This window comes from Bufo gargarizans, chromosome 10, assembly GCF_014858855.1.
Source record: "Bufo gargarizans isolate SCDJY-AF-19 chromosome 10, ASM1485885v1, whole genome shotgun sequence".
NCBI classification, from domain to species: domain Eukaryota; kingdom Metazoa; phylum Chordata; class Amphibia; order Anura; family Bufonidae; genus Bufo; species Bufo gargarizans.
In genome coordinates this window covers 112,304,529-112,427,874 of record NC_058089.1, presented here as the reverse complement: position 1 = coordinate 112,427,874, position 123,346 = coordinate 112,304,529, and the positions used below count along the sequence as shown (strand labels likewise).

General features: G+C 44.1%; 1 protein-coding gene across 1 annotated transcript; it reads right to left on the bottom strand.

Annotated features, from left to right (window-relative positions):
- Positions 1-22,116: 22,116 nt before the first annotated feature.
- On the bottom strand, positions 22,117-77,166 carry LOC122920099 (fatty acyl-CoA hydrolase precursor, medium chain-like). Its single transcript, XM_044269308.1, has 13 exons — positions 77,083-77,166; positions 66,358-66,562; positions 65,821-65,959; positions 65,302-65,435; positions 52,512-52,665; positions 38,610-38,723; positions 28,611-28,706; positions 28,087-28,227; positions 27,770-27,844; positions 27,543-27,690; positions 22,798-22,947; positions 22,398-22,470; positions 22,117-22,303 (listed from the first exon to the last, which is right to left on the bottom strand). Exons 1-13 carry the CDS (start codon positions 77,141-77,143, stop codon positions 22,117-22,119), a joined length of 1,677 nt encoding a protein of 558 aa, XP_044125243.1. The 5' UTR covers positions 77,144-77,166.
- Between the last annotated feature and the right edge of the window lie 46,180 nt (positions 77,167-123,346).

The window sequence follows — 123,346 nt, the reverse complement described above, 5'->3', positions numbered from 1 at the left end:
TATGAGACATCCTACTGTACTTAATAAGAGAGTTTGGGAGGAAGAACAAGAAAAGTTGAGGTTATATCAATTAGAAAAAAGCAGGAAAGAATTGCTCCTTCAGGGGATTAAGTTGGCCTCGGAGGGTGAAAAGGTCGGTAAAATATTAGCAAATATAGTGAGAAATCAAAAAGGGAAATCATGGATTGGCGTGATTAAAGATAAAACGGGAAAATTACTCACCGTACCTGACGATATAAAAAAAGTGTTTTGGGACTATTTCCAAGAGCTATATAAGTCCAGGGTACAATACTCAAAACAAGAGTTAGATTCCTATTTAGATAAGATTGCTTTTAATAGGATATCTGAGGTTCAAAAAGAATTTCTGGAAAAAGAAATAACGGTGGCAGATATAAATTCAGCTCTGGGCAAGGTTAAATCCGAGAAAGCACCAGGTGGAGATGGGCTCCCCTTTGAAATATATAAAACCTTCGCACAGGTATTAGTTCCAGAATTAAAAATAACATTGGATGAGGCTCGAAAATTAGGTGATCTACCGAGCTCTATGAAGGAAGCAATTATTACATTAATCTTAAAAAAGGGGAAGGAACAAACAGACCCCGGCTCATATAGGCCTATATCCCTCTTGAACACGGATGTAAAAATTTTGGCAAAAGTTCTAGCAGACAGGCTCTCTAGGGTTATTAAAGAAATAATAAATAAAGATCAAACAGGTTTTATACCGGGTAGAACAATATACTCCAATATAAGAAGGCTATTCCTTAATATTGAAGCTAATAGATCAGATGCAGGGGAAAAAGCGATACTCTCATTGGATGCCCAAAAGGCGTTTGATTGCATTGAATGGGAGTATCTATGGGCAGTATTAAGGAGATTTGGCATAGGGGAAGGATTTATAGGGTGGATTCAGCTAATTTATCGTAACCCCAGGGCTAGAGTGGTTGTGAATGGGAGCCTATCCCCCTCGTTTGCCCTATCACGCGGCACAAGGCAGGGATGTCCTCTCTCCCCATTGCTATTTGCAATTGCAATCGAACCCCTGGCAAATATAATAAGAAATGACAGGGAGATTAAAAGTTTTACATATGTGGGTGGAGAAGAAAAACTGCTGATGTATGCAACACCGGGGAACAGTTTAACAAAATAGTAGAGATAATAGATAAGTTTGGGTTTTATTCCGGTTTAAACATCAATTGGGGTAAATCACAAATGTTATTATTAGGAGAGGGGCAATTACAGAGAGACACACGGGTGCACGTTTTAAAAAGGCACGAAAATTTTAAATATCTCGGTATACAAATCTCCGGGAACATAGAAGAATATGAAAAATTAAATATTCTCCCTCTAATAAAAGAACTAAGAACTAAAATACACATATGGAAAAGACTACCACTGTCAATGCCGGGCAGGGTAAATTTAATAAAAATGGTCTTCCTCCCAAAGATACTCTACGTATTGCAAAGTGCCCCAGTAAGAATACCACAAAATACTTTTAAACTATTTGATAGACTAATGGGGGATTTTATGTGGAAGGGTGCGATTCCTCGGATAAAGAAGGAAGTCCTTCAGCTCCCAGTGAAAGAAGGAGGATTAGCGCTTCCTAATCTATTTTTCTACTATTTAATAACACAATATGGGAATATAAAGGATAGCTTAGATAGTCAGGTGGGTAGACAAGAATTAAATAGATGGGGATGGAAAGAAAAATTTAATCACTTAGAGGTGTTGGAGTCAGGTTTTTTTGGGAAAAAAAATACTAGTAATAGGATATTCAACCTGTTAGAATACGTATGGGGGGAAATTAAGAAGATATTGGAGATTAAAGGGTTTTTGAAATATACACCGATATGGAAAAATCTTAATTTAAAGGAATTGGAAACAATAAGGGATTATATAGATTGGGAAAAAAAAGGAGTGAAATACAATGTAATATAATGGTGTCGGAATTTGGGATCCCCCATAGGGACTTGTAAAAATATTTCCAGCTTAGGAATGCATTGCGGATAGTGGTACAGGGGGATAGGTACCGAAGGGAAACATCAGATATGTTGGACAAGTTTATTGCAGCAGGGGAAGGAGGTGGAATAACTGCAAAGAGATATAAGATCTTGATGGAGGAAAAAAGAAAACCAATTACAATGCTTGCCGTGAAGAAATGGCAGAAAGACTTAGATTCCTTCACAGAGGAAAAATGGAGTGATGCCCTTAGAAATTACGCGACAATTTCGGATAGGGGTTCGCACAAGATCTCACAATTCTTTATAATACATAGACTACATCGTTCTCCATGGATGTTAAAAAGAATGGGAGTGAGGCCAACAGATAAATGTTTAAAATGTTGGGAGGAGAGAGCTGATTTGATACACTGTTTCTGGAGGTGTCCCAGGCTTCATAGATATTGGACAGAAATTATGGAAACTGTGTTTTTGTTACTGAAGGTCCGAGTGCCAAATGACCCAGTAATTTGTATTTTAGGGGCAACTGAACATTTGAAATTAAATAAAAATATACGATTGGTTTTGAATAAAGTATTATTTCAGGCTAGAATCCTGATACTTAGGAAATGGATAAAGGTAGATCCACCGACGGTGGAACAGTGGAGGAAAACAATAGACAAGTTAATTAAAGAAGAATGCGGGACGAAGAATTATACCAAAAAGTCCTCAAATCGCGACCAGGTCTGGAAAAATTGGGTACTTTATTTTTTTTTCTTTTTTTTTTTTTCTCTCTCTCCACGTGGGGGGAAACGGGAGGGTGGGTGTTGGGAGGTGGTCGGGAATGGGGTGAAAGAAGTAAAAAAATAAAAATGAAAGATGAATAGTAATCACTATTTGTTAATAATTTTTCTTATGTACTGTTGGGATAATGTTTTGTTATGGACGTATTTATTGTATGAAATCGAAATAAAAAGATTTAATAGAAAAAAAGTTTGGTTGAGGTATATTCTTGCTTTTTCCTTCTGAGGAGGGTTTTGTATTGCCTCTCCTGTAGGTTGGTGTTGTTTATTTGAGGCCGATCATAAGGTTTTCCATACAGCTCTGCACTCCTCATCAAACCAAGTGTTGGGTTTATCTTCTTTTTGCTTCAGGTGGCTATACTTTTTCAGGTCAGCCATTTCTGCCATGGTGTAAAATATATTATTAAGATCTCTTACAGCTTGATTGACTCCTTCTGGGTTTATCTCAAACACCTTGTTGTTGAAGTAGTAGAGCATCCCTTGGATTTCTGGTTTATTGTGCACCTCTTTATATTTCTGAGCCGATGTCTTGGACCACTTATAAGATGGAGGTAGTGTGAAGAGCCCCGCCTGCTGAGGTATTTGTCCTGGTGGTTTGTTTGTTGACTAAATATATAGGGATGTTTGGTTGTGATCAGACAAGTGCGATTGGGCTGACTATGAAGGCCCCAATGTTTGTGGGGTCCGTGTCTGCGATGGCTTAGTCCACTAAGCTGCTACCCACATGGGAGTTTAATGTATTCCTTCCTAGAGAGTCTCCCTTGGTGTGACCATTGAGGATGTGGAGTCCTAGGCTTCGGCAAAGATTCAACAGTTTTTTGCCACTTTTATTTACAGTGCTGTCGTAACTGTTCCTCTCTGTATGTACTGCGCTGTCGGTCTGTGCTCCATGTATATAGATGTTTCCATCTGTGGTCAGGTAGTCTCTTTCCCTGGTTATTCTGGCATTGAGGTCTCCCATAATAAGGACTTTGCCCAGGGTTTGATAGTGGGCGGCGTCCCTTTGCAGGATCTCAAAGCATTCTGGGTTATAGTAAGGGGACTCAGGTGGTGTTATGTAGGCCGCACAGAGGTAGATGTCGGACTGAGAGGTGAGGATGGAGCGGTCTATTCTGATCCAGATATGACTGTTTCCCCATTTCACTGGTCTGATCTGCTCATGGAGCTCCACTTTATACCACACTAGTATTCCTCCTAAACAGTGGCCAAGTTTGGTGGTTTTATTTTTTAGGGCTGGGACAGAGATTTCCCTGTATCCAGTGGGTTCCAGGAACTCACTCTCTGCCTTTGTCCATGTTTCTATAAGGATTTGAATGTCGATGTTTCTCAAACTCTGGGTGAAGTCTGGATCATTTACTTTACATCAAAAGGCTGACGCGTTCAGACCTTGGATAGTCCAGCTGCTTATTATAAAGGCTGTCATAACGGGTCCTTATACCTTGTAATGAGCAGGTTTCATAGGATGAGCTGGGGGTCTGACTGGTTCTGGTATTATAGATAAGGCTTGTGTTGTCCAGTCACTTGAATGTTCTCCATAAAGTTCTGAGCAGTTTTTTTTTATCTCGTCTAGGTCTCTGCTCTGTATTTCTCTGTGTGAGGCAGGTGATTTCCTCTATGGTTTTTGCCTCTGGTGGCCCACGTTGGATTACAGGGCCTTGTTTCCTGTTTGTGGTGTGGCGTTTGATACTTGAGGTCTTTGTGTTGTCACTTGTCAGTAGACTTTCCCTGTTGTTTCCAAATAGGCCTGTGTAGGGTCTAGGCCGGGGGGTTCTGTTTAGTACAATGTCCTTCATTTCTTTGGCCAGGAGGCTGACTCCTTGCTTATTGATGTGTTTGCTGTCATATAGATGATGGCGGTTGATGGCGGGGTGTTGTGCTAGAGTGACGTTTGGTACGGAGCTGATCTTAGCTGCTAGTTCAATGTTAATGGTTTGGATGTTATCGTTGGACACATCCTTTCTGGGCAGCAGGGATGACACTATTATTTTACTGGCCGGGAACTTCTGTTGTGCAGTTTTTACCAGCTGGGTCAGCTGTTCAGCGATCTGTTGCTGATGGTCTTGAAGGTTATTTGTACCCGTATGTATGATGATATTGGTTGGATTGGTGAAGTGTAAATCGTTGATAACTGCTGTGACTTGTTCGATCGTTGCACAATTAATTTTTTGAACCCTTTCTTTTGGGAAAAGCCGCCTCATGTTCAGGTAATTCCCATTGGAGTCTATGATTAGTACTGTATCCGGACATCGGGGCTTACAGGCCACTTGCTGTTTGGTGAAGGTTTCCTGGGTGCTGTTCTGTCCTGTTACTGGGTCTCATGTCGGTTTGTGCTTGGGGTTCTAATAATTGTTGGATCTGTCTCCCCGTGTAGCAATCCACTATTGGTTGGCGTGGTTACATTTATTTCTGGTGCTGTTAATGTGTTATGGATCTTTGGTATAAAGTTCTGGATGCTGGTTGTCAATGTGTCTGTGCTCTTCCCTGACCCTGCTTCATGATTCTGTATCTGCGTCTTTAGATCTGTTATCTCTTGTTGTAGCTTTCCATTTTCATGTTATAGGGCATGCAGTTTACATTGCATTTCTCCCAGAGCTGCTGCTAATTCACATTTGAGTTTGTTTATTTCATTAAGTGCTTTGTTATTTGCATTTTTGTCACTTCGGCTTCTTTGAAGTTCTTCCTAGAATTTAACAAAGTCTCTTTCTAATTGAGATAAACAGTCTGTGAGAATGCTGGGTGTTGGGTGGGAAGCATCCTCACCTAAAGCCTCAGGGGGGTCTTTGGGGGTTGTCAAATCAAATCAAATCAAATAAGCTTTATTGGCAGGACAAAATACATTTTAGCATTGCCAAAGCAAGAGGGAAATAATTGGGTAGGTTTGGGGGGTGGGGACACATCCAAGGTGGGGATAAAGGAGTCCATGGTATATCAGGCTCCTCTCAGTCTATGGCAGGCAGTAATATATTGTGCTGCTGTGGCCGCTGTGTTCTCCTCTTCCCCCAGCAGTATGGAGAGTCTCTCTTCCTCCTCCATGAAAGTGAAGTCTGGGCAGAGATCAGACAGTCTCCTGAAGTGAGTCTCCCTCATTGCTGAGTATCTGTCAGGATCTGTCAGTCTTTTGGATTTGGGAGTTTCTCCAGATATGGGGCCAGTTTGTACTCCCTCCGCAAGCTCTTGTATACTGTCAGCTTCTCTGATGTTCGTATGTCGTTCCTCCAGACGCTAATATACTCTTCTTTGTACTTGTGTATCATCATCTGGATTTCGCCCTTTGTCAGGCTATATTGGTTGGGCAGGCTGGGTTTGGGTGACTTGTTGCAGGGTGCTTTGTTTTTCTGGGGCTTCTTGGTGTAGCAAGGCTTTGTGATGGTAGGAGCTGGGACGGCTGCTATGCAGATGGGCTCTGAATTATAGCACCCTCTTCTGGACAGCAAAATAAAGTGGGAATCTGCCCAGTTCTGCTCGTCAGGCGCTGTTTGAGGTGCTCCTGTGGACCTGGAGAAAGTGTTTGAAGAGTTCTAGGTGGAATAGTTCTGTTGGCCCAGAGTACCACTTTACCCAGTCTGGGTATATGTCTGGGCCCCAGACTTCACTGTCATGCAGGAGGATTGGGGCGATGATGGTGTCAAGGATTTTAAGCCAGACGGTCACTGGTGCTTTAAGGTGATACAAACGGCTTCTGATGGCATAGAAGGTTTTGCTCGCCTTGTCTTTCAGTGTTTCCATGACTTTCTTAAAACTCGGACTTCACATATTGTTCCAAACAAAAGACACATCTATACTATATATACATTCTTCTATCCCTCTCCTAGAATATGCATGCACTATCTCATGTATGTATGTATTTATGTTTCTATCTATCTCATATCTATCTATCTCATATCTATCTACAGTGCCTTGCAAAAGTATTCACCCACCTTGACTTTTTTTGTATGTTGGTGCCTCACAACCTGGAATTTTTGCCCATTCCTCCTTGCAGAACTGCTCCAGCTCCTTCAAGTTGGATGGTTTGCGCCTGTGAACAGCAATCTTTAAGTCTGACCACAGATTTTCTATTAGATTGATATCTGCACTTTGACTAGGCCATTCCAACATATTTATATATTTCCCCTTAAACCACTCAAGTGTTGCTTTAGCCGTGTGTTTGGGGTCATTGTCCTGCTGGAAGGTGAACCTCCGTCCTGGCCTCAGATCACACATAGAGTGGTACAGGTTTTGCTCAAGAATATCCCTGTATTTAGCACCGTCCTTCTTTCCCTCAACTCTGACCAGTTTCCCAGTCCCGTCCCCCCAGCATGATGCTGCCACCACCATGTTGCACTGTGGGGATGGTGTTCTTTGGGTGATGTGATGTGTTGGGTTTGCGCCAGACATAGCTTTTTCTTTGATGGCCAAAAAGTTCAATTTTAGTCTCATCAGACCAGAGCACTTTCCTCCATTTTAGGAGTCTCCCACATGCCTTTTCACAAACTCACAACGTGCCTTTTTGTTTTTAGCTGAAAGTAATGGTTTTCTTCTAGCCGCTCTGCATTAAAGACCAAATCTATGGAGCGCATGGCTTATTGTCGTCCTCTGTACAGGTACTCTAGTCTCTGCTGTGGAACTCTGCAGCTCCTGCAGGGTTACCTCAGGTCTCTGTGCTGCCTCTTTGATTAATGCCCTCTTTGCCCAGTCAGTGAGTTTTGGTGGACGGCCATCTCTTGGCAGGTTTGCTGTTGTGCCATGTTCTTTCCATTTTGTTATGATAGATTTGATGGTGCTCCTCATCAAAGATTTGGATATTTTTTTATAACCTAACCTTGACTTGTACTTCTCAACAACATTGTCCCTTACTTGTTTGGAGAGTTCCTTGGTAGTCATGGCAGTGTTTGGTTAGTGATGCCTCTTGCTTAGGTGTTGCAGCCTTTGGGGCCTTTCAAAAAAGGTATGTATATGTAATGACAGATGATGTGACACTTAGATTGCACACAGGTGACATCATGTCACTAATTATGTGACTTTTGAAGGTAATTGGTTGCACCAGAGCTTTTTATGGGCTTCCTAACAAAGGGAGTGAATACATACGCACATGCCAATTTTCTGTTTTCTATTTCTAAACAGTATTTTTTTTTATATCTTGTTCTCATTTTTCACTTCACCAACTTAGACTATTGTGTTCTGATCCATCACATAAAATTCAGATTAACAAAACATTGAACTAAAGGCTGTAATGTAACAAAATACGGAAAAAGTCAAGGGGGGTGAATACTTTTGCAAGGCGCTGTATATATCTATCTATCTATCTATCTCATATCTATCTATCTATCATGTCTATTTATCTTATATTTATCTATCCATCTAGCTCATATCTATCTATCTATCTATCTATCAATCATATTTATCTCATATATATCAATCTATCTCAATAAATCAATTAAGCTTTATTGCCAAAGCATGTGAGGAAAAAGGGGCTGAGAAATGGGGACACACCCGTGGTCCGTGTATAGGAGTCCGTGGCATATCATGACAGGGGGGAAGGGGTGCAGACACACGCACACTGGAGCTGAAGTCTGGGAGTAGATCAGAGTCTCCTAAAGTTGATGTCCCTCACTGCTGAGTATTTGGGACAGTATATCAGGAAGTAGGCCTCATCCTCCACCTCCTCCAGGTGGCACTGCTGGCACAGTCTGCTTTCTCTAGGCATGTAGCTCTGTCGATGCCATCCGGATTCGACAGCCAGGCTGTGGGCGCTCAGTCTATAGCGGCTCAGGATTTTCTGGTCTCTGGGGTTCCCTAGTTTCTCCAGATATGGGGCCTGTTTGTAGTCTCTTTGCAGGCTCTGATACACCATCAACTTCTGGGATGCTCTCACCTCCTTCCTCCATTCACTGACGTATTCCTCTTGTCTCTTGTTTACTGTGTTCCTGATCCCGGCTTTTGTGAGGTGGTGTGGGGTGATTATCTGTTTGGGCTGGATTTCAGTAAGTTGATTTTGGGGCGCCTTGCCTGGGATACCTTTGGTGTAGCAAGGCTTTATGGAGGATTGGGGCGATGATGGTGTCAAGGATTTTAAGCCAGACGGTCACTGGTGCTTTAAGGTGATACAAACGGCTTCTGATGGCATAGAAGGTTTTGCTCGCCTTGTCTTTCAGTGTTTCCATGACTTTCTTAAAACTCGGATTTCACATATTGTTCCAAACAAAAGACACATCTATACTATATATACATTCTTCTATCCCTCTCCTGGAATATGCATGCACTATCTCATGTATGTATGTATTTATGTTTCTATCTATCTCATATGTATGTATCTATCTATCTATCTATCTATCCATCTCATATCTATCTACAGTGCCTTGCAAAAGTATTCACCCACCTTGACTTTTTTTGTATTTTGGTGCCTCACAACCTGGAATTTTTGCCCATTCCTCCTTGCAGAACTGCTCCAGCTCCTTCAAGTTGGATGGTTTGCGCTTGTGAACAGCAATCTTTAAGTCTGACCACAGATTTTCTATTAGATTGATATCTGCACTTTGACTAGGCCATTCCAACATATTTATATATTTCCCCTTAAACCACTCAAGTGTTGCTTTAGCCGTGTGTTTGGGGTCATTGTCCTGCTGGAAGGTGAACCTCCGTCCTGGCCTCAGATCACGCATAGAGTGGTACAGGTTTTGCTCAAGAATATCCCTGTATTTAGCACCGTCCTTCTTTCCCTCAACTCTGACCAGTTTCCCAGTCCCGTCCCCCCAGCATGATGCTGCCACCACCATGTTGCACTGTGGGGATGGTGTTCTTTGGGTGATGTGATGTGTTGGGTTTGCGCCAGACATAGCTTTTTCTTTGATGGCCAAAAAGTTCAATTTTAGTCTCATCAGACCAGAGCACTTTCCTCCATTTTAGGAGTCTCCCACATGCCTTTTCACAAACTCACAACGTGCCTTTTTGTTTTTAGCTGAAAGTAATGGTTTTCTTCTAGCCGCTCTGCATTAAAGACCAAATCTATGGAGCGCATGGCTTATTGTCGTCCTCTGTACAGGTACTCTAGTCTCTGCTGTGGAACTCTGCAGCTCCTGCAGGGTTACCTCAGGTCTCTGTGCTGCCTCTTTGATTAATGCCCTCTTTGCCCAGTCAGTGAGTTTTGGTGGGCGGCCGTCTCTTGGCAGGTTTGCTGTTGTGCCATGTTCTTTCCATTTTGTTATGATAGATTTGATGGTGCTCCTCATCAAAGATTTGGATATTTTTTTATAACCTAACCTTGACTTGTACTTCTCAACAACATTGTCCCTTACTTGTTTGGAGAGTTCCTTGGTAGTCATGGCAGTGTTTGGTTAGTGATGCCTCTTGCTTAGGTGTTGCAGCCTTTGGGGCCTTTCAAAAAAGGTATGTATATGTAATGACAGATGATGTGACACTTAGATTGCACACAGGTGACATCATGTCACTAATTATGTGACTTTTGAAGGTAATTGGTTGCACCAGAGCTTTTTATGGGCTTCCTAACAAAGGGAGTGAATACATACGCACATGCCAATTTTCTGTTTTCTATTTCTAAACAGTATTTTTTTTTATATCTTGTTCTCATTTTTCACTTCACCAACTTAGACTATTGTGTTCTGATCCATCACATAAAATTCAGATTAACAAAACATTCAACTAAAGGCTGTAATGTAACAAAATACGGAAAAAGTCAAGGGGGGTGAATACTTTTGCAAGGCGCTGTATCTATCTATCTATCTATCTCATATCTATCTATCATGTCTATTTATCTTATATTTATCTATCCATCTAGCTCATATCTATCTATCTATCTATCTATCATATTTATCTCATATATATCAATCTATCTCAATAAATCAATTAAGCTTTATTGCCAAAGCATGTGAGGAAAAAGGGGCTGAGAAATGGGGACACACCCGTGGTCCGTGTATAGGAGTCCGTGGCATATCATGACAGGGGGGAAGGGGTGCAGACACACGCACACTGGAGCTGAAGTCTGGGAGTAGATCAGAGTCTCCTAAAGTTGATGTCCCTCACTGCTGAGTATTTGGGACAGTATATCAGGAAGTAGGCCTCATCCTCCACCTCCTCCAGGTGGCACTGCTGGCACAGTCTGCTTTCTCTAGGCATGTAGCTCTGTCGATGCCATCCGGATTCGACGGCCAGGCTGTGGGCGCTCAGTCTATAGCGGCTCAGGATTTTCTGGTCTCTGGGGTTCCCTAGTTTCTCCAGATATGGGGCCTGTTTGTAGTCTCTTTGCAGGCTCTGATACACCATCAACTTCTGGGATGCTCTCACCTCCTTCCTCCATTCACTGACGTATTCCTCTTGTCTCTTGTTTACTGTGTTCCTGATCCCGGCTTTTGTGAGGTGGTGTGGGGTGATTATCTGTTTGGGCTGGATTTCAGTAAGTTGATTTTGGGGCGCCTTGCCTGGGATACCTTTGGTGTAGCAAGGCTTTATGGAGGATTGGGGCGATGATGGTGTCAAGGATTTTAAGCCAGACGGTCACTGGTGCTTTAAGGTGATACAAACGGCTTCTGATGGCATAGAAGGTTTTGCTCGCCTTGTCTTTCAGTGTTTCCATGACTTTCTTAAAACTCGGATTTCACATATTGTTCCAAACAAAAGACACATCTATACTATATATACATTCTTCTATCCCTCTCCTGGAATATGCATGCACTATCTCATGTATGTATGTATTTATGTTTCTATCTATCTCATATGTATGTATGTATCTATCTATCTATCTATCCATCTCATATCTATCTACAGTGCCTTGCAAAAGTATTCACCCACCTTGACTTTTTTTGTATTTTGGTGCCTCACAACCTGGAATTTTTGCCCATTCCTCCTTGCAGAACTGCTCCAGCTCCTTCAAGTTGGATGGTTTGCGCTTGTGAACAGCAATCTTTAAGTCTGACCACAGATTTTCTATTAGATTGATATCTGCACTTTGACTAGGCCATTCCAACATATTTATATATTTCCCCTTAAACCACTCAAGTGTTGCTTTAGCCGTGTGTTTGGGGTCATTGTCCTGCTGGAAGGTGAACCTCCGTCCTAGCCTCAGATCACGCATAGAGTGGTACAGGTTTTGCTCAAGAATATCCCTGTATTTAGCACCGTCCTTCTTTCCCTCAACTCTGACCAGTTTCCCAGTCCCGTCCCCCCAGCATGATGCTGCCACCACCATGTTGCACTGTGGGGATGGTGTTCTTTGGGTGATGTGATGTGTTGGGTTTGCGCCACACATAGCTTTTTCTTTGATGGCCAAAAAGTTCAATTTTAGTCTCATCAGACCAGAGCACTTTCCTCCATTTTAGGAGTCTCCCACATGCCTTTTCACAAACTCACAACGTGCCTTTTTGTTTTTAGCTGAAAGTAATGGCTTTCTTCTGGCCACTCTGCCATAAAGCCCAAATCTATGGAGCGCATGGCTTATTGTCGTCCTATGTACAGGTACTCTAGTCTCTGCTGTGGAACTCTGCAGCTCCTGCAGGGTTACCTCAGGTCTCTGTGCTGCCTCTCTGATTAATACCCTCCTTGCCTGGACCATGAGTTTTGGTGGACGGCCATCTCTTGGCAGGTTTGCTGTTGTGCCATGTTCTTTCCATTTTGTTATGATAGATTTGATGGTGCTCCTCATCAAAGATTTGGATATTTTTTTATAACGTAACCTTGACTTGTACTTCTCAACAACATTGTCCCTTACTTGTTTGGAGAGTTCCTTGGTAGTCATGGCAGTGTTTGGTTAGTGATGCCTCTTGCTTAGGTGTTGCAGCCTTTGGGGCCTTTCAAAAAAGGTATGTATATGTAATGACAGGTGATGTGACACTTAGATTGCACACAGGTGACATCATGTCACTAATTATGTGACTTTTGAAGGTAATTGGTTGCACCAGAGCTTTTTATGGGCTTCCTAACAAAGGGAGTGAATACATACGCACATGCCAATTTTCTGTTTTCTATTTCTAAACAGTAGTTTTTTTTATATCTTTTTCTCGTTTTTCACTTCACCAATTTAGACTATTGTGTTCTGATCCATCACATTAAATTCAGATTAACAAAACATTGAACTAAAGGCTGTAATGTAACAAAATACGGAAAAGTCAAGGGGGTGAATACTTTTGCAAGGCGCTGTATCTATCTATCTATCTATCTCATATCTATCTATCATGTCTATTTATCTTATATCTATCTATCCATCTAGCTCATATCTATCTATCTATCTATCTATCTATCTATCTATCTATCATATTTATCTCATATATATCAATCTATCTCAATAAATCAATTAAGCTTTATTGCCAAAGCATGTGAGGAAAAAGTGGCTGAGAAATGGGGACACACCCGGGGTCGGTGTATAGGAGTCCGTGGCATATCTTGAGAGGGGGGAAGGGGTGCAGACACACACACACACTGGAGCTGAAGTCTGGGAGTAGATCAGAGTCTCCTAAAGTTGATGTCCCTCACTGCTGAGTATTTGGGACAGAATATCAGGAAGTAGGCCTCATCCTCCACCTCCTCCAGGTGGCACTGCTGGCACAGTCTGCTTTCTCTAGGCATACAGCTCTGTCGATGCCATCCGGATTCGACAGCCAGGCTGTGGGCGCTCAGTCTATAGCGGCTCAGGATTTTCTGGTCTCTGGGGTTCCCTAGTTTCTCCAGATATGGGGCCAGTTTGTAGTCTCTTTGCAGGCTCTGATACACCGTCAGCTTCTGGGATGCTCTCACCTCCTTCCTCCATTCACTGACGTATTCCTCTTGTCTCTTGATTACTGTGTTCCTGATCCCGGCTTTTGTGAGGTGGTGTGGGGAGATTATCTGTTTGGGCTGGGTTTCAGTAAGTTGATTTTGGGGCGCCTTGCCTGGGATACCTTTGGTGTAGCAAGGCTTTATGGTGATGGGAGCCTTCACTACTACCATGTAGATAGCCCCAGAATGATAGCGCCCTCTTCTGGATTGTAAAGTGTAGAGGGAATCTGCCCAACTACCCTTCGACAGGCACTGTTAGAGGTGCTCCGATGGACCTGAAGGAGATGCTTACAGAATTCGAGGTGGAATATTTCCGTTGGGCTGGAATCCCATCTTGACCAGTCAGGGTCCGTGTGAGGGCCCCTAGACTTCACTGCCATACAGGAGGATTGGTGCAATGATGGAGTCAAAGATTTTAGGCCAGATCCTCACTGGTGCTTTGAGGTGATACAGTCCTCTTCTGATGTTGTAGAAGGTCTTGCATGCTTTGTCTTTCAGCTCCTCAATGGCTGATTTGAAGCTCCCAGTTTGGTCAATTATCAGGCCCAGGTACGTAGGTGTACTTGTTGGTGGCTGTAAGAGGGCGGTTATGTAGTGTGAAGGTATGGGGCCTGGCTGACTTTGTTTTCCTTCTCTAGAACACCATAGTGTTGGTCTTTTTTAAATTGATGGGAAGGGCCCATGTGGTTCTGAATTTTTCCAGAATGACTAGCTGGTCTTGGAGACCTTTCTCAGTTGGTGGTAGTAGGAGATGGTCATCCGCATACAGGAGAAATTTCACCTCAGTGTCATGGAGGATGAGACTTGGTGTTGAGGAAGACTCTAGAGCCGCTGCAGGCTCATTGATGTAAATGTTAAAGAGAGTTGGACTGAGGCTACAGCCCTGTCTGACTCCTCGGCTCTGCTGGAAGTAAGTCGTTCTTTTCCCATTTGCCTTCACGCTGCATCGGTTCTCAGTGTAGGAACTTTTGATGACATTGTATGTCTTTCCTCCTATTCCGCTCTCCAATAGCTTCAGGAGCAATCCTGGGTGCCACACCGAGTCAAAGGCCTTTTTGAAGTCCACAAAACAAGCGTATATCTTTCCCTGCTTTGTGTTGTGGACATGGCCCTGGATGAGGCGGTGTAGGGTGTAGACGTGGTCTGTGGTGTGGTGGTTTGGCATGAACCCTGCTTGGCTTTTACTGAGTACATTGTGCTGGGTGAGAAAGCTGAGGATTCTCTGGTTCAGGATACTGTTAAATAGTTTCCCCAGATTGCTGCTGACACATATCCCTCGGTAGTTGGCCGGGTCATACCTGTCCCCGCTCTTGTATATTGGGGTTATGATACCTTGGTTCCAAGCTTGGGGGAAGTAACCAGCGCTTAGCACAATGTTGTACAGTTTTGCTATGGCTGCCTATATTGCTGTTGGGCTGTACTTAATCATTTCGGGTGGGATGCCATCTGTGCTGCTGGCTTTCTTGCCTCTTATGGTTGATATTCTCTCTGATATCTCCTGCAGTGTTATGGGTGAGTCTAGCGGGCTTTGGAAATCTTTAAGTATCTCTTCCATGCTCTTCAGTTTTTACCTAATTTGTTCTTGGTCTGGGTTACGTTCTTCTTTTGGGATGTCTCTGTAGAGGTCTCTAAAATACTTGAGCCAGATGTTGCTGTTCTGAATATGGAGTTGTTTTTCTTCTCATTTGTGCCCAGGTGGTTCCATAGTTCCCAGAAGGAGTTATTTTGGAGGGCATCTTGAAGCTGTGTAAGTTTGGTTGAGGTATATTCTTGCTTTTTCCTTCTGAGGAGGGTTTTGTATTGCCTCTCCTGTAGGTTGGTGTTGCTTATTTGAGGCCGATCATAAGGTTTTCCATACAGCTCTGCACTCCTCATCAAACCAAGTGTTGGGTTTATCTTCTTTTTGCTTCAGGTGGCTATACTTTTTCAGGTCAGCCATTTCTACCATGGTGTAAAATATATTATTAAGCTCTCTTACAGCTTGATTGACTCCTTCTGGGTTTATCTTAAACACCTTGTTGTTGAAGTAGTAGAGCATCCCTTGGATTTCTGGTCTATTGTGCACCTCTTTATATTTCTGAGCCGATGTCTTGGACCACTTATAAGATGGAGGTAGTGTGAAGAGCCCCGCCTGCTCAGGTATTTGTCCTGGTGGTTTGTTTGTGGACTTAATATATAGGGATGTTTGGTTGTGATCAGACAAGGGCGATTGTGGGCTGACTATGAAGGCCCCAATGTTTGCGGGGTCCATGTCTCTGATGGCGTAGTCCACTAAGCTGCTACCCACATGGGAGTTTAATATAGTCCTTCCTAGAGAGTCTCCCTTGGTGCGACCATTGAGGATGTGGAGTCCTAGGCTTCGGCAAAGATTCAACAGTTTTTTGCCACTTTTATTTACAGTGCTGTCGTAACTGTTCCTCTCTGTATGTACTGAGCTGTCGCTGTCGGTCTGTGCTCCATGTATATAGATGTTTCCATCTGTGGTCAGGTAGTCTCTTTCCCTGGCTATTCTGGCATTGAGGTCTCCCATAATAAGGACTTTGCCCAGGGTTTGATAGTGGGCGGCTTCCCTTTGCAGCATCTCAAAGCATTCTGGGTTATAGTGGGGGGACTCAGGTGGTGGAATGTAGGCCGCACAAAGGTAGATGTCGGACTGAGAGGTGAGGATGGAGCGGTCTATTCTGATCCGGATATGACTATTTCCCCATTTCACTGGTCTGATCTGCTCATGGAGCTCCATTTTATACCACACTAGTATTCCTCCTGAACAGTGGCCATGTTTGGTGGTTTTATTTTTAGGGCTGGGACAGAGATTTCCCTGTATCCAGTGGGTTCCAGGGACTCACTCTCTGCCTTTGTCCCTGTTTCTATAAGGATTTGAATGTCGATGCTTCTCAAACTCTGGGTGAAATCTGGATCATTTACTTTACATCAAAAGGCTGACGCGTTCAGACCTTGGATAGTCCAGCTGCTTATTATAAAGGATGTCATAGCGGGTCCTTATACCTTGTAATGAGCAGGTTTCATAGGATGAGATGGGGGTCTGACTGGTTCTGGTATTATAGATAAGGCTTGTGTTGTCCAGTCACTTAAATGTTCTCCATAAAGTTCTGAGCAGGTTTTTTATCTCGTCTAGGTCTCTTCTCTGTATTTCTCTGTGTGAGGCAGGTGATTTCCTCTATGGTTTTTGCCTCTGGTGGCCCACGTTGGATTACAGGGCCTTGTTTTCTGTTTGTGGTGTGGCGTTTGATACTTGAGGTCTTTGTGTTGTCAGTAGACTTTCCCTGTTGTCTCCAAATAGGCCTGTGTAGGGTCTAGGCCGGGGGGTTCTGTTTAGTACAATGTCCTTCATTTCTTTGGCCAGGAGGCTGACTCCTTGCTTATTGATGTGTTTGCTGTCATATAGATGATGGCGGTTGATGGCGGGGTGTTGTGCTAGAGTGACGTTTGGTACGGAGCTGATCTTAGCTGCTAGTTCAATGTTAATGGTTTGGATGTTATCGTTGGGCACATCCTTTCTGGGCAGCAGGGATGACACTATTATTTTACCGGCCGGGAACTTCTGTTGTGCAGTTTTTACCAGCTGGGTCAGCTGTTCAGCGATCTGTTGCTGATGGTCTTGAAGGTTATTTGTACCCATATGTATGATGATATCGGTTGGATTGGTGAAGTGTGAATCGTTGATAACTGCTGTGACTTGTTCGATCGTTGCACAAATTAATTTTTTTAACCTTTTCTTTTGGGAAAAGCCGCCTCATGTTCAGGTAATTCCCATTAGAGTCTATGATTAGTACTGTATCCGGACATTGGGGCTTACGGGCCACTTGCTGTTTGGTGAAGGTTTCCTGGGTGCTGTTCCGTCCTGTTACTGGGTCTCATGTCGGTTTGTGCTTGGGGTTCTAATAATTGTTGGTTCTGTCTCCCCGTGTAGAAATCCGCTATTGGTTGGCGTGGTTACATTTATTTCTGGTGTTGTTAATGTGTTATGGATCTTTGGTATAAAGTTCTGGATGCTGGTTGTCAATGTGTCTGTGCTCTTCCCTGACCCTGCTTCATGATTCTGTATCTGCATCTTTAGATCTGTTATCTCTTGTTGTAGCTTTCCATTTTCATGTTATAGGGCATGCAGTTTACATTGCATTTCTCCCAGAGCTGCTGCAAATTCACATTTGAGTTTGTTTATTTCATTAAGTGCTTTGTTATTTGCATTTTTGTCACTTCGGCTTCTTTGAAGTTCTTCCTAGAATTCAACAAAGTCTCTTTCTAATTGAGATAAACAGTCTGTGAGAATGCTGGGTGTTGGGTGGGAAGCATTCTCACTTAAAGCCTCAGGGGGGTCTTTGGGGGTTGTCAAATCAAATTAAATCAAATAAGCTTTATTGGCAGGACAAAATACATTTTAGCATTGCCAAAGACAGTGGGAAATAATTGGGTAGGGTTGGGGGGTGGGGACACATCCAAGGTTGGGAATAAAGGAGTCCATGGTATATCGGGCTCCTCTCAGTCTATGGCAGGCAGTAATATATTGTGCTGCTGTGGCCGCTGTGTTCTCCTCTTCCCCCAGCAGTATGGAGAGTCTCTTTTCCTCCTCCATGAAAGTGAAGTCTGGGCAGAGATCAGACAGTCTCCTGAAGTGAGTCTCCCTCATTGCTGACTATTTGGGGCACCGCAGCAGGAAATGAGCCTCATCCTCCACGACCTCCTGGTTGCACTGCTGGCACAGTCTGCTTTCCCTGGGCATGTACCTCTGTCGGTGATGCCCGGATTCAATAAGCAGGCTGTGGGCGCTCAGCCTGTACCAGCTCAGGATCTGTCGGTCTTTTGGATTTGGGAGTTTCTCCAGATATGGGGCCAGTTTGTACTCCCTCCGCAAGCTCTTGTATACTGTCAGCTTCTGTGATGTACGTATGTCGTTCCTCCAGACGCTAATATACTCTTCCTTGTACTTGTGTATCATCATCTGGATGTCGCCCTTTGTCAGGTTATATTGGTTGGTGGCTTGGGCAGGCTGGGTTTGGGTGACTTGTTGCAGGGTGCTTTGTTTTTCTGGGGCTTCTTGGTGTAGCAAGGCTTTGTGATAGTAGATGCTGGGACTGCTGCTATGCAGATGGGCTCTGAATCATAGCACCCTCTTCTGGACAGCAAAATAAAGTGGGAATCTGCCCAATTCTGCTCGACAGGCGCTGTTTGAGGTGCTACTGTGGACCTGGAGAAAGTGTTTGCAGAGTTCTAGGTGGAATAGTTCTGTTGGCCCAGAGTCCCACTTTACCCAGTCTGGGTATATGTCTGGGCCCCAGACTTCACTGTCATACAGGAGGATTGGGGCGATGATGGTGTCAAGGATTTTAAGCCAGACGGTCACTGGTGCTTTAAGGTGATACAGCTTCTGATGGCATAGAAGGTTTTGCTCGCCTTGTCTTTCAGTGTTTTCATGACTTTCTTAAAACTCGCTGATTGGCTGATTTCTAGGCCCAGGTAGGTGTAGCTGTTGGTTTCTGAAAGTGGACAGTTGTTTAGGGGGAAGGGAAGATGCCCGGCTGCTTTCCGGTTTCTTTTCTGGAGCACCATTATGTTGGTTTTCTTTGGATTGATGGGCAGTGCCCACATGTTACTAAACTTCTCCAGGATTTTCAGGTTATCTTGGAGACCTTTCTCAGTTGGCGATAGTAGCAGAAGATTATCTGCATAAAGGAGAAATTTCACCTCGGTGTCATGGAGGGTGAGACCAGGTGCTGTGGAGGACTCCAGAGCCGTCGCCAGCTCATTGATGTAGCTGTTAAACAGGGTTGGACTGAGGCTGCAGCCCTGTCTGACTCCTCGGCTCTGCTGGAAATAAGCCGTTCTCCTCCCATTTGCATCTGTTCTCAGTGTAGGAACTTTTGATGACATCATATGTTTTTACTCCTATTCCGCTTTCAAGAAGTTTCAGGAATAGGCCTGGGTGCCACACTGAGTCAAAGGCCTTCTTAAAGTCCACAAAGCAGGCATAGATCGTTTCATGCTTTGTATTGTGGACATGGCTTTTGATGAGGCTCTGCAGGGTGTAGATGTGGTCCGTGGTGCGGTGGTTTTGTATGAAGCCTGCTTGGCTTCTGCTGAGGATGTTGTGCTGGGTGAGGAAGCTGAGAATCCTCTTATTCAGGATACTGCTGAGGAGTTTTCCCAGGTTGCTGCTGCATATCCCTCTATAGTTGGCTGGGTCATACCTTTCTCCACCCTTGTGTATGGGGGTGATGAGGCCCTGGTTCCAGCTCTGGGGGAAGTAGCTGGCACTCAGCACAACATTGTAGAGTTTTACTAATGTGGCCTGGATACCGGGCGGTCTGTATTTGATCATTTCTGGAAGGATCCCATCTGGGCCGCTGGCTTTTTTACTCTTTATCACTGAGATCCTCTCTGTTATCTCCTGCAGTGTGATCGGTGTCTAGAGGGTTTTGGAAATCTTAGATTTTTTTTCCTCCATATTCTTCAGCTTTTTCGTGATTTCTTTTTTGTTCTGGGCTTTGGTCTTCCCTCGAGATGGCTTTGTAAAGATCGTTGAAGTACTGGAGCCAGATGTTGCCGTTTTGGATGTGGAGGTTGGTACTCTTGCTGGTTTTGTCAATGTGCTTCCATAGTTCCCAGAAGGAGTAGTCCTGGAGAGCATCTTGGAGTTGGAGGAGCTTGGTTGAGATGTTACCTTGCTTTTTCTTTCTGAGTGTATTTTTGTTATTGCCTTTGTATGTTGTCGTAGGCTTCCCTCAGACTGGGGTTGCTTGGATCTTGATGTTTCCTATTTGAGGCCATTCTTAGTGCCTTCCTTATCTCTTTACACTCCCGCTTGAACCAACTGTCCGTTTGTTGCTTTTTTGGCCTTTTGTTGCATCTTTTGAAGTCAGACCTTTCCGCCATGGTGTAAAGTATATTATTAAAGTCCCTAACCTCGAGATTTACTCCTGGGTTCAGCTCATACACATTACTATGTAAGTTATGGACCATCTCCTGGATCTCTGCTCTGTTTATGGTCTCCATATACTTTGGGGCTGACATCTTGGACCATTTAAAAGATGGAGGTAGGCTAAAGAGGCCGGTCTGCTGTGATGTTTGTGCCGGTGGTTTACTTGTGGATTTAATGTATAGGAGCAGTTGGTTGTGGTCTGACAGGTGTGTCTGTGGGGTGATGAAGCCACCAATATTTTTGGGGTCCATATCTGTGATGGCATAGTCTACCACACTGTTGCCTACATGGGAGTTTAGGGTATATGTACAAAGAGAGTCTCCCTTGGTGCGGCCATTGAGAATATGAAGTCCGAGACTTCAACATAAGTTCAGCAATGTTCTGCCACTTTCATTTTGGGGCAGGTATATAGACGACATCCTCATCCTTTGGGATGGTGGACATTCAGGTTTTCAGAAATTCGCCCAGGCTTTAAACATTAATGAAATAGGCATGAAATATACTTGCGAGATTCAAGAAAAGGAGATCTACTTCTTGGACCTAAAAATAATGAAAACAGAAAAGGATAAACTTGAAACTGAGATATATAGGAAACCAACATCCACAAATAGCTATTTGCAATGGACCAGCTGGCATTCTCTCCCCCTAAAAACGGGTATTCCAGTTGGAAAAACTGTATGAGTGAGGTGTCGTTTACGAAGGAAAGTAACGACCTCTTCCAGAGATTCTCCTCAAATTTACCCATCAATAAATTTGCAAAACTGGGCACGAATCTCATGCCCATAGCGGTACCCCATACCTGTCTATAGAGCTGGTCCTGGAATTTGAATGTACTGTGTGTCAATATGAATTTAATCCTATTAGTGATAAACTCTTTTTGTTGCGTTGGCATAGACTATAAAAGTACACATTATAAAAAATAAAAACAGAACATTTTATTTAGCCAATTCAAGAGAATTAGACGGAACTGCACCCTGGAGAGGGATTGTGAAAAACAAAGTGAAGTCCTTCAGAGAAAAGATATCCGAATTAGATCATCACCCAAGCAAAAAAACGAGCATCGGGACTCACACAACTCGAGTGCCTGCTGCCCAAATCCAGAACAACTCCTAAGAAGACTACAGTTTTCTTTTATTATTGGTTTTTTACTCATTGTTATTGATTGTATTTTAAATTATTATATAATAAATCATTTATATTTTTGCATAGACGCTTGTACCCTGTTTTATTGATTGCACAAAATAATGAGGTTCTCGATCAAACTCTTGGAGGTGTATATATGTCCACCTTGCGGATCAATATCATTTCTATAATTTTTCTTTTGATCCGTCATTTTAAAAAAAATATAAAGCATTTGCTTTATATACCCGACACTGTGACTAGTTGTATTACTGTGAACTTGGGCTAAACTCTAGATTGGGACATTTATCTGTTACACATTGCCATTTGGTTGAGCAAAATGGGAGGTATCTGTGGGCACCCTCAGCCACTGCTCTAGATCATGCGGCCTGTAGAAACTGAAACCACATTGAACACCTTATGCGCTTTTCTAAGCATTTTGGATGCGATTTTATCTGCACCATCTGAATACACCCTAATGATTGTGAAAGAAACGGCTTCAAAATTCCATAAATGTAAACTTTATTAAGACTTCCTCTCGCTGTTTGGTTCTTTCATGTGTAGGAAGCTTCTATGTCAGGATCTACAGCTCTGTGCGATCACCTCCAGACGCTTTCTGGGACTGGATTTTCTCTGGAAGGATCTCTGTCCAGAACTTGTACTTTCTCTCCTTCAGCTTTGAAGACGATTTCAGCTTTAAGTTAATCCCCATATAGTATTCTTCTGCGCCGTACTGCCGCCATGTTAGGAGGTCGGGACTATTGGGTTTCCTACAGAGAACAATTTGGCATTATAAGTAATGAGCAGATAATGAGGTGACAACAGCAAATGTGTGGTCAGTCCAAATCAGAGTTATGGTCTTACCCAGTCCGAGCAAAGTCCGTCCAGTATTTCATAACCTCCATGGTCAGGACTTCCTCTTCAAGGGTTGCAGGTCCTGAGAAAAAGGACATCACTATTACTAACTGACCTACGGTGGGGGTGCCGGGTGTGTCGGACCCCAGCCGATCTGATATTGATGACCTATACTGCAGATAGGTCATCAATAAATGTAACTTGGACAACCCTTTTAAGTTACAGATGTGTCCACCTGATTCCTTCATCCTAGAGCCGGGAGCCACACATACCACTCATGGCCAAAAAGATGTTTACTGTAAGGTCTGAGCCCCCCTTCCTTTACAAACACATGATACAACTGGCTATTCTCTGAGGATAGAAATGGGGAAGAGTCTTCACAGGATGTTAATGATAACAGTATACTCACCAGCAAAAAATGTATCGTTCCTCAGGAAGGCTCCTCCAAACACAAAGAAGATCTCATCCCCATGATCGCACTTAACAAATTTTGGCCTTTCGCGAGCCAGGAAGGATGGTGGGTGCTGAAACTGATAAAAGTAGATGGGAGGCCCAAGATCTAAAGAGACATAAGAAGACCACGTTATCTGTCCATTTCAGGATAATCAAGCAGCCTGTGATGTATACGGAGAACATTGCCGTCCTTGTATTAGGGTACTTTCACACTTGCGGCAGAGGATTCCTGCAGGCAGTTCCGTCGCCGGAACTGCCTGCTGGATCCGGCAATCCGGACGCAAATGGATGCATTTGTCAGGCGGATCCGTCTGATAAATGCATTGCAATACCGAAACCATCTTTCCAGTTGTCATCCGGAAAAACGGATCCGGTATTTCTTTTTTTCACAGATTTAAAAGTCTGCGCATGCGTGGATCGGAAAGCTGGATCCATTTTGCAGGAACACTTAATACATTTCAATAGAAAATAATGTCCGATACGGTATTACTGTGCACACGGGCTGAACAAGGACCCGTCATCTCTCCTGACATCTCTGTCTAACAACTTGCTTTCCATATATAATAACATTTCTGGAATTTCTTTACATATAACTGCATGTTGTAACATGTCCCCGGGTGCTAGACGTTTGAGGTGACACCGTCCAATCAGTGCTGCCAGCGCAGGGACACAGCCTCCAACTAGTGACAAGCTGCCGTCCATTAATTCATAAATCTCTACTGGAAATAAAGAGGAAATCACAACACAGACGGCGAAGGAAAGAAGTTCCAGAATTGTTCTTTTATGGGGAATACAATTTACTAAATCAGACTTGTCATGTTCCTCAGTTCATTCCTTAAATGCAGGGCTGTGGAGTCGGTAGATAAATGCTCCGACTCCTCAGTTTTTTGTACTTCCGACTCCGACTCCGACTCCTCTGTATTTAATATGCAAATGTATTTTATACATTCCTTGAAGGAAAGAAAGAAGTTCTTCTAAGCTCTTCTAGCACAGAGAGGTAGTTGGGCAGAAGCTGCTGCCTTCTCCTTTGTGTGCTGATCTTCTGCTGAAGACAGGGCAGTGGGAGGATCCAAGAAGGGACATTTATTTTAAAACATGATTTCCCTAGAAGAATCCCATAGTCATGTTTAAAGTTTAAGATAACATTCTGAGTTTACACGTTTTATAGCCTTAGCTGAATGACAGCAGTTTTTCCAATGGTTTACAGCAGGGATGTCAAACTCATGGCCCTCCAGCTGTTGCAAAACTACAACTCCCATCATGCCTGGGCATACTACAGCTATCAGGGAATGATGGGAGTTGTAGTTTTGCAACATCTGGAGGGCCATGAGTTTGACATCCATGGTTTACAGCTTCAGTCTTGAACTATTGACCCTCCATTCCCTTCACTTATACAAGTGTCTCTAGTCCTGCAAAACACATATTTACTTAATCCCTTATCAGTGAGAGGCTCGGTAAACCATGGGCATTGTGTTCCCTGTAACATCAGAACACAACACAATGGAAAGTATATGTATTGCCACTCCTAATTGTGCATTGCGTGCCATATAGTGAAGCATATGAAAAGCATGCTTCTTCACATCACTGAACGCGTTTGTTTTGCGGTTACGTGAGGCACTGCATGCATTGGCCTTTATTCTTACAGTAGAGAAGTCATTAATTATAACTGTTTATGAATTCGGACATTTAAACTTGCTTTTTTATTTTTTTATTCCAATTTAAATTTAGTAGGAGTCGGAGTCGGTTCATTTTTTGCCGACTCCGACTCCAGGTACCCAAAATTGACTCTGACTCCGACTCCGAGACTCCGACTCCACAGCCCTGCTTAAATGTCCTTCAGACCTTCCTCAGGTAACAGATGCACCCGGCCATCCAGATGATGAAACATGATTCATCAGACCAGGCCGTCTTGTTCTTGTAGTGCACCTGGCACCATCTCTTCCCCAGTTAAGTAACGCACACAGACCCGGCCATCCAGATGATGTAACATGATTCATCAGACCAGGCCGCCTTGTTCTTGTAGTGCACCTGGCACCATCTCTTCCCCAGGTACATAACGCACACACACCTGGCCATCCAGATGATGAAACATGATTCATCAGACCAGGCCACCTTATTCTTGTAGTGCACCTGGCACCATCTCTTCCCCGGGTACATAACGCACACACACCCGGCCATCCAGATGATGTAACATGATTCATCAGACCAGGCTGTCTTCTTCTATTGCTCTGTGACCCCGTTCTGATGCTCATGTGACCATTGTAGGTACTTTTAGGGAGGACCGGAGTAAGCATGAGTGATATCACCAGTCTGTGTCCACTGAGCTCCATACACAGCAAGTTACAATGTGTGTCCTGACACCTCTCTGTCGTAGCCAGTAGGAATGTTGTCAGCCGTTTGCTCTACAGTAGCTCTTTTGTGGGATCGGACCAGATGGGTGAGCCTTCATTCCCCCTACATCATGGATGTCAAAATCATGGCCCTCCAGATGTTGCAAAACTACAACTCCCATCATTCCCTGATAGCTGTAGTATGCCCAGGCATGATGGGAGTTGTAGTTTTGCAACAGCTGGAGGGCCACGAGTTTGACATCCCTGCCCTACGTCAATGAGCCTTGAACATCTGTTGCCCTAATGCCAGTTAACTGGTTCCTCTTCTTTAGGGCATCTTTGGTTGGTACTAAACACTACATACCAGGAACATCCTACAAGACCAGCTGTTCTGGAGATAACGTGACTCGGTCGTCTAGACCAGTGTTTCCCAACCAGTGTGCCTCCAGCTGTTGCAAAACTACAACTCCCAGCATGCCTGGACAGCCTTTTGGCTGTGCGGGCATGCTGGGAGTTGTAGTTTTGCAACAGCTGGAGGCACACTGGTTGGGAAACACTGGTCTAGACATCACAACTTGGCCCTTCTCAGAGTCACTCAGAACCTTACACTTCAAGAACTGAACTGTCCACCTGTTGCAAGGACGTATTGTCATGAGATAACCATATTATTCACTTCAGCTATCAATAATTTGAATGTTATGGCTGACAGGTAGCGGTTTCAACACATTTAACATTATGGTTAGATGAGCGCACGATGCAATTGTACAGTCCTGATCAAAAGTTTAAGATCACTTGAAAAATTGCAAAAAAATCATATTTAGCATGGCTTGATCTTAACAAGGTTCCAAGTAGAGCTTCAACATGTAACAACAAGAAATGGGAGTGAGACAAAACATTTTTTGAGCATTCAGTTTAATGAAAACAATGAATAATCTGAAACAGGCTGTTTTTCAGCTGATCAAAAGTTTAGGACCACAACTCCAAAAAAAAACTAAACTAACCCCCCCCAAAACAGAAATCCAACTTCCAAACATGAACTCAGTAATGAGTAGCTCCGCCGTTATTGTTTATCACTTCCAAAATTCGTTTCGGCATGCTTGATGCAAGCGTTTCCATGAGGTGAGTGGGAACATTTCTCCAAGTGGCTAAGACGGCCGCACGAAGGCCATCTACTGTCTGGAACTGTTGCCTATTTTTGTAAACTTCCCTTGCCATCCATCCCCAAAGGTTCTCAATTGGAGCAGGATGGGCCAAAATAGTGATGTTATTCTCCTGGAAGAAGTCCCTTGTGTACTGTAGCGTTGTCCTGTTGAAAAACCCAGTCGTTACCACACAGACGAGGGCTCTCAGTCATGAGGAATGCTCTCTGCAACATCTGGACATAGCCAGCGGCCGTTTGATGCCCCTGCACTTCCTGAAGTTCCATTGCTCCACTGAAGGAAAAAGCACCCCAGACCATTATGGCGCCCCCTCCACTGTGGCGCGTAGAAAACATCTCAGGTGGGATCTGCTTGTCATGCCAGTAACGTAGGAAACCATCAGGACCATCAAGGTTACATTTTTTCTCATCAAAGAATAAAACTTTCTTCCACCTTTGAATGTCCCATGTTTGGTGCTCTCTTGCAAAGTCCAAACGAGCAGTTGTGTGGCCTTCAAGGAGATGAGGTCTTTGAAGACTTTTTTGTTTTTGAAGCCCTTCAGTCTTAGATGCCGTCTGATGGTTATGGGGCTGGAGTCAGCACCAGTAAGGGCCTTAATTTGGGTCGAGGATCGTCCAGTATCTTGACTGACAGCCAATTGGATCCTCCGGCTCAGTGCTGATGAAATTTCTTGGGGTCTTCCACTTGACTTTTTTGTTCCATAACCCTCAGGATCATTTAAGAAATTCCAAATTACTGTCTTACTGCGTCCCACCTCAGCAGCGATGGCGCGCTGTGAGAGACCCTGCTTATGCAGTTCAACAACCCGACCACGTTCAAAAAGGGAGAGTTTTTTTGCCTTTGCCATCACAACGTGTGACTACCTGACAGGATAGGACAATGAATCCACATCTTTGCACAGATTTGGTCTTTTAAAGTGTGGTCCTAAAATTTGGATCAGCTAAAAAACAGCCTGTTTCCGTTTAATCGTTATTTTCAATTAATTGAATGCTCAAAAAATGTTTTGTCTCACTCCCATTTCTGCTTGTTGCATGTTGAAGCTCTACTTGGAACCTTGTTAGGATCCAACAATGTAAAATATGATTTTTTGAAATTTTTCAAGTGGACTTAAACTTTTGATCAGGACTGTACTTGCATCAGGTATTTTGGGCATAATTGGGGACCAAGGCCTCATACTTCTACATATCAGCTACTATGTGAATGGACTGTACCTCGATAGTATTTTGCAATCTCAAGAGCCGGTATAACAAACTTTTGATCGCCACACAAGTCCAAAAAGCGATCACGAATCTTCAGTGGATCAGTGATGTCACCAATATACTCATCAACAACGAAAGGGATAACGTCAGGACTCAGAACCTGGAAAATGGACATTAACCACAATGAAAACTAATCTGATAATAAGACGAAGCACTTAGAGGACATGAGCTCATCTCACCGGTATAGCCTCTTGGACCTTCTGGATCATTGTCTCCCTTGTCATTCCTTCTGTTATCCCTGTTATATTTATTAGCTAAATAAAAAGATAATAAGAATATTACCATCACTCCACCCAAATAGTAAACCTTCTCCGGGCTCATGAATTTTAAATTTTTCTGCACAATATATTTTTTTATTACTGCAGCGTTTTGTGCTCCAGAGCTGCTCATCCTGTAACTGAGGCAGTAAGCAGCAAATATGATCCCAAATGAACGGCAGGTCAAACGATCACTTGGTCATCACCTGCATGTGATTATTCTTTAGCTTTGCTCATACCTGTGGAAGTGCCCAGCCGAACTCCTGATTATTAATTCCAATGAGAAGCGGGACCTTGTTTCCTTCCTTGTTAGCCATCATCTCCTTTACTGGTTTAGGTAGAAAAACCCCATCCACTGATCCAGGAAAAGCTGTCACGCCCTGCAGAGACAGACAGCACATGAGACACCGACCTGCAGTATGTGCATCAGTGGGTATGTGCACTGAGACCTGGGACAAAGAAAGTCTATGGGACTGTCAGTGACAGCCGAGCACTGCACGTGGCCATCTCGATCAGTCCCACAGTCTTTATATGACGTGGTAGGGCACCTGTGTGACCAACACTTCATCCAGACTTTTCTTCACTGTGGTGATGCAGTAAGAAGGACTGGGAGGTTTAGGACTCCGAGTATAATGCTTGGTATGGGGCCCCCAACCTTCTGACATTTATCACTTATCCTGTGGGTGGATGTTATGTATCAATTATAGAAGATGCCTCTTTGAGAGTTTCCCATGGAGTAATATTGTGGGATGACAACACCTACCATTGCTTTGGTAATAGCGAGAAACTCCTTTTCTGATTTCTTCTTCAGACAGTCGGCTAAGGAGGCGAGATCACAGCCTGATATGTTCGCTACTAACTGCAGAGGAAAACAGATATAATATTCAGATATTGTATATATTTATTTCTGGACCGGTTGTGGTTCTCACTCCCCCAGAGGTGCTAAAACTGCCGGACAGGAACAGGAGGCACAAATCTTGGAATCGTGAAGGTTGTGGAGGTCGTTCAGCCTCCAATAATTAGAAGCAATATTATCTCAGATTGAATAGAAAAAAATATCATCAGATACCATTCCCAGAGAAAGAATGTTGGGTGGACTAGTATTTGTAGTATCCACAAAGTGGTAGTTGTAGTATCTAGTATCCAGTAGTAAGAGAACCTGTATCTAGTACTCAGTAGTATTAGTTGCAATAGTAGTTGTAGTATCTATCTGCTGGTAGAAGTATCTATTAGTAGTAGTAGTATATAATAATAGTTCAGGAAGCCCAAGAGGAGCATGTGCAGAGGATGGGAGTTGTAGTGTTCCTGATGTTATGTCCCAGTGTATTCCCTCAGGCCTTTGCTCCCTGGGGGATCAGTGTAGTGGAAATGTAGTATGAAGAATGAGGCCAGAAGTAAAACGTAAAACTGCAACGTAGAACAGAACTTCAATAGCAGCAGAATGTAAATGCAATCTTCTGGCACCAGTACTAAGGATGAAAGCAGGATGGTTGGCTGCAGTTTACCACTACTTCTGCACTAACCTAGTAGTAGTCTGGGTGATGGGTGTTTTAGCCATAGTCCCTCACCTTACGGCAGTGTGATAGATGCTGAATAGAGCTGTTCACTCTGCTGTCTATCTTCTCAAGCATTCACTTGAGTCTCTATTTCTTTGATCTCTCTGGATAACCTGTAACAGGAGTAGGAGCCCAAGCCTGTGCTTCCTCTCCACTATGATGCTCAACAGGACCCCGCCCCTCCTGAAAGGCAGCAGGACCAGTCCACTCCTACCAAGAGGGAAGGAACTGGATGGTTATCCCAGTTCCTTGCCAACTATTGCCAATCATTCCTTACTGGTGGTAGTTACAGCCAATTACAAGAAAAATTCATAAGATAACATAAAATAAAATACCATACATTATATAATAAACTATATAGGTTAGAGGTACTACACCGTGGGTGAAAGGCAGGACATCCCTGGGATGTGCTTATGGTCCCTACTGGTAGTCTGGCATAGAATACTCAAAGCCGCTGTTCACATTGACTGCCTCCTTAAGGGCATAAGTGCCTCCATGCCAGCAAATTGCTTAGGCTAACATTCCTAACAACCAAGGGAACATTATTGCTAGTGGTGAAGGAGGCTCAGTTCATGATGGTACCAAGGTGGGTGCTAGCTACCCTATTCTAAATATAAACAGGTCACAGGCTGTGGGACTCTAGTGCATCAGAGTCCCAGGGTTCCACAGCTGGGTGGATGTTCTTAAAGGCTGCGGTTCTAGCAAGAGTCCCAGTAACAAAGTTCCCAAACTGGCACTGCTGAAGAGTCCTGGTGTCGGTAAAGGTGTTTAAATGTTGCAAGAAACAATGGCTCCCCCACATGTAGCTCTTAAAGAAGAGTCCCAGAAGCAAAGCTCTAGTATGTCAGAGTCTATTCCTTGTATGTTTAGCCTAAATATTGCCCCCCCCCCCCCCCCCTCAGGTAGGATGGACTGCAAACTTGAGGAAGGATGGGGAATGGTACTGCAAGTGTAACTTGATAAAAGAGAGAAACCCATACAGCAGGGTAATTGCGGGTGGCAAAATAGGACCCATTAAAAAAAGATAAAAACACAGGTATCTCACACTCCTGAAGATCCTTGGGTTCCTGTATCTTCTTGCTTGTCAGAAGACACTTAAATAATGGATGGAATTCCTCCTCCTCTTCTCCCTAATCGATGAGTGGATCCTTGCATTGCTCCTGATGCTCACTCCTGCAGGTGCACCATAACTAAAGTGCCTGTGACATCTAGTGACCACTGTTGGTGATGCAGGCCCTGTGGTTGTTGAATAGGTATGTGCATGGAGTATCTCTGGTTCCAGTGGTAATGGCAAACAGGCCTTTGCATACAGCCAATCCAGACATTTCTTTTAGTGGTGTTGTTGCTCCTCCTGTGGCAGCTGCCGTAGATTTAGACAATTTTCTATGCCTAAAACAGGCATAGAAAATGGTAAATGAAATGGGCTCGCTGGCCAATCCCCTTGACCGCCCACAACATGCCCACTTTTTTAAAGATCTAGCGTGAGTTGGGAAAAGTTGCAGATTACGGTGCAAATAACCTTTGCGCCTAATAGAGACGTATTTACTGTAAGTAATAGTATGTGCAGTGCTGTGAAAAAGTATTCACACTCCTTGAACTTTTCCACATTTTTATTGGGATTTTATATGATAGACAAACACAAAGTACGTGTGAAGTGAAAAGAAAATGATACATTGTTTTAAAAAAATTTAATAAATAAAAATTGCATGATTTTCCTATATTATGACGTAAAGTCATGATTTTATGAAAGACACGGAGGCGAGTATTGCATTTCTCCTTCTTTACTAAAATCCACAGCAGCAAAGAATTTACATTAAAAACTTAAGACCTCCCAAATGCAACCCCTCCCACAAACCAGTCCATAAATAGGTCCTCTCCTGTAATCTCTTCCTCTTTCTTTGATGTGACTAGCAGACCAACACTTGACCACTGGACCGAACCGCCCTCCTTTAACGGAACTCCAACCGGAAACCACGAACCGTCAACCTGGAACTAGAGCTCAACCGGAGCAGGAGACAAATGGAACTAAGAACTTTTCGGAAACACCAACCAACTTGGCGCATTCAGAGATAATCGGTCAGGAATCAACTTATGGGAAGAAAAAACAGGAGAGTACGAGGTAATCCACAGTATCTGGAAACTCATAAAAGCAAGCGGAAAAAATAAGAGCATTAAGCATAAATATCATGCAATACAATCATATGGTCAAATGAATAAATAACTTCGGAAGGGAGGGAACAGAAGGGTGGGCAATACTCGCCCTCGTGTCTTTCATAAAATCATGACTTTACGTCATAAAATAGGAAAATCATGCAATTTTATATCAAGACACGGAGGCTCATATTGCAAGTTTAAAGCGACGACATCACAGAAGAAAAGGCATGCGGAGGAGGTCTGAAATAAAACTCCCTAAAGGTCGAGGCCCTTGACCAATCCACTAACCGTAGAACATCCTCCAGGCGGGCCCCCGAGACGGCCATGGAGGTAGCCGAAGCTCCCCTAACCGAATGTGCCGTGAACACCGACGTATCAATACCGGCCAAGGATAGTACCCATTTTACCCAACGGGACAGGGTAACACTAATAACCGGAAGGAACGGCCTGCGGAAAGAAATGAACAATTGAGGAGCAGAAACGGGACGCAGAGTGGCAGTACGGGCTAAATACTCCTTCAAACACTCCACAGGGCAAAGCGCCTGATTCTCAGGAAAAGCCAGATAGGACACCGAACGAATACTGATCTTCGTGCGGCGAGAGATGTTAAAGGAAACACCACCCGGGATGAAAGACAGAGCATCGAAATCTAGGGCCCGCACATCTGAGACCCTCTTGCAAGAAACCAAACACAGCAGGGTGACCAGTTTCGCGGACAGTTGGCGGAGAGACAAACTCGAATTAAGAGGCCAACCAGAGAGGGATTGAAGGACCAGCATAACGTCCCAGGAGCTAGTGAAACGGGGTCTAGGGGGACGTGACAGCCGCGACCCCTTAAGAAGTCGACACACCAAAGGATGCTGGCCAGCTGGGCAGCCCGCAAAACCCTGGTGGCGAGAAGATATAGCCGATCGAAAAAGATTATTAGACCTATAAGCCTTACCCTCATCAAAGAGAGACGATAAGAAGTCGAGGATATCTTTCACAAGGGCCGTAAAGGGATCCAGATCCCGCCCCAAGCACCAGCCAGACCAACGCTCCCAGGCGGACCGATATACCCGTCTGGTGCTGGGGGCCCAAGCACTCTCCAAGAGGACTCGAGCCGTTCCCGATAGTCCCGCGACGCCCCAGCGCTCTCCGAAACTCTGCACGCAACGAGATGGAGAGAACCGTCCGTCACCAGCGGATGATGTTGGCCCAGCGGTCCGTTGAGGAGATCCGGAAACAACGGAAGGAGTCGGGGATCCTCTACCAGGAGCTCCAGAAGTTGAGGGAACCATACTTGGGCTTGCCAGAGGGGAACCACCAGAACCAACTCCGCCACCTCACGACGAACCTGCGCCAGCACCCGAGGAAGAAGCGCGAACGGAGGAAAGGCGTAAGCCAGCTGACCCGACCAATCCTGAAGCAGGGCGTCCACTGCCTCCGACTGAGGGTCCGGCCTCCAGCTGTAGAACCGCGGCAGTTGGGCGTTCCAACGTGAGGCGAAGAGATCTGTAGAGAGAGGTCCCCAGACCGACTCGATAGAGGAGAAAACCGCAGGATCTAATCTCCAATCGTTGAAGTCCGACGAGTGACGAGAACTCCAATCTGCAAAAGTATTGTGCAGGCCCGGGATATGCGCCGCGATTACCGTGAAACCTCTGTCCAGGCAGAAGGACCAAAACTCCTTCTCCAGATGGGTTAGCATCGCCGAATGAGTGCCCCCCATGGCATTGACATACCGTACGGCTGACACATTGTCCATCCTGAGTCTGATGCACGCCGAGATCTTGCCGTTGGTGAAGCTGCGGATGGCGAAAGACCCCGCCAACAGTTCCAGCGCGTTTATGTGGAGGCGAGACTCGCTGCCTGACCAAGGCCCTCTTGCGGAAACCCCGTTGCAGTATGCGCCCCAGCCGTGGAGACTGGCATCCGATTCCACGACCAGGTCCGGTTGGGGCCCCACGATGGCCTTGCCATTCCATGCGTCGAGGTTTGAGATCCACCACGAGAGCTCGTCCCTCGTCTCCCGATCCAGGGCCACCACGTCCGCATAAGATGCTCCCGCCTGAAGGTGTGAAATCTTGAGCCGCTGCAAGGCCCGATAATGAAGAGGCGCCGGGAAGATCGCCTGGATGGAGGAAGAGAGGAGGCCGATGATGCGCGCCAAATGACGCAGCGAGAAATGAGGGAGCTTCAGTGCGTGACGCAACTCCTTGCGGATGGCTCTGACTTTGGGTCCCGGAAGGCATAGGGTCTGTTCGCTGGAGTTCACTACAAATCCCAGAAATTCCATCGACCTCGAAGGCTGAAGACAGGACTTCTCGGTGTTGATGACAAACCCAAGTCCGGAAGTAAGGGACATTGCAGACCGCAGGTGAAGCAGAAGTTCCGAGGGGGACCGAGCCATGAAAAGAATATCATCCAGATAGATTACTAGACAGATACCCTGGCTGTGGAGCCACGCCACAACCGGTTTCATCAACTTGGTGAAACACCAAGGCGCTGACGAGAGGCCAAACGGAAGGCACGTGAACTGCCACAGATGACCGTGCCATCAAAGTTGGAGGAACAGCCTGGACTGGGGAGCCACTGGTACCGTCAGATAAGCATCTTTCAGGTCCAACTTCATCATCCAGTCCCCTGGAAGCAGAAGGTCCCTAAGTAAATGAATACCCTCCATTTTGAAATGGCGGTAGCGAACGAACCTGTTTAGGTTCCTTAAATTTATTACCGGTCGGAACTGACCTCCCTTCTTCTCTACCAGGAAGACATTGCTGACAACCCCTACAGAGCGGGCTGGAGCTCTCTCTATCGCCCCTTTCCATACAGGACAGAGCCGGTTGAGACAGCACTAGCGGGTGCGGTTCTGGAAGTGACAGATGAGAATCTATCACATCTATTTGAAAGCCCTGAACCGTGGCAAGCTCCCACGGATCGGAAGTGACACGGTTCCAAGCATGCAAAAAATTACGGAGTCTGCCCCCTATACAAAGGTTTGAAGAAAACTGAAGGTTTGGGAGACTCACCGAGCGGTCGTCTTGATCCTGAATGGCCTCTGAATCCTCTCGAGCGATACGCTGGACCTCTAGACGGGAAGAAAGAGGACTGCTGCCTCTGATCCTGGAACGAGGAGCATTGATTGAAGGGGCCTCGACCGTTACCACGCGTCTGGAACTGGACACGGCCGGACAGTCGGCCCCTGAGACTGCCAGCCCTAGTAGAGACTCGCCCGTGGAAAACTTTGTGCATCGAGCTCTGAGCTTTATCGAGCACAGTAAAGGCCCCTACAAACTTGCCTAAGTCTTTAATAAAACTGTCACCGAAAAGGAGCCCCTGAGCCTCCTTACCCGTCTCAGTTAGAGCCATGTTGGACAGTTTGGGCTCTATTTGAATGAGAATCTCCTTCATCCTTTCAATAGAAAGTGAGGAATTGACGTTCCCTACCAAACAAATGGCGCGTTGCGCCCAGCCACTGAGCTCTTCTGGGTCTATGGGTGTGCCCTCAGTCCTGGCTGTCTCAGCCATCTCAAAAAAAAAATTGTCAGGGGCCCCAGAGTATCTAAGAGCTTGTCCTGACAAGCCCGAAGAGTGGAATCTAGGCCCTTGCGAGGATTAAAACCCGTCTTGGATAAGAATTGGACCATTTTGGGGTCCACATTAGGTGTCTCACACACCTTGTTCGGCACCAAGAGGTGGGGGCATTCCGCTTTCAATTTTTTGTGGGTCTCTTTAGAGAGTGGTTTCCTGACCTAATCCTCCAAATAACGGGCCACATGTGGGGTGGGCAGCCATTCAGCAGACCTCGGATGGTGTAGGCTGTCCGGGTCAAACAGGGGATCGCCCTGTGGGTCAATTAGGGAGTAAGACCCCGGAACATTGGCCTCAGGGGCCGCACTAGAGGAAGGGTGAGACGGCGGGGAAACCTCTTCCAACTCATCAGCTACCCGGACCCCATCAAGGTCTACATCAGAGGTACACTGACCTTCACTCAGAACCTCCTCCTCGGACTCCAATTCAGAGTCAGAACTGGGTTCGGGCCAAGCCCGAGCGGATTTCCAGGGGCGCGCTTTTTCCGCCTGGCGCGGGCAGGCTCTTTTACGTGAACTAGGCACTCTGTCTTTTGATAGAACCAAGCTATCAGTACCAACATTTCTGGAGGCATCAGAGACCGGGGCAATAGCCGGGCTAGCAGTAGGGTTTTGCGCTCTGAGCGCCTGGGTAATGGACTGTGAGATTATTGAAGACATATTGCCCATGGCATTAGCAATGGCCGCAGAGATAGAATGCTGCAGATCCACAGCCTGGGTTTCAGCATGGCAAAGACCTGACCCTGTGGGGATCGGGGCAGAGCTAATAGTAGGGGCCAGCTGGGCAGTAGGAACAGAGGAGGGAACATCCCCAGAGAGAGACATGATGGAAGGAGTTAGTCACTCCTGAGCAAGTACAGTGAGGGCAAAACGGAAACCCTAATGAAAAAGGCAGTAACCTACCCCTAACAAAGCTACCTAGCTTAAAACGGCAGTGAGGCAATGCACAGACAGGAGCTGAAGTCTGGTGTGTGTAGAGCAAAATGGCGCCGCCAGCAACCGCTGTAAGAGGGGGAGGAGAGCGAGACCCCGCCCCCTTGCGCTCACACGCCAGGCGATGCAGCCGGTGTACTAAGATGGCGCCCGAGACTGACCTCGGGCGCCCTAAGGCCAAGAGACACACCGCAGGTAACCAGGATGGCGCCCGAGATTCTCGTATCCGGCCGCCCAAAAGCGCGCGATTCGTGAGACTTCGGACGGCAAGAGCGCGAAGGGCCAGGAAGATGGAATGAAAATATGGCGCCGGAAGGTAACGGGACGGGTAAAAAACGGGAACACAGGAAGAAAACAGCAGAACACCGTGGCGCAGAAAAAACGCCATGGCACTGCCAATAACTGACCCCACATGGGGAAAAAACACCCGAGAGGGTGAAGGAAGGAAACCCCCCCCATGAGGAAAATGAAAAACAATAGAATACAATAAGTAGTCCACAGGAAAAAACAATAGGGAGAGAAAAATAATAATAATGATATAACCAGCGCACTAGTAATAAAAAACACAATAATAATAGAACAACAAATAATAATCACAATATAAGAGCAAGAAAGCCACTTATCTGCTATGGACAGCAGCAAAGAAAGAGGAAAAGATTACAGGGGAGGACCTATTTATGGACTGGTTTGTGGGAGGGGTTCCATTTGGGAGGTCTTAAGTTTTTTATGTAAATTCTTTGCTGCTGTGGATTTTAGTAAAGAAGGAGAAATGCAAAATGAGCCTCCGTGTCTTGATATAAAATCTAAATAGAGTGGCATGTATTTGCATTTAGCCCTCTGTACTCTGATACTCCTAAATAAAATCCAGTGTGTCCAATTGCCTTCAGAAGTCACCTATTTAGTAAATAGAGTACACCTGGGCAGCTGTTCTGTGAAGGCCTCAGAGGTTTGTTAGAGAACATTAGTGATCAAACAGCATCATGAAAACCAAGGAACACAACAGACAGGTCAGGGAGAAAGTCAGTAAATAAATCCAGCTCACCTCATAATCCACAGCCCTGTGCAAGGAACGAACCAGGCAAATCTCTCGCATGAAAAATAGGAAAAAACGGTTCCAGCACTCACAATAAAACTTTGTTGCACTTTTATTTCTTCTTGTAGCAAATAACTCATATAGACACAATTCTCTACCCTAGCATAGTTGACTCGTTTCAAACACAGGTGTGTTCTTAGTCGTCAGGGAGAAAGTTGCGGAGAAGTGGAAAGCAGGGTTAGGTTGTAAAAGACATATCCCAAGCTCTGAACATCTCACTGAGCACTGGTCAATCCTTCATCCGAAAATGGAAGAGTATGGCACAACTAGAAACCTAGTAAGACATGGCTGAACACCTAAACTGACAGCCCAGGCAAGGAGAGCACTAATTACAGAAACAGCCAAGAGGCCCATGGTCACTCCGGAGGAGCTGCAGAGATCCACAGCTCAGGTGGAAGAATCTGTCCACAGGACAACTGTTAGTTGAGTGCTCCATAAATTGGAAGTGCCATTTTTGAAAGCAAGCCTCAAGAAGTCCCGTTTGCAGTTTGCCACAAGCCATGTAGGGGACACAGAAAACATGTGGAAGAAGGTGGTCTGGTCAGATGAGACCAAAGCTTAACTTTTTGGCCTAAATGCAAAACACTATGTGTGGCAGAAAACTAACACTGCACATGACCCTGAACACACAATACCCACCGTGATACATGGAGGTGGCAGAATCATGATGTGGGGAGGCTTTTCTTCAGCAGGGACAGGGAAGCTGGTCATAGTTGATGGGAAGATGGATGGAGCTAAATACAGGGCGATCCTGGAGAAAATCCGGTAGAGACTGCAAAAAAAGACTGGTGCAGAGGTTCACCTTCCAGCAGGACAATGCCTCTAACCATCTAGCAAGTGCTACAGTGGAAGGGTTTAGATCACAGCATCTTCATGTGTTAGAATGGCCCAGTCACAGTCCAGACCTTAATCCCACCGAGAATCTGGGGCAAGACTTCAAAATTGCTGTTCACAGACTCTCTCCATCCAATCTGACTGAGCGTGAGCTATTCTGCAAAGAAGAATGGGCAAAAATTTCAGCCTCTAGTTGTGCAAAGCTGGTAGAGACATACCCAAAAGACTTGTAGCAAAAGGCGGTCCTACAAAGTATTGACTCATGGGGCTGAATACAAATGTGTGCCACACTTTCCAGATTTTTATTTATTAAATCGTCTCGTCTTCTTTTCACTTCTCACTACTTTGTGTTGGTCTATCACATAAAATCCCAATAAATACATTTAGGTTTGTGGGTGTAATGTGAATAAATATGGAAAAGTTCAAGGGGTATGAACAGTTTTTCAAGGCACTGTATCTAATGTTCCTTCTAACGAAGCATAAAATGTAGCGTTTCACTCCAACAGATTATATAAAAAAGGGAAAGGTTTTATTCCCCCATACACGTATACGACCTCTTGGCTCATCCCCATGGAGACATCTTCAAGCCCTAGTGTTCCTTCTAGATAGGCTGTACTTACCTGCTGAGAGGGGACGAGCTCTTTAGGGCTGCTGACTATAAAGCCTGGGAAGGTTACTGATCCGCTCTCTGCGATGGCGCGGTGGAACAGACCTTTGGCTAAGGGAGAAAGCATCTAGAAGAAAAGACAATTCAGATTATTCTCATCATAAACCCTTGGATCGGGCACATTCATTATTTCTGTTATTATATCTTCAATGATTGAGCATTGTCCTGTATTCTGCTTATGGCACAGACAGAACAATCAGACCACTTCCGATCTAAGAAAAAACATGGGGAATTGTCCTTAGCACATTTTTCTAATATATCTCTATGAACAGAAATTATTTTTCCTTTTCATTTTTGGAAGAGTATTTATTCCACTCCTGCCAAAGGGCAATTAATGCACAAGAAGCAATGAAAAGTGTAACAGCTGTCCTCACTAACGCCATATAAGCCACAGAGGGAGGTTACTGCTGATAGAGCAGAGATCATGTCCGTGTTTTCTCCCTTAAGCCTCAATCACACGTCCATGCTTAAATCCGTGAAAAGGTGATCAGTGATGCCTCTGCCAATATTTCCATGATGGATCCGTGTGGGTCCATGTGTCCGTTTTTTGCTGTCCGTGTGTTATCCGTGTTTCACTGACACTGCACAGCTGAAAAATAAAACACGCATGGCATCCGTGGTTTTCACAGACCCACAGACTATAATGGGTGTGATGGATCCGTGAACACAGACAAAATAGAGCATGCATCCATGCTGTGTGAATGAGGCTTCATAGGGGTCATCCAGGAAAAGATATGTATAACTTTTCCTCAGGATAGGTTATCCGTATCAGATCTGCGGTGGAGCAATACCTGGGACCTCCGCCAATCAGCTGTTAGAAGGTGGCCTTGAGCGCCGCAGCCTATTCCTAGGCCAGTGACATCACTGTACATCGGTCACATGACCTAATTGCAGCTCAGCCTAATTCAAGTCAATGGGGCTGAGCTGCAATACCAGGGTTGAGTTAGCCCTGTCCATGCTTTGCTCCAGCACCCCCTACCTCCACGGCACTGATGTGGGAATTTCAGTCCTGGGCCTCTGCACATGAGCTTGGGTTAATGGCCAGTGTCTCCCAGCACTGGCCTCAGGAAGTAAGTGCACCTGCACTGGATTTTGGAGCCTGAATCAAATTTATTCAGAGAGCGCAGGCTCCAGCTAAATACTGCTAATTAAAAACAACCTTGGGAAATGCATTCTACAAAAACAAAAGACAAAGTCAGCCATCACATTCTGTAAAATGAATCACTCCAGAGCGCATTTGCATTGTGTTTTTGCTTTTGTATTTTCAGCCACGCTGAAGCGCCCATGGGCACTTATCTAATTTTATTGGATGTGCTGACTAACTTTTTAACGTTTTAGGATGACTGGTTCATCAAGTCCATCTTCAAGGATATAATTGTGGATAATATCATCAGTTGTCCATAGTGTTACAGAGTTTTAATAAATTACCAGAAGTTGGCACTTTTCCCAGTAACCTCCCTGAAGTTTCTTAGCCTTTTCTGGATTTGAGAGCCATGAAGCTTTTTCTTCCACTAGAGAAGAACCTTGTGATAACCTCAAACATCTGATCCAGAATCCTCTGACATTAATTAAATCCCGTATTAGGACATTGAGGTTATTACACTTCTCCACGGTGGTAGTTCCCAGAGTGAAAGCTCACCTCAGATGTTTACAATCCTTTTTATTTAAGGCTTGGAACAGAGGTATCTCCAATCTATATGGTAAATCCTTCTTCCGATGCAAAGAAAGGCCTTGAGGTGGTGGTTGTTGGACAGGAACCTATCCCAGGGAAAGTTATTTGCCTAATGTTTTGGTTGAGGGAAGGTTCAGGTAGACAAGTGAGCCCAGGGAGTGCGCTCCCAACAAGAGAAAAGAGCGGTAAGAATAGGATTGATTAACTTTCAAAATCTCTACCTCAATCCCCATGTCAGAATCCAATTCAATTTTGCTTCCTTTTTTTAACTCATCAGAGGGGGGCAAGGCATGAGCCATGTTCATGGAGGGGGCGGAGAACCATTTTGCTGACAATTCTGAGGTATACATCAGAAAAATAGACAAGTCAGTCACGGATCTCCTGAGCAGATACCGTAATCGCTCCTTCCAGAGGAATAGGAGTTGATTTTGGAATTATTTCAAGTCATTATTAGGAAAAGGGCCTAGACGACAATCAATGTGATAGCTACCTCGAAGAAAGACAAGTTGGTGAACTTCTGTTCTCTCTCCAAGATGGATCACCTTGGATGCATTCTCCCTTGGAGAGGTAACCTGTTGTATGCATTTCCCTACTACAGAATTTGAAGGCTGCACAGAGAAACTTTTTAATAAAAACTAGGGATGAGCGAACACCTGGAAGTTCGGGTTCGTCGGGTTTGGACGAACTTCAGCTCAAAGTTCGGGTTCAGGACCCAAATTTGACCCCAAACCCGAACACTATTGGAGTCAATGGGGACCCGAACTTTGGTGCACTAAACTGCTTGTAAAATAGACATAGTAAGGCTAGAAGGCTGCAATAGGAAGCAAAATGGGGGGAGGGGAAAAAGACAATTGCCCTGCAAACAAATGTGGATAGGGAAATTACATAAAATAACATAGAATCGATTTTTTTTTTTTAATAATAATCTTGAACTAGGAGGCGGAGGTTAAAGTGGAGTAGGAGGTTGAGGAGGCGGTGGACGTGGCGGTGTAGGTAGAAGCGTAGGTGGAGGAGGTAGCCAACGCTGTTTTTGTTGTTTTTTTTATTTCATTTTCTTTTACTTTTTTTATTTTTTATTTTATTTGGGAAGACCCCAAAATAGAAAAGAGAATGCAAAGATAAAGTGCGCTGGAGTATAACAATGGTATACTCGTCTATTCAGTACAAGGTACGGACAAATCCTGTGGGATCCATGCCTGGTTCATTTTAATGAATGTGAGCTTTGGCTGTGGACAGGCGGCTGCGCTTGTCTGTGATCACCCCCCCTGCCGTGCTAAACGCACGTTCGGACAATACACTGGCCGCAGGGCAGGCCAGCACCTCCAAGGCGTAAAGGACAAGCTCAGGCCATGTGCCCAATTTGGAGACCCAGAAGTTAAATGGGAAAGACCCATCAGTCAGTACGTGTAGGCGTGTAGGTGGAAATGCCATCAGCAGCGCATCTACCAGCGTGTGCTTGTACTCGCGCATCTTCTGATCACGCTCCAGTGACAGAATTAAGGATGACACGTTGTTCTTGTAGCGGGGATTCAGCAGGGTAACCACCCAGTAATCAGCACTGGTTAGAATGTGGGCAACTCGGCGGTCGTTGCAAAGGCACTGCAGCATGTAGTCGCTCAAGTGTGTCAGGCGATCCAGAGGCAACCACAAGCTGTCCTCTGTGGGAGGTGTATCGTCTGTGTCCTCTGTATCCCCCCAGCCATGCTCCAGTGAGGCCCATGAACTGCTTTGGGTGCCACCCTGCTGTGAACATGGTTCCTCCTCCTCCTCCTCCTCCTCCTCCTCCTCCAGAACTGTGCCCTGGCTGGACAGTTGTGTACCTGGCCTCTGTTGGTGCAGGAACCCACTCTCCAAGCCACTTGTGAATGACTGGCCTGATAACCGTGGAAATAATCCCTCTTCCTCCTCCTCTTCCTCCTGTGCCACATCCTGTTCCATCATTGCCTGTGTTTTTTCAAGGAGACATAGAAGTGTTATAGTAACGCTGAGGACAGCGTCATCGGCACTGGCCATGTTAGTGAAGTACTCGAAACAGTCAAACACGTCCCACATGGAGACCCACTCGTTGGTGGTAAAGTGGTACTGTTCCGCAGAGCGACTCGTGCGTGCTGAAACTCCACTATAGCCTGCTGCTTCTCGCACAGTCTCTCCAGCATGTGCAAGGTGGAGTCCTACCTTGTGGGTACGTCGCATATGAGGCGGTGAGCGGGAACGCCGAAGTTACGCTGCAGCGCAGACAGGTGAGCAGCAGCAGGGTGAGAAGGCCGAAAGGGCACACAGATGGCCCGCAGTTTCTGCAGCAGCTCTGACATATCGGGGTATGTTTTCAGGAACCTCTGCACCACCAAATTCAGCACATGCACCAGACAAGGCATGTGAGTCAAACCGCCTAGTCCCAGAGCTGATACGAGATTTCGCCCGTTATCGCACACCAACAGGCCGGGCTTGAGGCTCAGAGGCACAACCACTCATCGTTCTGTTGTTCCATGCCCATCTACAGCTCCTGTGCGGTGTGTTTTTTTCCCCCCAAACAGATGAGTTTCAAAACAGCCTTCTGTTGTTTACCCCTGGCTGTGCTGAAGTTGGTGGTGAAGGTGTTACGCTGACTGGATGAGGAGGTGGTAGAGGAGAAAGCGGAGTAGGAGTAGGAGGCAACAGGGGGCAAAGAGAAACGTCCTGCAATCCTCTGTGGCAGAAGGACATGCGCCAAACTGCTATCCGCCTCAGGCATAGCTGCCACTGCATTTACCCAGTGTGCAGTTAGGGAGATATAACGTCCTTGCCCGTGCTTACTGGTCCACAAATCAGTGGTTATGTGGACCTTGCCACAGATGGCGTTGCGCAGTGCACACCTAATTTTGTTCGCCACTTGGTTGAGCAGGGCAGGGATGGTTCGTCTGGAAAAGTAGTGGCGGCTGGGAACGACGTACTGTAGGACGTCCACAGCCATAAGGTTTTTAAAAGTCTCCGTCTTCACCAGACAGAATGACAGCATTTCAAAGACCAGGAATTTTTAAATGCTGGCATTCAGGGCCAGGGCTCGCGAGTGGGTAGGAGGGTACTTCTCTTTCTCTCCAGTGTTTGGGAGATGGACAGCTGAACGCTTCCATGGGAAAGTGTGGAGATGCTTGGTGATGGTGACGGAGGGGGTGGTGTTTCTGCCACATCCTCTGTTTGTGGGGTGGTATTTGCCACTGTCACTCCAGAGGGGGAGAAAGAGGCCGAGACTGCAGCAGTAGAGGGAGCAGGAGGAGCCTGAGATCTTTTGTGGTTTTTGAGGTGTCTACTCCACTGCAGCTCGGGCTTTGCATTTAAATGCCTGGTCATGCAGGTGGTGCTCAGGTTTAGAACATTTATGCCTCGCTTTAGGCTCCAATTGCACAGTGTGCAAACCACTTGTGTCTTGTCGTCTGCACATTGTCTGAAGAACTGCCACGCCAGGGAACTGCTTGGAGCTGGCTTTGGTGTGCTCGGTCCCTTGGTGCGGTGGGCAGTAGAAGGCGTACTGGCTACGGGACGGCCACTCTGCTTTTGCTGTGCGTCTGGCGCTGTGTGACCACCACCTCTTCCTCTGAAGTGCACACGTTACTCGCATGACCTTGATTCTATGTGGGGTCTAGGACCTCATCATCCTCCACATCATCTTCCACCCACTCTCCACCCCTGCACTCCTTGCCGGTCTGCACACTGAAGAAAGCCTCAGCAGTTCGCACTTGTGTTTCGTTATCATCAGAGATGTGCTGTGGTGGTCCTCCCGTGTCCACATCCTGAAACATAAGTGGTTAGGCATCAGTGCACTTAATCTGTTCCACTTCTGGGGCAGGGCTATGTGGACGGCCCATGGAAACCCAGTCATCAAAAAGCATAAGAGACTGCTGCATGACTTGGGGCTCAGACTGCTTGTCTGATTTGCAAGGGGATGAGGTGAAAGACAGATGCCCATGGGCTGCAGGTGCCAACCCTGCACTTTCAGCAGGAGACTGCGTGGGAGACAATGTGAAGGAACTGGAGACACTGTCAGCCACCCAATCTACTACCGCCGCTATTTGGTCTGGCCTCACCATTCGTATACCGGTATTCTGGCCTACAAAATAACGCTGAATGTTCTGTCGCCTACGTGCACCTGAGGAAGGTGTTTCATTTGGGCGTGTAGCTGGCATAGATTGACCACGTCCTCTCTCTGCAACAGGAGCTCCACCAGCAGCACCACAACTGGTGCCACATCTCTTTTTTGATGCTCTCCTCATTCTTTGCGGTCACCCACCGAACTAACAGACGGATTAACTATATTTATTTCCCTGTCAGGTATGCAATGCAGGTGTAGCTAAGACAAAAATTGGGTATATTTTACCCACCGAACTAACAGACGGATAAACTCTATTTATTTCACTGTCAGGTATGTAGTGTACGTGTACCTCACAACAAGAATGGGAATATGTCACACACCGAACAGTCAGATTAACTATATCAATTTCACTGACAGATATGTAATGCAGGTGTACCTCACACAAAAATTGGGAATATGTCACCCACCGAACGAACAGACGGATTAACTACAGAGTCGGCCATTTATATGGATACACCTTAATAAAATGGGAATAGTTGGTGATATTAACTTCCTGTTTGTGGCACATTAGTATATGTGAGGGGGAAACTTTTCAAGTTGGGTGGTGACCATGGCGGTCATTTTGAAGTCGGACATTTTGAATCCAACTTTAGTTTTTTCAATAGGAAGAGGGTCATGTGACACATCAAACTTATTGGGAATTTCACAAAAAAAACAATGGTGTGCTTGGTTTTAACGTAACTTTATTCTTTCATGAGTTATTTACAAGTTTCTGACCACTTAAAAAATGTGTTCAATGTGCTTCCCATTGTGTTGGATTGTCAATGCAACCCTCTTCTCCCACTCTTCACACACTGATAGCAACACCGCAGGAGAAATGCTAGCACAGGCTTCCAGTATCCGTAGTTTCAGGTGCTGCACATCTCGTATCTTCACACCATTGTTTTTCTTGTGAAATTCCCAATAAGTTTGATGTGTCACATGACCCTCTTCCTATTGAAAAAACAAAAGTTGGATTCAAAATGGCCAACTTCAAAATGGCCGCCATGGTCACCACCCATATTGAAAAGTTTCCCCCTCACATATACTAATGTGCCACAAACAGGAAGTTAATATCACCAACCATTCACATTTTATTAAGGTGTATCCATATAAATGGCCCACCCTGTATATCAATTTCACTGTGATGTATGTGCAGTGGCCAGGTACGGGTGGATAATATTCTGTGGATAATTATCTATATGTGGTGACGCCAATTGCAGCGTGCGCAGGGTACTATCCCAGGGCCCTTCCAAAGTGTTATAACGCACGTCTCAGATTAGGATTACCAGAGTGCTGTAATGGCCTATAATGCCTCTATAGCTTTGTGGTAGTTGTGTCTCGGTGTCTCCTACCTGGGTACGGCCGGACTCCTGGCTCCTGGCTCACTTGCAATAAATTTAAGTGTAGTCATAGTAGGAGTAATAGAGGAACTTTGCAGAACAAATTATATCCAGACCTTTAGATGAAGTTCAAATGTTTCTTTACTTGAAATACCTTGCATCCAAGCAGCATACGCTTTGGTCTCTTGGTCCCAGCAGGTTTTGGCAATCATTGGCAGGAATGAGTACTTCTGCTTTAAATGTGGAGCTTGCAGGATAAAACGTCTGCTTGGTAGCTCTGTAACTGTGGCAGGATTAGCTTCTGCACTTATCTGGTACCTTCTGCTGTGTGGGGACAGACTAGCTGAGGAGGAATTGGCTTCTTTTAGGTCTCTGGACTTATCTCACAGATGGATTATCAGGGGATGCTTTCTTCCTGGAACTTTCGAGTTTGCCTGTAGTTTCTGCTTTCCTCATCCAGCAGAGCTGAAGGTGCTCAGACTGGATATATGGCCAAGTCTCAGCCAAGACTAGGTCCTTGCTGTCTTCCCTATGCAGGGGGTAAACTATATCTGGTGCTAACTGGTTTTTCCCTCCCTTGCTGCGGGAAGAGGGACTAGCCCACCAAAGTAACAGACGGATTAACTATTATATTTCTGTGTCAGGGTTACAAAGATGGTGGATTGCACCCACAAAAAATCATTATACTGTAGGGGTCACCCACAAAAAAAATAGCCAGATTCCTAATACTCTCCCTCACTTCAGCTGCCTGGTTCCTGTTCCTGCAATACTCAGGGATGATGGGCGGTGCTACACGTGATCCAGCTTGTATAGAGACTGGGTCACATGATGCACCGGCAAATCACAGCCATGCCATTAGTAGGCATGGCTGTAAAGGCTTCTAAGTGCCTACAGCTTAAAAGCTTGTTGATTGGCTGCCCTGCAGCCTTTTAACAAGCTTTATTAAATGCCCAAACACCGAACTCGAACCCAAACTTTTTCAGCAAAGTTTGGGTTCGGGTCCGGGTACCCAAAATCGTAAAGTTCGGTACGGACAACAGTAATAAATGCCCGAACACCGAATTCGAACCCAAACTTTTCCGGCAAAGTTTGGGTTCGGCTCCGGGTACCCAAAATCGTAAAGTTCGGTATGGTCAACACTAATAAAGACAAATTGAAAAATGACATTTTGGCTCATAATGAGTACAATGCAACAATTAAAAGAAAATGCCCCCAAAGGTGTACATAGCCTTTAAGTTCCTTGAGGTTGCCAAGGATGGTGAGGAAGAACAAGATTTACTAACTTGAAAATTACATTCCTTCAAGTGTTAAGTCTTATTTACACAGGCTGACTGAGCAGTCAAATATTGGGAACAGTTTATTCCCAATAATTGCCTGTGCATCAGAGGAGGTGAGAGCTGCACTTACATGCAGAAATCACTTGCCATGTATGAGAATGATCGATCACTGCCTACTATGTTCATACCTACAGAGCTATTTTTTCTGGGCTGCAGCTGTTTAGGCCTCATGCACGCAATTGCATCCATTTTGAAATTCTCAAATCACAGATCTACAAAATACAGTAGTGGCCTTGATGAAGTCTCCTGTCACTATTAGAGATAAGCGAATCGAAGTTGACGAAGTGGAATTCGATCCGAATTTCAGGAAAAATTTGATTCGCACCGAAGAAGAAGTTCCTCACGCTTCGTGGTAACGAATCCCATTTTTACCTAAAATCGCTGCTGAATGTGTGAGGACATGGAGAAAGTAACTCTGGGAAGGTGGGATCACCCATAATGCCATGCATGCAGCCAATCAGCAGCCAGCCAGCCCTGTGATGTCACAGCCCTATAAATAGCCTCAGCCATCTTGGATTCTGCCATTTTCCAGTGTACTTAGTGCAGGGAGAGATTGTCAGCAGGCACTAGGGACAGTGCTAGGAAAAACATTATTGTGCTAAAAAAAAGATTTACAAGTGCAGGGAAAGATCATTCAAGGTGTAGGGAAAGAATAGGGAGGAATCATTCCACAACATTTATGTAGAACAGGATTCAATAGGGGAGGTTACAGCCTGGGTAATAGGAACAATCCTATTAAACCTTGCTGCACCGACTGGGGATCCAAATTGCCATTATACAGCTCTGTAATTCCAGCAAACTGTTCTTGTTATTGGGGTGCAAGTGCTGTTTGAAAGAGCCATTAACAGGGTTTATTATAAGGAAATCTTTCTACGTCTTATGTTGGAGAGAGGCGGAGTCTCGTCATCCAGGGGGTGGGGCCTAAAGATGTGTGGGAGATTCTACAGAGCAGGATGTTGGAGAGAGGAGCAGAGTCTGCAGGTCAGTACTGCGGTGCAGTTATATGTTCTAAAGCATTTTTTGGCTAATATTAGTGGGGACAAAAAGGGCTTATTAGCCGTTGTGTGGTGAAGTGCGAAAATTACAGCCCTTTTTGTCGTGTATTAGTGCCAAAAGAAAAATATATTTGCCATTCAGCGGTGCAGTTATATGTTCTAAAGCCCTTTTTTGTGTATATTAGTGGGGGGGAAAAACAAAGGTTCGGGTGGCTATTCTTCCACCGGTGATGTTCAATTACAGGTCAAGAAATGCAGCTGTAAAATAGTTGTGTGTACCTGAAAAGGTAATACCCCAATCCGTATTAAGATGTCTAATGAACATGTCAATCAAGATGATGTCTCCATCCCAAATAAAGATTAGATCGTCTATATAAAGACAATAAAAAATAATAATATTTGCTCAGTAACCAGAGATGTAAATAAAAGTATCCTCAAATGCCCCCATAAAAAGATTTGAGAAAATGGGCGCAAATCGTGTGCCCATCGCGGTACCCTTGATCTACAAGTATAGAGAATCCACAAACCTGAACACATTGTGAGTCAAGATAAATTCAATACATTTCAGGATGAATGTTTTCTGTTCCTCCAGCATCAGAGAGTCACTGTCCAAAAACTTTATCATGCTGGTTGTGCTGGATATTGGAATACAAGACCGTCACGTCCAGGGTCAGCCAATGTTAGCTGTCCTACCATTCAACGTTTTTGAGTAGCTGTATCTGGGAAGTGGAATCTTTAAGGTATGATGGTAATTGGACAACATATTTTTTGTAGAAAATCATCAATGTAATGGGACAAATTACAGGCGAGGGAGGATATCCCAGAAATAATGGGTTGACCAGGCGGGTTGGTGGTATCCTTATGGATTTTTGATAAATGATAAAATATAGCAGTCACCGGATTTGTAACTTGAATGTAACTCTCCAAACACTGGAGAGAAAGAGGAAGTACCCCCCTACTCAACTGTGAGCCCTGGCCCTGAATGCCAGCATTTCAAAATTCCTGGCCTTTGAAATGCTGCCATTCTGTCTGGCGGAGACGGATAGTTTTAAAAACTTGATGATGGTGGCTGTCCCACGGTACGTGGTTTCAAGACGGCACTAATTATACAAGCAGGCCCTACCTACCCTGCATTAACAAGTGGCAAAAAAATCTGGTGTACGCTGCGAAACTCCATCAGTGGCAAGGTCCACATAACCATTGATACGTGGACCAGTAAGCATGGGCATGGATGTTATATCTCCCTAACTTCCTATTGGGTAAATGTAGTGGCGTGTGGGCCTGAGGCGGAAAGTGGTTTGGGCACATGTCCTACCACCACTGAACATTGCTGGACGTTTCTCAGTGCCACCTGTTGCCTCCTCCTCCGCCCCTCCTCTATTACCTCTTCATCCTCCTCTACCGCCTCCTCATCCGGTCAGCGTAACACCTGTACCACCAGCTTCAGCACAGCAAGGGGGAAACGACAGCAGGCTGTTGTGAAACTCATCTGTTTGGGGGAAAAACCCCACACCACACAGGAGCTGTGGATGGGCATCAAAGAACAGACCAATAAGTGGTTGGTGCCACTGAGCCCCAAGTCTGGCCTGGTGGTGTGCGATAACATATGAAATCTCATAGCAGCTCTGGGCCTAGCCGGTTTGATGCATATCCCTTGCCTGGTGCATGTGCTGAATTTGGTGGTGCAGAGGTTCCTGAAAGACTACCCTGAGATGTTAGAGCTGCTGCAGAAAGTGCAGGCAGTTTGTGTGCACTTTCTGCTATCTGACCCTGCTGCTGCTCGCCTGTCTGCGCTGCAGTGTGACTTCTGCCTTCCAGTTCACCGCCTCATATGCGACGTACCCACAAGGTGGATCTCCACCTTGCACATGCTGGAGAGACTGTGCAAGCAGCAGGAGTTTCAGCTGCAGCACACATTGGTGAGTTGTTCTGCGGAACTGCACCACTTCACCACCAACTAGTGGGTCTCCATGCAGGACGAGTGTGCTGTGTTAAGCTGTTTCAAGTAGTCCACCAACATGCCCAGCTCCAATGACGCCACCATCAGTGTTACTATGCCACTTCTATGCCTCCTTGAAAAAGCGCTTCAGGCGATGATGGATGAGGATGTGGCACAGGAGGAAGAGGAGGAAGAACAGAGATCATTCCCACAGTTATCAGGCCAGTCGTTCACAGGTGGCTCTGAGGGTGGGTTCCTGCACCAACGGCGGCAAGGTACACAACTGTCCAGCCAGGGCACAGTTTTGGAGGATGAGGAGGATGATGATGATGAGGAGGAACCGTGTTCACAGCAGGTTGGCACCTAAAACAGCTCACGGCATCAATGGAGCGTCGCTGGGGGAATACAGAGGACACAGACAATACACCTCCCATCGAGGACAGCTTGTCTTTGCCTCTGGGCAGCCTGGCACATATGATTAACTACATGCTGCAGTGTCTGCGCAACAACCGCCGAGTTGCCCTCATTCTTACCAGTGCTGATTACTGGATGGCCACCTTGCTGAATCCCCGCTACAAGGACAATGTGCTGTCCTTACTTCCATCACTTGAGCGTGATCGGAAGATGTATTAATACAAGCGCACGCTGGTAGACGCGCTACTAACAGCATTCCCACCTGACAATGGGGGATCATTGGAAGCATGAGGTGTAGGAAGAGAAGGAAGTCACCAATGCAGCTGGCACACCGCTACCACCTCATAAAGGAGGGTTGATATGGGCAAAATGTGGAAAACTTTTGTCAGCACGCAACAACATCCAGCACCACCAGCTGATATGGACCATCTTAGCAGGAGGCAGCGTTTCAGCAACATGGTGGAAGAGTATATGTGCACAGGTCTGCACGAAATGACTGATGGGTCTGCCCCAATTAACTTCTGGGCCTCTAAATTTGACGCATGCCCCGAGCTTGCCCTTTATGCCTTGGAGGTGCTGGCCTGCCCTACGGCAAATGAATTGAACTTGTATTAGGTATTGCAGGGGGTATGATCACGGACAGGTGCATCCGTCTGTGCACAGCCAACGCGGACAAGCTCACGCTCATTAAAATTAACCAGGCTCTGATCCCACAGGGCTTGTCCGTACCTTGGCCAGAGTAGAGAAGTATACCAGCCACAATTAGCCATTGTTATACTCCAGCACAGTTTGTGCGTTGTGTTTGCCATTTCTCAATATTCTGGGGCCTTCCCAAACAACAAAAAAAAATGTTGGCTACCTCCTCTGCCTCCTCAGTCTCTTCCACCTACACCACCACATCCACCTCCTCCTCCAATCGGACCTCCACTTCCTGGCTCAAGATTATTATTTCTTTTATTGGCACAGTAGGGAAGTATACTGTCCGCACCCCAAAACATGGCTAAAGATCATGCACAGAATTAGCAGACAAAAATAAAAAACAAAAAAACACAAAAACAGTTTTGGCTTCCTCCTCCACCTCTTCCACCTATACCACCACGTCCACAGCCTTCTCAACTTCCTACTCCACTTGGATCTCCGCCTCCTGGTTTAAGGTTATTATTTTTTTAGATGTTATTTTAAGTCAAGTCACTTCCCTATCCACATTTAATTATTACAGGGCAGTTTTTTTTAGCTCTTTCGCCCATTTTGCCTCCTTTAGCAGCCCTCTAGCCCTTACTATGGCTAGTTTACAGCAATTTTACTTCACCAAAGTTTGGGTTCCCATTTACTTCAATAGGGTTCAGGTTCAGGGTCAAGTTCGGGTACCTGAACCAAACTTTGAAACAAAGTTTGGCCAAACCCGTCAAACTCGAACATACACAGATTCGCTCATCCCTAATCCTAGGTTATTGTTGTTTTAGCCATAGTCACTCACCTCACAGCAATGTCTTTTAATGCTGGTCTCAGCTTGTCACTGTGCTGACTGACTTCTCAAGGCTGTATTTGAGGATTGGTTTTAGCTGTTGTTCTCTCTGGAGAGTCCTTTTTAGGAGCAGGAGCTCAGACATGTGCTTCCTCTCCGCACCAAGGCAGCTCTGGAACTCCCCCCCTGGCAGGAAGCAGGACCAGCCCACTCCTACCAGGAGGAAAGCAGGCTGGTTTTTCATGTTTCCTGGCATCCATTTACTTACAGTAATGGAATATACGGCCAAACATACAATAATATAGCAATATACCTATATATGGTACTCCCAGGTCTGGGGTACTTCACAGTGATGGTGTCGATTGGGTTTTACCTTTCATTTGCCACTTATGTATTGTCTGTCCTTTGGCAAGAGTGGAATAAATGCCCTGGGTGCCACCTCAGACTCAAGGAGAAGGAGAATTCAGGTGAGTAAATTACATTCTTATGAAGTCAGACACAGGATGGGAAGCTTCCCAGGAGCGATCGATGCTCAATATAGATATAACTAGATAACAAACACAACAAACACTAGAGAGAACTTACAATAGCGGAGACGCACATCGCACCGGCAGATTCACCAAATACAGTGACGGACTTGGGGTCACCGCCAAAATCTGCAATGTTTTCCTGTATCCATTGGAGGGCAGCAACTTGGTCTCGAAACCCGTAATTACCAGGAAATTTCTTATCTCCAGTACTGAAGTAAAAAAAAAACATTGTACATTGTATACAAAGACTGAGTCTGAAGCCGACAACCACTGAAAACCATTACAGAAAACAAAACAAATAAATATACCTAAAATTTACTTATTCTGCACTGACCCCAAATTACATCCTGTATTATACCCCAGAGCTGCACTCACTATTCTGCTGGTGCAGTCACTGTGTACATACATTACTTATCCTGTACTGATCCTGAGTTACATCCTGTATTATACTCCAGAGCTGTACTCACTATTCTGCTGGTGCAGTCACTGTGTACATACCAGTACATTACATTATTTATATTTTGTATTATACTCCAGAGCTGCATTCACTAATCTGCTGGTGGAGTCTCTGTGTACATACATTACTTATCCTGTACTGATCCTGATTTACATCCTGTATTTTACTCCAGAGCTGCACTCACTATTCTGCTGGTGGAGTCACTGTGTATATACATTACTTATACTGTACTGACCCTGAGTTACATCCTATATTATACTCCAGAGCTGCACTCACTATTCTGCTGGTGGAGTCACTGTGTATATACATTACTTATACTGTACTGATCCTGAGTTACATCCTGTATTTTACTCCAGAGCTGCACTCACTATTCTGCTGGTGGAGTCACTGTGTATATACATTACTTATACTGTACTGATCCTGAGTTACATCCTATATTATACTCCAGAGCTGCACTCACTATTCTGCTGGTGGAGTCACTGTGTACATACATTACTTTTCCTGTACTGATCCTGAGTTACATCCTGTATTATACTCCAGAGCTGCAATCACTATTCTGCTGGTGCACTCACTGTGTACATACATTACATTACATTTCTTATCCTGTATTAGACTCCAGAGATACAGATGTGAATCCTACATTCTTCAGAGCTGAATAGTCAGCTAATTTTGTATAGACTATACTAATGTCGTGCATTTTCATAAGTGTACAGTTTTATCTGAAGATATTATAGTCTAAATATCAATGCTCATTGCCTTTAAGTGTAATCACAGACTGAACCAAAGTCGAAAATATTTCTGTAGGATTGAAACAGGCCGAGATAAGGTTATGCTGAGTTCAGTTTGGGTAAAATGTTTGTAGGGACATAGAGTGTATTGTGAGCAGATGTGGTGTATCTGTTAATGCTATGATGGGTCCTACAGACATATGTCTGTGAGAGCAAACCAATTAAATAGCAATGTATTATTTTACTTCATTACAAAGTCATTAAGAAAGTCTGCCATATAGGAAGCATTGGGTGTGTGAATGTGAATGTCCCATTCATATCTTCATAATTATATTCTATATATTCATGTGTGGTGTATTTCGATTTGCAACATATCTTAACCGATGAATTATATAACATGTTATATATGTATAACACTGTGTCGATATATATATGTATATATAATTTAGAATATATATTTTATGCCATGTGTATCTCACTGACTGAATATAGACTTTTTGAGGTTTAGAAAGTATTGAAGTTGTCTTCCTACTAATTGGGTTTCATGAGGAGAGCTGAATATTATTAGCCAGCCATGTGGGCGAGTTAGTGAACCCGGATGTCAAGTAAAAGGGCCCATTGTCCAATGTCCCTAAAGAAACAGTAGAGGATAGTGACTCCAGCATGTCTAGATTATGGATAAGTAAAATGTCAGGAAGAAACCCTTAATACTGATGCATATTGGAGAGGCTAAAAGGTCACGTGAAAGTATTAATAGGTATTTAGAATTAATTATGTGGTACAACAGTGCCATCTAGAGGTAGATGGATAATAGTATGTCATTTTCACCAGTATTTCGGGGGTTAAAATGACCATAAAAAATAAAATCATTATTATCTGCATACGAATACACCCACCTTGTCTGATTGGAGATTCCTAATCTAGAAGAGGGATGAGTTCTTAAATAACATGGGGTATAAAGTATGCATGTAAGAGGTTAGACAGGATCTACACTCTTCAACTGAAACAACTGCAACTCATTAATTGTTTTTACATGTTGTCAATATTGTGATCCTTTTCTACCCTGTGTGTCTCTTACCCACCATTGTATTGTCCGTCATTGTATTTTATTGGATTTTCCCTTTTGGGAAACAATATAAAGTTTATATATATTGTCAGTAGTGCTATGCCTTTTCCCCCCTTTTTTGGTGTTGATACTCAGTATTAATCCGTATTTATCCTTTTTATATTCAATTGTGTATGATATATATTTCATTAGTTTTCGGATAATTTTATGCTGGTGAGAAAACTATAGTGGGTTACACCATCTAGTGGTGGTTTGTTGGTACTGCATCAATTTGTCTATCCATTGATCTTATGTCTGTTTTATATTGGATTTTTACTCATTTATAAATAAATTTAATATTTTTGCATAATTGATTGCCCCTTTGTTTTCATTAATTGCATAAATTAAATTTAGAGTCTCAAGATAAAAGAAAAGGCGTTTTTATGTCCGCCTAGTGGATTTCCTGACTGATTTCCATATTTTTGACATTTTGTCTCTTATTTAAAAGATATAGTTTGACATTCTGGAGGCACTGCTGAGATGTTGAGATATTTCTATAAATTATTTATGCAAATAGTGAAAATTCTACACTTCTTCTTAGCTTGCCAAATTGTTATTGTTATCTTTATTGATTATTGATCAGAATCATGCGTGTAACAGGCAGCGACCCAGGTAATAGCCAGGCTATAGCAGATAGTCCATCATAACCGGAACAGATAGTCCATAAGACTATCGAATATATATATATTTACGGGTTAAATTGGATAAGGAGATGACTGAATGGACTAATCAGCTGCAGGCAAGAGCCTATGAAGAACGTGGGGATATATGAAAGTTAGGTGGCATGGTTGATAGATACCTGACATACATAGATTTAACACAAAGTAATACCAAGAGGGACTAATGCCTATTATGCGCTTTGCCACCTGTTTTGTATGCATTATTGGCGGTCGATACTCTTTCACAAAAGAGACAAGAGTCTGTGAAGAGAATGGAGCACTATATAGCCCAGCTAGAAGCAGATCTCAAAACCACACGGGCCACGATCAAGGACTTAAAATGCAACCTTGATCACAGCCATGATGCATACCAAAAGGCAAAAAGTGATTAAGAGGATTTACATCTCCAGTATTCCAAAATTAAGCAGACAGATGGATCAGCCCATAATCTAGTCAATGCTGAAAGGGATCCATCTAACACTGTGGGATCTCCTGACCCTCCATTTTTTACTCCCCAATATCCAGACATGTCATCACATGCTCTTAAAGCAGACCCCATCCAAGACACTCAGCAACCTGAAAGTGTTGGCGTGATTACACAGGAGGCATTAACCCAATTGAGTCGGGCGTTCCAAACTGTAACCGCCTTACTGGGTGCCGGTAACACAGAAGCCCCTAGAAATGTTTCTCCTCATAATCCCCTGTATAGAGATGTTAGGGTTTAATCACCTGTGCAATATGTGTCTCATGAGAGTGGGGAAAGTGCATGTGAGTCTGATAGTGATGTGGGAAAGCGTGCATCTTACTTAATGGAGCTAAGATTCCTCTAGTGAGGATCTTATTGCGAGCAAAAAGGGGGATCCAGTTATTGGTATCTTTTATAACCACGTTGAGGATCCACAGAATTGTCCCATAAATACAGAAGACTGTGATGGTAAGGAGGAGTTACGAATTTTGATGAAGGGTAAGTCCCAATTCTCATTACAGGATGGATTGCTGATAAGGACCTTAAAGAACGGTATCACGCAATGGGTAGTATCTGCAGCATATCGAGGTCTGATGCTACAACATGCCCATGATGCCCCAACAGTTGGACTTCGAGGTGAGAAACTAACATACGAGTTACTACGGGACTACGCTTACTGCCCACATATGTTACAAGACGTGCAAACATATTGTCAAGGATGTCTAATATGCCCTGAATTTCAGCCACAAGGACCCACTCATCGGGCACCACTGATGAAAAGGGGATGTCCATACTATGGTCAGACATCCAAATTGATTTCATTGGGCCAGTAACCACGTCATCAAAAGGCAACAGATACCTATTGTAACGGATCTCCTGGCACCCCGACCGGGTACCTCCATCGATAGATGCTCCTAGTGCTTTCTGAGGACTCCAAGCACTCCACTTGACACCATACGCACTGCAGACCCAACGAACCGCCGCAGCTTGGTTGGGGTCTCACCGTCCACCCATGCTGGACCCAAGACTGGGCTTCAGCTTCCAGTGGGTGAACCTCTCCTACATCCAGAGAGCAGGAACCATGAACATGCTCTTACAAGAGCTTATACTCAGGGGTGTATTGTGATATAGCAATCCGCTAGAGTGTAGTTATCCCATTCCCCAAACATGAGCCAAAACTTCATGAAGGTATAAAGCAGCCTCTTTATTTTAACACACAAGCATTTTATACACATCTTTCAACAAGGTTACCACCCACAGGGTTTTGTAAAAACAGCCAATGACCACGTACAATACACTCAGACACTCCCACACAAAATCCTCCCCTCTGCCCGTGATAGAATTACCTCACACTGGGTTGATGCAATGATCACAGGCAGGCGAATACACAATATCCTCTGTCCTGGAGACAACTGAGAAGTAATTCAATTATCTCTCAGGACAAAGGACATCGCCAATACACACAGAGAGACAATGGAACAGACCTCCCTACTCAACGTATACAATGTCCCACCCTTTTCAATACACATAGACACTTAATATCCCAAAATGGCATGAATTAGACCAGGGGTTCAAGTTAGTCCAAGTCCTTTGTGAACAAATGAGGCCTGGCTGATGAGAGGGCCCATAATCCTGGGGCAAGAGGCTAGCAGCAAGGCCCCTCCAAAACCCAGTGGCGAGGTTGGTTTCGCCACACCTGTTAACCGTAACTTGTTTGTTCACAAAATGGGTGGAATGTTTGCCATGCAAAACATGCAGTTCAAGCGTATGTGCATCTCTGCTCATTAACCACATCTTCTCAAGGTTTGGTCTTCCCCAACGCATCGAGTCCGATCGTGGAAGTCATTTTACTAGTGAAGTGATGACAAAGATGTGGGAAATACTGGGGGTAAAGAGGAAGCTACACATAGCTTATCTGCCAGCCTCTAGTGCTGGAGTGGAGCGTTACAACCAATCCATTGTGAATATTCTAAAACAGTTTGTCAATGAATCCGGTAAGGACTGGGATGTCAAGCTGCCTTTGGTTCTTATGGCCATCAGGGCCACCCCAAGCGCAGCAACCAAACTTTCTCCCTTCGAGATGATCACAGGAAGGAAGATGGTGTTACCCCAGCATTTATTATACCAGACTACAGATCATAATTTGATAAATGCTACATCTCATCAATATGTGGAAAATGTATGCAAGCACCTTCAGCATGCTTTTGCGTTTGCCCAGAAAAATATAGAGAAAGCCGCAGTGAGTGCTAAAACATACTACGATATGAAAACTACTCAGAAGGAGTATCAAATTTCCGATCAGGTTTATCTCTATAACTTCACTCGGGATCAAGTGAACGAGAGAAAATTCTTACCTTCATAGAAAGGACCTTATGTCATTATTGACAAATTGTCACCAGTGGTATACAAGATAAAAATCCCTAAGGGGGATGAATTTGTGGAAAAATGAGTGCACATTAATCAACTACGCGTTTGTCATCCTAGCTCATGACTTCGAGAGATAGAAGGAGTCAGATGAGGAGAGGTGAAGAGATTTTACAGCTCCAGCTAAAGACGGGATTAGGATTGGTATTGTATGAACAAACGTGTATACTAACCCATCCTCACATGTGTTTCCTCTATAACTAAACATCTCTTAACTAACCTCTAAAACAAGGAACTTACCCTGTTCAAGAAAAGAACCTATGCCAATCAAAAATATATGATAGTATTAACCTCTTTTCTTGCAGGATAAAAAGTGAAAGATGTACTGTATGTACTTATATTGCAATATTTTAGGTGCAAGATGCCAACTAAGATGATTGCTATCATCTATGTCATCCTGATCTTGGGGAAGGAGTTCCACGCCGAGCTGATTGTTGTGCCAGGTCCTTCGTCCGGAATCATGCTGCAGGACACTGCAGGGTTCATTCTGATGAAGAAGAGGGCTTTTTTCCAGAAGATGTACATCAGCCTGGATCCACGCGTCTTCATCGAAAAACAATTCAACGTGTCCGAGATCTTGTCACCGGAGATCCAAACCTGGTACCAGACGCACATCGGATATTCCCAAGAACGGATTAAGCAAATCCTGGAGCAACCGAGAAAGACCTTGACCAGAGAGCAGTTTTCTACGAGTCAGAGACGGTTTATTTCTGCTATCATTGCTGCTATAATCTTTAGCGTAGTGGGTGCTGTCATTGCCACAGGTGTAACAGTTTCCAATTCCATCTCCATTAAAACATTAGAACTGGAGATCGGTTCACTAAAAAGTAACTTACTAAGTATACATGCAAAGATGGAGAATCAAAACAAACATTTATCGAACTTATATCCTGTTTTGCAGGATCTATGGGATGGTTGAGTTTGTTGACCATCCAAAGCAATGCGTTGGATAAGGTTATTCAAAAATACTTTAGGTAAACTATGGCCAAAACACCATAGACAAGATCTACGAGCCGTGACCCATGAATAAGACATATGAAAAGCCTTTTGAACATTCCAAATATATTCACACTTTATGGAACATTTTGGAATGAAGGGGGATTTGTCATGCATTTTCATAAGTGTACAGTTTTATGTGAAGATATTATAGTCTAAATATCAATGCTCATTGCCTTTAAGTGTAATCACAGACTGAACCAAAGTCTAAAATATTTTTGTAGGATTGAAACAGGCCGAGATGAGGTTATGCTGAGTTCAGTTTGGGTAAAATGTTTGTAGGGACATAGAGTGTATTGTGAGCAGATGTGGTGTATCTGATCACACCCGAAACCCTGTTAATCCTTGACCCGGTAACGTATATTTGTATTTACTGATGGTGGTATTAATAAGATATTCCTCTTGGCATATAGTCAAGAGTCCCCATACTGAGGGAACATATAGTGTTAAACACCTCCCTAATGCTAGTTGTCCTCTTAGCAAAGATGCATATTGCTAATGGGAGATTGGACATTATCTGAGTAGAGGAAAAACCTTTGGGAAATTATATTTCCATATTATGATTGCCGAGTGGGATACAATATCATATTAATATCATATATACTGTATATATTTTTGATTGGTCATATGGAGACAGTTATGCTTCCAGTATTAATCCGTGTTTATCATTTTTATATTCAATTGTGTATGATATATATTTCATTAGTCTTCGGATAATTTTATGCTGGTGAGAAAACAATAGTGAGTTACACCACCATCTAGTGGTGGTTTGTTGGTACTGCGTCAATTTATCTATCCATTGATCTTATGTCTGTTTTATATTGGATTTTTACTCATTTATAATTAAATTTAATATTTTTGCATAATTGATTGCCGCTTTTTTTTAATTAATTGCATAAATTAAATTTAGAGTCTCAAGATAAAAGAAAAGGCGTTTTTATGTCGCCTAGTGGATTTCCTGACTGATTTCCATATTTTTGACATATTGTCTCTTATATAAAATATTTATATTTTATATAAAAGATATAGTTTGACACTAATCGCTCCTGTGCTGGGGCCTACCTTGTAGTCTCTAATATCTGTGGAGGATTTTATGTAAATGTTTTGTAAATGGTGTGACGTTGTCTTTAGCAATATTAGGGATCTGGTCATGTCCTAGAGACCGGCCTCTATCAAGTAACATGTCGTATCTGTCATGTGATGTTATGTACAAGTCGTGTGCTTCTGTATACTGTGATGCCCCCATTATGTAGCATTGTCTGAAGCAAGGAGGACCCTTTGTGCCGCCCAGTCTGAACCAGTGAGGGGAATATACATCCCCTGTGATAATCCGATTGAAGATTCCTGATGAGACTGGGAATTGGGTTACTGGGAGCCAGAATAAAGCTGCCCTGCTGTACTCCGATTAGCACCTGCCAAACCGAGGTGCACCCCATCTCTGCACCCAAGCCCACTGAACCGGTAACTAAGCATTTCAACTGAATACCAGGAATGTGAGTTCATTTATCATAAGCCATAACTCATTCCAGATAAAACTTACAGATTAATAACTTCCATAATCAGGTCCAGTTTGAGCGTTGGAGAGGGAGCAGTTTTGTGATACGTGTGGTTACAACTCAGTCTATTTGCAGAGTGTATTAAGTGCACTCAGTGGCTCAACCACCTCAGAATAACACAGAATAGGTGCACTCTCCCGTGGTAACACCCACTACCACTAAAAAACAACTTGAATGAAAATATTATTGAGGGAGGGCTCTGGGTAATGCAGGAAGATATATACCACTCTGCAGTTATTATATAAGACAAATATGAATCACTATTGATAGAGATATAAATGTTGGGCCCATTAAATGAAATCCCCCTAAAACAATATATAAAACCACTAATAAAATATACAAAAACAAAAATTCTAATAAAAACACGATTGATGAATAAAATAATATGTATGCCCACTTTGTAGGTAGTATTAAAATCTCATAAGTGGGCAGATACACACATCTCCTTCATATATACACAGTGTCACGTGCAGTACATAGCCGCTTCATTATATATATGAGTCCACAATGTAGATGGTGAAATGTGGATCCGATGAATAACATGAAAAACCAACAGTATAAAAGTATTCTTAATACTGAAAATAAATCCTGAAAACAAATCCAGTTGCAATCAATGCCCTTTGGACTCTCTGGGGTTACTCCTATTGTCACGACCATGTTTATGGCCGTGACTCCTTGGGAGCCGCATACAGTTGCCCGCGGTTTGGGTTGTAGTGTCAACCGCAGCTGGAGGCATAATGTTGTTTGCCTCAGGTGCGGTTGCCGGGGACAACAGGTATGTGTGCGGTTGCCTTGGAGTTGTGTGCGTGTATGTATGCACTTTTGTATGTCTGGTGTGCACTCTGTGTTATGTGTGGTGTGCACTGACGTCTTCCCTTCACTGTGGTTGCCCGTGGCAACGTTTGGTTGTATTGTGTACATGTGGTGGCAGTGTCCCGGCCTTCGGGCTGACTCCCAGGACATGATTGCCACCCATGTCATTTCCTGCGGCAACAGTCACAGTGTGTTTTTAGTTGGACACTTTCCCTTTAGTTTGTGTTTTCCCTTCTTTGGTATTGGAAGGGTTAACTCCTGTTCTGTGTGTGAGAGTCATGGGGTGTGTCTGACTGTTGGGTGTGGCTTCTTGGCCCTATAAAGCCTCAGGTGAAGGCAGTAGTCAGAGAGGGTGCTTCAGCCATGCTTGCTGGAGACATCCTCCTGGTTATTTACCAACTGCCAGTGGGGGCCTCCCTTCTGGTCATAAAAATAATGTCGTTTGGTGTTTAGAAGATGTGTTTGTCTTTATGCTTCTTTATTGCAGCTTATGGATCTGGGTTCCTGTGCGTGGATGTGTGGTTGCTGGGTTCATCTCAGGTTGTGTGGACATCAGCTTTCCAGCACAGGGATCCAGTCAGCAAGGCTGTGGCAGGTAGGTGGAACTTGTTCGGTTCACCTGCCATATCCATAAGACTGTTTGTGTTTCCCCTTTTCATTGCAGCTTGGCTAGTGAGACCCCTGTTCCTCCGTGTCCAGAAGGAACAGGCCGTCTTACCCTGACTCCTAGTCCAGGGACCGGTCAGAGGGTGAGTTAGGGATCCGAGGTTCCTGAGCATGGGTCCTCCTACCTTAAAGGTCGGCCCATGCAGCTAGGAGTTAGGGTCAGGTTAGGGATGCGATAGGAGGTGACCTGCTCCCTAATCCTGTCGTCCTGGTCGAGCAGCGACCATCTTCCGGCATCGCACGGCTGAGGGTTTTCCCCATCCTCAGCCGTGACACCTATATTGTGTGTATTGTCCTTGTAGTCTGCGAGCGTGCATCCGGAATAGTTGTTACCTCAGTAAGTGCGCCTGCTGCTGACTCTGCTTCACTTGGCGTCCCACGGGCGGACCGTGCAAGTAGGCACGGACAGAGGTGTGGGTCGAGCTCAGGGCTGTGCACGCACTCCCCTTCCGTGACAGGAGATGTGTGTATCTGCCCACTTATGAGAATTTATTACTACCTACAAACATTATTTCATTCATCAATCGTGTTTTTATTTGGTTATTTGGTTTTTGTATATTTATTAGTGGTTTTAGGGGGATTTCATTTAATGGACCCAGCATATACAGTATACCTCTATCAATAGTGATTAAAATTTGTCTTATATAACAACTGCAGAGTGGTATATATCTTCCTGCATCAGCCAGATAATTGAGAGCCCTCCCGCAATAATATGTTTACTCTATTTGCAGAGTGTCCCTCCTGAGTTCATTCAGCTGACAACTCATGTGAACCTTATCTCTGATCTCCTGACCTCATAAACACTCATTATAGCTAAACTCTTATCAAACTAAAAGGAATGTGGCTTACATGAATGTTTAGGAGGTCAGGAGATCAGAGATAAGACTTCACTTGAGCCGCAAGTATCACAAAAACTGCTATTTTTATATTTTATATATTTTTTTTATTTTAGTAACGACCAATTGAAAAAAAAATTTTTTTTAAGCTCAACATGAGTAAAATGCAATAATAAAAAAATTGCCCTAAAAGTGTCTTCAAAGCCTAAAGCTTTGACTTGTGCTCTGAACCTAGTTCCTTTACAGAATAAGTACGGTTGGGTTATTGTGTGTTTGCTTGCAAGTGGGGCGCTGTTTCTATTGGCTCCAAATGTAATTTGAATGCAATAGATGGTGGCAGTGTGTTTGGGAGGCCTGGACTGTGGGCAGGTGGTATTTATGCTCAGTTTTCAGCCTGAGTGGAAGGCGAGGGGACAAGGCAATGGTGTACGTGACATCCCCCCTTCCCCTTCTCCGCTGCATTATAATATCTAATATAAACGGTTAAAGTTAATGTCTGTTCACTGTTTTCAATTACAACCAGCAGAATTGTGAATACTGCTCTGGAGTTTAATACAGATGGATACTTAGTAGAAGATTAGCCATTAAATACAGTCCTGATCAAAAGTTTAAGACCACTTGAAAAATGGAAAAAAATCCTATTTAGCATGGCTGGATCTTAACAAGGTTCCACGTAGAGCTTCACCATGCAACAAGAAGAAATGGGAGTAAGACAAAACATTTTTTCAGCACTCAATTTAATGAAAACAACAAGTAAACTGAAACAGGCTGTTTTTCAGCTGATCAATAGTTTAGGACCACATGCCTTTAAAAGGCCAAATCTGTGCAAAGATGTGGATTCATTGTCATTTTCTGTCAGGTAGTCACATGTTGTGATGACAAAGGCAAAAAAACTCTCCCTTTTTGAACGTGGTCGGGTTGTTGAACTGCATAAGCAGGGTCTCTCACAGAGCGCCATCGCTGCTGAGGTGGGATGCAGTAAGACAGTCATTTGGAATTTCTTAAATTCTTAAATGATCCTCAGGGTTATGGAACAAAAAAGTCAAGTGGAAGACCCCAAAAAATTTCATCAGCACTGAGCTGGAGGATCCAATTGGCTGTCCGTCAAGACACTGGACAATCCTCGACCCAAATTAAGGCCCTTACTGGTGCTGACTGCAGCCCCATAACCATCAGACGGCATCTGAGACTGAAGGGCTTCAAAAACAAAAAACGTCTTCAAAGACCTCGTCTCCTTGAAGGCCACAGAACTGCTCGTTTGGACTTTGCAAGAGAGCACCAAACATGGGACATTCAAAGGTTGAAAAAGTTTTATTCTCTGATGAAAAAAAAATAATAACCTTGATGGTCCTGATGGTTTCCAACGTTACTGGCATGACAAGCAGATCCCACCTGAGATGTTTTCTACGCGCCACAGTGGAGGGGGCGCCATAATGGTCTGGGGTGCTTTTTCCTTCAGTGGAACAATGGAGCCTCAGGAAGTGCAGGGGCGTCAAACGGCCGCTGGCTATGTCCAGATGTTGCAGAGAGCATTCCTCATGACTGAGGGCCCTCGTCTGTGTGGTAACGACTGGGTTTTTCAACAGGACAACGCTACAGTACACAATGCCCGCAGGACAAGGGACTTCTTCCAGGGGAATAACATCACTCTTTTGGCCCATCCTGTGTGTTCCCCTGATCTAAATCCAATTGAGCAAACATGCCGAAACGAATTTTTGAAGTGATAAACAATAACGGCGGAGCTACTCATTGCTGAGTTCATGTTTGGAAGTTGGATTTCTGTTGTTTTGGGGGGGGGGGGGGGTTTAGTTTTTTTTGGAGGTGTGGTCCTAAACTTTTGATCAGCTGAAAAGCAGCCGTTTCAGTTTATTCATTGTTTTCATTAAATTGAATGCTCCAAAAATGTTTTGTCTCACTCTCATTTCTTGTTGTTGCATGTTGAAGCTCTACTTGGACCCTTTTTAAGATCCAGCCATGCTAAATAGGATATTTTGCCATTTTTCAAGTGGTCTTAAACTTTTGATCAGGACTGTATATTTACTTAATTACTGAATATTTTGTGTAAATTAACCCTATATGTAACCAGTACACTCATAAGGAATGTTGAACATACATTATGTAGCAGTGATAGATCTTTACCTGAAGAATCCTAGGATCCCCAGCCTGTACTGTATGGTCACAATTACTACGTTCTCATAGGCGCTAAGTGCAGAGCCATCATATGTACTGGCCGTCCCCAACACCATCGCACCACCGTGTATAAAGCACATGACCTAGGGAAAAGGGGAACAGATTATAATTTATTGGAAAGCCATATATCTTAAAGGGCCACTACCTCATATATGAAAACCTCATTAAAGGTGACAGTCTGTAAGGTGCAGATGACATCACTCACATGTATGGCGATAAACGGCATGTACATAGTGGGGATCTATGGTATCTGCACTGAATGATGCTATTGTGTCTGCACTTACTAGCTACATAAAGACCAAGAGACAACGTTTAAGAGAAATTCTCTGCAAAACTACAACTCTCAACATGTCCTAAGCACCTGCATCTGTCCAAGCATGGCAAGAGTTATGCTGGAAAACAAACATTGCAAAATTATAATATTACAAGAAGTATCAATGTATTTCCCTCTGATTTCCTGGCACTTACAGGTAATTTGGATTTCTTGTTTCTGTCGGCTGGAGTATACACATTCAGGTACAGGCAGTCCTCCGAGATCGGGGGCATCGGTAAGGAGGATTGGTCACCGGCTTTTGATTTATTCATAACCAGTTCAAGCTGTAAACACCTGAAATATACAGAAGCAATAAAAAGTATCTCCATCTATGTCATTGGTCTTGTAAATATATACGTATCACTAAAGTTGTGTACAACTACTTGTGTATTCACCCCTTGTTTTTTTTTCTGTCTTCTTACATTAAAACCTGGGAGAAAAATAGATTTTAATTGATATTTTACATAATGGACCTGAGAATAGTCCACATTGTTACAAATGAATGAAAATATACAGCGTGTAACAAAATAAAAAAAAGCTGAGCAGTTGTCAGTGCAAATGTGTTCACCCCCTTCACTATAATATATGTATACACAGTCATGAGAAATTTGTCCTTAGAAGTTCTTAAAATGTCTTGGAATTCAAAGAACATACAGTATATATTCAACTGCACCACAAATACGTGGACTCACATGGGGGCATACTTGGAGGCGTCTCTAACAGAGCTCCAGGGCTCAGCAGGTTCTGGGTTAGCAAATCTCAGAGGTCCGACTGGAGGTTTTGCGAAAGGGACTCCATAAAATACATCAATGACTCTCGATGTTTCCTTTACTGGCACCGTAACACCTCGTAGTTTTCCATATTTCGTAGTCACTAATGGCCTTTCATCATTTTGATCTAGAAACAAAAACATTTTTCTATATTAACTACTATAATACAGCTCCTATGTACAAGAATATAACTACTATAATACTGCTCCTATGTACAAGAATATAACTGCTATAATACTGCTCCTATGTACAAGAATATAACTACTATAATACTGCTCCAATGTACAAGAATATAACTACTATAATACTGCTCATATGTACAAGAATATAACTACTATAATACTGCCTCCTATGTACAAGAATATAACTACTATAATACTGCCTCCTATGTACAAGAATATAACTACTATAATACTGCTCCTATGTACAAGAATATAACTACTATAATACTGCTCCTATGTACAAGAATATAACTACTATAATACTGCTCCTATGTACAAGAATATAACTACTATAATACTGCTCCTATGTGCAGGAATATTTCTACTATAATACTGCTCCTATGTGCAGGAATATTTCTACTATAATACAGCTCCTATGTACAAGAATATAACTACTATAATACTGCCTCCTATGTACAAGAATATAACTACTATAATACTGCCTCCTATGTACAAGAATATAACTACTATAATACTGCTCCTATGTACAAGAATATAACTACTATAATACTGCTCCTATGTACAAGAATATAACTACTATAATACTGCTCATATGTACAAGAATATAACTACTATAATACTACCTCCTATATACAAGAATATAACTACTATAATACTGCTTCTATGTACAAGAATATAACTACTATAATACTGCTCCTATGTACAAGAATATAACTACTATAATACTGCTCCTATGTACAAGAATATAACTACTATGGGGGCGGAGCCTGGCTGCCTAGCTGAATGGCTGTGTGTTGCTGAGCTCCTACACCTTACCGGCGAATTAACCCCTAAAATAAGCATTTAGCATCGCTTTTATGGGCAAAACGGGCAAGGATCGTGTTAAAGATCAAGCTGATCCATCTCCTAGGAGATCCAGACAGGCTGATATGGATCATTTCCTAAAAAAGCATCCGAAGCTGAGGTCGGCTGAGACCCCCAAGATGGCCCCCGCTATAGCCCCAGCATCTGATATGGAGGAAGACACTGATGGCGGCAGCGTCTCAGATGCCTCCACCTGCAAGTCAAGGAGGCAGAGAGGCTCATTCACTAAGGCGGCACTACTGGAGGTGCTGAATTCGGCTCTAGCCCCGATTAAAAAGGACTTATCCGACATTAAAGAAGATCTCCGGAGCATCGGCCACCGCGTGTCTGATTTGGAAGGCGCGCAGGAGGCGGCTCTCCGACGGGAAGAGAAGACATTCAAGGCGCTCAATTCACACACTGACCTTCTCAACGATGCACTCCTGAGGGTTGAAGACCAGGAGAACCGGAGCCGGAGGAGAAATCTGAGGATCCGTGGGCTCCCTGAAGTTATAGCAAGTGAAGCGCTGGAGAAAGTGGCGCGGGAAGTGTTCGCTGACCTGCTGGGGCCTGAGAGAGCGGAGCGCATAGTGATAGAGAGGATCCACAGGGCGCTTCGGCCCAAGCCTAAGAATACCGATCCCCCAAGAGATGTCATCTGCGGTCTGCTTAGCTTCATCGATACCGCTGCGCTCATGAAGGCTGGCAGAGAATCGGATCGCCTGCACTATGAAGGTACCCAGATTATGTTTTTTCAGGACCTGGCCCCGTCCACTTTAGTGAAAAGGCGCATCCTCAAGCCGCTCCTCGATGCGCTTAGAGCATCAGCCACCCCGTTCCGGTGGCTTTATCCGTTCGGGATCGCGGTCCTCAAAAACGGACGCCAGGTCTCCATTCGTACGCCGAGGGATCTTCAGGCCAGCTGGGATCAATTGGGATTGGACCCGATTGACATCCCCTCCTGGATGCCGGCCGACATTGAGGACCCACCTCTGCCGCCACCTCGTGCAGCTGATTGGCGACAGGTCTATAATAAAAAGTCGCCCAAAGCCAGGGCTGAGAAGTCTGCTAACTCCCCTACATGATCAGGGGATCACCCTTTGGAAGATTTTCATTTAGTTCCAGCTCCAGTTAGCTTGCCTGGGACTTAGTGCCTTAAAGTGAAGTGACTTGAAGCTTCCCTGATTGCTGGTAGATATGGGCCTGAGTTCATGTCCACCTGTTGTGGAAACCAAGGTTCCAACTTCCAGTTCCAGATCACCTAGTTCAAATTTTTCATACGGTCTATCTGTAGTTCTTGTTCTTGCCTACCCCCTGCCCTTTTCTCAATCTGCAGGGGTTAACCCGGTACTTCCTCTGGGTCACCTTTCCCCTGTGTGATGGCCAGTAAGTGGCCCGTTATAGCTCTGCGGGACCCCCCACCTGACAGACCCCGGCTGGTAGCCATAATGAGAAAGGGTCGCACAGTCGGGTGCTCAGTAGAGCTCTCTCTGCAATATGTCTTTGCATTAGTATGTACCTTACCTGTTTGTCTCCCCTCCTTCCCTTGTGTGTCTCCCCTCCCCCTCCTACACCATCAGATGTCATATATTGCATTGTTAGATGCTGATTGTCCATTTTTTATTTCAGAATGTCGTCTATTGTTATTTCATCCTTTAACGTCCGGGGAATGAACGAGCCTTGCAAGCGGTCCCAAATCCTGGCCCTTTTACAGAGGGATAAAGTGTCTATAGCCTTCTTTCAGGAAACCCACTTCCGAGAGGGTAAGACCCCCAAATTGCCCCCCAAAAGGTTTTCACAATGGTTCCATAGCACTTACGGTTCGGCTAGCAGGGGTGTCAGCATAGCGATCCACAAGCAGCTCCCCTTTAAGCACTCTGCCGTCTCTGCAGACCCTGAGGGTCGGTACCTGTTTGTTAAGGGCACTATCGCTGACACTCCTGTTACCCTGGCAACTGTATATGCCCCCAACAGAGGACAGGTTGCTTGGCTCGTTCAGACCCTTGGATTACTGTCCTCCTTCAAGGAGGGAATGGTTATATTAGGTGGCGATTTTAATGCTACCCTTGAACCTGCATTAGATTCTTCATCTGGGAAATCTGCCATTACACATGTTCGCTTAAAACGCCTCAAACGCGCCTTACAGAGGTTGGGAGTTCTAGATATCTGGCGCACCACTAACCCCACTGGTAGGGACTTTTCCTTTTACTCAGCAGCTAAACTGTCCTATCACAGACTAGACTATCTATTTTTATCTAAATCCTTTGCTAATAGGGCTATTGGTTCCCACATAGGGAACATCACCCTGTCTGACCATGCCCCTGTTTTCCTGAGCATTTCTCTGCAGGACCTCCCAAAGAGGGAATGGAACTGGCGCATAAATGAGACCATTATCTCGGACCCCTCCCATGCTGCTAAACTCTCCTCTATCATAACTGATTTCTTCACAGCTAACGCTTCAGGCCCTGATGCACCCTCCCCTTCCATTATTTGGGAAACCCATAAAGCGGTCCTGAGAGGGGAACTAATAGCCTTAGGTGCCCATATTAAACGACAATGGACTCAGGCTATGGCGACACTTCTCTCTCAGATTCAGGCTCTGGAGCTATCACATAAAACCTCCCAGGCTCTTAGCTGTGCCGCAGAGCTCGCAGAAGCCCGCACTAAGCTCAAAAACCTGCTGAATGTCACATCAGCCAAGCTGTTACTCAGAGCCAAATTCCGTTCGTATGCCCACGGAGATAAAGGAAACAGGTTAATGTCCGCCCTAGTGAAGAAGCAGAAAACTGATTCCTTTATCGCTGCAGTTAAGGACAACAATGGCGTGTTGCATAAAAGTACTCCGGATATCGCAAAGTCCTTTTGTGCCTTCTATAGAGACCTATACAATCTTAAAACACCAGACGATTTATCGCCAGAACAGCTAGGAGAAGCAACAGAGAAATTTCTCTCCTCCCTACAATTACCTGCTATCTCCCCAGCGCAGTCAGCTCAGCTCTTATCTCCCATCACTGACACTGAAATTAGTAAGGTCCTCTCCTCCATACCCTCAGGGAAAAGCCCAGGCCCCGATGGTTTCACCATTTCTTACTATAAAACCTTTAAGCATATTCTAATCCCCCGGTTTAACACCCTGTGTAACTATCTACTTCAAGGAGGTTTCCTCCCGCCCCAGTCGCTTTCAGCCCACATCACGGTAATCCACAAGGAAAATAAAGACCCCCTAAATTGTGGGAGCTACCGCCCAATTTCGCTCCTAAACACGGATGTGAAGTGGTGGGCCAAGATTCTGGCTCAGCGGATTCAGGCGGTTCTCCCTGGCATTGTCAACGAAGAGCAGGTGGGATTTGTTTCTGGCAGACAGGGGAGTGAGAATACGGTCCGTGTCATACAATTGATTACGCATGCCCGGAAGCACTCGATACCGCTAGCCTTGCTCAGTACAGATGCAGAGAAGGCCTTCGATAGGATTAGTTGGCAATTCATGTCACGAGCATTGTCGAAATTTGGCCTTCCGGATCAGTTCATCCAATCTATCTTCTCACTGTACTCGCTCCCTTCTGCCAGAATACGTATTAATGGGTCACTCTCCCCTTCCTTTCCTATCACCAATGGGACGCGTCAGGGCTGCCCACTCTCACCTGCTCTCTTTGTTATTGTCATGGAGACCCTGCTGGCCAAGATCAGGCAGGATCCGGACATTGAAGGACTCATTGTAGGGTCGCAGACTCATCGGACGGCTGCTTTTGCAGACGATCTCTTAGTCATAACGACCAATCCCTCAACTTCTTTTCCCAGACTTCAGGCCCTTTTTGAAGAATACGGTAAGGTCTCAAACTTTAAGATTAATTATACAAAGTCACAGGCCCTGAATATCACTTGCCCATCTCCTACAGTTGAGACGCTCAAAAGTTCCACAGCTTTTTCGTGGGCCTCTAAGTCAATCCCATTCCTGGGCACTAATATCTCAGCTAATCCAGAGGAGCTCTTTGAGCTGAACCAGGCCCCCCTGCTAAAATCCATTAAATCTCACCTACACTCCCTAAAACTGCCGTTTATCTCATGGATCGGCAGGAAAAACTACATTAAAGCTTTTATAGTCCCCAGACTGCTCTATCTCATCCAAACACTCCCTATTTGGCTACCCCATTCCTTCTTTGTGGAGGTCCGCAGAGTCTTCTCAGCATTTGTGTGGGCAGGCAGTTCCCCTAGACTGGCGTATGCCACTCTCACTCGGGAGAGAAGGTTGGGGGGTTTCGGCCTACCCGACATGTACCTCTATTATAGAGCGTCAATGCTAAACAGAGCCTTGAGCCTCTTATCTTGGCGCCCCCCCGGCCTTGTCTCCCGACTGGAGTGCGATATGCTTACTTACAACGATAAGCTAGTTCTTTGGGGCTTACGCAAATGCACCGCCAACAATAAGTTCGTATCGCCCGTATGGAAAGGTTTATTGATAGAGTGGTCCAAACTATATAGCTCTTCTACCCTCCAGTTTCCTAGTTTGAACCTTCCCCTGCAACTGCTGCAGGCTTATGTGCATCCTACCGCCTCTGGGGCATCAGGAATCTGGGCATTGCTGTCCGGCCTCAAACTACAAGACATCACGACTGAGTCGGGTGCTTTGGATTGGAGCAAAATAGACGCAATTCCGAGCGTCCAGAAAGCTTCTTTCCTAGCGGTTATGGCTTTTAAAAAGGACTTGGTGTGCTTAGCAGCGCTCCCTAGGCCTGCTACGGATCCCTCGTGGTTAGAAGGGAAACTCTCTGTCACCACTCGCCCAAAGAAACCTCTCTCCACATTTTACAAGGAGTTGCTCTCCTCCACGCCTCCAGACCTGTGGTACCTAGCAGCCTGGGAGAAAGAATTGTCCATGACATTATCGGAACCTGATAAAGCGTTTATCCTCACACACTCGCACGGTTTTAACCGCTGCATTAAGATTCAGGCTAACTCTTATAAATTACTTACAAGATGGTACAAAACGCCAGAATTCCTTCATAAGCTTAATCCCGCTATCCCGGACAATTGCTGGAGGTGTGGAGGAAGGCCCGGCTCGCTATCTAACATTTGGTGGAGTTGCGAGAAAATCAAGCCTTTCTGGGTAGAAGTGGTGGCAGCTATAAATAAGATATGCAATACTCAGGTTAAGTTAGATGCAAAGCTTCTGTTACTTTGGTGCCCTAATAGCACGCTTACCCCTTCAAAGTCTAACCTACCCACCATGCTTATAACAGCGGCCCGATTACTGGTCCCCCTCCTCTGGAAGAATGAGGCGGCTCCCTCGCACGTGATGTGGACCGAGAAAATTGACCAACTATACCGGTTTGAAGAGCTGGCCCACTGGGAAAGCCACTCTAGAGCGGCATTTCTTAAAATATGGTCCCCCTGGAAGCAATATCGCAAGTTTTAGGCATTTTTCTGACAAACTGTAAGCTATATGATTGACATCTACCTGACCCTACCCTCTACTCCCCCTTTCCCATCTTCCCCTTGTCTTGTTGACCTCCCCACCAGATATCTGTTCGCACAGATTGTTAATGTTCGGAGTTATGTATTCCATCATTGAGTTGTACTATGTCTGCTGATTAAGCTTATGCCCAGCTGCGTCTGGTACATGAGTTGTTTGTTCTTCTCCATAACTTTGTGCCTTCTCAAATAAAAAGAAATTTGACAAAGAATATAACTACTATAATACTGCTCCTATGTACAAGAATATAACTACTATAATACTGCCTCCTATGTACAAGAATATAACTACTATAATACAGCTCCTATGCACAAGAATATAACTACTATAATACTGCTCCTATGTACAAGAATATAACTACTATAATACTGCTCCTATGTACAAGAATATAACTACTATAATACAGCTCCTATGCACAAGAATATAACTACTATAATACTGCTCCTATGTACAAGAATATAACTACTATAATACTGCTCCTATGTACAAGAATATAACTACTATAATACTGCTCCTATGTACAGGAATATAACTACTATAATACTGCTCCTATGTACAAGAATATAACTATAATACAGCTCCTATGTACAAGAATATAACTACTATAATACTGATCCTATGTACAAGAATATAACTACTATAATACTGCCTCCTATGTACAAGAATATAACTACTATAATACTGCTCCAATGTACAAGAATATAACTACTATAATACTGCTCCTATGTACAATAATATAACTGCTATAATACTGCCTCCTATGTACAAGACTATAACTACTATAATACTGCCTCCTATGTACAATAATATAACTACTATAATACAGCTCCTATGTACAAGAATATAACTACTATAATACAGCTCCTATGTACAAGAATATAACTACTATAATACTGCCGCCTATGCACAAGAATATAACTACTATAATACTGCCCCTATGTACAAGAATATAGCTACTATAATACTTCTCCTATGTACAAGAATATAACTACTATAATACTGCTCCTATGTACAAGAATATAACTACTATAATACTGCTCCTATGTACAAGAATATAACTGCTATAATACTGCTCCAATGTACAAGAATATAACTACTATAATACTGCTCCAATGTACAAGAATATAACTACTATAATACTGCTCCTATGTACAAGAATATAACTGCTATAATACTGCTCCAATGTACAAGAATATAACTACTATAATACTGCTCCTATGTACAAGAATATAACTACAATAATACTGCTCCTATGTACAAGAATATAAGTACTATAATATATCGCATATGTGTTTTTTTGCCAATATGATGTTTTATTCTCTGTGCTTTCTTTATACACTTTTTACTTATGTTTATCTTGGAAATAACATACATCAGAGTTTAAAACAACGCTAAAGATAATATCAAGTAACTGTGGATTTGGCTGTAAGAACAATCTAGTAATCTTTATAATCCAGCACGTCTTTTTGATAATACTTAGCCGGACTGAACACCACCCAGATTGTTTAATAAAAGACCATATATAAACCCATTGGATCAAATAGCTATTGATACCCACTGAGGAAGGTGCATGTGCTCCGAAACGCGTTTGGAGATATACAATAGCCAATAAGCCGTACCCGGCGAGATACTACTAAAGATCCCAATACTTTATATTTCTATATCTTGACTGCTATCACCGGACTCTCCACATGTTTAAAAGGCAACTGATTCACAAGCGCCACAGGAGCAGACAGCTCCCACACTAACAACCGATAGCCAACTACGCACTGAACCACGTGGGACGCCACGGTGTGCCTGAGGAGAACGTGATTTGCTACCCCAGCGCACAGCTGTAAGGAAAGAAGCCGGGACCGCATCAATACATCGCGAACATGATAGAACAAACAACTGTTTGAAGAGTGGTAACGTACTATCAAATAGCTATTGAATTGAGCAATTTTACACACATTCCTGCAATGTTACCTTGGTATTTTTCATTTTAAGACGTTATCCACCCGAATTTTTAAACGAATGGTTACCAATTCATGGTAATACAACTAATATCAACTATACTCCCTCGGGAAACATAGCCCCAAGGGAATAATACCCCGTGTCTGTTACTCTTGTCACCTGACACTAGGAGGAGTTCTTTTCCCTAGAGCTGATACTCTACCATATTTGAGTGGATAAAAGACCATTTCTGGTGGTCCATCTAGGACAGTTGAGCGCATATTTGTCTGTAATCAATCTTTTTGCCACCATCTTCTTGGTTCTTGATACCAACACCGATAACTCTCGTTTGGGTTATTGAACATTAATTGACTTTTTAGATTTATTTATTTGAGCCGCAGGATTATTCATGATCTAATTGATTATATGTTATATGTATTTTTTATGAATGCATATCCTTTTAATAATTTATTTATCTCCATCCTATCCATGCTACACCAGTCAATAGAGTGCTATCCATCTTGTCTATACCAAAGTACTATAATACTGCCTCCTATGTACAGGAATATAACTACTATGATACTGCTCCTATGTACAAGAATATAACTACTATAATACTGCTCCTATGTACAAGAATATAACTACTATAATACTGTCTACTATGTATAGGGATATAATTACTATAATACTGCTTCTATATACACGAATATAACTACTATAATACTGCTCCTATGTACAAGAATATAACTACTATAATACTGCCTCCTATGTACACGAATATAACTACTATAATAATGCTCCTATGTACAAGAATATAACTACTATAATACTGCTCCTATGTACAAGAATATAACTGCTATAATACTGCTTCTATGCACAAAAATATTACTTTATAATAAGAGTATTGCAGGTTTGGTACCTTTTAATTTCTTTTGATACCATTTATCTTAATTATAGCACTAAACTAGTTTTTTATATTGGCTAACATGGTACCAGACTTGTTTTTCCTTTTTATTTCGACCAAATGGAGGATACCATAATGTACCGTACACAGATGGAATTAAAGAATCTTCTGACCATGAGACAATATCTGAAAAGTACATTTTTACGCCAGGGCTATCATCCTGCTTCAATTGAAGATCAGATCACAAGAGCCACCAAGATCTCCACAAGTCAACTTCTCCAATACATTGAAAAGAAACAGAACCAGCGCATACTTCTGGTTGTGACCTACAACCCAAAACTAGAGGTACTGAGGAAAACTGCCCAAAAATTACACTATGTCCTACATAAGGATGACCGATTAAAAACAATCTTCCCAGATCCCCCCTTACTAGCTTCCTGACAAGATCAGATCAAGTTCAAGGCCATGTACCACCCAACCCAACCCTGTAATATAAGAAGATGCAAAGCCTTCTCCCAAATAATGACAACAGATAAGATCCGGTTCCTCAACACACAGCAGGACTGTAAGATCCCTGGGACATTCACACCTTCTACATCTAATGTTATTTATGGGATTCTCTGCACTAAATGTCCTGTTGGGGGCGTCTTCATTGCAGAAACAGGACAGAGACTCAATGCAAGTATTGAAGAGTAAAAGCGACACTTTCCGGTGGCTAAGAATTTCTGTAGACCAGGACACAATAAAGAACACATGAAAGTTCTCATATTAAAAGGTATTTTCAAATCTCAAAGAGCCAGAAGAATTTGGGAATATAAATTGATAACACTGCTTGACACTTTGAATACTGGACTGAATTTGTCCCTGGGATTTCTGACACACTACAAGATCTAAAGAGTCTTCTATGGGGGCACCAGGTCTCTGAAATAACATCAAATTAGAGACCATAAAACATTCCCACCCGTATCTGTGAGATAATTAAGGACTCATTCTCACGATCTTTGATATTCTATTGTTCTGTTGTTTTTCAAATGTCCATTCATTCCCCCAGGTCTCTGTTCTTACTGTATATATATTGCTGTTTCTTCATATACTCTTGTAGTACGCCTGATGAAGGGACTGGAGATGTCTGGAAAGCTCGCTATGTAACATCATTAAGAGGTATCAAACCTGCAATATTATTTAGTTTCTCTTAATGAGAGCGCTAACGTGGTGTCCATGTTCTGGATTTTCTGGTTGCTGTGCAGCATTATTACTTGGGTTGTGTATTACTCCCTGGTATCCTGCACTCTAGTATCTTGCACCCCGGTTCTTACCTGTTCCAATTGCTGTTAGAATTAAGGCGCTGAGGAGCAGAATGTGCGGCGGAATCGCCATGTCCTGTGCGCTGTGATGTGAGGTTGCTGATATTAAATTTCTAGTTATCTTTGAGCAAATCACGGTAGTAGTATAGCCTTTATAGCTACTGTCAAACTAAAAGTGACAGGTCGACACGCCCCTTTTCCCGCCCATAACCCCGCCCACCCTGCCCACAACCCTTGCCAGTCCAGCACAAAGCACTGCCCATCGCCCGTCTTAAACCATGCCTAAATACCGCCCATTCATCGCCCCCCTTACACTGTCAGGAAATTATGTTTAATCTTATACAATCGTGTTTAATAAAATAATATTATAAATATTGACAATAGCAAATATTTTTTTGTCCTATCTGATCACCGCATCTATCACAGATATACAGCATTCATGGCATGTTTTGCCAAGTTGTATAAAAACAGCATCATTGCATGTAACTATTTGTAACAGAAAACAGTATTTATAAAACTTTATAAAAACAAATGCAGAATTAAAGCAATGAATCTTTACATATACGCGTAGCCAGAAATAAAAAATCCAAAGACATGAGACCAATCCACACTGTGTGAACACGTGTCAGAATGTTGCAAAAGCACAAACAAAAACCTACTGAATGGGTAGATGTCACTTCATTTAGGCCCCAAAATCGGATTTCACATATTGTTCCAAACAAAAGACACATCTATACTATATATACATTCTTCTATCCCTCTCCTGGAATATGCATGCACTATCTATCTCATATCTATTTATGTATGTATGTATCTATGTATCTATCTCATATCTATGTGGGAATTTTTGCCAATGATCCCCCTCTGGTTTATCACTGTCCATGTTGTGGGACTATTTGTGCACTTCTAATAAGTGTTTGCTGGCTGCAAATATGACCTGAAGGTTTTTCAGGTTCGCCTGCGAATGGGGCCCGCCGCGAATGCTTGTTCGCAAATCGTCCCGGCTGATGTTCTTCCATCACTAGTTAGGTCATGTGATATTTTTATACAGCAGGTTCTTATGGATGCGGCGATACCTAATTTGTGTACTTTTTTTTATTAAAGTTGTTCACAATAACAGCGTTTTTTAAACAAAAAAAATCATGTTTTGCTGTCTCCATATTCTGAGATCCATAGTTTTTTAATTTTTTGGGCCATTGTCTTAGATAGGGTCTCAATTTTTGCGGGATGAGATTTCAGTTTGATTGGTATGATTTTGGGGTGCGTATGACTTTTTGATCGCTTGGTATTGCACTTTTTGTGACAAAAATGGCTTTTCTGACACCGTTTTTATTTTATTATTTTGACGGCGTTCACCTGAGGGGTTAGGTCATGTGATATTTTTATATAGCAGGTCGTTACGGACGTGGCAATACCTAATATGTCTACTTTGTTTTATTTAAGTTTTACTCAATAATATCATTTTTTAAACAAAAAAATATATGTTTTAGTGTCTCCATAGTCTAAGAGCCATATTTTTTTGGCAATTTTTTGCGATACCAGGTGACGGTTAGATTGGTACTATTTTGGGGAGCATACGCCTTTTTGATCGCTTGGTGTTGCACTTTTAGTGATGTAAGGTGACCCCAAAATATTTTTTTTAGCACAGTTTTTATTTTATTTTTATTCACCTGAGGGATTAAGTCATGTGATATTTTTATAGAGCCAGTCGATACGGATGCGGCGATACCTAATATGTCTACTTTTCTTTTTTTCACCATTTTTTATCACTTTATTTGGGGAAATGGACGCTTTTTATTTTTACTTGAAACTTAAAAAAAAAATTGTAAACTTTATTTTTTAACTTCTTTTTTCACTTCATTTTCACTTTTTTTGTCCAACTCTGGGGCTTCAACCTTTGGGGTCTGATCCCCTTTACAATGCATTACAATACTTCTGTATTGTCATGCATTGGCTGTAAGTGTATTACACAGTGTAATACACTTATAGCCTGCTTCCTGTGAGATCCGGGGGGCTGGATCTCACAGGCTAAGAGGGAAGGCAGTCACGATGCCTAATAAAGGCATCGGGCTGCCGTCCAAGCCTTCAGGTCCCTGTCACAGCAGCGCTGGGACTCGATGGCCACCCCGCATCCAGCAGGATCCCGCATGTACCGCGGTCAGCGCTGATTGCAACCGCACAAGGTTTAATGTGCCGGCATCTGTGTTTTCACCGATGCCAGCGCATACAGCAGGGGTACGGCTATCAGTAACTGCTGGACCCCTGCTGCTGTTCTGGCAGGCGCAGCTCCTGCAGCCGCCTGATCAGCACAGTGCTGGTCCTTAAGTCACGGGCACCAGTGCTGTACATGTAAAGTGTGGGTCCTTATGGGGTTAGAGAAGAAGGATTTATTATATCTACATCTGTCCTGACCGGTGATCTTGCGCCTAAATTGAGGTCCTACTATATTGCTATTACACTGCTCCATTCCCCGCCACTTCCGTTCCCCTCAGAATCAGTAAGTGACATGGTCCTGAGACCGCTTCAGCTAATCCCAGGCCATCAACCTGATGCGGCAATTTTGTATCTAAGTATCCTTTAATTTTACAGCAGAACAGCAGTGATACTTAAATGGGTTCTGCACTTTGTTTAAACTGATGATCTATCCTCTGGATAGATCATCAGCTTCTGATCGGTGGGGGTCCGACACCCGGGACCCCCGCTGATCAGCTGTTTGAGAAGGCAGTGGCTCTCCAGCAGCGCCGCGGCCTTTTCACTGTTTACCGCTGGCCGAGTGACGTCACGACTTGTATCACTGGCCTGGCCTGGGCTAAGCGCCGTTCCCTTGAATGGAGCTGATCCAGATGAAATCGCAGAAAACAGATACACGGCTGGGGGGCTCCAGGGAGCTGTCTGTTTGCCCCCTGGAGCCCCCCAGCCGTATATCTGTTTTCTGTGAGAGGATGTGATTTCATCTGGATCAGCTAAGTGTTTTTTCATAATAGAAACAAAAAGTATTTGTGGCAATGTGACTAGTGATGGGTGCAGAAAAGTCCCAGGGAAGCATGAAAAAGGGGTGTTGTTTGCACCAGGAGCGAGTCACCAAGGGGCTCAGCCTTGGTGGAGTAAAGGCTCTAGATATAGGTGGCCACCAAGTTAGTTGGTGGACACCAAGATAGTTAGCTTAGCTGGCTCCAGCTAGTCCAGGGCGGGCTTTTACTGGGAACAGGCAATGTGCTGGGTGGGTGCCTGTTCCCCATGCTCCAGTCGGGGATTTTGGAATATGCCCATGTCCAGGGCTGCTACTTAATCCTGTTGCTGGACTTGGGTGTGGCTCCCAGTCTAGGGGAAGGAGACAGAGTCTTTGTGAAATAGAGTCCTGCTGGAGGCTCTGTACGAGTGGTCTCAGCTGGGCTGGCTGGCAGGCTATGGGGCTAGGTGCTAGCCGGAACATTGGGGGACGCCGTGACGCCTGGGCGCAAGGATCACAAGGCCGGAGTCAGGAGGACTACTGGGCCACACTCCCCAATAAAGGTACTGGACTTGAGACCATGTGTGAACGGTGCTCTGTACAGCCAGGAGGCTGATGGACATTAGGCTGGGAAAGCCGCATGTTATGGTGAGTCTGGGATATACTTTGTTTAGTTAGAGCCCAGATGGGCAGGTGTTTATTTTGTATGATTTATGTTTGTTTTGCTAAGGTGCCAAATAAAAGTGATGTTTGGACCTTAAACTTGGTGTCTGGCAAAGATACTTGTGTGAATGACCCCTGGAGAAGAGCTAACCCCCCACATATTATACATTGTTTGCCTATATACTAGCTGTTTTATTCTCTGTACCTCATCGCAGACTTATGCTGGTCTGGGGCGCTCCAGTGTATTGTCTATCATTTCCTTTTATATCTATATGGTATCTTGTTATCAGCTTGATCTTTGTTCTGGATATGGTGTATCTATTACCGTCCAGCAGGCGCTTGCAGCGTTCGGGTGTCCGCCTGGCCGTGCGGAGGCAAACGGATCCGTCCAGAGTTACAATAAAAGTCAATGGGGGCGGATCCGTTCGAAGGTGACACAATATGGTGCATTTTTCAAACGGATCCGCCCCCCATTGACTTTCAATGTAAAGTCTGGACGGATCCGTCTGAATACAAATTGTACTTAGACCTTTTAAGTGAAATATAATTCAAATGGTTCCGTCTGAACGGATACCATCGTTTGCATTATAGGAGCGGATCCGTCTGTACAAATACCAGATGGATCCGCTCCGAACACAAGTGTAAAAGTAGCCTTACTTCTGCACATGGTATTTTATTACCACACTGATGTGTGTATATGGCATTATATTACCATACTGATACTAATAGTCCCCTGATGAACCTTGGATTACCTTTAAGGGGAAACGCGTTGGGACAGTGTATGGTGTGTCAGAAATTGATAGCGCTATATAAGGATTAGTAATAGGGCTGTATAAAGACAGGTTGGCCTAGGTATGTACCTTCAAGCTGTATCTCTGGGCTGAGCAGTGTGGATAAGGGCAAAAGTAGGAACAGCTATAGTATATCTGGAGGAATTGTCCCACCCATATCGTACCCCTGACTTTTGATAACCATCCATTGTCTTGACAGCTTTTTGTACTATAGGTATCATTTTCAGCTTTTTGGCTGCTTGATTAATTTTGGATTTTTTATTGTACAGTCCTGATCAAAAGTTTAAGACCACTTGAAAAATGGCAAAAAATCATATTTAGCATGGCTGGATCTTAACAAGGTTCCCAGTAGAGCTTCACCATGCAACAAGAAGACATGGGAGTGAGACAAAGCATTTTTTGAGCATTCAATTTAATGAAAACAACGAATAAACTGAAACAGGCTGTTTTTCAGCTGATCAAAAGTTTAGGATCATAACAAGTGTTGTAACCTTGTTAAGATCCATTTTTCAAGTGGTCTTAAACTTTTGATCAGGACTGTATGTAGATTAAAGTTACGTTTTAGTAAATTGCCCTCAGTGAGGTCTCAGAAGGTTACATACACTATATAAACAGACACATATGCATGTTTTTCTCAATATCTGACATGAAATCAGAATAAACCTTTCCTGTTTTTGGTCAATTAGGTCAATTACCATAATTATTATTATTTGCCAAATGCCAGAATAATGAGACAGAATGTTTTAAGGCATTTTTATTACTTTCTGCAAAGTCAAAAGTTTATATACATTTCATTAATATTTGGTACAATTGCCCTTAAACTGTATGACTTGGGTCAAACGTTTTGAATATCCTTCCACAAGCTTCTCACAATAGAAAAAACTGTGGCTGTCACGAGGGTGTCAAGAGCCACGTCTGACTCCGTTATACCCGGGGTCAGGAAGTCGCAGCGGGTGGCTGCGCGCTCTATGTCTAAAGATCACGTTGTTTCTTAGTGATTGTTTTCTGTGTTTGCCTTGCAATCCTTTTTGTCTCACTCAGGGATCCGTAGCTTCTCCTCCTCAGCTGTTTCTTGTCTGCCACTCCCAACCTCCTTATATTCTCCTCTCACACTTCTCTAGTTGCCAGTTATAGAGCTTCCTGCCTGGACATCTATACTGACCCACTGGAGCTGTGAATCCTGGTTGTTGTTCCAGAGTGTTACCCTCCGGATCCCTGTTGGGCTTTTTGTTGTCTCCTGTTGTCGCCCACCTGGGATTATATGTTTAGTCTGTATTGTCTGTCCTCCCCTTGGTGTTTTCCTTTAGAGCTAGTGGTGCGGACTAGTGTTCCCACCGCCCTGTTCACTATCTAGGGCTCATCTTAGGGAAAGCCAGGGTTTTAGGCACGTGATCGGCGTACGGGTGAGGAACCCGTCTAGGGACGTCAGGGCAGCCAGGTGCCAGCCGCAAGGTGAGTCAGGGGTCACCACCTTCCCTCTCACTTGGGCAGGGCCTTCCTCTTTCCCTCCCTCTGTGTCACATATGTGATAGTCACGCCGATCGTGATATTATAACTGGCCCTTATTTTTTGAGAGAGAAAAAAAATAAAAATTTTTTTTTTTCTCTTTCTCTCTACTTAGAATCCAATATGGATCCTATTGCTGCTTTGGCAAAACAGCTTCAAGGCCTGTCTTTGGAGGTGGCAGGATTGAAGGCGTCTGTCCTCCAACAGCAGCAGCAAATGCAGCAGACCGCAAGCCCAGCGGTTGCTATGGGTAACCAGGTTGTTACAGAACCCAAGGTTGTTCTTCCTGACAGATTTTCTGGGGGAAGGGACAAATTTGTGACGTTCCGTGAGGCCTGCAAATTATATTTTAAGCTGCGCCCTTACTCCTCAGGTAATGAAGAACAGCGGGTGGGGATTGTTATTTCCCTGCTTCAGGGGGACCCGCAATCCTGGGCGTTCTCGTTACCCCCTGGTTCCCAGGCTCTCCGGTCAGTGGAGGGATTTTTTGGGGCTTTGGGTCTCATATATGATGACCCTGACCGAGTCGCCCTGGCTGAGTCGAAGTTACGGAGACTCCTACAGGGAGATCGGCCAGCAGAGGAATATTGCTCAGAGTTCCGCAGGTGGGCTATGGATACTCAGTGGAACGACCCGGCTCTCAGGAGTCAGTTCTGCTCTGGGCTATCTGAAAGGGTTAAGGATGCGCTGGCGCTGTATGAGACCCCCCTTTCCCTTGATGCAGTTATGTCCCTCTCTATCAGAATAGATAGATGTCTTAGGGAGAGATCGAAAATTCCTGAGCAATCGGTAACCTCTCCCAAGCAGCAGTTAGTCTGTACGGACTTAGATGAGCCTATGCAGCTAGGAGGAACTTCTCGTCAGGTCCGTCCTCCTGAGGTTCGCCGTAGGTGGGGGGCTTGTTTTTTCTGTGGGGGGAGGGGTCATTTCATTAATGTCTGTCCCTCCTTTTCTCAAAAACAAAAGACCGTCGGAAAACTACTAACCCCAGGCTGTGCGGAGGATGTCAGCCGGGGGCTATACGTTTCCTCCATACGAACATCTCAATTTGTGTTGCCAGCGGTTATTGTTTTTGGTGTTAAGACGGAGTCTATTTCTTTTTTTCTAGACAGTGGAGCAGGGGTAAATTTGATAGATGCCCATTTTGCCCGCACTATGGGTTTGTCTCTCTGTACGCTGCAGAGACCTATTCCCATATTCGCTATTGATTCTGCTCCTCTGTCTCAGAGAAACCTCACTCACATTGTCCATAACTTACACCTTCGGGTAGGGGACCACCATAATGAGTGTCTTTCATGTTACGTTCTGGAGGGCCTTCCCTCTCCTGTGGTATTGGGTCTTCCCTGGTTGGTAGCGCACAATCCAGTGGTGGATTGGCAGGCCAGGGAGATATTGGAGTGGAGTGAGCATTGCAGAGAGAATTGCTTAAATAACAATTGCTTAACCACCTCCGGACCGCCTAACGCACATGTGCGTTCCGGAGGTGGCAGCGCTGCGCACAGTCACGCATATACGCGTCATCTCGCGAGACGCGAGATGACGCGAGTATGCGCCCGCGCGTGCGCAGTTCGCGCCGGCATTTCATCGAGAGGTATTTCGTCAGCAACCTGCCAGCCAATGATCGTGGCTGGCAGGTTGCTGATTTTTTAAAAATCCAATCAAAGTGCCAGATAGCAGATCATATTTGTAAATATGATCTGTTATATGGCTGCCTGCTCCTCTGCTGGTTCTTTTCGTCGGTTGGATCCAGCAGAGGAGCAGGCTTCACAGTGAGTACACCAAACACTACACTATAGCCCCTGATCACCCCCCTGAACCCCAATTAACCCTTTGATCACCCCTTTGATCACCCCTGTCAATCACAAGTGAAAAGAAAAAAGTGATCAGTGCAAACTGTCACTTTTTTTTTTCACTGTTATTGACCGTTAGGTTTTAGGTATAGTTTAGGTCCCTTGGTTAGGTAGTTAGGGATCAGTTAGCGCCCAGCCCACCGCACCGCAGTCCGTTATTCGCTGATTAGCGTATCGCTAATCAGCATTTGTACTTTTATAGTATCTGGAAGTGATCAAAACTGATCACGGTCAGATCTATAATTGTATTAGTGTCACTTTAGTTCGCCCTCCACCCAAAACGCAGTGTTTGCCCGATCAGGCCTGATCGGTCGCCCACACGTGCGTTCGCCCACACCCGCCCCACCGCAGTGACAAAAAAAAAATTTTTTTTTGATCACTGCACATTCACTTTACACGCACTGCGGCGATAAAAAAATCTGTTTTGATATTTTTTATCAACCGCAGCGGCCTCCGGTACTTCGCTAGCCTCCCCTTTGTAAGACAGGCTTGCTTTTTTTTTCTTGGGTAGTCTCAGGGAATACCCCTAAATTTAGTTGCCCACATGTCTAACAGGGGGTATTCCTCTGAAGAGGCCTACAGGCTTCTGACCCAGTCGGATGAGGAGTGGGAGCCCTCATCTGATGAATCCAGCGGGTCAGAATACGAACCTGTAGAAAGCAGTGGCTCTCTGACCCAAAGTTCGGACGAGGAGGCTGAGGTCCCTGATACCACCAGGCGTACCCGGCCCCGTGTCGCTAGACCGCAGGTTGCGCAGGATCCGCTTCAAGAGCAGCAGAGTGGGGCTGGTGCTGTCGGATTACGTGGTGAGGCATACACCAGCAGCCCAGCCCTCCCTGGACCTAGTACCAGCACTGCCGTACAACCTGGTGAAGTAGCGAGCACCAGAAGGGCAGTTGAAGCTGGTACGGTGGCACGTGCAGTAGTTACCCCGTCGCAGCCACCGCAAAGACGTGCCCGTAGAGCCCCTAGAATCCCAGAGGTGCTGGCAAACCCTGATTGGCAGTCCCCAACTTCAGCCGCACCTGTAGTTTTCCCTTTCACTGCCCAGTCTGGAGTTCGGGTTGAGACGGCTCAGATCGGTTCGGCCCTGGGATTTTTTGAGCTGTTCTTGACTGCGGAGCTTTTAGACATAGTTGTGGCCGAAACAAACAGGTATGCCACACAATTTATCACCGCTAACCCGGGAAGCTTTTATGCCCAGCCTTTCCGGTGGAAACCAGTCCAAGTTTCCGAACTTAAAACTTTTCTGGGCCTCCTCCTCAACATGGGCCTGACAAAAAAACATGAATTGCGGTCATATTGGTCCACGAACCCGATTCATCACATGCCCATGTTCTCTGCTGCCATGTCCAGGGCACGTTTTGAGGCCATCCTGCGGTTCCTGCACTTTAGTGACAACACCGCCTCCCGTCCCAGGGGCCACCCTGCTTTTGACCGGCTCCACAAAATTCGGCCCCTCATAGACCATTTCAACCAGAAATTTGCAGATATTTATACCCCAGAGCAAAACATCTGCATAGACGAGTCCCTGATACATTTTACCGGGCGCCTTGGCTTCAAACAATACATCCCAAGCAAGCGCGCCCGGTATGGGGTCAAATTGTATAAGCTCTGTGAAAGGGCCACAGGCTATACCCACAAATTTCGGGTCTATGAGGGAAAAGATCAGACCCTGGAGCCGGTCGGTTGCCCTGACTACCTGGGGAGCAGTGGGAAGACAGTTTGGGACTTGGTGTCACCCTTATTCGGCAAGGGGTACCATCTTTATGTGGACAATTTTTACACAAGTGTGGCCCTCTTTAGGCATTTGTTTCTAGAACGGATTGGCGCCTGTGGTACCGCGCGAACTAGTCGCGCGGGCTTCCCCCAACGGCTCGTTAGCACCCGTCTTGCAAGGGGGCAGAGGGCCGCACTGTGTAACGAAGAACTGCTCGCGGTGAAATGGAGAGACAAGCGTGACGTTTACATGCTCTCCTCCATTCACGCAGACACGACAATACTAATTGAGCGAGCAACCCGTGTCATTGAAAAGCCCCTCTCAGTCCACGACTATAACCTCCACATGGGAGGGGTCGACTTCAATGACCAGATGTTGTCTCCGTATTTAGTTTCCCGACGCACCAGACGCTGGTATAAGAAGGTGTCTGTATATTTAATTCAATTGGCTCTGTACAATAGTTTTGTTCTCTACAGTAAGGCTGGGAGAACTGGATCCTTCCTCAAATTTCAGGAAGAGATCATCGAGAACCTCCTGTATCCAGGAGGTTCCGTGGCCCCAACCACCAGTGTAGTTAGCCGTCTACACGAGCGACATTTCCCCAATGTCGTTCCTGGTACCTCAACCCAACCGTCACCCCGAAAAAGATGTCGTGTCTGTAGCAGGAGTGGAATAAGGCGTGACACCCGCTATTTCTGTCCTGACTGTCCGGACCACCCTGCCCTATGCTTTGGAGAGTGTTTCCGGAAGTACCACTCACAGGTACACTATTAGCATAGGGATCATCTCACCAGGACAGGCACACAGGGCTATTAGGGCCCATTCACTCACTGCTGCTGCAAACGTCTCCTTTCACATGGGACAAAGTGCATAACGCACTTCGCCACATCTTTGGGCGATTTGCGCTTTGCACATTGACCCATGGGGAAGGAGAGGTTTGTTCTATAAAGGTAAAAAAAAAAAAAAAAAAAAAAAACAGGTAAGCAAACAGGTTAATGTTTAGTTCCAAAAGTTAAAGTTACACGTTCTGTTCCAAAGTTAATAAAATTATTGCGTTGTGGCCTGGTTTTTTCTTTTTTTTTTTTTTTTTGTCTTTTTACCTTCCAGGTGGACCAACCGATCGACCAGCTGCAGCACCGATGTGCATTCTGACAGAAGCATTGCGCTGCTGTCAGATTACACGCAAGTCGGTGTATGCGGCGCTGCAAGACGGGATTTTCTCCTCTGCAGTGACAGATACGTTTGCCAAGGCATACGAGCTGAGGAGGAGGCGGCGTTCCTATGCTTTGGCAAACACTTTGTGTATATATATATATAAAAAAAAAAAATCCCGGCAATGATTTATTCATCCACATCGATTGATGCGAATGGAGAAATCTGGTTTGCCAGGGCATACGAGCTAAGTGGGTATGGATGTAGGGCGGAGCTCCTATGTCCTGGCAGACGCCTTTCCCCTCCATTTTTTTTTTTTGGCAGAGATTTTTTCATCCACATTGATCGATGCGAATGAAGAAATCTGTGCCGTTCATTTTTTTCTTTCAGCCCAGAGGCTGAACGGAAAAAAAAATCTCATTACCTGTATGCTCAATATAAGGAGAATAGCAGAAACTCCTAATGCTGGCCATACATGTAATGATTGCGGAGACCCTCAAATGCCAGGGCAGTACAAACACCCCACAACTGACCCCATTTTGGAAAGAAGACACCCCAAGGTATTTGCTGAGGGGCATATTGAGTCCATGAAAGATTGAAATTTTTGTCCTAAGTTAGCGGAAAGTGAGACTTTGTGAGAAAAAACAAAAAAAAATCAATTTCCGCTAACTTATGCGAAAAAAAAAATAATTCTATGAACTTGCCAGGCCCCTCATTGGATACCTTGGGGTGTCTTCTTTCCAAAGTGGGGTCACATGTGGGGTATTTATACTGCCCTGGCTTTTTAGGGGCCCTAAAGCGTGAGAAGAAGTCTGGGATCCAAATGTCTAAAAATGCCCTCCTAAAAGGAATTTGGGCCCCTTTGCGCATCTAGGCTGCAAAAAAGTGTGACACATCTGGTATCGCCGTACTCAGAAGAAGTTGGGGAATGTGTTTTGGGGTGTCATTTTACATATACCCATGCTGGGTGAGAAAAATATCTTGGTCAAATGCCAACTTTGTATAAAAAAATGGGAAAAGTTGTCGTTTGCCAAGATATTTCTCTCACCCAGCATGGGTATATGTAAAATGACACCCCAAAACACATTCCCCAACTTCTCCTGAGTACGGCGATACCAGATGTGTGACACTTTTTTGATGCCAAGGTGGGCAAAGGGGCGCATATTCCAAAGTGCACCTTTCGTATTTCACCGGTCATTTTTTACAGATTTTGATTGCAAAGTACTTCTCACACATATGGGCCCCTAAATTGCCAGGGCAGTATAACTACGCCACAAGTGACCCCATTTTGGAAAGAAGACACCCCAAGGTATTCCGTGAGGGGCATGGCGAGTTCCTAGAATTTTTTTTTTTTGTCGCAAGTTAGTGGAATATGAGACTTTGTAAGGAAAAAAGAGAAAAAAAAAAAAATCATCATTTTCCGCTAACTTGTGACAAAAAATAAAAAATTCTAGGAACTCGCCGTGCCCTTCACGGAATACCTTGGGGTGTCTTCTTTCCAAAATGGGGTCACTTGTGGCGTAGTTATACTGCCCTGGCAATTTAGGGGCCCAAATGTGTGAGAAGTACCTTGCAATCAAAATGTGCAAAAAATGCCCTGCAAAATCCGAAAGGTGCACTTTGGAATATGTGCCCCTTTGCCCACCTTGGCAGCAAAAAAGTGTGACACATCTGGTATCGCCGTACTCAGGAGAAGTTGGGGAATGTGTTTTGGGGTGTCATTTTACATATACCCATGCTGGGTGAGAAAAATATCTTGGTCAAATGCCAACTTTGTATAAAAAAATGGGAAAAGTTGTCGTTTGCCAAGATATTTCTCTCACCCAGCATGGGTATATGTAAAATGACACCCCAAAACACATTCCCCAACTTCTCCTGAGTACGGCGATACCAGATGTGTGACACTTTTTTGATGCCAAGGTGGGCAAAGGGGCGCATATTCCAAAGTGCACCTTTCGTATTTCACCGGTCATTTTTTACAGATTTTGATTGCAAAGTACTTCTCACACATTTGGGCCCCTAAATTGCCAGGGCAGTATAACTACGCCACAAGTGACCCCATTTTGGAAAGAAGACACCCCAAGGTATTCCGTGAGGGGCATGGCGAGTTCCTAGAATTTTTTATTTTTTGTCGCAAGTTAGTGGAATATGAGACTTTGTAAGGAAAAAAGAGAAAAAAAAATCATCATTTTCCGCTAACTTGTGACAAAAAATAAAAAATTCTAGGAACTCGCCGTGCCCTTCACGGAATACCTTGGGGTGTCTTTTTTCCAAAATGGGGTCACTTGTGGCGTAGTTATACTGCCCTGGCAATTTAGGGGCCCAAATGTGTGAGAAGTACCTTGCAATCAAAATGTGTAAAAAATGCCCTGCAAAATACGAAAGGTGCACTTTGGAATATGTGCCCCTTTGCCCACCTTGGCAGCAAAAAAGTGTGACACATCTGGTATCGCCGTACTCAGAAGAAGTTGGGGAATGTGTTTTGGGGTGTCATTTTACATATACCCATGCTGGGTGAGAAAAATATCTTGGTCAAATGCCAACTTTGTATAAAAAAATGGGAAAAGTTGTCGTTTGCCAAGATATTTCTCTCACCCAGCATGGGTATATGTAAAATGACACCCCAAAACACATTCCCCAACTTCTCCTGAGTACGGCGATACCAGATGGGTGACACTTTTTTGATGCCAAGGTGGGCAAAGGGGCGCATATTCCAAAGTGCACCTTTCGTATTTCACCGGCCATTTTTTACACATTTTGATTGCAAGGTACTTCTTACACATTTGGGCCCCTAAATTGCCAGGGCAGTATAACTACGCCACAAGTGACCCCATTTTGGAAAGAAGACACCCCAAGGTATTCTGTGAGGGGCATGGCGAGTTCCTAGAATTTTTTATTTTTTGTCGCAAGTTAGTGGAATATGAGACTTTGTAAGAAAAAAAAATAAAATAAAATCATCATCATTTTCCGCTAACTTGTGACAAAAAATAAAAAGTTCTATGAACTCACTATGCCCATCAGCGAATACCTTAGGGTGTCTACTTTCCGAAATGGGGTCATTTGTGGGGTTTTTCTACTGTTTGGGCATTGTAGAACCTCAGGAAACATGACAGGTGCTCAGAAAATCAGAGCCGTTTCAAAAAGCGGAAATTCACATTTTTGTACCATAGTTTGTAAACGCTATAACTTTTACCCAAACCATTTTTTTTTTGCCCAAACATTTTTTTTTATCAAAGACATGTAGAACTATAAATTTTGCGAAAAATTTATATATGGATGTCGTTTTTTTTGCAAAATTTCACAGCTGAAAGTGAAAAATGTCATTTTTTTGCAAAAAAATCTTTATATTTTGATTAATAACAAAAAAAGTAAAAATGTCAGCAGCAATAAAATACCACCAAATGAAAGCTCCATTAGTGAGAAGAAAAGGAGGTAAAATTCATTTGGGTGGTAAGTTGCATGACCGAGCGATAAACGGTGAAAGGAGTGTAGTGCCGAAGTGTAAAAAGTGGCCTGGTCATGAAGGGGGTTTCACCTAGCGGGGCTGAAGTGGTTAATCGCCTCCATAGCTTCCCTACCTACATTTATTTCGGACTTTGAGGAAGTTTTTTCTGAAAAGGGTTGTCAGAAGCTACCACCTCATCGTCCTTATGATTGCCCGGTTAACCTGATTCCCGGTGCAAAATTACCCAAGACCAGGTTATATAATCTTTCAGGTCCAGAGAGACAAGCCATGAAAGATTATATCTCTGAGAGTCTGGCTAAGGGACCCATCAGACCCTCTTCTTCACCCGTGGCTGCAGGGTTTTTCTTTGTTAAAAAGAAAGATGGGGGCCTGCGTCCTTGCCTAGATTTCCGTGAGCTAAACCAGATAACCATCCGAGACCCATACCCTCTTCCTCTCATTCCTGACCTTTTTAATCAGATTGCGGGTGCTAGGTGGTTCTCCAAACTTGATCTTAGGGGGGCCTACAATCTGATTCGTATCAAGGAAGGGGATGAGTGGAAGACAGCTTTTAACACCCCTGAGGGGCATTATGAAAATGTAGTCATGCCTTTCGGTCTGACCAATGCTCCTGCTGTCTTCCAACATTTCGTTAATGATATTTTTAGTCATCTCATCGGCAGGTTTGTAGTCATATACCTAGATGATATCTTAATTTATTCGGCTGATCTGAAAACACATGAAGTACATGTCAGGCAAGTACTGCAGGTCCTACGAACGAATAAATTATATGTGAAAATTGAAAAATGTGTCTTCGCCGTTCAGGAAATACAGTTCCTGGGATATCTATTATCTGCTTCAGGTTTCCGTATGGATCCTAGGAAGGTCCAGGCAATTTTAGATTGGGATCTTCCTGAGAACCTTAAAGCTCTACAACGGTTTTTGGGTTTCGCAAATTTCTATAGAAAGTTCATTAAAAATTATTCAGTGATCGTTAAACCCCTTACTGACATGACTAGGAAGGGGACTGATTTTTCTAAATGGTCTGACGCCGCTAAAATTGCATTTTCCTCTCTAAAAGAGAGATTTACCTCGGCACCTGTTCTAATTCAACCTGATGTCTCCCAGCCTTTTATTGTTGAAATAGATGCGTCAGAGGTGGGAGTGGGGGCTGTATTGTCTCAGGGTCCGTCTCCTAGCAAATGGCGTCCTTGCGCTTTCTTTTCCAAAAAGTTATCTACAGCAGAAAAGAACTATGATATTGGAAATAGGGAACTGTTGGCGATTAAACTGGCGTTTGAAGAGTGGCGTCACTTCTTAGAGGGAGCAATCCACCCCGTTACGGTGATTACGGATCACAAAAACCTTCTGTACCTAGAATCGGCTAAGCGTCTCACCCCTAGACAAGCTAGGTGGTCGCTATTCTTTACCAGATTTAACTTTGTAATCACCTATCGTCCTGGGGCAAAAAATACCAAGGCAGACGCATTATCTCGTAGTTTCCCTGGAGGGGGTAATGTTAGTGATCCGGTACCTATTTTACAAAGAGGAGTGGTTGTCTCTGCTGTACACTCTGTTCTAGAGGGAAAGGTGTTAGAGGCCCAGGGGGACGCCCCGGCCTCTTGCCCCTCAGAGAAATTGTTTGTACCGTTAAACCTGCGTCTTGAACTATTAAAGGAACATCATAATTCGGCACTTGCTGGGCACCCGGGTAGTAAAGCAACCTTGGAGCTATTGTCTCGTCGTTTTTGGTGGCCAAGGTTGCGTCAGGATGTAATGGATTTCGTGTCTACTTGTTCTACTTGTGCACGCGCGAAAGTCTCTCATACACGTCCAGCAGGGTCTTTATTGCCACTTTTCATCCCCAATAGGCCATGGACACATCTATCAATGGATTTCATCACTGACTTACCTTTGTCTGCGGGTAAAACAGTTATCTTGGTAGTAGTAGACAGGTTTAGCAAGATGGTACACTTTATTGCGCTACCCGCACTTCCTAATGCTAAGACTCTTGCTCAGGTGCTTATCAGTGAAATCGTGAAGCTTCACGGGGCCCCTTCCGATGTGGTTTCGGATCGGGGAACCCAGTTTATTTCTAAGTTTTGGAAAGCTTTTTGTTCCCGTTTGGGGGTACACTTGTCCTTTTCCTCAGCTTTCCATCCTCAGTCGAATGGACAGACTGAGCGTACCAACCAAAACCTAGAAACATATTTAAGGTGTTTTGTGTCTGAAAACCAAGAGGTGTGGTCATCATATTTACCGTTAGCCGAGTTTGCCATAAATAATCGCCGTCAGGAATCCACTGGCAAGTCACCATTTCTTGGTGCATACGGTTTTCATCCCCAATTTTGTACTTTCAAAGAGGGGGGGTCTTCTGGGGTTCCCGAAGAGGAACGGTTTTCTTCATCTCTTTCATCGGTATGGCAGAAGGTGCAAGCTAACTTGAAAAATATGAGTGGTAAATATAAATGCATGGCCGATAAGAAACGGTCGCCAGGTCCGGAGCTAGGAGTGAATGACTATGTGTGGTTGTCTACTAGGAATATTAAGTTGAAGGTTCCCTCTTGGAAACTGGGTCCTAGGTTCATTGGTCCTTATAAAATAGTAGCCGTCATTAACCCTGTGGCTTTTCGCCTGGAGCTACCTCAGACTTTTAAGATCCATAACGTCTTCCATAAGTCGTTACTCAAGAAGTATGTTCCACCTCTAGAACCATCACCGCTGCCACCTCCTCCTGTTATTGTGGATGGTAATCTGGAGTTTCAAATATCCAGAATTGTTGATTCTCGTCGGGTCCGCCGCTCTCTTCAGTATCTGGTGCATTGGAGGGGTTACGGTCCCGAGGAAAGAATGTGGGTTCCAGCGTCAGAGGTAAACGCCAACAGGTTAATTCAGGCTTTCCATGCCTCTCATCCTGAGAAACCTGGTCCTGAGTGTCCGGAGGCCCCTCGTGAAAGGGGGGGTACTGTCACGAGGGTGTCAAGAGCCACGTCTGACTCAGTTATACCCGGGGTCAGGAAGTCGCAGCGGGTGGCTGCGCACTCTATGTCTAAAGATCACGTTGTTTCTTAGTGATTGTTTTCTGTGTTTGCCTTGCAATCCTTTTTGTCTCACTCAGGGATCCGTAGCTTCTCCTCCTCAGCTGTTTCTTGTCTGCCACTCCCAACCTCCTTATATTCTCCTCTCACACTTCTCTAGTTGCCAGTTATAGAGCTTCCTGCCTGGACATCTATACTGACCCACTGGAGCTGTGAATCCTGGTTGTTGTTCCAGAGTGCTTCCCTCCGGATCCCTGTTGGGTTTTTTGTTGTCTCCTGTTGTCACCCACCTGGGATTATATGTTTAGTCTGTATTGTCTGTCCTCCCCTTGGTGTTTTCCTTTAGAGCTAGTGGTGCGGACTAGTGTTCCCACCGCCCTGTTCACTATCTAGGGCTCATCTTAGGGAAAGCCAGGGTTTTAGGCACGTGATCGGCGTACGGGTGAGGAACCCGTCTAGGGACGTCAAGGCAGCCAGGTGCCAGCCGCAAGGTGAGTCAGGGGTCACCACCTTCCCTCTCACTTGGGCAGGGCCTTCCTCTTTCCCTCCCTCTGTGTCACGTATGTGATAGTCACGCCGATCGTGATAGTGGCTCAACCAACCTAAAAAACAATGGTTCGGTGCTCACCCCACAACACACCCGCAGTCGATAGAATAATTGTAATTAGAAATGATTGAGGGGCATTCTAATATCTGATAGATGTATACAAGAACCAGTCAGATTATACAAAATGAAAATAAAATGTATTCATACATTACAATAGTATATAAAATATAAACTTGCATCAGAAAAAGCTACCTATACATAGCCCCCAATAAAAATAGGTTCGTTGATCAACTAAAATGATGAAAAAATAAAAAATGAAAAATGTAAAAACAATAATGTGTAGTTCCGTTGTAATATCGCATAAATCCTGTGTTGCAACGTATATTCAGCCCGTTGGTATATATAAAATGACAATCGCATTAAGAATTCCAGATAATGAAGTTGCTATAATGATGTACATGGTGTTTTATCAGATCTTATACGCATTGTTGTCTATTGGTGCTTATCTTCAAAAGAAATGACAGTTCTTTCTGAAAAGAGTTGATAAGAAATCCTCTTTATGTGTATAACCAAGTCTGGTAATTCACAGATGGATGTGATATAGATAATGGTGATGCACGCTGTTTAAGCGTCGTGATGTCTGCTAATTCACAAGTCAAATATGTCGCAGAGTTGGATACTATTAATAATGGTTGTTGTAGCGAGATGGCGGTACGTTACCAATCTTGTAGTTGCTGGTGTCTCCAGAGCTGCAAACTTGTAACCGCTCTTACTTCGTGTGTGCAGGTCTCTGTGTCGGCTTGCCGCGGCGTCCCACGTGATCTATGATGCCGCGCCGTCCTATTCAGACCTATGGTCTGGACTTACCTTTGTGGCTCCTGAAAAGATTAGAAGATCGTAGAGAGGTGGCAATCATATTTCTCACATGTCTAGAATGGTGGTAGTTGATCGCTTTAGTAAAATGGTGCACTTTATAGCGTTGCCGGGCCTGCCTAATGCTAAAACACTTGCACAAGTATTTGTTGACAACATTGAGAGACTCCATGCCATCCCCTCTGACGTGGTCTCAGATCGTGGGACTCAGTTTGTATCCAGATTCTGGAAAGCTTTCTGTACTCGACTGGGGATACAACTGTCATTTTATTTGGTTTTTCATCCTCAGTCGAACGGACAGACGGAGCGCACTATTCAGAGTCTGGACATTTACTTGAGATGTTTTTGTAGTGTCCCACTCCAGGTGGATGGGAACCCTCCAAATTGCTATATGTCATTTTATGCCACCCTATGTCATTTTGCACTATTTAATGTATTTTCATTTTATCTCAGGAGCAAAATTCCCATTACAGGTTAGATGCACTGCACACATCCAACCCTAGGTGTCACCCTCACACCATTTATATGGGATAGCACACAGGAAGAGACAGGAAAATTAGAAATGGGAGATTAGGAGTGAGGAGATAGGAGGAGAGGAGCCAGACTTGGCCCAAGCCTAGGACTTATTGATCCGTTACTGTAACACCCCTACTAGGAACCCTTCCAGGGATTAAGGGGATAATTGCTGTATCTTATGCAAGAATGGAGCAGAGAATTTGCCTGCCATAAGGGAGACCGCCCTGGGCTTGCTGGATTACTGAGCTATAGAATAATGGAAGGAAGATAACTGCATTTATCAGGCTCTAGTCACCTTTGCATTAGGTTGAGAGATTCTAAGCTACAAGCTGCCCACTATAACCAAGGACAGAAAGGCTATCTGTAAGAATATTTACTTACAGGAGATAGAAACCATTATTGAAAGGCTGAGTAACAAAAAGCAAGATCATGAGCCAAGTACAAGTAGGATCATCACTTCTACACAGTTGAGCTGGAACCTATAGACACCACCTCACTGAGCCTGTTATTGGGATTTACAGCTTTTCCATCTGTATTCATGACAAAGTGCTGCTAATGGATGATATTTATTGCAAGACTTTAATTTACACGTAAAGTTCCTGTTTGGTTTAACTACTGCCTATCTCATCATTCCATCTCATCTCCTTATTGCATCTAATGGTGCTGGCATCACGAACAACACAGGGGCCTAGCCACAAAAGCACCTTTAATACCCATTACCATTAAGGGCACCTCAACCGCCATCTGGCTGGTGTTCCCTGCAATAGAGAGTGCCCCGGAGGATTTAGTGCTGTCTTCCCCTCCACTGCAGGCCGGCCCAGGGGAGTTACAGAAAAGGGAGTACAACTACTACACCCATTTGGCATACCATTACACTCACATATTGCCCCTGCGGTCTGGCACGTTGCATTTTGTATCTGAGAACCAGGAGGAGTGGTCTTCCTTTTTGTCTTTGCCAGAGTTTGCCATAAACAATCGTAGTCAGGAGTCCACTGGTGAGTCGCCGTTTTTTGGGGCATATGGATTTCACCTGCAGTTTGGCACATTTTCTGGTTCTGATACTTCTGGTATCCCTGAGGAGGAATGTTTTTCGTCATCATCGTCATCGATATGGCGAAAAATTCTAAATAATTTGAACATTATGGGCAGCAAGTATAAACGTGTGGCTGACAGCAAACGTATGAATGGTCTGGACTTAAGAGTGGGTGATTCTGTGTGGCTGTCCACAAGAAACAATAAGTTGAAGGTACGTTCTTGCAAGTTGGGTCCAAGATTTATTGGCACATGTAAGATCACTGCCATCTTTAATCCTGTAGTGTTTTGTCTTCCCCAGGCCCTGAAAATTCATAATGTGTTTCACAAATCTTTGTTGAAGAGATATGTTGAACCTTTGGAGCTGTCTTTCTTTGCCACCCGCTCCTGTCATGTACACGGTAGTTTGGAATGTCAGATCGCCAAGATAATCGACTCTCGAGTTCTCCGTGGATTTCTTCAGTATCTTATCCACTGGAAGGGTTATGCACCTAAAGAGAGGATATGGGTACCAGCATCCAACGTGAATGCCAGTTGCTTGGTGAAAGCCTTTCATAAGTCTCACCCGGTTGGCCCTGGGTGCCCGGAGGTCACCTGTAGAAGGGAGGGTACTGTCACAGAGATTAGAGAGACTGGCAACACGTGTGTTAATCTGAATGGTTTCTTGTGGATCATTTGTGTATGTGTTGTTTTGGTGATGACCACACCTCTGGCAGGTGTTGTTGATTTGAACATTTAACTTCCCCTATTTATTATTGCTTATCCCTTCTGGGGGTGCGGTTTATAGCTTCAGTTTCTGGACTCTGGGCTAGCTGGTGGTTGGATCTTGGTTGAGCTCCTGGCGCTGCCTTTACTCCAAGTGAAGTTAAGTGTCAGCTTTCCTATTTGTATTTTGTGTGCTGTATTCCCCTGTCTGTTGTCTCCAGGCCTGAGGAGACTCCTGTTCATCCTTCTGGTGGAAGAATAGGTTGTCTCAAGTCCTGTCACTATACCAGGGCCCTAAAGGGTGTGTTAGGGCTCTAGGTTCCTGTGTATGAACTTTCCTACCTTCAAGGTCAGTTCATACTGATAGTTAGTCAGGACTCGTATTAGGGTTGTTCTAGGTGACCTTCTCCAGGCCTTGTTCCTTTCCCCTCCCTCCCTCGGTGTGGAGTGTTCCCCCATACCGCTTCCCTGACAGTAAGAAATTAGATATGCCCTAGATCCTTTGTATGTACTACTGAAAAATATGTTTAAAGCCAAGTATTCCTTTGACGCTAAAAACGCATCGGTAATGCATGGATAACGCATATGCGTTTTTTGGGAATATTGTACTGTGTCCATGCACAAAGAAAGACAAATATATAGAAGTAAATATGTCTGGGTGTGCATCTGTATTGGATACATATTGGAAATGTATTATATATGTAAATACATTTTGTTGTCGGGTGCACCACTATAGAAATACACATGTATATACTGTATATATATATATGCAACTTGGAGAAGTTTTGCACAACAGGTGCTTATTATTCTAAATTGTAACTATATACATATATACATCTTCATATATGTTTTTTCTATTTTTTTTTATATTTTCTACACTTTAAAAAAAATATATATATGGTTATATACAATATAAGAGAGGAATGTCTTTTCTCTATTATGTATCAACAGGGGGATATTAATCCAGTCCAGCTTTTAGGAATACCTTTTTAAGTAAGGTACCTCCCCCAATGATGAAATATCCTTTAAATATACATATTGAAAAATTCACTGCAGGCCACTGATGAAGCGCTTGGTATACATGCTACATGAAACCACTGAACAAAACAGGAGATATAATTGATAACATATCCAAAATTATCTAAAAATGTACTGCCACTTGGTGGATTCTAAAAAATAAAAAAATAAATCTCTATTCATAATATATTTTTTAAAACCTTCACACAGGCAAAGTACCTCTTGTATCCCAGGCTCTAGCCTCTAGAGTACTGTTATCCCATCATTTTGGGTATACCTCTTTTTAGTGGATAGGGATGCCAGCTGTCCCAGTGCAACAGTGTAAATGTTGCTGACAATGTTACCATCCTGTCCCCTAGCAATCCTCGGATCTAGAAATGTGATATCATCCCTGTGGATCTCAGACGTGAAACAAGGCCAAGTTCATTGATGTTTAGTGAATTGATGAACATATGTAATTGATGTTCACTCCCTTTCCATAGGATGAACAGATCGTCGATAAAACAAAACCAAAGTAAAATGCATTGGGACTAATTTGAAGTTGTCTCCCCAAATACCACAGTACGTTCCAACCAGCCCAGGTAGAGCTGGGGAAAACTCGGGGCACAAGGGCTCCCCATTGCCACCCCCCTGAGCTGGCGGTAAATCTTTTTGTCAAAGAGGAATGTATTTTTTGTCAGGATGAATTGTAGGAGTGATAGAACTAATTTATAGTGTGGATATAGATGTTCTCCCCTTTCTTGTAAAAACGGAGCCCCTTTTTCACAGCCCATTACTTGCGGGATACTGCTGTACAATGCCCCCACTTCGAGGCTTGCAAGGTACGGTAGGTGTCAGAGTCAATCTGGATACCATCAAATTTTTTGAGACCATCCATAGAATCCCTTGTGTACGATGGTAATGCAAACACAAAGGGTCTGAGGATGGTATCAACATATACCCCCAAATGATGTGTAAGGCTACCTGTGCCTGATACAATAGGCCTTCCTTTTACGGGAGAAAGCCTTTGTGAACCTTTGGGAAACAGTAGAAACAAGCCATTTGGGGATATAGGGGTAGAAGGAAACTATATTCTGTAATGCATTTTACTTTGGCTTCGCTTTGTCGACGATGTGTTCATCCTATGGAAAGGGAGTGAACATCTATTCCATATGTTCATCAATTCACTAAACATCAATGAACTTGGCCTTTTTTTTTCACATCTGAGATCCACAGGGATGAAAGCACATTTCTAGATCTGAGGATTGCTAGGGGACAGGATGGTGACATTGTCAGCAACATTTTTCGTAGACCCACTGCCACCAATACACTGTTGCACTGGGACAGCTGGCACCCCTATCCACTAAAAAGAGGTATACCCAGAGGTCAATACCTCAGGGTAAGACGCAATTGCAGTTCACTTGATAAATATCCTGTGGCTGCAAAGGATCTCCAGGACAGATTCATAAGATGAAGGTACCCACCAAAAGTCCTCCATGAGGATCATCAACATTCCCTATATAAAAACAGGGCTCTTGAATCCTAAATCAAAACCGGATTGAGAAAATACTGTATACATGCACACATACCGGCAAAATCTTTGATATCCGATCATTCATCAATTGTAAAACCTCTGGACCAGTTTATCTCATCACATGTACATGCGGAATTCAATATGTGGGCGCATTGGGGAACATGCGGGTGATGTCAGAAATGATAATGACACCGCGGTCGCGAAACATGTGAGGCAATTTCATAGTGCCAATCCCAAGGCCCTGAAGTTTCAGGGCATTGAAGTCATCCAACATTCACCACGAGGGGGTGATTTAGACAAATTGGTCCTGAAAAAAGTTGGGCACAGTTAAACCGTCAGGTCTGAATGATCAGATTTCATTCGCCTGTTTCATTGACAAAAGTTTTTTTTTTATGGATTTACTAGTTTTTTCTAACTCTAATGGCCACATCTGCCCAAGGATATCGGTGGCCATTATCAAGGTTCATTGTGAGGAAGCCGTTCTGCAGAAGGATAATTATAAAAAAAATGTTGGCCGCTTTATCTATCAGGAATCTTGAGAAAATGCATGAATCAGCCCTAGTGATGTATTTAAGTGATTTGCATCTTCCCACCAGTGAGTTCTACATCATGGAAATGTCTGTGGTATCTACATTATCAGTTATCACGATCCACATGACTATATAATTATTTTCTCTGGGTTGAGATATAATAACATAATTGTATTTTCCTTTTTCTGAGACTTATAACAGTAAGAGCTCAGTTTAATACTTATGCCTCATTTCACTGTATATTGAAACATCTCCCCCCCTACTTGCTATTTACCTTCATATAGGACCTACAGATGTAGCAGGGGTAACACACACACTGTTAACTCAAATTTCTTCACTCATCGCGTTATCTTAAAACAAAAGCCATTGAAAAGCAATTGCTTAACTCATTTAGTTGCATTTAGTTTAAATAACATGTCTCATAAAGCATGTGTGTTAACTCTGCTACATCCGTATCCACGAGGCTGCAGGCTGGCAGAGGACGGATTACATATTGCTATTCCACCTCTCCTGACCTCTGCAACTTTGCCCGTGTGAAGGTTTTAAAAAATATATTAAATCAATAAAGATTTATTGTTTTATTTTTTAGTATCCACACAGGCAGTGAATACATGAAAGTATAGATTGTGATCTTCTATTTTTTTGCAAGACGCATTGTTCCTCTTATGAACATCCGGATATATTGGAGGAAACCTACATTCCAACTGTCAGTTAACCGTCTCTCTGGGTCTAAATATGACCAGGGCCGGCACTTCCATATAGGCAAGGGGAGCAATTGCCCCCGGGCCCCCGAGTCCTTAGGGGCCCCCAAGCCCACCACCCGACACCGGCACCTGCCCGCAACTAACGGCAGGTCACAGGGAGATGAGCACTTCCATTGTGGACAGCGATACAGATGGCTGTGCTGTGGGGCAGAGGGGGGGGGAGAGGCGTCTCCCTTCCCTGTTCCTCTGATAGGCTTCGGGCCTTGTGCCGGCAGCCTATCAGAGGCCAGTTCAGGCGGTGCGATGACATCATCGCGCTGCCTGAGCAGTACAGGCGGGACACAGGCCAGAAGAGACCTGAATTTTTTTTTATTTTTTTTTATACCGGATTAGCTGTTACTGCCACATGGGGGGAGCGGGATGCACTTGATACTGGCATATGGGGAGGGGGTTTGGCACTTGGTACTGACACATGGGGGGGGGTTGGCACTTGATACTGGCACATGTGGGGGTTGGCACTTGATACTGGCACATGGGGGGTTGGCACTTGATACTGGGACATGGGGGGGGTTGGCACTTGATACTGGCACATGGGGGGGTTGGCACTTGATACTGGCACATGGGGGGGTTTGGCATTTGTTACTGGCACATGGGGGCATGGAGAGGCACTTGTGACTGGTACATGGGGGGCATGGAGAGGCACTTGTTACTGGCACAAGGGGGGGTTTGGCACTTGTTACTGTCACGATAGGTAGGTAAGCGGGGAAATAACCAAACACAGGAAAACAAACAGAACAAATGACTAGGCCCAAAAGCTAGGGAGAAAAAGGGTCACCTCCTTGCGATCCCTACAAGTTTTCCCTAAACTGCTGTGCCCATGGGCATACCATAATGGTGGATATGCACATGCCCTTGTGCCTAAACCTATAAACCCTGGGCAAACCCTAAGCTGTAAGGAAAAAGGGAGGCAACCTGCTTCTTCAAACGTGGAGGAGGCAAGCGTCTCCCTAGTCTCCCTAGAGGCCTCGATAAAAGACACAATGGGAAATAACAGAGAGGACTTATCTAGAGCAGAGCTGGAGAAGACGATCCACAACACATCCAGAGCTCACAGGAAAGTACTATAACCCGCACAGGCCACTGTGGGAAGGAGGGATAAATAGCCTCACTAACAATCAAACCCAGTATACCTGAGGGAAGGTGGATCTAGCTCAAACCTAAACCAAAACAGAGAAGTCAGACATGTGCAGCCAGTCTGACAGACCTCTGCACATTCACAGGGCAAGGCGTGACAGTTACTGGCACATGGGGGGGGGGGGGGGGAGGGAGAGGCACTTGTTACTGGCACATGGGGGGTGGAAGAGAGGCAATTGATACTGGCACATTATTATGGGGCACTATGGGGGCTTCTACTGAGACCACAAAGAAGGGGTATTTTATATGGGAGGGCTCTGTGTGGTACTAGTATTATCTGTTTCTGCAGTATAGTATTGGGGAGCACAGTGGCACAGTATTGGGGGTAGTAGGATGATTTGTCCAGAAGATGGGAGGATGATGGAAAAGTAGTAAACTAAGATTTTTTTGTCAAACTGCAGAGACGGAAAATAGCGACAAATTGGTGGTCTACATCAAAGGTGATGTCACTGGATGTAAGAGGTATGTGCACTGTATTTCTGTAGTGATATCATGTGTGGGGGGCCCCCTTATTGTTTTACGCCCCAGGGCCCCATTTCACCTAGAACTAGCCCTGAATAGAACGGTATAGCATCACAGATCACGTGGGACGCCACGGCAAGCCGACACAGAGACCTGCACACACGAAGTAAGAGCGGTTACAAGTTTGCAGCTTTGGAGACACCAGCAACTACAAGATTGGTAACATACCGCCATCTCTCTACAACAACCATTATTAATAGTATCCAACTCTGCGACATATTTGACTTGTGAATTAGCAGACATCACGACGCTTAAACAGCGTGCATCACCATTATCTATATCACATCCATCTGTGAATTACCAGACTTGGTTATACACATAAAGAGGATTTCTTATCAACTCTTTTCAGAAAGAACTGTCATTTCTTTTGAAGATAAGCACCAATAGACAACAATGCGTATAAGATCTGATAAAACACCATGTACATCATTATAGCAACTTCATTATCTGGAATTCTTAACTAATGCGGTTTATATATACCAACCGGCTGAATATACGTTGCAACACAGGATTTATGCGATATTACAACGGAACTACACATTATTGTTTTTACATTTTTCATTTATTTTTTCATCATTTTAGTTGATCAACGAACCTATTTTAATTGGGTGTCTATGTATAAGTACCTTTTTCTGATGCAAGTTTATGTTTTATACACTATTGTAATGTATGAATACATTTTATTCATTTTATTTTCATTTTGCATAATCTGACTGGTTCATCCATACATCTATCAGATATCAGAGTGCCTCCCAATCATTTCTAATTACAAGCTTCTCACAATAGTTGCTCATAATTTGGGCCCATTCCTCCTGACAAAACTGGTATAACTGAGCTATGTTTGTTGGTCGCCTTGCTCGCACCGGCCTTTTCAGCTTTGCCCATAAATTTTCAATAGGATTGATATCAGGGCTTTGTGACGGCCACTCCAAAACATTGACTTTGTTATCCCTAAGCCACTTTGTAACCTGTTTGGCAGTATGCTTCAGATCATTGTGAAAAGAAGTTGGCCGGCACACGCTGAGGTGCACGCCGCACGGGATAGGATAATTACCACGTGTAATAGAAAGAAGATCCCAGCAGACGTGTCTTCAATGCTTGTAAAGTTTTATTGCATGTAACGATATGTCCATGAAAAGGACGCGTTTCGGCTCAATTGCCTTTCTCAACTGTTGAGAAAGGCAATTGAGCCGAAACGCGTCCTTTTCATGGACATATCGTTACATGCAATAAAACTTTACAAGCATTGAAGACACGTCTGCTGGGATCTTCTTTCTATTGCTTCAGATCATTGTCCATTTGGAAGACCCATTTCCGCCCAAGCTTTAACTTCCTGGCTGATGTCTTGAGAATTTGCTTCAGCATTTCCACATATTCTTCTTTCCTTATGATACCATCTTGTCAAGGTCCCTCCCATGACAGAGGTTAGAAGACCTGAGAGACTGGCAGCACGTGAGGTTATGTGTCAGTCTCTCTGTTTTTACTTGTTGCAGTGTTGTTGTTGGTATGACCATACCTCTTGTCAGGTGCAGCTTGTAGTCATTACTGCTGCTCTATTTAGTCTGAACTCACACTTCATACCATGCAGTTGATATTATCTGCCTGGAGTTGGAAGATCTGGTGTATGGTTCTTTTCGGAGTTCCTGCTCATCCATTTTCTATTGAAGATAAGTGTACTTTGCTTTGTATTTTGTTGTTCTCTATTGCTCGTTGTTTACTAGGCCTCAGGGAGACGCTGGTTTGTTCATCTGGGAAGGAACCAGTAGTCTCAGACCCTGTCACTACTCCTAGGGATTTTCAGGGTTACTAGGGCCTAGGTTTACGGTGTATGAATATTCCCATCTTCAGGGTTTATTCATACTGGCAGGAGTCAGGGCTAGGTCTAGGGTTACCTAGGTGGTCACCTTTCCCTTTTCTTAGCCTTGAGGCCTAGTTCCTGGTCATTTTCCTTCTGTGGTCATTCTGGTGTTTATCCCCTCTCCCTACATTTTGTGGCACATCTATTTTGTGAAGTGAACCAGCTCCTCCTGCAGCAAAATAACCACACAAAATGATGCTGCCACCCCCGTGTTTCACAGTTGGGATGGGGTTTTTAGGCTTCCAAAAAGTTCAATTTTAGTTTAAGCTTTAATTAGTGTTTATAATATCAGAGAGCAGAGATAAGGGGAAAAAAAATCCAAAAGGGTGCTACTAGAGCACTTCAGCTCTGTACAGAAAAAAGGATTCCATATTTTAAAAAAAGACCAACTGGAAAAGTGTTTTTTAGCCAAAAATAAGTACAATGCATTTATAAAAAAAAAAAAACTGCAAAGGTGTACATAACCTTTAAAGCTTTGCTAAACTATATAAACATGTGGACAAAATTGTTGATATCCGTCCTTTAAAGAATGAAGAACCCACAATTGTCACTTAAATAACTTGAAATGACAAAAGTAATAATAAAAAAATATTTACTGAAAGTCAACTAATGGAAATCAGACATTTGAATTGTGGTTCAGAAAACACTACGCAAAATATAAACTATGGGTACCTTATAAATAATACATGACTTTCATTATTTTTCTTCTAAACTTTGCCCTAATAAATCTATGTGAATATTACACTTGTGCAAAACCACATTAAAAGGCAGCGCCACTTAGTACTTAGTACTGGGGATCACAGGGTCTCTAATACTGGGTCTTTTACATCTACTTTACCCTGCCAACCCTAGTATCCCGGGAGTATTGTAGCTCACCCCACAGGACCAATGTACTAGCTGACTGTTCCTCCTTGTCCCTGCGCCGTGAAGGTGACTGCCCAGCTTTGTCAAAAGCTAAGGTGGAGGACCCAAATGCCAATACATGATAATTATCCGCAATTTATCCCAACTACATCAACACGTGAGGGACCCTAATGCCAATACACAAAAAATGTCATTGTTGTAAAGACACCAACTCAAGTGTGACATTCAATTGCTCCCAACCAGGCTAGCGATGGTCAGTCGTCATAGTCCTGGATATATATTGTATTCAACACATAGTCATATGTAGTCAGATGAGGCTAATATAAATTAGCTCAGCGATAGTCGAACATCAAAAAGCTCTCCACCTCAAGTATAGATAGACATAGAGTGGGGCTGGCATCCTGCGTATGGCAGCGCCCGTGGCGCCTTTCCTGCCCCCTGAACCTTGTGATTCACCACATGACCGGTCATGTGCTCTGGCCGGGTGACGTGTGCATCACATGACCGCTGTTAGATGCATCAGTGATCTCTATGTGCATCTCCATCGGTCACAGTGCAATGGGGTGGAAAAAGGGCGGGGAGGTAAATAGGGCATACGCCCTCCTCAATCTCCACGCCCGTCAGCGATAGACACACAAATAGGGAGGCATGCTCCATGTCTGTATGATGGCAGTCCACGGAGCACTAGGGCTTATGCTGGCAAGGGTTAAAAAGTCCAATCTGATGGGACATCTCTCATTGTTCTCCAAAGTGTATACCTTAATCACGGTATCGCATTGTTCGCATTATTCACAATATTCTCCAACTTATATACCTCAATCACAGTATCTTACATTTATTTATCATAGGTATGTATACAGTTAGGTATAGTGTCCCTATAACAATTGCTCATTACTGGCACAAGGTTAGAAAGTCCGATCTAGTGGGACATCTCACATTATTCTCTAAAATATATACCTCAATCCCAGTATCACATTGGTAAATTGTTAGCATTATTCGCATTCTCCAAATTGTATACCTCCATCACAGTATCTCACATTTCTTTACCATAAATGTGTATACAGTTAGGTATAGCAGCCATTGCTCATCACAGGCAAAAGGGTAGAAAGTCCAATCTAGTGGGACATATCACATCATTCTCCAAAGTATATACCTCAATCGCGGTATCACATTATTCGCAATATTCACTTTGTTCTCCAAACAGTATACCTCAATCACAGTATCTCACATTTGTTTACCATAGGTATGTGTACAATTAGATATAGCAGCCATACAACAATTGCTCATTAAGACCTGTCGGCTGCATCGTACAAAATAAAAAAATCCACCAGGTCTCTTTTTTGTCCCAATCTCCCCCTCTCATGGGGGGGGGGGGGGGGGGGCACGATCTCAATACCCATGAATTTCATTCCTGAATAGATTCCCCCATGATGGCTTTCGACATGTTTAGCCAAGGGGGTGTCTCTTCCATGTCGCATATCACCCAGGTGTTCGCCAATGCGCCTCCTGAGCTCACGAGTGGTCTTGGCCACACTCACATGTCGCTTTGTAGATGACTCCCCTAGACTGACAGTTAATGAATTGTCTAATCACATACTGTATCTCTTTTGGGTGACACCACTCATGAATTCTTGTCCCTGGGTGATATGCGCACATGCCACACATCCGCTACAATGATAGCGCCCCCACACCGGACAAAGCCAGCCACCTCCCATCTTTCAAGATGGATCACTGAAGTGGCTATGGACCAACTGGTCTCATAGGCTGAATCCCCTCCGATGTGTGATCTGTGTGTTCTCCGAAATAGCATCTTTAATATCGGGATCCAATTGGAGAATCCCCCAATGTTTTAAGATCACCTATCTGACCTCCTTAGCTGCTCCATCATAGGTGGCAATATTGGGTTAGCCAAATTCAGTTTTTTTACCGGGTGTAGGAGTTTTGTTCGATTACTGTTGAGGGCTCTCTGATAAGCCATTTTCAAAACCGATTTAGGGTATCCCCTTTCTAAAAAATCCCTTTCTCTGAGGTCCCCTGCTTGTTGTTTAAAATCGTCTAGAGATGAACAGTTCCTCCTAACCCTCAGATATTGTCCGGTTGGGATTTCCTGTTTTAGAAACTGGGGATGGTGACTGTCCCACCTCAAGAGTGAGTTTGTAGCAGTGGGTTTCCTGTATGTTTTTGTTTGTATTTCTTAGGGTGAGCTACAATACTCCCGGGATACTAGGGTTGGCAGGATCAAGTAGATGTAAGAGACCTAGTATTAGAGACTCTGTGATCCCCAGTACTAAGTACTAATTGGCGCTACGTTTTTTTTTTATTGCTTTATTAGTATCACCAGTAAGCAAGAGAATTACAGACTTTTAAGTACAAGTCAGATACAATCGGTGTTACATAATTTTCAGTTTTCATAACAAAAAAAAACATTTCCCAACCCCCCCCCCCCCCCGATTCACCATATCGATAATCATCAATTCCATAGTCGAACTCGGACATCCAGTTAAGTGTCACCCTACACTGTGTCATGTACCTTCCACCCTATGCAGCTAATTCTTCAAGAGATAGCACCCCTAACCTGCCCTTGAGTGCCTCCAAACTGTACCATTCTGTGAATTTGAACGTTTGCATTATGTTTTTAATTTCACCCTGGGAAAAACTGTTTGTAATAAAGATCCTCCACCTCTTAAAAAAACATTTGGTCTTTTTGTCTTTGTTTAGCTCCGCTTCTGTTTTATCTAGGTACATAAAACGTGTCATCTGCGACATGACCTCTTGTATCTGAGGCACCTCTGCCTTCAACCAATTTTGCAATAAGCAACGCAATGACACCAATAAGGCCGTATCAACTGCAGCCCGAGGGGGAGGGCTGGTATCTCCGTAGATATGAAAGAGAAGAGCCTCAGGCTCCAGATTCAACGTGCATCTCAATGTATCCTTGATCCAGCATCTGACATGCTCCCAGAATCGTTGAGCCTGTGGGCATACCCAATCACAATGCACTAGGTCTGCTTTATCTATTCTAAACCACATTTCGGACAAGCAGTAAGAAAAGCTGTGTTTTCAATGTTGTTTTGCGCAAGTGTAATATTGACATTGATTTATTAGGGCAAATTTTAGAAGCAAAATAATAAAAGTTATGTATTATTTATAAAGTACCCGTAGTTTATATTTTATTTTGTGTAGTGTTTTCTGAATTCTGGGCTACCCTCTGCTATCTAAGCATTGACCATTGCTAAATTGGTTGTGTGTATATGAATTGTGGTTCAACAGAATAAATATATATAAAAAAAACTAATGACACCAGCCTGGACAAAAATCATGGTACCCTTAACTTAGTATTTTGTTTCACAACCTTTTGAGGGAATCACTGCAATGAAGTCATTTCTGTAGCTCTCAGTGAGACTTCTGCATCCGTCCACGGGTATTTTGGTTACTTCTCATGAGAAACTGTTCCAAGCTGTCTCAGGTTTGAAGGGTGCCATCTCCAGACTGCATGTTTCAGCTCCTTCCACAGATGTTTAATAGGATTTAGATCATGGATCATAGAAAGTCACTTCAGAATATTCCATTGCTTTGATCCCATTCTTGGATGGTTTTAACTGTGCATTTGTGGTCATTATCCTGTTGGAGGACCCATGCATGACCAAGCTTTCTAACACTGGCAGCACATTTCACTCCAGAATGCCTTGATAGTCTTGAGATTTAATTGTACTAATTCCACTGGACACATTACAGAGAGTTTTCCGAATTAAAATGTGCCTCAGCCTTCTCTGGATGGTTTGTTTTTTCACATCTAGAAGCTTCTTTGTCAGGATCTTCAGCTCTGTGTGATCACTTCAACCGCTGTCAGAGACTGGATTTTCCTTGGAAGGATCTCAGTCCAGAACTTGGACTTTTTCTCCATAAGCTTTGAGGACAATTTAGGTCTTTACGTCAATCCAGAGATAGTGTTTGTCTGTGCCGTACTGCGGCCATGTTGTCAGGTCGGGACTATTGGGGTTCCTACAGTGAATAATGAGGCATTAATAATAAGCAGATAATGAGGTGATAGCAGTGAATGTGCGGTCATTGTGGTTTAGGGTTACTTACCCAGTCCGAGCAAAGTTCGCCCAATATTTTATAACCTTCCTGCTCAAGACTTTCTCTTCAGGAGTTGCAGGTCCTAAGAAAGATGAAAACATCACTATTAGGGCTCATTCACATGACCGTATGTATTTTTCTGTCTGTAGAAAATGGATCCGCAAAAAATACGGATGACGTCTCTGTGCATTCCGTATTTTGCAGAACAGAACAACTGGCCTCTAATAGAGCAGTCCTATCCTTGTCCGAAATGCACACAGAGTAACTTTTTTTTCTTGCGGACCCATTGAAATGAATGGTTCCACATAAGGTCCGCAAATTGCGTAATGCACACTGGTGGCCTCCGTGTTTTGCAAATCCCCAATTTGCGGTTGTGTGCATGTAGCCTTTCTGACTGACCTACAATCCCTACAGCAGCACAAATCTCCTTCCTGTCCTGATAGTTTGTTACAATGTATCAGTGCTGGAGTCTGGGCTCTCTAGATTAGATACAATTGTAGAAAATTGCCACTTATGTATTGTCTGTCCTTTGGCAAGAGTGGAATAAATGCCCTGGGTGCCACCTCAGACTCAAGGAAAAGGAGAATTGAGGTGAGTAAATTACATTCTTATGAAGTCAGACACAGGATGGGAAGCTTCCCAGGAGCGATCGATGCTCAATATAGATATAACTAGACAACAAACACAACAAACACTAGAGAGAACTTACAATAGCGGAGACGCACATCGCACCGGAAGATTCACCAAATATAGTGACGGACTTGGGGTCACCACCAAAATCTGCAATGTTTTCCTCTACCCATTGGAGGGCAGCAACTTGGTCCAGAAACCTGTAATTACCCGGAAATTGTACTGATCCTGAGTTACCTCCTGTATTATACTCCAGAGCTGCACTCACTATTCTGCTGGTGCAGTCACTGTGTATATACATTACTTATCCTGTACTGATCCTGAGTTACCTCCTGTATTATACCCCAGAGCTGCACTCACTATTCGGCTGGTGGAGTCACTGTGTACATACATTACTTATCCTGTACTGATCCTGAGTTACCTCCTGTATTATACTCCAGAGCTGCACTCACTATTCTGCTGGTGCAGTCACTGTGTACATTACATTACTTATCCTGTACTGATCCTGAGTTACATCCTGTATTATACCCCAGAGCTGCACTCACTATTCGGCTGGTGGAGTCACTGTGTACATACATTACTTATCCTGTACTGATCCTGAGTTACATCTTATATTATACTCCGGAGCTGCACTCACTATTCTGCTGGTGCAGTCACTGTGTATATACATTACTTATCCTGTACTGATCCTGAGTTACCTCCTGTATTATACCCCAGAGCTGTACTCACTATTCTGCTGGTGGAGTCACTGTGTATATACATTACTTATCCTGTACTGATCCCGAGTTACATCCTGTATTATACTCCAGAGCTGCACTCACTATTCGGCTGGTGGAGTCACTGTGTACATACATTACTTATCCTGTACTGATCCTGAATTACATCTTATATTATACTCCGGAGCTGCACTCACTATTCTGCTGGTGGAGTCACGGTGTACATGCAGTACATTACATTACATATCCTGTACTGATCCTGAGTTACATTCTGTATGGTACTCCTACATTCTTCAGAACTGAATTACACTGAAACTGAAATGTAGACTGTACTAACCGCCCCTGTGCTGGGGCTTACCATGCAGTCTCTAATATCTGTGGATGAATTTATGTAAATGTTGTGTACCTCATGGTGTGACATTGTCCGACACCCGAACACCTTTAGGGCAATTTTTTTTAATAATTGTATTCTAATTATGTTGGGTTAAAATCATTATTTGCAATTGGTTAATTAATAAACAAATTATTTTAATTAAAAATTCATTCGTTTTTGTGATACCTGTTGTTAAAAATCATTTTTTTTGCAGAGTGTCCCTCCTGAGTTCATTCAGCTGACAGTTCATATGAAGTTTTATTTCTGATCTCTTGACCTCATTATAGCTAAACTCTTACCAAACTGATAAGAATGTGGCTTAAATGAGTGTTTATGAGGTCAGGAGATCAGAGATAAGACTTCACATGAGCAGTCAGCAGATGGAACTCAAAAGCGACAGTCCGCAAATAGACTGATTTTTAACTGCAGGTATCACAAAAACTGCAGATATTTTTTACATTTTTTGATAAAGACTAATTAAAATATATATATATTTTTTAGCCCAACATGAGTGAAAGGGATTTTTCATAATTTTACTATTCTGACATCATAGATTATACAAGATATACAAGCCCTTAATCTCTTGTGGAATGCAGAACCCCGAATTAGCACATCTCACACACAATAGCAGCCTCCCTTAACAAAAGGCTATTTAACATCACACCTCACATACAATGACAGCAACCTATGACAAGTCATCAACTTATTAGCATTTAGATCAACCTGCTCAATATGTAAAATAACCCTTTCATGTATTGTATATAGCAGATACCAGTGGCGTAGCGTGGGTTGCCAGCACCCGGGGCAAGCCAAAAATTGCGCCCCCCCCCCCGCGCCTACCCCAGGCACGCCACTTTTAACAGATACTGTAGTAGGTCACTAGCAGTCCTATGTTACACCTCAGATAACACAGAGATAACTCTCTGAGTACAGATAATGTAGTAGATGGGTGTGAGGCCCCAGAATTCAGAACACACACAGTGTGACCTGAAGTCTGGGGCCAGAATGCGGCAGTATGGGCCAAATTCTCAATCTTCTCCCCCAACCCTACCATGAAACAGATATGTGGATGGACATTATTATTACAGTAGAATACCGCACCATACCTGTTACATCCAGTGACGTCTCCTGTGATGTAGACTCTCCTCGACGTCTTCATTCAGAGATAAGACCACCATGATAACTTCTTTCAGCCGCTTCTCGTCTCTGCAGAGTTTCACCGAAAAAAATTTAGGTTCCTCACTTTACTATCATGCTCTCCTTCCTGGTATCTCAACACTGTCATCCTGCTGCCCCCCAATACTGAGCTAGAGCCAGACAGATAGCTTTCATTCCCCCTGTATATTATAATGGCCCCCTCTTTATTATTAATGTAGTGGCCCCCTCTTTAATAACAAAGGGTGCATATCTTTGTTCTAGATGTGAGCAAATAACCCGTTTGGAATCGCAAATCGAGTCTCTAAACGGGCAAGTTGCAACACTGAGAGGCATTGATAATTTGCAAAAGAGTTTGCTTCTCACCGAGCAAGCACTCTTTGGGGTAGATGAGGGGGAGGGTGACAGAGAGGAGGCTGAGGAAAGTGAGGTAGCTAGCTGGGTAACAGTTAGAAAGCGGGGTAGAGGGAAGAGTGCCAGGGAGGCTAGCCCTGATCTGACACACCCCAACAAGTTTGCACGTTTGGCAGATGAGGGGGATGTCAGTCCAGGGACGGCACTGCTGGAGCCGGACACTTCCTCTGCCAGTCAGGGGAATGTCAGCTCCAGTAAGCAGGGAACCAGGAGAGCAGGGCAGGCCAGACAGGTGCTGGTAGTGGGCGACTCCATTATTAGGGGAACAGATAGGGAAATCTGTCACAAAGACCGTGATCACCGAACAGTGTGCTGTCTTCCTGGCGCTAGAGTTCGACACATTGCGGATCGGGTTGACAGATTACTGGGAGGGGCTGGAGAAGAGCCAGCGGTCATGGTCCATATCGGCACCAATGACAAAGTTAGAGGTAGGTGGAGAGTCCTTAAAAATGATTTCAGGGATTTAGGTCAAAAGCTGAGGGCAAGGACCTCAAAGGTAGTATTTTCCGAAATACTGCCTGTACCACGAGCCACACAAGAAAGGCAACGGGAGATTATGGAGATTAACAAGTGGCTCAAGAACTGGTGTAGGAAGGAGGGGTTTGGGTTCCTGGAGAACTGGTCCGACTTCTCTATCGGCTACAGGCTCTATCGTAGGGACGGGCTGCACCTCAATGGGGAAGGGGCAGCTGTGCTGGGGAGAAAGATGGCTAGAAGGTTGGAGGAGTGTTTAAACTAGGGACTGGGGGGGAGGGTAATTACGTTATAGGACGGGAAGATAGTGCAGATAGAGACCGGGGGCAAAGTAATGGGACTGGGGGAGGAATGGAAGGAGGGACTAGAACAGTTCAGAAGGAAAGGTGTAGGGTAAAAAATATACATAAACCTCTCAAATGTATGTATACTAATGCCAGAAGCCTGACTAATAAAACTGGTGAACTGGAATTAGTGATGTGTGAGGAGAACTATGACATAGTGGGAATAACTGAGACATGGCTGGATGATAGCTATGACTGGGCGGTTAATGTACAAGGTTACAGTCTGTTTAGAAAGGATCGTCAAAACCGGAGAGGAGGAGGGGTCTGCCTCTATGTAAAGTCCGGTCTAAAGCCCACACTCCGCGAAGATATAAATGAGCGACATGAACATGTGGAGTCACTGTGGGTAGAGATACATGGAGCTAAAAACAACAATAAATTACTAATAGGAGTTTACTATAAACCACCTAATATACCAGAGTCCACAGAAAATCTACTACTAAACGAGATAGACGAGGCGGCAAATCATAATGAGGTGGTTATTATGGGGGACTTCAACTACCCAGATATAGACTGGGAAACTGAAACTTGTATATCTCATAAAGGAAACAGGTTCTTGGCAATAACCAAAGACAATTACCTCTCCCAACTGGTTCAGGACCCGACTAGAGGGACGGCCATACTGGACTTAGTATTAACCAATAGGCCGGACAGAACAACAGACGTGCAGGTTGGGGGACACCTGGGAAATAGTGACCACAAAGTAATAACCTTCCAATTATCATTCAAAAGAGTGCTTCTACAGGGAGGAACAAAAATACCAAACTTCAAAAAAGCTAAATTTAGCCAACTAAGAGAGGCCATAGGCCAAACTAACTGGGACAAAGTCCTCAAAAAGAAAAATACAGCCACAAAATGGGATATCTTTAAAAACATCCTAAAATCTCATTGTGAGAGGTACATACCGTATGGTAATAAAAGGTTAAGGAATAAAAAGAAACCAATGTGGATAAATAGAACTGTAACGAAAGCAATAAATGACAAAAAGAAAGCATATAAAACACTAAAACAGGAAGGGAGCACGGAAGCACTGGAAAACTATAAGGAAAAAAATAGAACATGTAAAAAACAAATAAAAGCGGCCAAACTAGAGACCGAGAGATTAATTGCCAAAGAGAGTAAAACTAACCCTAAAATGTTCTTCAATTATATAAATGTTAAAAAGTATAAATCTGAAGGTGTCGGCCCTTTAAAGAGTAATGAGGGGGGAGTCGCAGAGAGCGACGAGGAGAAAGCAAAGCTGTTAAATATTTTTTTCTCCAATGTATTCACTGAGGAAAATAAATTGTCAGATGACATGCAGAATGCAAAAATAAATTCCCCATTAAAAGTGTCCTGTCTGACCCAGGAAGAAGTACAACAGCGACTAGAAAATATTAAAATAGACAAATCGCCAGGACCGGATGACATACACCCCCGTATCCTAAGGGAATTAAGTAATGTCATAGCCAGACCCTTATTTCTGATATTTGCAGACTCTATACTGACAGGGAATGTCCCACAGGATTGGCGCATGGCATATGTGGTGCCAATATTCAAAAAGGGGCCAAAAACAGACCCTGGAAACTATAGGCCGGTAAGTTTAACATCTGTTGTGGGTAAACTGTTTGAAGGTTTTCTTAGAGATGCTATATTAGAGCATCTCAACAGAAATAAGCAAATAACGCCATATCAGCATGGCTTCGTGAGGGATCGGTCATGTCAGACTAATTTAATCAGTTTCTATGAGGAGGTAAGTTCTAGACTTGACAGCGGCGAATCAATGGATGTCGTATATCTGGACTTCTCCAAAGCATTTGACACTGTACCACATAAAAGGTTAGTATATAAAATGAGAATGCTCGGACTGGGAGAAAACATCTGTATGTGGGTAAGTAACTGGCTCAGTGATAGAAAACAGAGGGTGGTTATTAACGGTACACACTCAGATTGGGTCACTGTCACTAGTGGGGTACCTCAGGGGTCAGTATTGGGCCCTATTCTCTTCAATATATTTATTAATGATCTTGTAGAAGGCTTGCATAGTAAAGTATCAATTTTCGCAGATGACACTAAACTGTGTAAAGTAATTTACACTGATGAGGACAGTATACTGCTACAGATGGATCTGGATAGACTGGAGGCTTGGGCAGATAAGTGGCAGATGAGGTTTAACACTGATAAATGTAAAGTTATGCACATGGGAAGGAAAAATGCAAGTCAACCGTACATACTAAATGGTAAAACACTCGGTAACATTGACATGGAAAAGGATCTAGGAATTTTAATAAACAGCAAACTAAGCTGCAAAAACCAGTGTCAGGCAGCTGCTGCCAAGGCCAACAAGATAATGGGTTGCATCAGAAGGGGCATAGATTCCCGTGATGAGAACATAGTCCTGCCACTTTACCAATCACTGGTCAGACCACACATGGAGTACTGTGTACAGTTCTGGGCTCCTGTAAACAAGGCAGACATAGCAGAGCTGGAGAGGGTCCAGAGGAGGGCAACTAAAGTAATAACTGGAATGGGGCAACTACAGTGCCCTGAAAGATTATCAGCATTAGGATTATTCACTTTAGAAAAAAGACGACTGAGGGGAGATCTAATTAATATGTATAAATATATCAAGGGTCAGTACAGAGATCTATCCCATCATCTATTTATCCCCAGGACTGTGACGAGGGGACATCCTCTGCGTCTGGAGGAAAGAAGGTTTGTACACAAACATAGAAGAGGATTCTTTACGGTAAGAGCAGTGAGACTATGGAACTCTCTGCCTGAGGAGGTGGTGATGGTGAGTACAATAAAGGAATTCAAGAGGGGCCTGGATGTATTTCTGGAGCGTAATAATATTACAGGCTATAGCTACTAGAGAGGGGTCTTCCTCTGGATCAACTTGCAGGATAACAGGCCGAACTGGATGGACAAATGTCTTTTTTCGGCCTTATGTACTATGTTACTATGTTACTATGTATTATATTAGCAAAGAGGGGGTCATTACATTAATAATAAAGAGGGGCCATTACATTCATAACAAAGATGGGGCCATTACATTAATAATAAAGAGGGGGCCATTACATTAATAATAAAGAGGGGTCATTACATTAATAATAAAGAGGGGCCATTACATTAATAATAAAGAGGGGCCATTACATTAATAATAAAGAGGGGGCCATTACATTAATAATAAAGAGGGGGCCATTACATTAATAATAAAGAGGGGGCCATTATATTAATAATAAAGAGGCGGCCATTACATTAATAATGAAGAGGGGGTCATTACATTAATAATAATAATGTACTGGCCCCCTCTTTATTATTAATATAATGGCCCCCTTTTTATTATTAATGTACTGGCCCCCCTCTTTGCTAATATAATGTCCCCCTCTTTGTTACTAATGTACTGGCCCCCCTCTTTGCTAATATAATGTCCCCCTCTTTGTTATTAATGTACTGGCCCCCTCTTTGCTAATGTAATGTCCCCCTCTTTGTTATTAATGTAATGGCCCCTCTGTTATTAATGTACTGGCCCCCCTCTTTGCTAATATAATCGCCCCTCTTATTGCTGTGCCAATGCCATTGAATATAGCCTTTCTGCTCCAGTCCTCTCCTCTCCTCTCCCACCCCCCATACTGCCGCCAGAGCCTCTGCAATTAGGTAAGTTAACATTAAAAAAAAATACTTACCTATCTCCATCCCTGCTTGTTCCCGCCGCAGGCGGTCACGAACGCCTCACTGTGCCTTCCTGCGCCGCGTCATCGCTTCATCTCGCGAGACCCGACGCAGGAGGTCACAGTGAGGTTATCGTGACCGAGTCCTGCGTCGCTCGCCTCTACTGCCTTATAGGCTTCAGGCCACTAGGCCTGAAGCCTATGGGGCATAACGGAGGGGACGGGAGCCATAGGCTCCCGTAGCCCTCATTGAAATTTCGGATGCCTGGCGCCCCCTGCAATTTGGCGCCCGGGGCAACGGCCCCTCCGGCCCCCCCCCACGCTACGCCCCTGGCAGATACCAGTATTGTTTAACAGAGTTTCACTTGTATCTTGACACAAATGCCCTATAAGTATGTGCTGTGAAATACAGATTTCAGATATATACAAGCTGAGTTCAGTCTCGGCTGTTTATCGATCTCGTGGCCAGAGCAAAACGGATATTCGTTGTACAGGGAAATATTCACGGGTTGGAGGTCTGATGCCTCATCATATAACCATCATAAACCTGCCTGAAGAAAAACCGCTAACAGTTTGGTGTCAGAAGGTGGGATCCGCCAAAAAACAGTATCGGCTAAGTGATATATATATTTTTTCTACCCTATACTGTAAGAGTGGATTATTTAAACCCGGTAGCGTCTTCCAGGAATCTGATATTCCTAAAGAAAAAAAAGGGGTCTGGAGTCCCCTAATCTGAAAAACAGTATTGTGTGCAATGAATATCCTTTGCTAAAACTGTATATAGCTGTATAGTTGCTTAAGCATTTTTAGTCGATATATGTATATAGTTGAATTTTACTGTATAGACTGTGTATAGATTATGTATAGATTGTATGCGAGTTCATGCTGAAATTGAAGGTATATAATTGGCCATCCAGAATAGTTTGAAATCTGCCATAAATTCAGGAGTAATATCAGTGGCGTAACTAGAGTTTTATGGGCCCCAGTGCAAACTTTGGAACGGGGCCCCCCCCCCCCATTTATACAAAGAAGCGGCAGAATTTCTTACTAAGGGCTCTTTCCCGTGCGGCTAGTCCGCTGCGTGAATGAGAGCCAAGCCCCATTCCGGACAGCAGAGACAGCTCCGTGCCTCTCTGTGACCTTTTTACTACAAAATCACAATGAGATAAAGTTGTCACCGTGATTTTGTAGCAAAACGATCACAGAGAGGCAAAGAGCATTATCAATCATGTTACTGCTCCGTGTCTCTGCTGTCTGGAACGAGGCTTGGCTTTCTTTCACACAGCAGTTTAGCCACACGGGATCCGCTCGTGTTAAAGAGCCCTAAGCCCAATGCATGGCTACACTCACCCAGTCCTAATAAAATCTGGTCCTACCTCATCCAGGGTGTCTCTGGCGTCGGCGTGATGTCCGCTGGATCCAGAACAAGGTTCCTGTGGTGATAGAGAAAAAAAGAATAATCACATAAGGAAGGGATGGTGACTGCCCCTATGAAACTACCAGCAGGGGGCGCTGTGCTGGCCTGGTAGACTGAGCTATGCCAATGTATAGCAGGGTAATTTAGGACATTTCCCCTAAGTGCAACCGCACAGTACTAATGTCTACATTGTGGCCCCTCACAGTACTAATGCCCACCTTGTGGCCTTTCACAGTAATTAAGCCCACCTTGTGGTCCCTTCACAAAAGTTATGTCCTTCTTGTGGCCCCTCACAGCAGTTATGCCTACCTTTGTTCCTGTCACAGTAGTTATGCCCAGATATGTGTCCCTCACAGTAGTTATGCCAAATATGTGCCCCCTAACAGTAGTTATGCCAAATATGTGCCCCCTCACGGTATTTATGCCAGATATGTGCCCCCTCAAAGTAGTTATGCCCAGATATGTTCCCCCTCACAGTGGATATGCCCAGATATGTGCCCGCTCACAGGGGTTTGCCCAGATATGTGCCCGCTCACAGTGGTTATGCCCAGATATGTGCCCCTCACAGTGGATATGGCCAGATATGTTACCCCTCACAGTAGTTATGCCAGATTATGTGCCCCTCACAGTAGTTATGACCAGATATGTGCCCCCCCTACAGTGGTTATGCCAGATTATGTGCCCCTCACATTAAATATGCCCACATATGTGCCGCTCACAGTGGTTATGCTAGATTATGTGCCCCCCTCACAGTAGTTGATATATGTGCCCCCTCATAGTTATGCCTTTATATGTGCCCCCCTCACAGTAGTTATGACATAATAGGTGCCCCCTCAGTAGAGATGCCCACTTTTGTGCCCCCTCACTCTAGTTGTGCCCATCAACCCCCTTCCCCTTTGCCCCCAGTCTGCAGTGTTAGGAAAAGAAAAAAACACATACTTACCCTCTTCCCTGATGTTGCGTTGCCACACTCACATCGCACTGCTGGCTGTGCTGAAGGCAGTTTCCCGGGCCTTCAGAGCTCCTCCCACAGCCAGCAGCGCGATGTGCGGCCAGCAGAGGGAGCTCTAGAGCTCCTGCTTCACTGATGATCTGGATACAGCCCGGCAGTGACAAGAAATGCCGGGCGGACTGTATGTGAGTGAGTGCGCGCGTCCCCCCTCTTCCTCCTCCCCCCCTCTGCGCAAACCTCCCCCACCTTGCTTCATAATAAACATGTAATGGAGCGCCCTGATGGGGGCCCGGCATTGTCACTGTACTTCGTGCTGGGCCCCGTCACAGCGCTTCATTACATGTTAGTACAGCGGGCCCCTCCCCCCGCCGGGCCCGGTCGCAGTCGCACTCCCTGCGACCGCGATCGTTACGCCCCTGAGTAATATGAACCTGGATTAGAAGAAATAGGATGAAAAACCCATAAACTGATAAGCATAAGGTTTGTCAGTAAGTATTTTTGCACTAAACACAAACACAATCATCCTTAGATAAACCTTCAAATTCAGCTGATCTCACTGTATATTTTTAGCATAATTAAAAATGGGCAAGTCTTATGGTAAGAAGGATCCCAAAAAGAAACTGAATTTTAAATTTAGAACTGAAAATCATGTTCCTAAGTCTGCGGCAAATCACTCTATGGTAAAACTGTCTCCTAAAAATGAATTGGGGGGGAAAGTCCAAAAATGTTTGTCCAGAGGTGTTTGGGTCCATTTTATACTGATCCTTGGGTTGATAATATGTGTAAATGAACAGAAGGAATGAAATGCATTGACCCGTTCCCAAAGGAAGGGTCTTTTTCAGACTTTCATATGGCCATGATCAAGGGCCTATGTCAGAATGACATGGACACTTTTCCATGGTACAAAGGAGACCCTCAATGGGATATAATGTATATGAAAACTTGTGGACTCCAACTCCCGCCCCACCCCGACATGTGCCATTGTACCCTGTAGTAACTAAATTAACAACAGAATCAGATGATGAGATCTGCGCACACCTGGCTCTACCACAGGTTCCTGGCTTTACAGAACCCGAGGAACTGGTTTTCTCTGAGCATGCTAATCAACCTATTGCAAAGTCTGCCCAGCCCAGTAGAACAATATATGCAAGGGCAGCAAAGATTAAGGGTTTTGAACTAGGAGATACCCCTCCCAGCTGAAGCACTCCCTTTTGTAATAATGGGGAATAAGATGTTAATGAAGCCATTACCATCCACTGTCTTAAATGATATTGTTAAGAATTCACCAGACCCCAGAAAGACCCCCGCGGCCACTGTCTCCTACTTGAAAAGGATGTGTAAGGGTCAGCAGTATACTGTAGAGGACTATAGATTGATTTTAGAGGGGTCACAGGATATCAGGATCCAGCAGAAGGCGGTTTTAATTTTGAAACATGTGACACTCTTGCAATACCCAGTGCAGACATCACGCCTGCCAATTATCCTTTAAGGACTTCTGTCCAGATAGAGTCAATGTGGACTCGAGTATTGGCGCAATTAAAAAAGATGCATGGCGATAGGAAAGATATTGGGATAGCCACATCGTGTAAACGGAAGCCTGGGGAAAGCGAGTCAGATTTTTCAAAGAGATTTAGACAAATTTGGATAGAGGAGGCAGGTTTGGCAACTGCAGATGATATGGGTTTAGTGTATACACAGACATTTGTTGCAAACTTGCTGCCAGAAGTCGCTAAAACTTATAAAATGATTGCTGATAGTTGGCCAACATTAACCCCTACACAAACCACGAGGCAAGCCATAGCAAAAGACTCAGCAGGATGTTTTGAGGTCCAAAAGGCAGACCATCAAATCATCAGCGCGTGATGTACATTTCTCCCCGCTCCGCCCTCACCATGACAATAGGGGTAGATATACAGACAAGCGCGGTTTCCAGCAGCACACAGGACCTAGACAAACCCCATGTGTATGTTTTAGGTGTGAACAACCAGGGCATTTTCTTAGGCCCCTTTCACACGGGCGTTGCGGGAAAAGGTGCGGGTGCGTTGTTGGGAACATGTAATGCGTTTTGCACACCCGTGAGAAAAATCGTCATGTTTGGTACCCAAACCCGAACTTCTTCACAGAAGTTCGGGCTTGGGATCGGTGTTCTGTAGATTGTATTATTTTCCCTTATAACATGGTTAAAATAATAGCATTCTGAATACAGACTGCATAGTACAATAGGGCTGGAGGGGTTAAAAAAAATAAAAAATAATTTAACTCACCTTAATCCACTTGATCGCGCAGCCGGCATCTCTTCTTTCTTCTTTGCTGTGTGCAGAAAAAGGACCTGTGGTGACGTCACTCCGGTCATCACATGGTCCGTCGCATGATCAATCACCATGGTAAAAGATCATGTGACAGACCATGTGATGACCGGAGTGACGTCACCACAGGTCCTGTTACTGCACACAGCAAAGAAGACAGAAGCGATGCCGACTGCGCGAGCAAGTTGATTAAGGTGAGTTAAATAATAAATAATAATTTAACCCCTCCAGCGCTATTGTACTATGCAGTCTGTATTCAGAATGCTATTATTTTTCCTTATAACCATGTTATAAGGGAAAATAATAATGATCGGGTCTCCATCCCGATCGTCTCCTAGCAACCGTGCGTGAAAATCGCACTGCATCCGCACTAGCTTGCGGATGCTTGCGATTTTCACGCAACCCTATTCATTTCTATGGGGCCTGCGCAACGTGAAAAACGCACAAAGAGGAACATGCTGTGATTTTTACGCAACGCACAAGTGATGCGTGAAAATCACCGCTCGTGTGCACAACCCCATAGAAATGAATGGGTCTGGATTCAGTGCGGGTGCAATGCGTTCAACTCACGCATCGCATCCGCGCGGAATACTCGCCCGTGTGAAAGGGGCCTTAGAGACTGCTCTTACCCTCCCCCAGACCAGGCTCAGCTTATACCCATACAGAATCAACAAACACAGATTAAATATCCCATTCAGTCGGGATGGAATACAGCAAACCCACAATGAAGGTGCCCAAACTCTGTCGCCATATATGATCTAACCTGCACTGC

Coding starts and splice junctions, on each gene's coding strand:
- LOC122920099 (XM_044269308.1), bottom strand. CDS start 77,143: ATGGCGATTCCGCCGCACATTCTGCTCCTCAGCGCCTTAATTCTAACA. Junction 28,707..38,609: donor AGCTCGTCCCCTCTCAGCAG/GTAAGTACAGCC, acceptor TTTCCTCTGCAG/TTAGTAGCGAACATATCAGG. Junction 28,228..28,610: donor TCGCTATTACCAAAGCAATG/GTAGGTGTTGTC, acceptor CTGTCTCTGCAG/GGCGTGACAGCTTTTCCTGG.